The 122,243-nt window shown below is 36.8% G+C and overlaps 1 protein-coding gene, 1 non-coding gene and 1 pseudogene across 10 annotated transcripts; 1 reads left to right on the top strand and 2 right to left on the bottom strand.

Annotated features, from left to right (window-relative positions):
* Positions 1–13,176: 13,176 nt before the first annotated feature.
* LOC139185487 (U7 small nuclear RNA) lies at positions 13,177–13,238 on the bottom strand. The gene has a single exon (XR_011569070.1). It is a non-coding gene; the product is annotated as a U7 small nuclear RNA (small nuclear RNA).
* Positions 13,239–14,683: 1,445 nt separating this feature from the next.
* On the bottom strand, positions 14,684–25,148 carry LOC109564356 (putative ribosome-binding factor A, mitochondrial pseudogene; annotated as a pseudogene).
* A 2,249-nt stretch (positions 25,149–27,397) lies between these two features.
* On the top strand, positions 27,398–121,522 carry RNF111 (ring finger protein 111). 9 transcript variants are annotated; one of them, XM_070796667.1, is made up of 14 exons: positions 27,398–27,916; positions 64,511–65,409; positions 85,813–85,939; positions 88,563–88,726; positions 91,816–92,010; positions 99,076–99,395; positions 103,232–103,490; positions 108,213–108,561; positions 109,954–110,106; positions 111,325–111,451; positions 115,497–115,589; positions 116,828–116,923; positions 117,953–118,080; positions 119,867–121,522. In XM_070796667.1, the coding sequence occupies exons 2-14, from the start codon at positions 64,530–64,532 to the stop codon at positions 119,982–119,984; spliced, it is 3,009 nt and encodes a 1,002-aa protein (XP_070652768.1). In that variant the 5' UTR covers positions 27,398–27,916; positions 64,511–64,529; the 3' UTR covers positions 119,985–121,522. The 9 variants fall into 9 exon arrangements, with proteins under 9 accessions (XP_070652768.1, XP_070652764.1, XP_070652769.1 ...); XM_070796663.1 differs by having other exon boundaries at positions 27,401–27,916; positions 103,229–103,490; XM_070796668.1 differs by having other exon boundaries at positions 27,402–27,916; positions 103,229–103,490; positions 117,977–118,080.
* Positions 121,523–122,243: the final 721 nt, after the last annotated feature.

Here is a 122,243-nt window from a genome sequence, read left to right as displayed (position 1 = left end):
AGTTTAACCTAAGAACCCACAATTAATTACTGACGGAATTGGCTCTAAACCTCAGTTCTCATGCCAGTGTCTTTTCCACTCACCACATTGCTTTCACCTTCTGTGGACACTTGTAAAGGGGGGTTATATTTGTGGTTCAGTTGCTCAGTTGTGTTGTACTCTGGGACCCTATGCACTATAGCACACCCAGGCTTCGCTGGTCCTTCACTGTCTCCTGGAGTTTGCTCAAGCTCATGTGAGTTGATGATGCCGTCCAACCATCTCATTCTCTGTCACCCTCTTCTCATGTCCTCAGTCTTTCCCAGCATCAAGGTCTTTTCCAGTAAGTCTGCTCTTGGCATCAGGTGGCCAAAGTATTGGAGCTTCAGCTTCAGCATCCATCCTTCCAATGACTATTCCGGGTTGATTTCCTTTAGGATTGACTGGTTTGATCTCCTTGCAGTCCAAGGGACTCTTAAGAGTCTTCTCCAGCTCCATGGTTCAAAAGCATCAATTCTTTGGTGCTCAGCTTTCTTTATAGTCTAACTCCCACATTCATACATGACTACTGGAAAAACCATAGCTTTGACTAGACAGAATTTTGTCTGCAAAGTGCTGTCTCTGGTTTTTAATACACTCTCTAGGCTATATTAACCCAAAGATCATGTTATCTGTTGAATAAATGAGTTTTTGTCTTTTGAAAAATCTGACAGTGGAGTTATCTTAAAATGGAGACCTGTACTTTCTGATCTGAATCACTGGAGGACACATCACCTGCCAAACTGTCAAGAATGTTTAACTTCGTCATGAGAAAACAGACAAATCTAGCAGTAGAACATTGCACAAAATAACTGTTCTGGATTCTTAAAGCAGTGCAGTTGTCTGTTGGTATCAGTGGGGGACTGGCTCCAGGAACTCCTCAGATACTCAAATCTGCAGATGCTCAAATCCTTTATATAAAATGGTATCATGTTGGGCTTAGTCATGTCTGACTCTTTGCTACCCCATGGATTGTAGCCTGCCAGGGTCTTCTGTCCATGGGGATTCTCCAGGCAAGAATATTGGAGTGGGTCGCCATTCACTTCTCCAGAGGATCTTCCCAACCCAGGGATCAAACCCAGATCTCTCCCAGATTGCAAGCAGATTCTTTACTGTCTGAGCCACCAGGGAAGCCCAAGCATACTAGAGTGGGTAGCCTATCCCTTCACCGCAGGATCTTCCCAACCCAGGAACTGAACCCGTGTTGCCTGCATTTGAAGCGGATTCTTTACCATTTGAACTGTATTTGCCTATTTGCACTTTCTAGGTGACTCAGTGGTAAAGAATCTGCCTGCCAATGCAGGAGGAGCCGCAGGAGACGTCAGTTCGATTCCTGGGTGGGGAAGATCCCCGCAAGCAGGGAATGGCTATCCACCCCGTGTTCTTGCCTGGGAAATCCCATGGAAAGAGGAGCCTGGCAGGCTACAGTCCATGGGGCCGCAAAGAGTCGGACTCAACACACACACGTTTGCATATAACCTGTGCACATCCTCCTGCATCTCTTACATCATCTTTAGATTACTTATAATATCTTCTACAATGCAAATGATGTATACATAATTTTAACTACAATGTGAATGCTATATAAAGAGTTATCAGTACATGTAAAATTCAAGTTTTGCTTTTTTGGAAATTTCTGGAATTTGGGGGGGAATATTTTTGATCCAGCATCAGTTGAATCCATGGCTATGGAGTTTCTGACTGTATCGTGAAAGCAAAAATAGTAGGGCACTTCTTGAATAAAGATGGCTAAAGAAATATGGTAACTAAATTTTATCTATCACTGTTGTTTGGATCCTGGATCAAAGACTGAAAAAGCTGCTAAATGGACAACTGGGAAATTTGGTTTTGTGTTAGATTGTGTTATGGTATCAATGTTAAATATCTGGAGTGTTATATCATGGTTATTTTTTAGAATGTCCAAGTTCTTAGGAGATACTTGCTAAAGTTCTTAGAAGTGAAGTGTAGTTCTGTCTGCAATTTATTTTCAAATGGAAAAGGTTGGCGGGAATGCAGTGTGAGAGAGAAAAAGAGAACATACAAATGAGTTATAATAACTGTGGAGATGAATGTGACAAAATAAGGCAAAATTAACAATTAGGAAATCTAGATGCAGGGCATAAGCTTGTTCACTGTATACTGTTTATATTTTTTTGTAAGTTTGAAGTAATTAAAATTCAGTTGGGGGAAACCCATGTTGTTGATATTCAATCGTAAAGTCATGTCCAACTCTTTGTGACGCCATGGACTGCATGCAGCACACCAGGCTTCCCTGTCCTTCACTATCTCCAGGAGTTTGCTCAGATTCATATCCCATTGATTTGGTGATACTATCTAACTATCTCATCCTCTGTTGCCCCCTTCTCCTCCTTCCCTCAATCTTTCCCAGCATCAGGGTCCTTTTCAATGAATCCAGTCTTCACATCAGGTGGCCACAGTCTTGAAGCTTCAGCTTCAACATCACTCCTTCCAATAAATATTCAGGGTTGATTTCCTTTAGGATTGACTGGTTTGATCTCCTTGCTGTCCAAGAAGTACCACAATTCTCCAGTACCACAATTCAAAAGCATAAATTCGTTGGCACTCAGACTTTTAAGGCATAATCTTTTATTGATTATGTCTTTTTAAAGACATAATCATTAAAACACATCTAAAATTGCAAATGTAGCTAGGGGGATGAAAAAGAAACATACAGTGTTCTGAGAGCCTATAGTAGGAAAAGTTAACCCTTGTAGGGATGATAGAATGATCCTTATATTATGAAAGAGAAACCTGAGGTTCAAAAATGTTAATAAGGGACTTCTCTGTTGGTCCAGTGGTTAAAACTCCAGCTTCCAATGCAGTGGGCCTGGGTTTGATCCTGGTCAGGGAATTAAGATCCCACGTACTGCACAGTCAAAAAATTTTTTTTAATTTAAAGAAAAATGTCAATAAGTAGTCTAAAACAAAGAGTTAGTAAATAGAAAATCTAGGATGATTCCAAACCTATTGCAATTTTTTCTATAACATCTTGTTTTCCATCCAAGTTTATTTGCATTCCCTGAAAAGAGTTTTTTTTCCTTCCTCTTAATGCTAAGCCTCAATTTATACTATTCAATCTTTTTTATTTTTGAGCCATCTTACTCTCTGTTTACCATCTTCCTGTCCAAAGTCAATTGTTCCTTACTCCTACTTTCAAGTATGCCTTTGTGGTGGTAGTTTAGTTGCTAAGTCATGCCCAAGTCTTCTCGACCCCATGGACAGTCTCCTACCAGGCTCCTCTTGGGATTTCCCAGGCCAAGAATACTGGAGTGGGTTGCCATTTCCTTCTCCAGGGCATCTCCCAACCCAGGGATTGAACCTGGGTCTACTGCATTGCAGGCAGATTCTTCACAAGCTGAGCTACCAGGGAAGTCCTCACGTAGGCCTTAAAACCTTTTATATCATGACATATCCTTGCTTGACCTCCATATTTACTGTTGGCAATAGTTGTATCATTGTATCCTTCTCCTAATGGAGCTCTTCAGGTAATGACAGAGGAGGTAACTCAGATAAGTGTCCCCTCTGAAAATAACAAAAATGCTTGTTCCATACAAATACATAGTTTCAGTTCAGTTCAGTTGCTTAATCATGTCCGACTCTTTGCGACCCCATGAATCACAGCCTCCAGGCCTCCCTGTCCATCACCAACTCCCGGAGTTCACTCAGATTCACGTCCATCGAGTCAGTGATGCCATCCAGCCATCTCATCCTCTGTCGTCCCCTTCTCCTCCTGCCCCAATCCCTCCCAGTATCAGGGTCTTTTCCAATGAGTCAACTCTTCTCTTGAGGTGGCCAAAGTATTGGAGTTTCAGCTTTAGCGTCAGTCCTTCCAATGAAAACCCAGGACTGATCTCCTTTAGGATGGACTGGTTGAATCACCTTGCAGTCCAAGGGACTCTCAAGAGTCTTCTCCAACACCACACTTCAAAAGCATCAATTCTTCGGCGCTCAGCCTTCTTCACAGTCCAACTCTCACATCCATACATGACCACAGGAAAAACCATAGCCTTGACTAGACGAACCTTTGTTGGCAAAGTAATGTCTCTGCTTTTGGAACACGCTATCTAGGTTGGTCATAACTTTCCTTCCAAGGAGTAAGCGTCTTTTAATTTCATGGCTGCAGTCACCATCTGCAGTGATTTTGGAGCCCCCCAAAATAAAGTCTGACACTGTTTCCACTGTTTCCCCATCTATTTCACATGAAGTGATGGGACCAGATGCCATGATCTTCGTTTTATGAATGTTGAGCTTGAAGCCAACTTTTTCACTCTCCACTTTCACTTTCATCAAGAGGCTTTTGAGTTCCTCTTCACTTTCTGCCATAAGGGTGGTATCATCTGCATATCTGAGGTTATTGATATTTCTCTGGCAATCTTGATTCCAGCTTGTGCTTCTTCCAGTCCAACGTTTCTCATGATGTACTCTGCATATAAGTAAAATAAGCAGGGTGATGATATACAGCCTTGACGTACTCCTTTTCCTATTTGGAACCAGTCTGTTGTTCCATGTCCAGTTCTAACTTGCTTCCTGACCTGCATACAGATTTCTCAAGAGGCAGGTCAGGTAGTCTGGTATTTCCATCTCTTTCAGAATTTTCCACAGTTTATTGTGATCCACACAGTCAAAAGCTTTGGCATAGTCAATAAAGCAGAAATAGATGTTTTTCTGGAATTCTCTTGCTTTTTCAATCATCCAGAGGTGTTGGCAATTTGGTCTCTGGTTCCTCTGCCTTTTCTAAAACCAGCTTGAACATCTGGAAGTTCACGGTTCACATATTGCTGAAGCCTGGCTTGGAGAATTTTGAGCATTACTTTACTAGCGTGTGAGATGAGTGCAATTGTGCGGTAGTTTGAGCATTCTTTGGCATTGCCTTTCTTTGGGATTGGAATGAAAACTGACCTTTTCCAGTCCTGTGGCCACTGCTGAGTTTTCCAAATTTGCTGACATATTGAGTGCAGCACTTTCACAGCATCATCTTTCAAGATTGGAAATAGCTCAACTGGAATTCCATCACCTCCACTAACTTTGTTCGTAGTGATGCTTTCTAAGGCCCACTTGACTTCACATTCCAGAATGTCTGGCTCTAGGTGAGTGATCACACCATCGTGACTGTCTGGGTCATGAAGATCTTTTTTGTACAGTTCTTCTGTGTATTCTTGCCACCTCTTCTTAATATCTTCTGCTTCTGTTAGATCCATACCATTTCTGTCCTTTATTGAGCCCATCTTTTCATGAAATGTTCCCTTGTATCTCTAATTATCTTGAAGAGATCTCTAGTCTTTCCCATTGTATTGTTTTCCTCTATTTCTTTGCATTGATCGCCGAGGAAGGCTTTCTTATCTCTTCTTGCTATTCTTTGGAACTCTGCATTCAGATGCTTATATCTTTCCTTTTCTCCTTTGCTTTTCCCTTCTCTTCTTTTCACAGCTATTTGTAAGCCCTCCTCAGACAGCCATTTTGCTTTTTTTGCGTTTTTTTTCCATGAGGATGGTCTTGATCTCTGTCTCCGGTACAATGTCACGAACCTCGGTCCATGGTTCATCAGGCACTCTATCAGATCTGCTGCTGCTGCTGCTAAATCGTTTCAGTCGTGTCCGACTCTGTGGGACCCCATAGGTGGTAGCCCACCAGGCTTCCCCGTGCCTGGGATTCTCCAGGCAAGAACACTGGAGTGGGTTGCCATTTCCTTCTCCAGTGCATGAAAGTGAAAAGTGAAAGTGAAGTTGCTCAGTCGTGTCCGAATCTAGCGACCCCATGGACTGCAGCCTACCAGGCTTCTCCGTCCATGGGATTTTCTAGGCAAAAGTACTGGAGTGGGGTGCCATTGCCTTCTCCTATCAGATCTAGTCCCTTGCAAAATATAAATAGTTCAAACAAAAACAAATGTTTGTATTTGTTACAAACAAATACATAGTTCAAATCTTCTATGTCCTTACTGATTTTCTGTCTGCCTGTTATATTAATTACTGTGAGAGGTGGGTTAAGATTTTCCCAAGAATGTGGATTTGTTGATTTTCTTTGTAGAGCTGTCAAAGGTTACTTTATATATTTTAAAGCTTTGGTTTTGGTGCATACAAAAGTACAGTTGTTAAATCTCAGTCATTGTTAAGTGAGCCTTTTTTCTTTAATGGATTTTTTCCCCCTTTGATACGGTACTAGCTGTCTCTTGGCTAGTGTTTACAAAGTTTTACCTTCAGCCTTTATTGTGTGTTTCTTAAATGTGCTTTTCTAACTAACATACAGTTGGCTTTGTTTATTTAATCTAGGCTGAGAACCATTTATTTTACCTGAAATATTTAATACAGTAATAGTTAATGTAATCACTCTTAAATTTGGATGTATGTCAGGGTTTTCCAGAGAAACAGAACTATTATCCAGTGTGTGTGTGTGTGTGCACGCACACTTGGCTTCTACGATTATGGAGGCTGAGAAATCTCAAGATCTGGTATCAGCAATCTGGACATATGTCTTCATATGTGTTTTTTAGAAATATATCCTACTTGGTCTTTGTTGAACTTCCTAAATCTATAGATCAAGAAGACATCCTGACTTTACACCCAGGAAAGCCAATGACATAAATGAAAGCCTGAGAACCAGTGGAGCCAGAGGTATAAATCCAAGTTCACATGCAGAAGACTGATATCCCAACTCAAAACAGGCAGGCTTGATCTGAGGGTTAGTGCTCAGATCTGTCTCTCCTCAAAGATACTATTAGAAGAATATTATTATGACCTTGGATTAAGAAAAAAATTATAATGACACAAAAAGACTAGCTACAAAAGAAAAGATTGATATATTTGACTACACTAAAATTAAGAATTTTGCTCATCAGAAGATACTATTGAGAGAGTCAGAATTTGTACAGGGTTCCCACATACCCTTCATCCAGTTTCTCCAAATGGTTTCCTCGTACGCAACTACAACACAGTATCAGAATCAGGAAATGTATATTGCTATGATGCATGTGTATAATCTATGGCATTTTGTCATACACAAGTTCATGCAACCACTGCTACCATCAAGATACAGAAGTGTTCCATCACCACAGACGTCTCCCTTGTGCTCCTACTTTAGTAGCGCAGCTCCTCCTCTCCCCCACCCCCACCAACCCTAATCCTTGGCAACCACTTACCTATTCTTCCTTTTTATAATTTATTTGAAGGATGTACAGAAGTGGAATCACTGAAATGGTCTTTTTTTTTTTTTTTTCACTCAGCATAAGTCCCTTGAGATCCAAGATGTTACATGTACTAATAATTTTTAGGAGGTACCAAAGTTTGTTACTAACTCACTTATTGAAAAAAAGACTTTGGTTAATTTTGGCCTTTCACTATCACAAATTAGCTGCATTTTACACTTCTGTAAAAATTTGCATGTGGGCTCAAGTCATTTCTCTCAGACAAAGGCGTGAGCATGTGAATGCTGTGTCAAAAACAAACAGTTAATATCTCTAATTTAAAAAGAACTTCCAAAAGTAGAGAAGAAAAAGTTATACAGTATGTATGTTTCAATTTTTAGTAAACAGCCACACTTTTATAGTGTGGCTATACGATTTTATAGTCCCATTAGCAATTTCTGAGACATCCAAGCAGTATGCATATAAGTCCTCTTTCAGATATATGACTTTCAAATATTTTCTCTTATTCGCTATCTTGTACTATTTTTTTTTTTCAAAGAACAGGACTTTTAAGCTTTGAGGACCAGTCTATCATTCCTTTCACGATTAATGCTTTTTGCATTGTGTCTAAAAATAGTTGCCTACCCAAGGATGTAAAGATTTTTATCTGATGTTTTCTTTTGAAGGTACTATAGTTTTAATTCTTAAGCTTCTGATCCCTTTTAAGTTAATTTTTGTATATGTTGTGAAATAATAGTCAACATTCATTTTATTACATGAATGACAGCATTGAATGACCTTGGCACATTGTGGAAAACCCACTGAACATATATGTTTTGAACTATTACTGAACTCTCTGGGTGTTCCATTGAGCTATGTGTCTATCCTTAAAAGACTGCCACATTGTCTTGATTATTGTAACCTTATCATAATAAGGTCCTTTACAGCAAATTAATCCATAGATTCAACCCAGTTTCAACTAAAATCCCATGCTTTTTGGATACAAATTGGAACACTGATTCTCAAATGTATATGGAAATGTAAAGGACCTTGAATAGCAAAACAGTTTTTCAAAGGGAACAAATCTGGGTACTCAATTCCAAGGCTTATTATAGTAATTTTTTAAGGAGTTAGGCAAGGATTTCACTGTGGTGTCGATCTCCTCAGCTTCTTTCTCTTCATGAAATTCACCATGATAATCATTACAGGTATGTTATTAAGAACGCTGCTTACTCTCATACAGGGTTCCTTTAATATTATCTCTTAATAATAATATTTGTTTCTAGTTTCAACATAAGGAAGATTCCTGATTCTTCTGACCTATATTACCTTGTTGATACTTGTGAATCTTGTAGCTGATTGCATTTCCCTATTGCCTTTGGCTGAAAGGAATCTAAAGCTAGATTTGTGGCTCTTGTCTAGAATTTGTCCAATATTCTATGGTATGTATTTCTGTATCACAACTATCTCTGGGTAAATTTTCCTATCATTTATTTTTCATTGGTTCTCTACAGTCTAATTCTATTTAGGTTTCTACCCTGATATTCCATGTGTTCATGTAAACTCTTGCAAATACTACTAGAGAATAGGACTGGGAATGTTTAAACATGTAGGTAAATGTAATAAAATATGGTTCATTTAAAGTGGCACTTAGGGCTTCCCTGGTGGCTCAGTGATAATGAATCTGCCTGCCAGTGCAGGAGACACAGGTTCAATCGCTAACCTGGGAGGATCCCACATGTCACGGAACAACTAATCCCTGGGCTAAAACTATTGAGCACTCTGCCCTGGAGCCCACGTGCCACAACTACTGAGTCCATGTGCTGCAGCTACTGAAGCCTGTGTGCCCTAGAGCCTGTGCTCCACAATGGGACAGCCACAGTGAGAAGCCTGGGCACCCAAACTGGAGAGTAGCTCTGCTCACACTATTCAGAGAAAGTCCATGAGCAACGAAGACCCAGGACAGCCAAAAATAAATAATTATTTTAAAAATATAAATAAAATGGCACTTATGGCAAAGAATTAGTGTGTATTTCACATTGAGAATTCAGTTTCAAACTTTTAGATTGCATCACTATCTCATTGTTAAGTTTTGTTGCATAAACCGAAGGTGAAGCAGTGGAAAATATTTTTAACGTGAATCATCTTGTCTTTGTGTACTGCTTAACACTTAATATTGACCACGGTCAAGTAATTTAAATTTTCTCAGCCATAATTATCTCATTTATAATGTGAATGAAGTTGACTTAATGATCAGTTCGAGGACATGGTACCTCTTAGATGAAAAAACAGATTATTCAGTTCAGTCGCTCAGTCGTGTCTGACTGTTTGGGACCCCATGAATCACAGTACGCCAGGCCTCCCTGTCCATCACCAACTCCCAGAGTTCACTCAGATTCACGTCCATCGAGTCAGTGATGCCATCCAGCCATCGCATCCTCTGTCGTCCCCTTCTCCTCCTGCCCCCAACCCTCCCAGCATCAGAGTCTTTTCCAATGAGTCAACACTTCACATGAGGTGGCCAAAGTACTGGAGTTTCAGCTTAGCATCATTCCTTCCAAAGATATCCCAGGGCTGATCTCCTTCAGAATGGACTGGTTGGATCTCTTTGCAGTCCAAGGGACTCTCAAGAGTCTTCTCCAACACCACAGTTCAAAAGCATCAATTCTTTGGCGCTCAGCCTTCTTCAGAGTCCAAATTTCACATCCATATATGACCACTGGAAAAACCATAGCCTTGACTAGACGGACCTTTGTTGGCAAAGTAATGTCTCTGCTTTTGAATATGCTATCTAGGTTGGACATAACTTTCCTTCCAAGGAGTAAGCGTCTTTTAATTTCATGGCTGCAGTCACCATCTGCAGTGATTTTGGAGCCCAAAAAAATAAAGTCTGACACTGTTTCCACTGTTTCCCCATCTATTTCCTATGAAGTGATGGGACCAGATGCCATGATCTTCGTTTTATGAATGTTGATCTTCAAGCCAACTTTTTCACTCTCCACTTTCACTTTCATCAAGAGGCTTTTGAGTTCCTCTTCACTTTCTAACATAACGGTGGTGTCATCTGCATATCTGAGGTTATTGATATTTCTCCCGGCAATCTTGATTCCAGCTTGTGTTTCTTCCAGTCCAGCGTTTCTCATGATGTACTCTGCATATAAGTTAAATAAACAGGGTGACAATATACAGCCTTGACGTACTCCTTTTCCTATTTGGAAGCAGTCTGTTGTTCCATGTCCAGTTCTAACTGTTGCTTCCTGACCTGCATACAAATTTCTCAAGAGGCAGATCAGGTGGTCTGGTATTTCCATCTCTTTCAGAACTTTCCACAGCTTATTGTGATCCACCCAGTCAAAGGCTTCGGCATAGTCAATAAAGCAGAAGTAGATGTTTTTCTGGAACTCTCTTGCTTTTTCCATGATCCAGTGGATGTTGGCAATTTGATCTCTGGTTCCTCTACCTTTTCTAAAACCAGCTTGAACATCAGGAAGTTCACGGTTCACATATTGCTGAAGCTTGGCTTGGAGAATTTTGAGCATTACTTTACTAGCGTGTGAGATGAGTGCAATTGTGTGGTAGTTTGAGCATTCTTTGGCATGGCCTTTCTTTGGGATTGGAATGAAAACTGACCTTTTCCAGTCCTGTGGCCACTGCTGAGTTTTCCAAATTTGCTGGCATATTGAGTGTAGCACTTGCACAGCATTATCTTTCAGGATTTAGAATAGCTCAACTGGAATTCTATCACCTCCACTAGCTTTGTTCATAGTGATGCTTTCTAAGGCCCACTTGACTTCACATTCCAGGATGTCTGGCTCTGGGTCAGTGATCACACCATCGTGATTATCTGGGTTGTGAAGCTCTTTTTTGTACAGTTCTTCTGTGTATTCTTGCCACGTCTTCTTGATATCTTCTGCTTCTGTTAGGTCCCTACCATTTCTGTCCTTTATCGAGCCCATCTTTGCATGAAATGTTCCCTTGGTATCTCTAATTTTCTTGAAGAGATCTCTAGTCTTTCCCATTCTGTTGTTTTCCTCTATTTCTTTGCATCGATCGCTGAGGAAGGCTTTCTTATCTCTTCTTGCTATTCTTCGGAACTCTGCATTCAGATGCTTATTATCTTTCCTTTTCTCCTTGGCTTTTCGCTTCTCTTCACAGCTATTTGTAAGGTCTTCCCAGACAGCCATTTTGCTTTTTTGCATTTCTTTTCCATGGAGATGGTCTTGATCCCTGTCTCCTGTACAATGTCACGAACCTCATTCCATAGTTCATCAGGCACTCTATCAGATCTAGGCCTTTAAATCTATTTCTCACTTCCACTGTATAATCATAAGGGATTTGATTTAGGTCATACCTGACTGGTCTAGCGGTTTTCCCTACTTTCTTCAATTTCAGTCTGAATTTGGCAATAAGGAGTTCATGATCTGAGCCACAGTCAGCTCCTGATCTTGTTTTTGCTGACTGTATCTAGCTTCTCCATCTTTGGCTGCAAAGAATATAATCAATCTGATTTCGTTGTTGACCATCTGGTGATGTCCATGTGTAGAGTCTTCTCTTGTTTTGTTGGAAGAGGGTGTTTGTTATGACCAGTGCATTTTCTTGGCAAAACTCTATTAGTCTTTGCCCTGCTTCATTCTGTATTCCAAGGCCAAATTTGCCTGTTACTCCAGGTGTTTCTTGACTTCCCACTTTTGCATTCCAGTCTCCTATAATGAAAAGGACATCTTTTTTGGGTGTTAGTTCTAAAAGGTCTTGTAGGTCTTCATAGAACCATTCAACTTCAGCTTCTTCAGTGGTACTGGTTGGGGCATAGACTTGGATTACTGTGATATTGAATGGTTGCCTTGGAAACAGAGATCATTCTGTTGTTTTTGAGATTGCATTCAAGTACTGCATTTCGGACTCCTTTGTTCTAGAATATTGGAAAGCTATCTGATCTCTGTAGGGTTTACTTTACTCTGGTGGAAAATAAGATGACTGAACTAGATGATCCTTAAGACCCTTTACAACTCTTTTTTTTTTTAAGTTTATTTTTGTGCTGAATCTTTGTTGCTGCTCCGGCTTTTTCTAGTTACAGAGAGCAGGGGCTACCCTCTAGTCACAGTATGCGGGCTTCTCATTGTGGTTGTTTCTCTTGTTCTGGAGCTCTGGCTATGTGAGCTCCAGTAGTTGTGATGCACAGGCTTAGTTGCCCTGCAGCATGTGGGATCCTCCCCAACCAGAGATCAAACCGGAGTCCTCTGCTTTGCAAGGTGGATTCCCAACCACTGGACCACCAGGAAGCCCCCCTTTACAACTCTTAATTGAATTATTCAACAAATATTTATACAAAACTGAGTAAAACAAAGGACTTAGCCTTTAGAAGGTCACAGTACGTTTAGAGGGTAAATGGATTATTAAATTATTAAATAATAATTTATTATTAAATTAATGAAATTATTAAATTAAATTATCCCCCTCTAGTAGGGGATAGAAACATAATTTCACTGAGACAGAAAGGGAATTATGGGCTCTAATTGCAAAGGCAGAGGGAAATTCAGCCTGTGATAGTGACTTTCTTTGTTCCTTATTTTAGGGGGAAAGTCATTAGTGTTTCACTATTAAGGATGATATTAGCTGTAGGTGTTTTATAGATTTTTTTTCTAGATTGAGGAAGGTTTTCCCCAACCATTTTTCATTTGCTGTGAATTATCATGAGTGGATGTTGAATTTTGTCGATTTTTTTCTGGATCATTTGAAATAATCATCTAGTTTTTCTTTCATAGTGTGAAAATATGGTGAATTACATTGACTGATTTTTGTATTATTATATAAACCATGCATTCTTGTGATTAAGCCATGATATAGTATCCATGTTTGTGTATCACCAAATTTGATTTACTAAAATTTTGTTAAGGATTTTTGCACCTATGTTCATGAGGGATATTGTTCTAAATTTCCTTTTAATATGTTTGGTGTTGATTTAGGGCAATGCTGGCCCCATAGAATGAGTTGAGTTACATTCAATCACCTATTTTCTTTTTTTTTGCTTTCCAATGTGAACTGGAAAACCTGCTAGACAAATTCCAAAAGAACTGTAACACTCAGTCATCTGTTTTCTATAAGAGTTTGTGTATAGAACTGGTATTATTTGTTCCTTAAGTGTTTTGTAGAATTCACCAGTGAAGCCATCTGGACCTTATGTTTTCTTTAGGGAAGTTCTAAAACAATGAAGTCAATGTGTGGCTCTAATGTGATGTCCTCTCTCTCATTCTTGTTATTGACAATTTATTCTCTCTTATTTATATTAATGATAAACAGTCTGGTTACTGGTTTATCTGTATTACTGACATTCTCAAAGAACTAGCTTTAGATTTCACTCACTTTTCTCTTTTTATTTTCTATTTCATTGATTTCTGCTCTTTTTTTTTTTTTCTATCTGGAAAATTTTAAAAATGTGTTTTCCATAGTAGAGTTCATAATATGTGTAAACATAATGACATAGTACATAGACATAAACATAGAACAGACTTTTTAAAAATTGAAATATAATTGATTTGTAATGTTGTGTTTGGTTTCAGGCGTACAGCAAAGTGATTCAGTTATATATACATATATATTCTTTTTCAGATTCTTTTCCCTTGTAAGTTAGTATAGAATATCAAGTACAGTTTCCTGTGCTATACAGTAAGTCCTTATTGTTTATCTACTTGATATATGGTAGTATATATATGTTAATCTCCAGCTCCTACTCATTTATTCCCCCTTCCCTTTCCCCATTGGTAACCACAGGTTTCTTTTCTATGTCTGTGAGTCTATTTCTGTTTTGTATATAAGATCATTTGTATCATTTTTTTTTAAAGATTCTACATATAAGTGATATCATCTGGTATTTGTCTTTCTTTGTCTGGCTTACTTCACTTGTATGATAATGTCTAGGTCCATCGTGTTGCTGCAAATGGCATTAACTCATTGTTTTTAATGGCTGAGTAATATTCCATTTATATTCACACCACATCTTCGTTATCTGTTCTCCTGTTGATGGACATTCAGGTTGCTTGTCCATGCCTTGGCTATTTTACATAGTGCCACCATTAACACTGGGGTACGTGCATATTTCTAAATTATGGTTTTCTCTGGATATAAGCCCAGAATTGGGATTGCAGGATCATATGGTAGGTCTAACATAGTAGAAATTTTAATGGCAGCTGTTGTTGTTCATCAGTTTAACTTCACAAAAGAAGTTCATCAGCAGAGCTAATGTCTCGCAGACTTACTAATTCACATTCTGTAACAAGTTAACCTGGTTCCTTTTTGTCACCTCTTCTCTCTGCCTCTAATTTATCCTCTAGCAGTTCACATTCATATTCCAGTGTGTGCTCTTCCAAAAATGCACTAGTAAAATCTAAATCATTTACACTCATTCCAACACAGCAGATCCTCTTTAGGAGAGATGTCATCATCTATGAGGGGTTTGTTTTCTTTTTCTACCGCTTTGTCAACTCAACCAGTCATTTCTCCTTTTGTTTTGGTCATACTGGGCTCAAACTTCTAAAGTCTTTCTTTACCCCCAAGCACTTTTGTCTTCCTTTTGTATTCTATTATTTGCTTTTTGAGTGCCTCCTGATTGAGTCCACACAGATTTGAGTGCACAGCAGATTTCATGATATAAGAGGAGGCTGTAGCTTCCCTTCAGAGACGGCAATGGCAACCCACTCCCGTACTCTTGCCTGGAAAATCCCATGGACAGAGGAGCCTGGTAGGCTGCCGTCTATGGGGTCGCAAAGAGTCAGACATGACTGACGCGACTTAGCAGCAGCAGCAGCAGTAGGTTCCCTTAAGTCATTTTGTATATAGTCGTCTTTTTCATCTGGGGCCCACAGTCAGCAACTGCCAGTAACTAATCAGTCTCAGATGGAGCTGCATTTTGTCTCAAGCAAACACTATAGGCAACACACTCCTCAGGGTCTACTGAGACATCAGATGGTGCCTCACATGGACAGTGCTTTTCTGTAAGATGGTTAAATCCTGTGCTCATTTTGTTCAGCAATAAGAGTTGTCTTCCAATACATACAGCAGGCTGAAAGGTCTAAAGTTAGAGAGACTTTGGAAACCCCACATTCAGGTTACAGATCTCTTGGCTCACATCAGAAGTGTCCAGAGACTCTGTCTGAGCTTTATAAAGAAGGCCATCCCGGGCTTTTAGTGCTCATGATCCTCCTCCTTGGTTTTCTTTGAAGTGTTCTTCGTTAGTAATTCTAACCTGGATGATTTGGAAGTAGAGATCCCAAGGAAAGACCTTAATACTAAAACATTTTTCTAACCAGTACTCTTCAAAGTATAAAGTTCAAAGTATAAAGAAAGGTGAGCATCGAAGAATGGATGCTTTTGAACTGTGGTATTGGAGAAGACTTTTGAGAGTCTCTTGGACTGCAAGGAGATCAAACCCGTCAATCCTAAAGGAAGTCAGTCCTGAATATTCATTGGAAGGACTGATGCTGAAGCTGAAACTCCAATACTTGGGCACCTCGTGTGAAGAACTCATTGGAAAAGACCCTGATGCTGGAAAAGATTGAAGGCAGGAGGAGAAGGGGACGACAGAGGATGAGATGGTTGGACGGCATCACCAACTCGATGGACATGAGTTTGAGCAAGCTCCGGGAGTTGGCGACGGACTGGGAAGCCTGGTGTGCTGCAGTCCACGGGGTCACAAAGACTTGGACACAACTGAGCAACTGAACTGAATTGAACTCTTCAAATTGTCAAAATCATCAAAAACAAGGAAAACTTGAGAAACTACCATAGTCTAGAGGAGTCTAAAGTGACATGAACTAAGTGATTTTTGAGGAAAATTTCTTAAACAAGTTCTTGTCGTCATGGGAAACAAAGGAGCCCCGGGAGCCTCCAGTCCATCTGCTGTGTAGCCTCTGTGGCTCTGTGGGGGCCCCACAGCCCCCTAGCTGGTGCCCACATGGCTTATTATAATTTTTTAAATTTTATTTCCTTCTTTCTGCTTGCTTTCAGTTTAAGTTGCTCTTGTAATTTATTAAGATGGAAGAATAGGCCACTGATATTAAAGTTTTTCTATTCTAATATGAACATTTGATGCTATGAGTTTCCTTGAAAACATAGCTTTAATGGCATCCCATAACTTTTGAATAATTGTGGTTCTATTTTCATTCAGTCCATAACATTAGACTTTTTCTTTTGTGGCCTTTGATCCACTGGTTATTTATGTGTTGTATTTGACTTTTAATTATTTGGGGAGATTTTTTCAAATATCTTTCTGTTACTGAATTTTAAAATACTTTAAGTTGAGAGGATGCTTTGTATGAATTTAATCTTTCTGAATTAATTGTCTTGTTTTATGCCACAGAGCATAACTGATATAGCTTGGTAAATGTACCATGTACACTCAAAAGAATGTGTATTATGCTATCATTTTGGGTTTTTTGTTTGTTTGTTTAATTTTTTTATCCCTGTCTTGATTTACTGAAGTTTCATTTTTATAAGATATGTTTAGTTGAGGATTTATTTTGCTTGGGCTTTGTAGGGCATCTTGAATCAGTAGACTGTTAATGATCATCTCTTCAAAATATTGTCTCAGATCCCTTCTTTTTCTTTTTTTTCCGGGACTTCAGTTTATCTTGTTAGGTTCCCTCACTGTATCTGATATCTCTCATCAAAAACAAACAAACAGAAAAGACATTAACTTTGAATAAACTGCACTTAAACCCAACACTGACATTTCAATGACAAGAACTTCAGAAAACTGAAATGTTATCTCCAAGGTGCCTTGAGAAAATAACTACTCTTCTAGATCTACTTCAATAAAGAAGGTAAAATTAATATGTTTTTAGAAGATATTAAAAGAAATTATATTTTTGAGAAAATTAAAGTTATTCCAACAGGAGATAAGCATTAAAGAATATTCTCTAAATCGTTCATCATGCAGAAAGAAAACCCTCTTGCATGAAAGAACAGATGCAGAAAGTGATGGAGACCAAAGAAAATTATAATTATGAGAATAAATCTAAATCACATTGACAGTGAAAGTAGGAGGTGTGAAGAAAGAACAATGTGGCATTTAGATTATACAGAACTACAATACTAAATGGTGAAAATATTGCAAAGGATATGTATGCATGTTGGGGGATGTATGTGGTAAATGCTTTTACACTGTTCATTAATTCTCCCCTAGGAGGATAATAAAAGTAAGAATGGTTTTGTTAAGGAACTTTTAAAGTAACTAGTAAGAGAATAAAACAGTGAGGCTGCAATAAGATGCCATTTTATACCTACTAGGCTGACTACTCGGAGAAGGCAATGGCACCCCACTCCAGTACTTTTGCCTGGAAAATCCCATGGATGGAGGAGCCTGGTAGGCTGTAGTCCATGGGGTCCCTAGAGTCGGACACGACTGAGCGACGTCACTTTCACTTTTCACTTTCATGCATTGGAGAAGGAAATGGCAACCCAATCCAGTGTTCTTGCTTGGAGAATCCCAGGGACGGGGAAGCCTGGTGGGCTGCCGTCTATGGGGTCGCACAGAGTCGGACACGACTGACGCGACTTAGCAGCAGCAGCAGGCTGACTACTAGATGACCTACTAGTAAAGAAGACTGACAATAACATGTTGGCCAGGACATGGAGATATTGGAACCCTCGAAAAGCTAAGCGTAGAGTGACAGTATGACCCAGCATTTCCATTCATGCGTATACATCAAAAAGAATTGAAAACAGAAACTCAAACAGAGACGTGTACGTCTATACTTATAACATGATTATTCACAGTAGCCAAAGATAAGAAACAATCTCAGTGACTCTGGAGAGATGAATGAATAAACAATGTTAGAACTTCAGAAATCTTTGGTTTGGGAAATGTCTTATTACTTCTTTCATAATTTCTTCTCTCCATGTTCTTTGCTCTTCCTTTGTGGAACTTCTGCAAGATATTTTACCTCTAGGAATGGTCCTCTATAACTCTTACCTTTTCTCTCATATTTCTTTCCTTTTTTGCCTTATATCCTGGAAGATTTTCTTCCTTTTATCTCTCAAACTTTCTATTTTAATTTTAGAAATCATCATTTTAATTTCCAACCATTCTTTCTTGCTTTTATCATTGCATCCTTTTTTTTTGTTATAAAGGATGCAGTATCACTTTTAAAAAATATCTGAGGATATTAGCAGGAGGGTTAAAATATTTTCCCTCTCTCTGTTAAATTATCTCTATCTCTGCAGTTTTTCTTAATATTTAACTTGATCTGTTTTGCATTACAGGTTTTCCTCAAATACCTAGCATATCTTGGTTTTCAATAAATATTTTAAAATTATTAATATAAAAACTAAATGTTTTATAATTATGTAGTATAAAAACTTTAATGTGTAAAAGGATGATGTCTACTGCCAGGCAGGTGTTGGCAGATGGACCTTTTAGTATTTAAAGTGAAGTAGTTAGTGTAAGCTATTACACCAACTACTTAACTAATTCAATCTGTTTTTTTTTTTTTTTCTTTCAGAACTCCCTGCCCTTGTGTTTAGCCTAGGACTTCAAAACCTAGATACTATGCATTCTATTTTTTAAAATATATTGTATTAGTATTTATTTGGCTAGGCAAGGGATCTTTTAATTATGTCATGTGGGATCTAGTTCCCTGACCAGGGATTGAACCCAGGCCCCTGCATAGGGAGTGAGGTGTCTTAGCCTGCCTGCGTACTAAGTTATTTCCGTCGTGTGCAACTCTTTTCGACTGTATCGACTGTAGTCCCTCAAGGTCCTCTCTCGGTAGGATTCTCCAGGCAAGAATACTGGAGTGGATTTCTATGCCCTCCTCCAGGGCATCTTCCCCACCCAGGGACAGAACCTGTGTCTCCTATAGCTCTTGCATTGCAGGTGGATTCTTTACCACTGAGCCACCAGGGAAGACCTCTTAGCCACTGGACCAGTGGGGACATCATGCTGTGCATGCTTTGTGCGCTGAAGAGAGGCATAGAGAGTTTTGACCGTGCCACATATAGACTTAATCTCTTATTTTTCAATTCTACATTTTTTTTTCTTGGCTTCTCTTGTCTTTGGCCTGAGTCCTTAGTCGCTGGTGTATTCTGCAAGGTGCACCAGCTCCCTAATTAGTGCAGCCCCTCTGGTAGTACTTCATGGTGTAGATGTTTCTTCACTCTGCTCAACAGTTAACAGCTCTCTATCTGATTTCTGCCTTCCAGATATTTGGCGGAATAATTTGCTTGGTGACCACCTGCTCCCACTCTTGTTATTTTGCGTTTGTACCATTTTGATTCCTTTGCCATTTGTTAGGTGATATTGGGCGTGATAAACACACATGACGGGTCTGTTATTCTTCTACTGGGAAGAAATATTTAGTTAAATAACTTTTCAGAGGATATTTTCTGTATGAAAAGTCTCTAAAATGTACATCCCTGATGCTAGAACTTTAGAGGTTCTGGGAATGAACTTAGTGTCGAAGTGTTTAAGTAATTTTGATTCAGTAGGTGGCACTCTTTACTAGTTTAACTCAATCCTAAATTGGTGTTTGAATTTCAGTTCAGGGTAGAAAGATTTTATTTATCCTTATAATCCAAATAAATATGTTTTCAGAATTGGATTATCAACTCTGACCAATTTATATTTTCACAACTTAAAATGTTTGAGTTAAATTTCAAAGTAAAGATCTGAAAAAAATCAAAAACTAAAATCTCCACATTTCCACATTTCTAAAACAGTAGCGTTAATAGTGACTTATGCTCTATCATAAGATAGAGAAGGAAATGGAGAAGGCAATGGCACCCCACTCCAGTACTCTTGCCTGGAGAATCCCAGGGACGGAGGAGCCAGGTGGGCTGCAGTCCATGCGGTCGCGAAGAGTCGGACACGACTGAGGGACTTCACTTTCACTTTCACTTATGCTCTATCAAAAGTTAAAAATAATTAAATCTTACCAGAAGTCCTGAGTACTGAAGACATTCAGATTCAAGCTGTTAAATATTTTAAAAATTTCCTCTTATTACATGGACAGGTTCATTTCATTCTCTTTTCTTCTCTATCCTTCTTTCTGAATATTCCCCCAATATATCAGTGTTTTAAATTTACTGAGGTATTTGTACAATCTGTAGAGTAAACAAAGCACAATGTCTGTTAACACTCCTATAATCAAAAATCATAGTCAGGATACATGTTAGGCAGTTAAGTAAGCACTAATACGGTTTAGGGAAACATTGCGTGCTTTTGGAAAATTTTACATATTCTATAAATAACAAGCAAGTACAGAGAAACATCTTTACTTCCTGTTCTGAATTTGCAAATAATTTACCAGTCTGTAAATCACTCTTGAAATTGTAATATTCAATGTTCACATAAATCTTATTAGGTCTGAAGCAAACCATGAAATGTTAGAGCTTTAAGGGACTTCGGAGAGCATAATGCTAACTATTTAATGATCACAGACTTGTTTTATTTATTACTTACAAAAGTGAGCTCTTTAAAAGTTATGGTTTTTAACAACATTGGAAAAATATTCTAAAAAGAGTTAAAACAACTTACTGTAAAAGTTCACAGGTAAGTCTGTGACCAATTTTGGCAAAATACGTAAAAGATATTAGTAGTGAGAAGACTAAACTACTCTGAGAACTATTATCAATCAGTCTGGAAACCTCAGTGTGATGCTAGGCTTACGTAACCGTGGGTGAATGGTGACTTTCTCTTTTATTTTTCTACAGTTTTATTTAAAAAATATATTTTTAGGACACCCCCAGTGGTTCAGTGGTTAAGACTCCGAACTGCCAATGCAGGGGGTAGGAGCTGGCCTGCAGCTGCCCTGGTGGAGGAGCTAAAATCCCACATGCCACCTGGTTTGGCCAAAAGATTAAAATAAATAAAATGAATATGAAGAGGAAATCTTAAAAAACTAATAAATAAATAAATAAAGACACTTTAAAAATACATACATACATCTACTTTCACAGAACCATGTGGCCTTAAATATACCCAGAATTTGGCCAGATAGCCAGAAATATTTCAGGATACTTTAAGTTTCAAATGTCTGTCTACAAAATTCCAGGCATATTGTGTTTCCTTGTTAGTCCATAATTTGTTACTTCTGTTTCAATAACTGAGCCACACAGATAATATTAGTATTTGACCAATTCAAATATATCTTGAAGGTTGCATTCCAAAGAAAATCAGAGAAACTTTAAAAAATGATAATACTCGTGAAGATTATTCTATCTTTTGAAATTATCATTCCACTAAAGAGCTCCCCAATTTTTCAAAATTGAGTGCATCGACTTCAGAACAGTTTATTAGTAGGAAATAAGTGGAGTGCCTAATGACTTCTTATCTTCTGTTCCTATTTATCTGTCTCTGTCTCTCTGTGTATGTATAATAAAGATTGTAATCTTCAAACTAACCACAATCTGTTTGTAACCTTATAGTCTGAAATCAAATTATATATATAGAATTTTAATGAGGACCTGCATTGCCTTAACTAAATCAGCAGTGCTGTGTAATTTATAAAATTTTCCTTTTAGTTTCAGATTCCAATGATACCTTGGTACATCAATAAGAAAGTAGAATGTTGTGAATCAGTAAGTGTTCTGATGGGTGCATCTCTTAGGTCCTTTTAATTCTTCCCAAAGCTTTTTATCTGAGGAAATATTTTAGTAAATATTTCAACAAGTTCCCCCAACCCCCTATCTCATTGCATTAAACCTCCAATCTTTGCTTCATTTTTTTTTTTTTGAAAGAGCTCACAAAGCTGACCACATAAGCATACTCTCACTTTCAAACTTTGTACAGTTATGAAGTATTTATGCAATGGATGGCGGGCATACCAGCCTTTCCCTCTGACTTCAATAATTTGGAGAAAATTTCTTTTTTTCCCATTTATTGCAGCTGATCCATTAGCACAGTGCACTATTTCCATGTTTAGAACCAGCTCCTCAAATTCTTATCTACCAGATAGTTAGGCCCTACTGGCCCGTGTGTGCAGGCTAATTTGGTAAATATTATTTTGCTGCAGTTCCTGGCAAACAGAATTTGGCTTGAAATATATATGTTGGATACCCCTGATCTTTCCATAGAAAGTAAAGTTAACTTTTTTGGAAGAGTTCAAAGATTTAAGACTAAAGATTTATGTTTTCTTAGTGTGAGATTGAGACTAGGACCCCAATCTTCTTTTTTTTTAAAATTTTTATTGAAATATAAAATTTTTTTTATTGTCGTGTAGTTGATTTACCACATTGTGTTAGTTTCTACTGTACATCAAAGTGACTCACTTATGCGTATATATACACTTTTTTCCATATTCTTTTCCATTATAGTTTATCACAGGGTATTGACTCTACTTCCCTGTGCTGTACAGGAGGCCCTTGTTGTTTATCCAGTCTACACACAATGGTTTGCATCTGCTAATCCCAAACTCCCATTTTAGCCCTCCCCCAAACCCTCTCCTCCTTAGCAACCACAAGTCTGTAGAACTCCAATCTTCTTATTCAATAAGTTCAATAAATATTTTAAGTGATATTTTTCTGCTAAAGAGAGAACATTATATATATATATTTGATCTTAGTTTTTTTTGACAGACTGTGTATATAAATAATTATAATATTTCTAATAGAAATATATGCAAAAATTGAAGAGAGTCCCAAAGTTGTAATGATTGTTAGGTCTGTTGTGGGAGTGAGGAGAGAGGTATGGCAATGCTTCATGAGGAGGGCTTTGAGGAACGGTAAGAGTTTGGTGAGCAGATGAAAGTGGGGGTGGGGTCAGGGAGAGGGTGAGAATATTTTGAAATAATGGATAGTAGGTGCAAAGGCAGGAAGATATTGGAACTGTATACTTTTTCTACAGAATGTAAGGAGTTTGAGAAGTCTGCTTAAGTCTAAGCGGAGACAGGGAATAGGGTCATAGAACGAGGTGCTGTGAAATGACCCTGGAGAATCTGGATTTGGAAGAGCTTTATTTGCCAAGTCAAGGATTTTGGATTTTATCTTGAAGCTGATGGAGGGTTATTGAAGAATTTTAACTTAGTGTTTCAGTTTCTGCCACTCTGATAGTGGTTGAAGGTGGAGGCGAAGCTGGCAAGAGTAGACCCACAGAAACCAGGAAACTATTGTGTGTAATTCAGATGAGAGATATTTCCCACCTCTATGTGAAAATTGCTGTCGTGTCTAACTCTTTGCAACCCCATTGACTATACAGTTCATGGAATTCTCTAGGCCAGAATACCGAAGTGGATATAATCTGCCACTATTCCCTTCAATACAACCCCTGGCACCTGTCGTTCCTGTCAGGCTCACCGCTTTTCTGCTCTGGGCTTCCTGCCTTTGATCTGTTGCCTCTATTGTCTGCCCTGCCATCATGTTAGTGACTATTCTGAGTTGTTTTTTTAAATCTCTGTCTTCTAATTACTCTCCACTCAGCAATTTCCAAATCTGATGTCTTAGTAAATGGCCTTACCTCATGTTTTGCAGAGATATCAAGTCCATTCTTTGAGCAAGCCCTCAACTTGTTCCCCGAAGCTAACAAACTTAATTCATTTATACAATCACTTCTTCCTCCTCCCTATCTGTTTCAGTGACAGGAATATCCCTTCTCTTATCCAAGGCTAATTCTCTCATCGGAACTTTGAATCTCATTTATTCTTCCTCCACCGAACATTTGTTTATTTCCATTCACCATTCTCCTTTCCCTTCAATTACCAACATGATTCAAGTCTCCCCTTTTTAAATTCCATATCCTGCTAGATATGTATCTTTCTTTTTCCATTTACTACAAATTTCATTAAAAAGTACTGATTCTTGTATAACTACCCCATTTAGTCCTTTCTAAACCAGGACTTCTAAGTTGGAATATTGTTAGCATTTTGGTTTAGATAATTCTTTGCTGTGGGAGGCTGTGCTGTGTATTTAGCAGCATTCCTTGTTTCAGACCACTAGATGTCAGTAACATCTACCTAGTTGTGCTTATCTCCTGCTGCTGCTAAGTCGCTTCAGTAGTGTCCGACTCTGTGTGACCCCATAGATGGCAGCCCACCAGGCTCCCCCGTCCCTGGGATTCTCCAGGCAAGAACACTGGAGTGGGTTGCCATTTCCTTCTCCAATGCAGGAAAGTGAAAAGTGAAAGTGAAGTCGCTCAGTCGTGTACGACTCTTTGCGACCCCATGGACTGCAGCCCACCAGGCTCCTCCATCCATGGGATTTTCCAGGCAAGCGTACTGGAGTGGGGTGCCATCAGCTTCTCCGAAAAACATTTCCATATACTATCAAATAATCCCTGGGAGTCAAAACCAACCCCAATTGAAAAGCTCTGTTCTAAAATGTAAATGAGTTGCTGAAACTGCTCCTATTTACTGATCTCCATACTGTGAAACTAGCAGACATTTCATATCCCTCACCATTCACTTCTTTATTGAAACTTTTTTCCTCATTGGTGCTGTTTGTTACATGTTTATCCCTTTTTTTCTGGCCCACACATAGCCTTGTAGGACTCTTTTTCATTCTTCAACTCTTAAAATATCAGATTTCCCTAGGTATCTGTCTCGTCTCACTTCTCTGTGTGGCCTCATCAGAACTATTCTTCTGGCTGTCACACTATACGTGAATGAGTCCATATCTCTGTCTTCAGCCCAGACCTCTCTCCTAAGCTTCAAACATGTAAGTTCAACAGCTTATGGGAATCTCCACTTTGGGTAAACTCAATTTGCCCAATATAAGAAGTAATACTTTCCTTTCTCTCAACCTCCTCCCTTATCCTAACCAGTTGAAAGTTCCAGACCCCCAAAGTTGGGTTTTTCAAGCCTGTATCTCTTTCTTGAATGGTGCCACCACACAACCATTCACCATAAATCTGGAAGTCTCTGAGATTCCCCTCCTTCACCTCCTATAACCACGTAGTTATTCATTCTTCTTATTTTTTCTGCCCCTTCCTGCTCATTTCTACTACCCTCACCCCTTTTTACCTGCAATTCCGGCTGGTCTTTCGTCCTCTCCTCTTGGCTTTCTCCATCTGTCCTCTACTTGCCTTATAGAATGGTGTCTCTAATAGTCAAATCTGATTATTTCTCCTCTGATTGATACCCTTTAACGGCTTCTCATGGTTTGAAATATAAAATAGTTAAAATTCCTTTTCCTAGCAAAAATCTTACTTAATACATTTCTGTCTACTTTGCTTCCCTTATCTCCTGAGACGTTCCTTGGAGGATACATTCAGTAGATCTTAGTAGAGAATTTGTTTCATGATGTTTCAACTAGAGGATTCTGTAGCTTAGCATTGCTAATCTTTCTGTGGGCAATGCCCTATTTGGTTTATGTAACTGTCTTATTTATGTTGCAAAATTTAAACATTACCTTCTCTTGGTTTGACTTCAGTATTCTGTCTTTGTGTTCTCAGAGCATGAGTATGCCATCCTATACCTTCCACATTATATTGTAAATAGTTGGGCTTGCTTTCTGGGTCTTCTCAAATACTTCATAAAACAGTGGTCATGTGTCTTGTACTCACAATGCTCAGCACAATGTCTAGCACATAGTAAGTACTTGATAAATATTTGTTATACAAATGAATAGTACCAAATATACGAAAGACCTGAACTGGTACAGAGTACAGAGAGGAATGGGTGGATTTTCAATATTTGAATGTTTCATTGGCAGAATTGGAAGTACTTACTGCCTGATTAGAGGTAGGGAGTGAGGAACAGAGAGTCGTCAAAGATGACCATTATGTTCCTCGTTAGATAACTTGGCCCTATTGAAAGAGACAGTGAAACCTGAGATGGATGAGATTTAAACACTATATATGTACATTCTTATATTTTGGACAAGATGCATTAGAAATGCCTGTGGGACATAACCAGTAAACAGCCATATGGGTCTGGATCCCAGTTAGCGCTGTGCAACTGAAGTATCACATGAGTTACTAACGTAGTTTAAAATTTTTAACCTGCTTTCAATTTTTAAAACTTGAGGTATAATTGACATTTTCTTTCTTTTCTCCCCCACTTTCCTTTCTTTTTGGAAACAGATTTACAGAGTTCAAATCAATTAGACACCTGCTATTTTCATCACTGAAATTTTTTTTTAATTTTTAAAAATCACTGCAGATGGTGACTGCAGCCATGAAATTAAAAGATGCTTGCTCCTTGGAATAAAAGCTTTGAACAACCTAGACAGCATATTTAAAAGCAGAGACATTACTTTGCCAACAAAGGTCCATCTAGTCAAAGCTATGGTTTTTCTAATACTCATGTATGGATGTGAGAGTTGTACCATAAAGAAAGCTGAGTGCAAAGAATTGATGCTTTTGGACTGTGGTGTTGGAGAAGACCCTTGAGAGTTCCTTGGACTGCACGGAGATCAAACCAGTCAATCCTAAAAGAAATCAGTCCTGAATATTCATTGGAAGGACTGATGCTGAAACTGCAATACTTTTGCTACCTGATGCAAAGAACTGACTCATTGGAAAAGACTCTGATGCTGGAAAAGATTGAAGGCAGGAGGAGAAGGGGACGACAGAGGATGAGATGGTTGGATGGCATCACCCACTTGATGGACATGAGTTTGAGCAAGCTCCAGGAGTTGGTGATGGGCAGGGAAGCTGGGCATGCTGCAGTCCATGGGGTCACAGGGTTGGACGTGACTGAGCGACTGAACTGAATGGAAAGATTCTTTTTCCATTTAGGTTATTACAGAATATTGAGTAGAGTTCCCTATGCTATTCAGTAGGTTCTTGTTGGTTATCCATTTTACACATGATGATGTGTACATGTCAACCCCAAACGCCCCATCTATCCCTACTCCCAACCCCTTCCCCTAACCTCTTAAGTTCACTCACTGGAATTTGAAAGGAAGTTTTACTGATTTCAAGGCCTACATCCCTTTTGCCTACAGCCTATTAATGCATGTAATAAAGCATCTGTTGTCTCCTTATTTTTATAAAATAAGAAAACCGTATATGATTGTACAGTTGGTTCCCAGGATATCTATTACCATTTTTTATCTGATTCTGAAAGCAAATTCACCTCAACGGTGATGATCTCATTGGTAAGGATGATTTGAGTACCATTTGCCGTGACAGACTAAACCATGGCGTTTTTGTTCGTTACCTTAAGTATAGTTAATAATTCTGTGGTTGTAACTTTCAGTTATAAAAAAAATCAACCAAGATGTAGTCAATATTTTGTTTAATATTGAACGCATTTCACAAATGAACATAAATCGAGCTTTATACTTCGTTAGGTTTCGGCAACAGACTGATAAGGCGAGTACAAAGGGGGAGGGCCACGGAAGAGGGAGCCGGACGGTGAGAAACAGGCATCTGAGCAAGCGCAGAAACAAATAGATGTTAATGGAGGATTGAAGGCTACTGCGCTCTCACTTTGCGAACTGTCGTAAAGCTTTGAGTGTCGTGCTTCCTCGGTAGAGGAGGGATTGGTTAGGCGGCGGCGACTGGAAAGCAGCAGCAGTGGCGGCGACGGTGGCGAGGTGTTCGGTCTGCGCAGCATAGAAACGCCCGCAGTTTCGGGGAACGAGTTCCCATGGGACCAAATTAGGCATTCAGAACCCAAGCCGGGTCAGCTGGGCCGAGCCAGGCGCTGCCGCTGGTACAGTTTTGATCGCGGTGACAGACGCTGCTCTTGACCGTAGGGGCCTCTTAGGCCAACATCTGAGGCGCAGATCACTGGCTCTCGACGCATCCTCTTCCCTGCTTACATCTCCTGTCTTCCTTCTTGGGCCAGTGATTCCCAGAGCCTGGGAAGAGGGTGGCTAATGATTCAGGTGAGGGGGCCGGGGGGAGGGGATCGATTGGAGGCCGCGCGTGCGCGCAACGGGGGAGGGGCCGGGCTGGAGGGGAGAAAGAGGAAGGGCTGCGGCCGCGGAAGGCTGGGGTCGGCGGCCGGCCGGTTACTGCTGGCTCCGTTGTGGCTTAGGGTCCGGGTTTCCGCGGAAGATTTAATTGTGTTTGACAGAGCGTTCGTCTACAGACACACCCACCCTCCTCAGTAAAGGACTGTGGGTGAGGGGATTTCTTTCCCTTTTTTGACTCTCTAGAGTCTTAGGACAGGGGCTGAGGACTGATGCGTGGGAGTGCGATTTGACAATGGAGTGATGAAGGTAACCCGCTCCCGGGGTGTTGGAGGGCGCTAAGTCAGCCCTGACGGTTAGGGAGTTGCCTTCTTCTGTGATCAAGGAAACATAGACCGCGGAACAGCAGAAATACAGACGCGTCAGATTTTGTAAAGTGTTGGTTGGCTGGCCATTAAAAAAGGAGCTTTAATATTTTTATAATTATTATCATTATTTATTATTATTTTTTTTACAGAGTTTATCAGAGCCGGTAGCAATGTTGTGGAAATATTTGTTCTGTGCTGCAGAAATGAGGTTTGTCACATAGTTCTTAAATAGGTTAGAGTAGATCTTTACAGATAAGTTCTTAACTCAGGTCTAAGTTTTAACATTTGAAAAAATACCAGGAAGTATAGGGTGTTCGTTTAATTTGTTCGTGTTTGTAGTGTCGGGTGACTCCATTGTATTGCATGCTTTCCTGTTTCTTGATTTATGTGCAGGATGAATTTAGAGCTCTCTGGGGAGATAAGATGCCAGCTGACATAGATTTCATTTTATAGTTCATAACGCTTTTTGAACCTGACTTAATCCAAACTTTATTTCATTTGGTGTTTTATGTTTAATTTTCTTGTTTTAGGTATCTCTTCAACCAAAAAGCACAGACTGGGGAAAAGATAACTAAGGTTCCATTTCCTTTCCCATTTCTGTTTTTTTTTGTCATTGCTTTCAAATGTTAGTATGTGATTTGGATATTACATAGAAGTTTTAAAATACTGGTTTCAACTAGAGTGAAAGTCTACATTTTGACACTTTGTTACTGTGTGTTTTTGGTAAAAATTTTCATGTCAGTGTAAACAATATTATTTTTCATATTAAACAATATCGTTTAGTTGTGTTTATGAGACAGAACAAGTAGAACCCTTTCACTCTGGAAAGAATCTTTATTTTTTAATGCCTTGCTTTGTTTTACTCTCGTCCATCTCTTGTCATTTTAACCTTGGACAAATGACATCTCTCCTGTGCATTTATTTGCCACTACAATTCATACTAGTATTCTAAGAACTGGCAAGGGTATTTATGAATACGTCTGAATAATATTGTAGGGAAACTAGCAAGAGTAGAGTCTCTTCTTGTTTATCAGGGTTGCTGTATCTTATGTGTATGGATCTTTCTGTCACTTTCCCCCTTACGTTGGTGTCTTTTGGTCACTTGCATGTTAGTTTTTCACTGGAGTTGGTTTTTGAAGAAAGATATAGTAGGAAATAATTTCATTTTGAATGCATCATAGTCGAAGTTTCACCTTCACAGGTTTCACAGCAGTACTCAATTTCCGCAAATAGTTGAAAAATAACTATACTGATCTTTAATATAAGAGGTCAACAATTTACTTGTTTACAATGAAGGAATAATCAGATATTTCTAAATAGTTATTTTCATTTTAAAATGTAAACTGTGGAATAAAAACTTCATTGAATCAAACCAGTTAGTTTTTTTCAGACGTTTATTGTATTATTTTGTCAAAAAGGGGTCTCTATAATATGCTTTACTTAGAGTATAATTATAGGTGTCCTTGTTTTGACTTTTCCTCTGGTGGCTAGGATTTCAATAGGAAAAAAAGAAGTGACATTACTAAAAATGATGGTAAAGAATATTATAACTTGATATTAGGATTCTATGAGTGACATTATCTTATGAAAGAGTATAGGGTTGGAGATAGGAGATACAGATTTTAGATGTAGCTTTGCTTTCTGTTCATTAGGTCTGTGACTTTGTATGACCACCCTGGGCCTCAGATCTCTCTCTCAGCTGTCAAATGAGAAGTGTGGACAGATAACTCTAGTTTTCTCTAGGTCTCAAATTTAATGGTTTGCATTTTTAGTTAGGTGTTTTTGGTATTAATTGTATTCATCATGACCCATTCCCCAGAAAGAAATGCTATCTGAAAATGTAAAATTCTTCCATGGTATATGTATATTAGAGACGGGATCGGGGGAGGGAGAAGAAAAAAAGTGAGCCGTGGTCTAGATAATACTTCTGTCCCATTGTAGATATTAACTCCTAATTTAATAGCTCTCATATGATATTTAAAAAATGAAACTTTATTTTACTCCTGGTAATGTGCTTTAAATCATTCTGAATACATTTTCTTTCAGAAACTTGTAATCATTGTTCAGTAAAAGTCCAGAAATGCTTTTGAATGCTTTATACCTCTATTCTTTCTTTGCTGTATCCCATAGTGTCTTGGTAACAGCTGGCCTGAGTTTCTGCAGGTACTCAATTTATATCATGATGTGAGCAGTGAGCTACAAATGTTTAAAAACAAATACTAAACTGAACTTTTACTGCATTGCTATTTAATCATTCAGTAAGTGTTATTGATTGTCTCATGTTATTGACATTATTCTTGGTCTTCAGTGAAGAAGGCACTCTGCCTTCTTGAAGTGGATGTTTTATTAGAGGAAATAATAAACAGAACAGCGTTAGGTAGTGGTAAGTGCCATGAAGAAAACAGGGGCATATAATGGAGAATGAATGAAAGTGGGACTCTACTGTGCATTGAGAGGTTAGAAAGGGCTTTTTTTTTTAGAGGTAATATTGGATTTGCAATCAGTGATTAGAAAGAATCAGCTATAGTGGCAATATGGAGGAAGATGGCTGCAGACAGAGGGAATTGTAAATGCATTAGATTGGGTTTGATTCTAGAGAATCTATAAGTATGAATTAATTGGTTTGTCTAATAGATTTTTTCACAATTACTAATAGTAGTAAAAAAGTTAAAAATATTTATGTGTAGTGACTAAATGTAATGTGTTGACATTATTTAAGTCCTGACTCAAACCAGTTGTAGAAAGTAATTTTTGAAGCACTTAGGAGGAAATTTGAATGCAGATAGCTATTAGATGATATCAAGGGATTATTGTTACTTTTTGTGAAGGATACTAATGGCATTATGTTTCTGTAAGAAAATGCCCATTTATAAAGATGAAAACTGAAGAATGAGGAAGAGAATTAAGATCTCTGGTATTTGTTTAAAAGTATTTCAGAGCGAAAAAAAGATGCGAGAGAGGAGTGTAGATGAAGCAGTTGTGAAATATCCTGATAATTGTATTGGAGTGGTAGGTATATGCGTAGTAATATTCTCTGCTTTTGTGAGGTTTGAAAATGTTCATATTTTAAAATGCATTTAAAATAATTGATACTCTATTTAGATGTCTTCTCCTTTTCTTTCTCTTCCTCTCAATTTTGATATCATGTAGACTTTTGTTCCTCTTTCTAAACATTCATCATTTATTCAACAAATATGTCTGCTGTATTTCAGGCCCTGTGTCAGTGCTTGAGTTAAAACAAAGAGCAGGAGCTTAAGGCCTGCCTGCAAAGGAGCTTATGGTTTGCTGGATGAATGGAGAATCTCTCAGTGTGGTCTGTGTTGACATGAAGTCATAGATTTCTGTGTTTTCCTGAGAGTATACAGGATCAGCATCTTAGTGTTTATGTGGTTACTTAAAAAACATTTTTCTTGAGACTTCCCTGGCAGTCCAGTGGTTAAGACTCCACACTCCCAATTTGAGGATGGGAGTTGGTGGAACAAGTTCGATCCCTGGTCGGGGAACTAAGATCCTACATGCCATATGGAACTGCCTCCCCTCCCTCCCAATCCCCCAAAATTTGTTTTATTTTGTTTTTCTAGAGAATTGAATTTAGGAAGTGCTATATGCAGCAGTGTGCCAGTCTGAGTCACTGTTGCATTCATTTTTCATATTCATATGTGTTATAGGGCATCAGAATAAATAATTTTTTAAACAACCTTTTGACATCCAATTTGCCTCTATGTAAATTTTTAAAATTTTGGAATAATTTCACACTTAAAGAAAAGTTTAAAAAAATGGTACTGAGAACTCTTCAGTATCCTTTAGTCAAATTTACCATTTTAAAAATTTTGTCTCATTTGCTTTAGTGCTCTTTTCTGAATCATTTGAAAATAAATTGCATGTATTATAACCATGTCTCTAAATATTCTTTGTGTATTGTATTCTTTTGCATTATCACAATACAGTTAATGAGATTCAGGTAATCTAACATTGATAGTACTATATCATTATCTAATCTCTAGCCTCTATTCCAGTTTTGTCCCTTTATCCCAGTAATAATAGCATTTGTACCATTACACCATTGGCTGAGACAGTAAAGAATCTGCCTGCAATGCAGGAGACCTGGGTTCTATCCCTAGGTTGGGAAGATCCCCTGGAGAAGGGACTGGCTAACCACTACAGTATTCTAGCCTGGAGAATTCCATGGATGGAGGAGCCTGGCAGGCTAGTCCATGGGGTCGCAAAGAGTCAGACACGACTGAGTGACTTTCACACACACACAGCATTTCCCCCATAGGATTTGCGTCAGGATTGCCAGCTGCATTTAGTTGTCATAGCTCTTCAGTCTCCTTTCATCTGGAACAGTGTCTTAGGCTTTCTCTCTCACTGTGTTAACATTTTTGAAGAATACAGGCTTATATATGTCATAGAATATTCCTCAGGTTGGATTTGTGGATGTTTCCTCATAATTAGTTTTGGGCTATGCATCCCCAACTGGGGATTTTGTATCCTTTCCAGGGTGTGATATTGAAGTACATGCCGTTGGCCTGCCCCTCAGTGGTGATGTTAGTTTTTTAGTTTCTGATCATGGTGTTTGCTTTCTTCACAGGGATGTATAGTTATTATTTTTCTTCTTCACCTAATAAGCAATCTGTGGGTATAACTTTGAGATAGTGCAGATATCCTGCTACTAATCAGATCTATATCTTCATCAAATTTCCCTCCTATATTAACATCCATTGATGCTTCTTGCCTGTACTGATGTTTACACTGATGGTTGCAGAATGATTATTTTCTGACTCTGTTTCTTTTATGTCAGTAGGCATTCTGTTTTAAGAAAGAAAAATCCTTATATCTCATTGATATGAACTTATGTACTTCCTGTCTTACTCAATGGTTTATACTCTGTTATGCCTTTATTTATTTTGTTGCTCAGATTGTCTTGGATTTGTCCTGTGGGAGCCTTTCTTTCCTGGCTTCTGTGTCATTTTGATATACTCTTAATTTTTTCTGGAGTATATTCTCTCTCTTTGCACAGCAAAATGTTCCAAGTTTAACTTAACATCTTTTCTGTCTCAGTTCTGGATTCAGGCATTCTCCAAGGAGCCCTGGGTCCATATAGTGGGGAATGCAGTTTGCTTTTGAGTTACCTATTTATATGTAGAAATAATCACTTCTTTTCTGAGCAGGACATCTTATTAGACACTATATTTAAAATTGACTTTGATAATGGGTTTATGAAGTAATTACATAAGATTAGCAATTATATTTACCATAAAGCTGTTCTTTTATTCTTTTATTTTCTTTTTCAAATAAATAAGTTCTGATTTGATCTTAATTGTGGTCAAATTAAATAGAAGAAAAAAACGAAAGATTATTTTATTTTATGTTATTTGTATGTGTGTGTGGATGTGGATAGGTAGGGGGAGGGTTTAACCACTTAACTGTTAAAAATGACTCAAGATTTACATACTTAACTGTTTTTAACTGAGTTAGACATTCTGGTCTAAGGAAATTGTTGCTTTTGAACTAAGCTTTTAATTTTTTTAAACTCGCTTTTTAAATGAAAATATTTTTGTTATAATATACAATAATATTTTATATAAGAGTGGAAACTCACAGGCACATTATTCCAGGCATTTGCTGTTACATCTTGGTGTATTTCATAGCCATTTTCTCACCTGTGCCTAGGTATTTGCTTTATTTGTCTTTTTAGATTGTATTTTTCCATGCAATATTTTGAATGATTTTTTATTTTTGAGCCAATTAAAATGTACATGGTTTAAAAGTTCCAAATGGCTTATAGTGGAAAAACAGCAGTTTCCTCTAGCACTTCTCCCAGTCTCCTAGTTCTGCTTCCTAAATGGGAATATTTTCAGCTCTTAAAAATTTTTTTTTGCGTGTATTGACCTTTATATTTAAATAATATGCTTATATATATACTTAGCCACTGTAAGATGTCAGTTTACATTTAAAGAAAATAATTGTCTAATTTTTAAATATAAAATACATACAAGGAATACCAAATTCACATGGTGCAAAAGGTATGCAGGGAAAGATGTCTCCTTGCCATTCCTGTCTTCCTACCTTCCTATCTGTCTCTTTCCCCTGGAGAGTTAGTTCCTCTTCTTATTTTATATGTATGTCCAGAGCAGCAGTTCTCAAAATGTGGTATGTGGAGTCTTGAGAGGATCATCAAATGTTTCAAATTACCTGTTGGTTTGAAACTATTTCATAATAATACTAACTTATTCTTTGCTACTTTACTCTGTTGACATTTGAATTCGTGGTGCAAACACAGTGATGCATAAATCTTCTGGTCCTGCAGAGCATATCAAGACAGTGGCAAAAATTGTACCAGTAGTCATATTCTTCATCATTTTACATTTTCGGTTGGGGAGGGGAAAGCTGATTTCATTTAAGAATATCCTCCATGAATCAGTAGAGGTTGTTAATTTCATTAATCCTGATGCTTGAGTAGATTTTTCTTTAATATTTGTTGTGACAAAATGAGAAGAATGTTATAAGACACTACTGCTGCATACCAAGCTATGATGTTTGTCTGGAAGAAAAATATTTGTGTGATTGAGGTGTGAGCTGAACTAGCTAGCTGGTTGGTTTTTTCATGGAACACTATTTTTACTTGAAAGAGTGACAAACTATAGTTATTTAAACATGGATATTTGTACCTATTTTCTCAAAAATAAATGAAGTGAGTCTCTTACTTGGACCAGCAAAATTTATTGCCATTAAAATTAAGGCTTTCAAGCAGAAATTAGAATTTTGGAAAACGTATCTGCCACTATGATCTTCGCAACTTCTTAGGACCTTGCTGATGAAATTGATGATATTAACGTCTAATTTTTTTTTTCTTTGCTATGTTATAGTGAAGTGTGTCAGTGTTTGGAAGATATGCATAACACAGTGGACCATCTTTTTTCTAAAGGTCCATGCATGATATTACAAAATCATGTTGTGGATGTAAGACCTACTTAAGTGAAAGATAGAGCAATAGATTTTAAGTGAAATGGTCTGAAAAGTTTCATTGATACAGTTTCAGAGTCCACTTTGCAACTTACCTTTATAGAATTACACTTTTTAAGTTTTGGCTTAATATCAAAGAAGGATAATATCCACACTTACCTGAAAATACTATAAAAATATTCTTCTTGTGACTTTCTTAGTCGTCCAGTGGTTAAGAATCTGCCTGTCAATGCAGGGGACAGGGATTTGATCCCTGGCCTGGGGATATTCTACATGCCTTGGGGCAGGTAAGCCAGCACTACAACTACTGAAGCCTGTATGCCCTAGAGCCTGTGCTCTGCAATAAGAGAAGCCACCGCAATGAGAATCCTGTGCACTGCAATTAGAGGGTAGCCCCTACTCACCGCAACTAGAGAAAGCGTACACACAGCAGTGAAGACACAGAGCAACCAAAAATAAATACATAATAAAATTTTTAAAAATTCTTTTATCAGCTATATATTTGTGTGAAAATGGATTTTCATTTTAGATTGAATACAGAAGCAGATATAAGAATCCAGGTTTCTCTATTGAAGAGATTTACAAAAATGAGCAGCAGTGTCACTCAGTTTTTTTGGAAAATATATTCATAAATGTTGCTTATTAGCATGGAGTGGGTTTATTGCTGTTTTTAGAATTAAAATTTTAAAACACTTGCCAACTTTTATAGTATTATACTGATACATACAACCCACATAAAAGCTCTTTAGGTTCCTCAATTATTCAGTGTAAAGGGGTTCACAAGTCAAAAAGTTTGAAAACTGCTGCTACAACTGGTTAACATGGAGGATTAAGCAGTTTTTTTAACCTTTTTTTTTTTTTTTTTTAATTGTCTACATTGGGTCTTAATTGTGGCATGTAGGAGCTTTGTTGCATCATCTTCCGTTGCGGTGTGTGGACTCTCTGGTTGTGGCTAGCAGGCTCAGTAGTTGTGTTGTGGCTTAGTTGCCTTGAGGCATGTGGGATCTTAGTTTCCCAACCAGGAGTCAAATCCACATCACCTGCATTGCAGGATGAACTCTCAACCACTGGACCACCAGGGAAGTCCCAGTATTAAGTGGTTTTAAGCCTTACCTTTTGACTGCTTATGGAAAAGGAGTTCACACTTCTTTCTTTACTGTTTATCCTAATATAGTTGAATCACAATTTTAGATTGTTGTGCTTTATTGTTTTTGTTTTTTTAAGAACATACTTCATATTCCCTCTTTTATTGTATAAATATCAGTTTAACCTTGTACCGTAAGAATATAAATGTTTTAAGAGGACAAAGGTGGACTTCCCTGGTGACTCAGTGGTAAAGAATCCACCTGCCAATGTAGGAGATGTGGGTTCAGTCCCTGGGTCGGGAAGATCCTCTGGGGAAGGAAATGGCAACCCACTCTAGTATTCTTGCCTGGGAAGTCTCATGGACAGAGGAGCCTGGTGGGTTGCCGTCCATGAGGTTGCAGAAAGGAAGACACAACTTAGCGACTGAACAACAACAGGGCAAAGATAGCAAAAGTTTATGTCCTTTGATTTTAGGAAATATTCTTATGTTAGCTTTCATAACTTCTTAGTCATTTTTTCCTCTATTTTGTTTTTGTAATTGCTGTCAAATCAGATGATTGTGTTTTGTTGCTGTTCCATACTTGCTGTTAGTTTTGTGTGTGTGTGTTTTAAAAAACACTCTTACTGACAGTTTAGTGGGAATTGCACAGAAATTTGAGATACAGATATGTGTATAATTTACCATGTTTAAATATAATGTGAGCTTTTGCTTTGGTAAATAATAACAGTATTACTAGGAGCAGCTTATATTGTTGGTATGGAAATGGGCTTTTTTCTTAATTCTATTGGTTAAATCATATTTAAATATGTGAATAAATAAAGCTTTTTAAAAATATATGCAGTAAATATGTTCACAAAACCTTTTTTTACTTTTAACACCTGTATTCTTTAATACAAATAGTCTTATTAAAATCATGTGATAAAAATTTTAATTACAGAATTTCTGCAGATTCTGATTCTTTATCAAGGATTTATTTGTAATTTCTCTGAAATTACGTTTCTTTAAAGACCTATATATAGTAACAGATGAAAGTGGTCATTTTATTTTCATAACCATCTTCCTGCCTGCCATTCCTCTATTTGCCATTATCCTTATTCTCCACTTGAGGAAATCTTATATAGCCCACTAGGCTCCTCTGTCCTTGGGATTTTCCAGGCAAGAATACTGGAGTGGGTTGCCATTTCCTTTTAAGGACCAGCTCTTAAGCTTCTGTGGTTTCTCCTCCAGAATCTGTATCCTTCCCTTTTGTTCTTCTGTAGTATTTTGTGCTTTTCTTATCTTTATTTAGTAGTTATTTCATTTTATTAAAACTTAACCATTCCCTCACTATGGAGGCTGAGTTCTGAAAATCTTCATGATAAAGAGAAGAAATTGTGGTCGAGTAACATAATGATTATCGGAGAAGGCAATGGCACCCCACTTCAGTACTCTTGCCTGGAAAATCCCACGGATGGAGGAGCCTGGTGGGCTGTAGTCCACGGGGTCAAGAAGAGTCGGACACGACTGAGCGACTTCACTTTCACTTTTCGCTTTCATGCATTGGAGAAGGAAATGGCAACCCACTCCAGTGTTCTTGCCCGGAGAATCCCAGGGAGAGAGGAGCCTAATGGGCTGCTGTCTATGGGGTCGCACAGAGTCGGACACGACTGAAGCGACTTAGCAGCAGCAGCAGCAACATAATGATTATCGGAGAAGGCAGTGGCACCCCAGTCCAGTACTCTTGCCTGGAGAATCCCATGGATGGAGGAGCCTGTTGGGCTGCCTTCTGTGGGGTCGCACAGAGTCGGACACGACTGACACGACTTAGCAGCAGCAACATAATGATTATACGTAAAAATAAGATCTCAGAACTGGAGTATTGAGTGAACATGTAAAAGCCCTCATAACTATACATTTAGTTTTTAAAAAGAGAGACCAAATCCAGCAATTTTTGTAGGAATTAAGAGCCAGGTGTTTGTGTCAGACCTCTTTAGGCAAGTCATTTGACTTCCGTAGGTCTCAGTTCTATGGAGATAATAGTTTTTAGTGAGGATAAAATGAAATTAAAACATGGTATGTAGTTTTTTTATTGGCTTTATCTGATCTGGCCCTTGACCACTTCTGGCGCCTTGTGTGTCATCCTCTCCCATTGATCCCACTCGTGTTCTTTGTACATGTTGAGTTTGTTCCCGCCACATGATCTTTCCTTACTATTCCCCCTGCTAGGAATGCTCTTCCTCCAGAACTGTGTAGCTTGGCTGACTGGTGGCTGCTTCCTTCTCATGATTGTGTCGTTTAGCTTCTTATCTAAGACACTGTTGATGGTTAACCTTTACTATTTGTTTTGTTTCCTTAAGAGAACATATTTCTAAAATTATCTTGCTTATTTATTTGTCTCCTTGTGTCTTGTTTGTCCTCATTCGCATGCAGGTTCCTTGAGAAACTTTCTGTATTCCATTCACTGCTGATGCCTGTGCCTAGAACTTGTAATGGGCTCTCAATAAATATTTATTGACTGACCACAGTACATAAGTAAATGCCAACTAATATACTATCAGTGATATTGTATCTCTTAACATGTTAATAAACTGCTCTAAATTTCATTTCTATTACTTGGGTGGTGTTTCCAGATCCTGATCTGCTTCCAGATGTTTGGAATTGAAAAAGTTTGGGTAGCCTAATCTGTTATTATCCTGCTAGAACTGAATTGATCTTCCTAAAACCTTCTTCCTAGACTTGCGTTTACCCATTTTATTCCTGTGTAAGTGAATATTTTTCCTCATGGATAGCAGTTCTGGGTAGTAGTTCTAAGGCCGTGACTTGTTTTTCAGTCATCTGCCTTTATCTTGAACAAATTTCAATTGAAAAGATTTTTGTTCTTTTGTCTTCCATCACCTTTACTGATCCCGAGTTGCCTCTCTCGGTTGCCACTGTCTTCTGTAACAGGAAGAAGTCACAGTGTACGTACACTAAAGCTAAAATCCTGAGATTGCCTCAAAAGTATATGCGTAAGTGTAGGTTAGACTTAACATATATGGGAACCCGTATTAGGGTTAGGATTTCTGTATTTATGTAGAACGTGAAATTCTTGGAACAGGGTAGTGTTTTAACTATCTTTTAAATTATCACCTTGAGCAGTTACTGGTAGCAAAAAAAAAATTCCGAAGGCTTTTTAGAGTGAAGTAGCTGACATTAGTGTACTGGATAGTAACTCCTTGGTTTCCCCAAACCAGTACCCTAGGATTGTTTAATAGCTTGCTAGTTTTGCTTTTTGCCACAAAAGATTTTCACTTGCTATCTGAATGCACAGATTCAAGGAAGACAAAAATGTCATTTAGTCCAAATAACCTTGGAAATCCCTAAAGTTGCCCATAAAATGTAAAATACAGATACATGGTCTCTAAAAGCCCAAAACATCCTATTTTTCCTTCAGTATTGGAACAAATTGTGTTTCATTGTTAAACACCAGATGAAGTAGTAGGCTGTGTTTGTGGTCCATGTCCACATGGAAAAATAAATGCCTCTTAACATTAGAATCTGACAGCAAGATGCTCATATCATGAGAGGCGCATGGAAAGTGAGACCAACCAGAAAGTAGTAAAATATTACGTTATTGTGTCCATTTGGGGCATTTACTCATTGAGCAGAATAGCAGGCATGATCTACATGGTCTAAATCATTTATTTTTCTTCATGAAGTTCACTTTATATGAGTGTACACTCTATCTAGAAGTGTTCCCCCATCAAGTTTTCAGTATGTCTTTACCTTCAGTTGTAAAATGTCAGTTTTTCTCTTATGACTCTTTATCTCCTTCTTAAGAACATCATATTCTTTAATGAATATTCTCCAGGTTACATTTTTTGATCTAGATCACATTGACAAAGCAGAAACAACTTTTATCAAAGTACCAGATCAGATCAGTCGCTCAGTCTTGTCCGACTCTTTGCGACCCCATGAGTTGCAGCACGCCAGGCCTCCCTGTCCATCACCAACTCCCAGAGTTCACTCAGACTCATGTCCATCGAGTCAGTGATGCCATCTAGTCATCTCATCCTCTGTCGTCCCCTTCTCCTCCTGCCCCCAATCACTCCCAGCATCAGAGTCTTTTCCAATGAGTCAACTCTTCGCATGAGGTGGCCAAAGTACTGGAGTTTCAGCTTTAGCATTATTCCTTCCAAAGAAATCCCAGGGCTGATCTCCTTCGGAATGGACTGGTTGGATCTCTTTGCAGTCAAAGGGACTCTCAAGAGTCTTCTCCAACACCACAGTTCAAAAGCATCAATTCTTCGGCGCTCAGCTTTCTTCACAGTCCAACTCTCACATCCATACATGACCACGGGAAAAACCATAGCCTTGACTAGACGAACCTTTGTTGGCAAAGTAATGTCTCTGCTTCTGAATATGCTATCTAGGTTGGTCATAACTTTCCTTCCAAGGAGGAAGCATCTTTTAATTTCATGGCTGCAGTCACCATCTGCAGTGATTTTGGAGCCCAGAAAAAAAAAGTCTGACACTGTTTCCACTGTTTCCCCATCTATTTCCCTTGAAGTGATGGGACTGGATGCCATGACCTTCGTTTTCTGAATGTTGAGCTTTAAGCCAACTTTTTCACTCTCCTCTTTCACTTTCATCAAGAGGCTTTTTAGTTCCCCTTCACTTTCTGCCATAAGGGTGGTGTCATCTGCATATCTGAGGTTATTGATATTTCTCCTGGCAATCTTGATTCCAGCTTGTGTTTCTTCCAGTCCAGCGTTTCTCATGATGTACTCTGCATGTAAGTTAGATAAGCAGGGTAACAATATATAACCTTGACGTCCTCCTTTTCCTATTTGGAAGCAGTCTGTTGTTCCATGTCCAGTTCTAACTGTTGCTTCCTGACCTGCATACAAATTTCTCAAGAGGCAGATCAGGTGGTCTGGGATTCCCATCTCTTTCAGAATTTTTCACAGTTTATTGTGATCCACACAGTCAAAGGCTTTGGCATAGTCAATAAAGCAGATATAGATGTTTTTCTGGAACTCTCTTGCTTTTTCCCGGATCCAGCGGATGTTGGCAATTTGATCTCTGGTTCCTCTGCCTTTTCTAAAACCAGCTTGAACATCAGGAAGTTCACGGTTCACATATTGCTGAAGCCTGGCTTGGAGAATTTTGAGCATTACTTTCCTAGCGTGTGAGATGAGTGCAGTTGTGCGGTAGTTTGAGCATTCTTTGGCATTGCTTTTCTTCGGGATTGGAATGAAAACTGACCTTTCCAGTTCTGTGGCCACTGCTGAGTTTTCCAAATTGGCTGGCATATTGAGTGCAGCACTTTCACAGCATCATCTTTCAGAATTTGAAATAGCTCAACTGGAATTCTGTCACCTCCACTAGCTTTGTTCATAGTGATGCTTTCTAAGGCCCACTTGACTTCACATTCCAGGATGTCTGGCTCTAGGTCAGTGATCACACCATCATGATTATCTGGGTCGTGAAGATCTTTTTTGTACAGTTCTTCTGTGTATTCTTGCCACGTCTTCTTGATATCTTCTGCTTCTGTTAGGTCCATACCATTTCTGTCCTTTATCAAGCCCATCTTTGCATGAAATGTTCCTTTTGTATCTCTGATTTTCTTGAAGAGATCTCTAGTCTTTTCCATTCTGTTGTTTTCCTCTATTTCTTTGCATTGATCGCTGAGGAAGGCTTTCTTATCTCTTCTTGCTCTTCTTTGGAACTCTGCATTCAGATGTGTATATCTTTCCTTTTCTCCTTGGCTTTTCGCTTCTCTTCTTTTCACAGCTATTTGTAAGGCCTCCCCAGACAGCCATTTTGCTTTTTTGCATTTCTTTTCCATGGGGATGGTCTTGATCCCTGTCTCCTGTACAATGTCACGAACCTCATTCCATAGTTCATCAGGCACTCTATCAGATCTAGGCCCTTAAATCTATTTTTCATTTCCACTGTATAATCATAAGGGATTTGATTTAGGTCATACCTGAATGGTGTAGTGGTTTTCCCTACTTTCTTCAATTTCAGTCTGAATTTGGCAATAAGGAGTTCATGGTCTGAGCCACAGTCAGCTCCTGGTCTTGTTTTTGCTGACTGTATAGAGCTTCTCCATCTTTGGCTGCAAAGAATATAATCAATCTGATTTTGACATTGACCATCTGATGATGTCCATGTATAGTCTTCTCTTGTGTTGTTGGAAGAGGGTGTTTGTTATGACCAGTGCATTTTCTCGGCAAAACTCTATTAGTCTTTGCCCTGCTTCTTGGAATTCACTCAGGGAGAAATTGTACCCTTGGATAGTGTTGCTCAGGATGTTAGATCTTACATTCTCAAGGCAACGGACATCTTTTCTAATCTAGTTTTCTGTTTTATTTTGTTACCCCAGTCCTTGTCTTCGGGCTTTAACAACTCAGGGGTTCAGTCTGATCAACAAAAGGAACTTGAGGTTCTCTCAAATAAGACTGACTTTTGAGGTGGGTGTACCTACAGAATTGAAGGCCTGCAAAAGAAAAAATTCATGGCAGGGGAAGATTGTGGACTTTTTCTGCCAGGGTGATGGCTTAACATTTACAACAAAACTTTGAGGTAAATATTTCCATTATTCAGGTGAGGAAATTTAGGCACAGAATGATTAGTAATTTGATGAAGGCTCATAGCAATGATGGGATTGAAGGGATTTTAGTTCATTAGGTTTTGAGTCAACCTAAGAAAGGAATTCCAGAATTCAGGAGCTTAACATGTATTTCTGTATTGCCTTTCAGGAAAACATTAAGCTGTATTTTTTGTCCTCTGGGCATGGCTGTTGTCAAAAGAGAAGGAAAGATAGTGTGATTATGAGGGACTTAATTTTTCTGTGCTTTTTCTGTGTATTTCAGATTTTTTATAGTGAACACATTTTAAAAATCAATTTAATTGCAGTATAATTTTATAAAAAGTATAAGGTACATATTTTACTGTACAGTTCAGTGAGTTTTGGCAAATATATACATCCATGTAACCAACACCCCAGTCAGGACATAAAACATTCTATTACCCTAGGAAGTTCTTTCTTGTTCCTTTGCCATAAGTCATCCCTAGCTCCTATCCCAGGCAACCACTGATCTGATTTTTGACATTATAGATTAGTTTTGTTTGCTCTAGAATGTCATATACGTACGAATTATGTAATATTACTGTTTTGTGTCTGGCTTCTTTTGCTCATCAAATGTTTTCTCGCTAGCATTTTACTGTGGAAAATTTCAAGCAGATTAAAGTTAAAAGAATTGTACAGCAAATGCCCATTTCCCTATTACCTAGATTCTACAGTTAGCAATTTGCTTTTTGTTTTATCACATATCCTTCCATCTCTCCATTCCTGTAATCATTTGCCATTCAAGTCAATTGCTGTTTGGCTTTGTATTTTAAATTAAGTTGCAAACAGTGCATTTTACCCCTAAACAAATTCAGCTTCCATATCATTAACTAGAGTTGAATATTTATATATAGTTCTTTGTTTTTGAAGTAAAATTTACATATAGTTAAATACACAGATATTAAGTGTACCATTTAAGTCTTGTTAAATGTACACATTTGTGTAATCAAAATCTTAGGAAGAAATAGAACATTACCATCACCTCAGATAAGTTCCCTCATGTACCTTCTGGTCAGTTCTTTCCCAGTCCTTTGTAGAATACAGCCACTGTTTTGATTTTTTCTTCCATTAAATTTGCCTAACCTAGAACTTCATGCAGATGAAATCAGTATAGATATTTTGTTTCTGATTTCCTTCCCTTAGCAGGATGTTTTTGAGATTCATCTGTTATGTTTACTTGTATTAGTAGCTCCTTCTTGGCTGCTGTTATTGTTGCTGTTTGGTATCCCATTATACCTATATATCGAAATTTGTTTATCTTTTCACTCCTTGGAGATTTGTTTTTCTCACTGTTTGGTTATTATGAGTGAACATTTGCATACAAACATTTTTGTATACCTGTATTTTCCAACCTAGGTGTGGAATTTGAAGCTGCTTGGAGTTGTATGTGGAGTTCCAGCTGTGTCACATCCCTTAACACATGGTGTTTTGGTCTTCTCAGCCTTTTAGCCCTTTTTGGGTATAGAGTTGTATCTTGTGGTTTTAATTTGCATTTCCCTGATAATGGAAACTATTGAGCATTTTTGTGTGTACTTGCCATTTGTATATGTATGTGTTTAGAAAAATGTTAAATATTGTTTACCTGTTATATGGTGGGCTTGTCTTACTGAGATGTAAGAGTTTTACATATATTCTGGATTCAAGTTGGGTGTGTATTTGTGTAATATATACATGTAAATTATGTGTTGTGTTGTTCAGTTGCTCAGTCATGTCCGACTCTTTGAGACTCCATAGAATATAGCACACCAGGCTTCCCTGCCCATCACCAACTCCCAGAGCTTGCTCAAACTCTTGTCCATTGAGTTCGTGGTGCCATCCAACCATCTCGTCCTCTGTCATCCCCTTTTCCTCGTACCTTCAATCTTTCCCACCATCAGGGGTTTTCTGATGAGTCAGCTCTTTACATCAAGTGGTCAAAGTATTGGAGTTTCAACGTCAGCATCAGTCCTTTCAATGAATATTCAGGACTGATCTCCTTTAGGATTGACGGGTTTGATCTTGCAGTCCAAGGGACTCTCAAGAATCTTCTCCAACACTACAGTTCAAAAACATCAGTTCTTTGGCACTCAGCTTTCTTTATAGTCCAACTCTCACATCCATACATGACCACTGGAAAAACCATAGAGTTGGAAAAGACCCTGATACTGGGAAAGATTGAGGGCAGGAGGAGAAGGAGACGACAGAGGGTCAGATGGTTGGATGGCATCACCGACTCAATGGACATGGGATTTGGGTGGAGTCTGGGAGTTGGTGATGGACAGGGAGGCCTGGCGTGCTGCAGTTCATGGGGTCGCAAAGAGTTGGACATGACTGAGTGACTGAACTGAACTCACATCCATACATGACTACTGCAAAAGCCATAGCTTTGACTGTACTGACCTTTGTTGGCAAAGTAATGTCTCTGTTTTTTAATATGCTGTCTAGGTTTGTCATAGCTTTTCTTCCAAGGAGCAAGTGTCTTTTAATTTCCTGGCTACAGTCACCATCTGCAGTGATTTTGGAGCCCAAGAAAATAAAGTCTGTCACTGTATCCATTGTTTCTCCATCTATTTGCCGTGAAGTGATGGGACCAGATGCCATGATCTTAGTTTTTTTAATTACGTGTACTTACCGGGAGAAATACCAATAACCTCAGATACGCAGATCACACCACCCTTATGGCAGAAAGTGAAGAGGAACTAAAAAAAGCCTCTTGATGAAGGTCAAAGTGGAGAGTGAAAAAGTTGGCTTAAAGCTCAACATTCAGAAAACGAAGATCATGGCATCCGGTCCCATCACTTCATGGGAAATAGATGGGGAAACAGTGGAAGCAGTGTCAGACTTTATTTTGGGGGGCTCCAAAATCACTGCAGATGGTGACTGCAGCCATGAAATTAAAAGACGCTTACTCCTTGGAAGGAAAGTTATGACCAACCTAGATAGCATATTCAAAAGCAGAGACATTACTTTGCCAACAAAGGTTTGTCTAGTCAAGGCTATGGTTTTTCCTGTGGTCATGTATGGATGTGAGAGTTGGACTGTGAAGAAGGCTGAGTGCCGAAGAATTGATGCTTTTGAACTGTGGTGTTGGAGAAGACTCTTGAGAGTCCCTTGGACTGCAAAGAGATCCAACCAGTCCATTCCGAAGGAGATCAGCCCTGGGATTTCTTTGGAAAGAATGATGCTAAAGCTGAAACTCCAGTACTTTGGCCACCTCATGCGAAGAGTTGACTCATTGGAAAAGACTCTGATGCTGGGAGTGATTGGGGGCAGGAGGAGAAGGGGACGACAGAGGATTAGATGGCTGGATGGCATCACTGACTCGATGGACGTGAGTCTGAGTGAATTCTGGAAGTTGGTGATGGACTGGGAGGCCTGGCATGCTGCGATTCACGGGGTTGCAAAGAGTCGGACATGACTGAGCGACTGATCTGATCTGATGTGGTCTGATGTACATGTAATTTTCTCTGTCTTAAGCTTGCTATCTTGACTTTTTCTTTTCTTAATGGTATTAATGGTATCTGAAGAGTAGGAGGTTTTTATTTTGATTAAGTCCAGTTTATCTGTTAAAATGTTTAGTCTTTTTTGTGATCTATGAAATCTTTGCCCGTGGTGTCATCATGTACATTTTCTGCCCATTTCTTTTTGAAGTGTTAGCTTTTAGGGTTAAGTCTGATCTGTTTGAGTTATTTTTTTGTCTCATGTGAGGTAGAAGTTGAAAATTCCTCCATGTAATTCACTGGTTGTTCTACCACCATTTGTTGAAAAGAGTCTCCTTCCCTATTGTCTTGGACCTGTTGTTGAAAATCATTTGATGATATGTGTGAGGCTATTTCTGAACTTTCCAGTCATCCATGTGCTAATAGCACTCTGTTTTGATACAGTTGGCTTTAATGTCATCTTGCTGTTTGTTTTCTACTTGTCCCATCTCTGTTCCTTTTTTCTCCCTATTTCTTGGCTTCTTTTGACTTGAGTTTTTTGAGAGCCTGTCTTCAAGGAATAATAGTTTATTTCACGTATAATACAAGAAACTTACAATGGTTTATTCTCTTTGCTTCCCTCCTGTGCTTTGCACTATTATATTGACATACATTTTACTTTTGCATGTTATTAGTTTGGGGAGAATTTCTTTGTTGAAATTTGGGAGTGGTGTCGAGAGAATTATCCCTGTGAAGGTGAGTATCAATGAGGAAGATGTTGGTAGAACTCACTTTTTCTCTTTCTGTTTTCATAAAAGTGACTACACAGTGATGATTTAGGAAAATCATAAATTAAAAAGTTAAAATTTGATCAATTCAGAGCAGAAAACTTTGATATTTAAGGCCCCAAAAAAGGATGGTTATATGATATATTCTTTTTGTAGAACTAGACCAGAATTACAACTTGGAGCATTTGTAAGTGACTGTCTCTGAATTACACAGTTATTGACTTTAGGGAAATTATTTGGTGAAGAATGTAAAAATTCCTCCCCTATGGTTTTAATCTATATATAAGGTAAACTTAGTTGTACTTTATATTAAAGTTTTTGCTTTTAAATAATTTTGCTCATCTCATTCTAAACTTTTATTTTCAGGTCTTTGTTATTCAGTTTATATGTAATTCTTTTTCAGCTTTGTGTCACTTGAGACTATGCTGAACATTCCATTTATGCTTTCATGTGAAATCATTGCTGAAAACAGCTTTTAGAATTCATGGTGTAGGCTAATTTTTAATTATACACCTCATTTTATGTTGCTGATTATCTGTACATTTCCAGACAAGTTTTGGGACTGCTCTTTATTCTGTTTTAACTTCTAAGTATGTTCTAGCTTACCGTTCTTCTCTGTCTACTGAAGGGTAATGAAGTTAAGACTGCTGCCTGATGAGAGTGGTAGGGAGCTTAGTGTTACAGGTAGAGGTTAAAGGAGAACATAGGGCTTTAGTTCTTGTGAGGTAGATTCCTTTGTCTCAGATTAAATTCACAAAACTTCTGGGAGAAATTTTGTAGTTCTGTGGACCTTTGTCTCTTCTTTCATATGCTGATAAGTATCCCAAGAAGTCATCTTGGATTTCCCTGGTGGTTCAGTGTTTGAGAATCCACCTGCCAACGCAGGGTATATGGGTTCCATCCTGATCGGGGAAGATCCCACATGCTGCGTGGCAGCAAAGCCCATGTGCCACAACTACTGAACCTGAACACTGCAGCTACTGAAGCCCTCGTACCTAGAGCTAATGGTCCGCAACAGGAGAAGTTGCCATGAGAAGCCCAAGCACTGCGATGAAAAGTAGCCCCGGTCACCACAACTGGAGAAAATCTTTGTGCAGCACGGAAGACCCAGCACAGTCGTAAATAAGTAGATAAATAAATGAAGTCATGTTATTTTCATCTTTTATTCTTAACAGTATTAATAATTCTAGACATAATTGTTTGAAGTGAAATGCCATCTTTGAAGATAATATGCTGTCTTTCAGAAGATCATGTGTTGTCTTTCTGATCACTGGTTTTTAAAATTTTGTAGGTGTATTTCATCATTAAATATGTAGTTCATTCAGAGAACTTCTACTGTGGAAAATAGGGTAATCAAGTCTCATTTCTTCCCATTTCACTTTTCCCTTTTATTCTTCTGAAAAACCTTCCTTGGTACAGCCTCCCCTTCAGGGTTGAATTAGATTTTACTTCAGTGTGTTTCAGTGCATACCTCCTTCATGACACTGTATTTTAATTACCTACTGATAGGTTTCTCTGTCTGTTGCACTTTTCTTGGGCTCCAAAATCACTTCAGATAGTGACTGTAGCCATGAAATTAAAAGACACTTGCTCCTTGGAAGAAAAGCTATGACAAACGTAGATAGTATATTAAAAAGCAGAGACATTACTTTGCCAAAGATCGGTACAGTCAAAGCTATGTTTTTCCAAAGTTTTTCCAGTAGTCATGTATGGATATGAGAGTTGGACCTTAAAGAAATCTGAGCACTGAAAAATTGATGCTTTTGAACCGTGGTGTTGGAGAAGACTCTTGAGAGTCCATTGGACTGCAAGGAGATCAAACCCATCAATACTAAAGGAAATAATCCTGAATATTCATTGGAAGGACTGATGCTGATGCTGAAACTCCAATACTTTGACCACTTGATGTGAAGAGCTGACTCATCAGAACAGACCCTGATGGTGGGAAAGATTGAAGGCAGAAGGAGAAGGGGACAATTGAGGAGAGGATGAGATGGTTGGATGGCATCACTGACTCAATGGACATGAGTTTGAGCAAGCTCTGGGAGTTGGTGATGGACAGGGAAGCTTGGTGTGCTGCAGTCCATGGAGTCGCAAAGAGTTGGACATGACTGAGCGACTGAACTGACTGAACTTCTTAAGGATAAGTCTATGCCTTATTTGTCTTTTGGGACAGTCTAGCACATTAAGATATTTAGGAGATGTTTATTGCATGGTGTATTTGTTTGCTGTGCTTCCATAACAAAGTACCACATTCTGGGTGACTTAAACACCAAAAATCTATTTTGTCACAGTTCTGGAGAGTAGAAGTCCAAGAACAAGTGTGTCTCTATGACTGTTCAGATTTCCTCTTTTCATAAAGGACACCAGTCAAATTGGATTAGGGCCCACTCATAATGACCTCATTTAATCTTAATTGCTTCTACAGAAGTAAAAGGGCCCTCTATCTAGTCACATTTTGAGATACTGTGGGCTAGGATTTCAACATAAATTTAGATGGGACACAGTTCAGTCCATAACACATGAATTCTTTGGTTTGGTATACATTCTAGCTGAAGAAGATTCATTATGGTCTAATGCCAAACCAAGATTATCAAGGTTGGGACCAAAGATTTCCTAGTTTGCATAAGAAGAAAAGTGCTTTATGCTGGCTTTTCTCAGGAAAAAAAAAAAAGAAGAAATGGCTTAATTCTGGTGTTTTGTCTTAATGTACTTGTAGTATATATTTAATGATTTAGACACTGCAGTGTTTAGTACTTGGAAGTACTACCTAACTGTTCTCCTGTAATAATAAGTTTTCTTTCCTTTATTCTTTATATCACAAAAACATGATAAAACACACAGTCACACAGTATATCAGATCAGATCAGTCGCTGAGTCGTGTCTGACTCTTTGCGACCCCATGAATCGAGGCACGCCAGGCCTCCCTGTCCATCACCAACTCCCGGAGTTCACTGAGACTCACGTCGATCGAGTCAGTGATGCCATCCAGCCATCTCATCCTCTGTCGTCCCCTTCTCCTCCTGCCCCCAATCCCTCCCAGCATCAGAGTCTTTTCCAATGAGTCAACTCTTCGCATGAGGTGGCCAAAGTACTGGAGTTTTCAGCTTTAGCATCATTCCTTCCAAAGAAATCCCAGGGCTGATCTCCTTCAGAATGGACTGGTTGGATCTCCTTGCAGTCCAAGGGACTCTCAAGAGTCTTCTCCAACACCACAGTTCAAAAGCATCAATTCTTCGGCGCTCAGCCTTCTTCACAGTCCAACTCTCACACCCATACGTGACCACAGGAAAAACCATAGCCTTGACTAGACAAACCTTTGTTGGCAATGTCTCTGCTTTTGAATATGCTGTCTAGGTTGGTCATAACTTTCCTTCCAAGGAGTAAGCGTCTTTTAATTTCATGGCTGCAGTCACCATCTGCAGTGATTTTGGAGCCCCCCAAAATAAAGTCTGACACTGTTTCCACTGTTTCCCCATCTATTTCCCATGAAGTGAGGGGACCGGATGCCATGATCTTCATTTTCTGAATGTTGAGCTTTAAGCCAACTTTTTCACTCTCTACTTTCACTTTCATCAACAGGCTTTTTAGTTCCTCTTCACTTTCTGCCATAAGGGTGGTGTCATCTGCATATCTGAGGTTATTGATATTTCTCCTGGCAGTCTTGATTCCAGCTTGTGTTTCTTCCAGTCCAGCATTTCTCATGATGTACTCTGCATATAAGTTAAATAAACAGGGTGACAATATACAGCCTTGACGTACTCCTTTTCCTATTTGGAAGCAGTCTGTTGTTCCACGTCCAGTTCTAACTGTTGCTTCCTGACCTGCATACAAATTTCTCAAGAGGCAGATCAGGTGGTCTGGGATTCCCATCTCTTTCAGAATTTTCCACAGCTTATTGTGATCCACACAGTCAAAGGCTTTGGCATAGTCAATAAAGCAGAAATAGATGTTTTTCTGGAACTCTCTTGCTTTTTCCCGGATCTAGCGGATGTTGGCAATTTGATCTCTGGTTCCTCTGTCTTTTCTAAACCCAGCTTGAACATCAGGAAGTTCAAGGTTCACATATTGCTGAAGCCTGGCTTGGAGAATTTTGAGCATTACTTTCCTAGCGTGTGAGATGAGTGCAGTTGTGCGGTAGTTTGAGCATTCTTTGGCATTGCCTTTCTTTGGGATTGGAATGAAAACTGACCTTTTCCAGTCCTGTGGCCACTGCTGAGTTTTCCAAATTGGCTGGCATATTGAGTGCAGCACTTTCACAGCATCATCTTTCAGGATTTGGAATAGCTCAACTGGAATTCTGTCACCCCCACTAGCTTTGTTCGTAGTGATGCTTTCTAAGACCCAGTTGACTTCACATTCTAGGATGTCTGGCTCTAGGTGAGTGATCACACCATCGTGATTATCTGGGTCGTGAAGATCTTTTTTGTACAGTTCTTCTGTGTATTCTTGCCACCTCTTCTTGATATCTTCTGCTTCTGTTAGGTCCATACCATTTCTGTCCTTTATCGAGCCCATCTTTGCATGAAATGTTCCTTTCGTATCTCTGATTTTCTTGAAGAGATCTCTAGTCTTTTCCATTCTGTTGTTTTCCTCTATTTCTTTGCATTGATCGCCGAGGAAGGCTTTCTTATCTCTTCTTGCTATTCTTTGGAACTCTGCATTCAGATGTGTATATCTTTCCTTTTCTCCTTGGCTTTTCGCTTCTCTTCTTTTCACAGCTATTTGTAAGGCCTCTCCAGACAGCCATTTTGCTTTTTTGCATTTCTTTTCCATGGGGATGGTCTTGATCCCTGTCTCCTGTACAATGTCACGAACCTCATTCCATAGCTCATCAGGCACTCTAACTGTCAGATCTAGGCCCTTAAATCTATTTCTCATTTCCACTGTATGTATTTAATGATTAAGACACTGTAACATTTAGTGCTTGGAAGTACTACCTAGCTGTTCTCATGTGGTATAATAAGTTTTCTTTCCTTTACTCTTTGTATCACAAAAGCATATTAAAACACAGTCACATACACATCTGGGCACATGTGTGCTTTGTGTATATATTGATTATTAATGTATGGTTGCTGAACATTTTAACCCAGGAGGTACATTTATTAGTTGAAGTATTTGGCTTCCCTGGTGGGTCAGTGGTAAAGAATCCGCCTGCAGTTCAGGAGACCTGGGTTTGATCCTTGGGTCTGGGAGATCCCCTGTAGAAGGAAATGACAACCCACTTCAGTATTCTTGGCTGAAGAATACCAGGGACAGAGGAGCCTGCCAGGCTGCAGTCCATGGAATCACCAAGAGTTGGAGAGTCGGATATGACTGAGAGGCTGAGCATGCACTTGGTAGTATCTGTGTGTGTTGACTTTGTCTTTTGCTGTGGAGTCATAAAAAGCAGCTTTTCAAAAGTACTTCGAAGTGTTTTTTTAAAAGTTAGAAAGGTTTAAGGCATGCTTGCTGTAGGGCATCTAAATAGGGATGAATCATTAGGTTCTTCTGTTTTATTCTGAACTTAAAATGAACTCTCTGGATGCAAAAAGAAATGGTATCATCAAGAAACCTGCAATGGACAAAGAAGTGTGTTTGAGAACTTCTGCTTAAAGAAATTGCAGTCTTCTTAGAGCCTGTTCCTCTCCATCATTTTCATCTTTGTTGCTGTCATCATCAATAATATTTGTATTATTTTGCCGTAACTGCTGTTATTTCAGTCTTACCTTTCTTTTCCATAATGCTGAAATTTTTGGTAATGATTTGCAGACTGTCAGGGCAGTTAAAAGATTAGGAAGGTTGGAGCCTTTTTCCAAATTGCTTTTGCTGGCCTTGGGTTCCAAGTAATGGAAATTGGAGCTTTTAAATCTGTTTCTTCCTTGAAACTTTATTAAATATTTTAGAAAATGGATGGACCTGGATCATGCAAAGAGTTTATTGTTGAATTATCTTGGAAAACCTGATTTGAAATAGTAACTGTAGCTCTCTGAAAAGGTTTTAGTCAGAACAGCAGAGTTCATCCTTGTAACAGTTAAACAAAGAGTCAATGATACTCACAGGTTTTCTGAACTTTACAATTTCTTGTCTTTTAAAAATTCTATAGTTCAGCCTTTGTTCTCCTACTTATAGTTAGCAACTTAGATCTAAGGAATGATACCCTCTAGGGATTAAAGTTTTTAAATAACAAAGCTGAATCTCTTTCCTTTTTTTCTATTTGGTTATTTTGCTCTCTGAATTTCTCAAAAAAAGACATTATAGATAGAAGTCACCTGTGTTTTCTTTATCAGTTGAAGAAACTTTGCATGTTATGAATATAGTTTCATATTTTGAAGATATTTTGTATTTTTAAAAACTTTATGCTTTTACCATTTTTGTGAATTTATTTGCAGTTTTTTTTGTACTATTGACATTGTCATCTTGTACATTTTCAATAAAAATTAAGATGATATTGTTAGTCACAGTTGACATGTAACCATGTTAACCATGGTAAGCAACTAAAAATTACCCATATTATTATAAATATGTCTGAAACATGCTGTATGCTTCTTTTATTGAGAACAGTCTGTCTTCTGGAGGGCTCAGAATCATGATTCAGAACATGAGCTTTTATTCTTTGCTCTATTTCAGTATTGCCCTCAGAATCTTTTCACATAAATAATGTTAGTTAATGTAGACAAACTGCTGACTCTTTAGTTATTGGGACAAGTGCTTTAGTTCTTCTGTCTTTTAATTTTTAGGTGCTGCCACCAGTATTACATCTGTTAAATCCAAACAGTACTTATTAGTATTAGCTTATGAGCATTAAATATAAAATAATATAAAAGCTTATTAGTATTAAATATGAAATAATAGTTTCTGAATATTTAATTGCATGTGACCTTCCTGATAATTATTTTTAACCTTCATAGAATATTTTCCCTTTAGGTTCTGTTCTCAGGAGTTAAAGTTACTATAAATCTGACTTCCAAATAAACGGAGTATTTATTTCTGCCTTATAGAAAGAGAAAAGGGGAGTTATTTCAACAACATGATAAAACTTGATTTTATGCAAAGGAAGTATAAGTTACTGAATTATAAATATATAGCATATTTTAGCATGAGTATTTGCTTGGGTGGGAGTATGAAGTTTAGGACCAAGTGCGGTATCAGCAAAAAACAACATTCATTCCGAAATAGCATAATTCTGTAGTGTTCTACAGTTTGTGGTTCTGGCTCGCTTGTTGAGCAGTGCTCTGAAAAAATGTTGAAGGCTTCAAGTTCATATTTTGGTATTTTGGCTCAAGTTTGGTTGATGCTGGATATGTAGCCCTTGATTTGGTAAATAAGTTCTCCTTCCTTCACATGACCCTCCACTCCTAAAACCACCTTTTGTCCCCACCACTGCAAAGCCTTCTCCCTGGTCTCGTCTTTTCCTTGCACGTTTTTTATTGTTGTATCTTATTTATATTCTGCCCGCAGAACCATAAAGCCCATCATAGGTAGTGATTCTTGTGTATGCACTTTAACTGGTCATTGCATTTGCTTTTGATGTAGACTTGTAGCCATTCTGTAATTAATTGAATAACTGTGCATATACTGTATCAGTGAGAAATTTTCATTTTGACTTTCTCAGCCTACCATCATTTGGATCCACCCTACCTATCTTAAATAGTATTTCCTGCTTCTCACAAGGATGTGCTCACTGCTTTGTTGAGGTTCTCTTCAGAGTCTTGCATAATCACAGTAATTTTTATTTTTGTATTTTTTTATTTCTCCTTACTTCTTTGGCATCATTCAACATATATGACTGTTTATTCATGAGTAAAAGACCAAATCTCTTAAAATTACTGACAAAAATTAGTTCAAAATGTTAAATATGCTCCGGTGAAGATTTCAGATCTTATTTAGCAATATAGTTTAATTCTACATTTAGCTCTTGCATATTGTTAAATTTTGATAAGATATTAGGCAAATTAAAGTAGATATCTTTCCACTTATAAAAAGTCTTTTTGTTGGCCTCTGTCACTTTAAAAAAATAAAGAATTCTCAATTCACTGAGTTCCAATCGCCAAGGAAACCTGGAGGCCATTTGAAGTTCAGTTTTGGAAAGTGAAAGTTTAAATAATAGTAATCTCTAAGAGTCGTTTGTAAATTTGAAGCCTTTTGAAAGCTGATAGATTGATTACTTGAATGCAAGATTGTGGAGGTTTGTTTTCCTTGCACATTTTTTGGCTTTTTACTGATACTTTTCATTTAACTCAATAATAATAATTATCATGCTTTAATTGGTGAAAGATTTTGTGAAATGGTTTTATGATGGATTATTACTTTCCAAGCATGAAAATTTTCTTCATAGAGATAAGTTCAGAAACAACATGCCTAGGACTGTAGAGTAGTATCATTACCTAAAAAGGATAATCAACTCTCAAATTTGACAACTTCATTCAAATTTGCCAATAGTTAATTGCCATCTATCAGTTTCTGCCTTATTTTGTTATTAAATCGTCCAGGACATGTGGTCATTTCTGGTCACTAAGGAGAAATTTTATGCTTAGCCAAGATTCTCATAAAAATCATACTATTATATATTTGATTTATATAGAAATCTGCTAATAACAAAGTTGTGTCCTAGTCTAGAGGAAAAATAGAATATAGTCAGTTCTTATTTTTCACTCCCTTAAAAATTCTTGTACTTTGATTTCAAAAGTGGCAAATGATCATTTTATAAAAAATTCAAACTGTGCATAAATCTATAACATAAAAACACGTATGCTCCTAACCTGTGCTTTAAATCTCCACCCACAATTACAGTCCCAAACTAAGTGTGTATTTTTCTGTATTTTCTCCATGCATGTATAAACATAAGTTATTTTATAAAAAAGGAAAACATTTTAACAGACTTATTTGCAATCTGCTTTTAAAAAACACACATGTATACCTGTGGCGGATTCATTTTGATATTTGGCAAAACTAATACAATTATGTAAAGTTTAAAAATAAAATTAGAAAAAGAAAAAAATAAATAAATAAATAAATTTCACCAGAATAAACTTATTTTAAATGAAAAAAAAAAACTATTGTACAGAGGCTTTTTCATTTTCAAAGGCTGCATAGTAGATTATTTTATGCTTATGCCCTTAATTTTTAATTGATGTGTAGTTTATTGATAATATTTTGGTCTCAGGTGTACAACATAGTGGTTCAGTATTTTTATAGATCATACTGCATTTAAAGTTATTATAAAATAACTTTAAAATAATGGCTGTATTTCCCTGTGCTGTACAGTATATCCTTGTAGTTTATTTATTTTATACAGAGTAGTTTGTACCTTTTAATCCCCTATGCCTGTCTTGCTCTCCCTCCTTCCCTCTCCCCGCAGGTAATCATTACTTTGTTCTCTGTATCTGAGAGTCTTATTTCTATTTTATTATATTCACTCATTGTTTTATTTTTTAGGTTCTACATATAAGTGATAACAGGACATACCATAATTTTGTCTTTGTTGTAAAATTATTGCTTGATTTTAAAAAAGGAAAAAAAAATTTGAGTTCAGATTTACCCTTTCACTTCTACCCTCCTCAGTTACACACATAGCCATACAGTTGCTGTTATTTTTAATTAAATGTTATTTGAAATTTCCAGTGAGCAAAATGATGAGAAACTGAATGTAGACAGTATGAATTTGAATTAATCTTAAGATAAAATTTTAAAAATTTATCTTCTAACTTGTAACAGAGCCAATTTGGAGTGTTTGCGTATTCAGAAATGTGGTATCTCTCCACTTACGAGGAGTGTGTTGTACATTTCTATAGTTTATTGCATATAGACCTTTTTTTTGTTGATGCTTTCATTTTTTTCTTGATAGAATATATTTTATATAATAGGTAATTAGCAATATCTTTATATCTCACATTACATGTTGTAATATGAACTCCAGAGTCCAAGCCAGCCATGTTAGACATTTGTGCATTGTACTCTATAATTTGCAATACTGCCTTCCTAACCAGTTGAAACTGACTGCCAGATACTCTTCAGACTTGGCAGGATAGATCCACCCTTCATTTTGCTACTGGCCATGATAATAACACAATCATGACTACAGCAGTAGACTCTCTACAATATATTGAACTCCACCCGGTTTGTACTGATAGGAGACCTAAATAGGTCCTAGCAGATTTTTTCTTTGATGACTAATATTTAGGGATTTTAGAGTACTTTAAACAAGACAAACAAGAAAATCATTAAGTTCACTGAGTAATAGAAACCTATTGTTTGAAAGGCATTTTTCTTTTTCCAAAAGTAGTATGTCTTGTATTAGATAAATTAGGGAGCTGAAGCATCTTGCTCCTCAGCTAATCCTGCATAGTAAAGGAGAGTTTCGAATATTGTTTTCTTAAATTTATTTTTTAATTGGAGGAAAATTGCTTTACAGTATTGTGCTGGTTTCTGCCATACAGTATCATAGGATTTTTAGCGTTCATAGGTTTTATGCCAAAAAATCTTTGTCCTTTATTTCTATACTTTAAGGTTCTGTAGGAACAGATGATTTTATGCCTTCCTTTGACTCTGAGGATTTCATTTATTTTTAGTTATAAGGGGAGACCTTAAACATTGTGTACCTTATGTGTATAACTGCTGCTCTGAAACAGGAATAACAGCCATTATGCCAGGGACTGTGGTAGGTACTCTCATTTAACCCTTAAAGTACTTTTACAAGGTCAATACTATTATTGTCCCAATTTTATAGACGAGAAACAGTGTAGTTTACTTAGGTTACACAGCTAGTCACAACCAGAGACTTGAATCCAGGTCTTTTTAGTACACAAATGAAAACACTTAACTTAGGTTGACTACTCCTTTTTGTCAGTGACCCCACTTAAATGTGGATTACAAGCTTCCCTTTCACTCAGTATCTTTTATTATTCAGTTGCTAAGTTGCTTCCTACTCTTTGTAACACCATGGATCGCAGCACGCCATGCTTCCCTGTCCTTCACTATCTCCCGCAGTTTGCTCAGACACATACCCATTGAGTCAGTGATGTCATCCAACCATCTCATCCTTTGTCATCTCCTTCTCTTGCTGCCTTCAGTCTTTCCCAGGATTAGGGTCTTTTTTAATGAATTGGCTCTTTGCATCAAGTGGCCAAAGTATTGGAGCTTCAGCATCAGCCCTTCCAGTGAATATTCAGGGTTGATTTCCTCTAGGATTGACTGGTTTGATCTCCTTGCTGTCCAAGGGACTCTGAAGAGTCTTCTCCAGCATCACAATTTGAAAGCGTCAATTCTTTGTCACTCAACCTTCTTCCTTTGGGCTTCCCTGATGACTCAGCTGGTGAAGAATCTGCCTGCAGTGCAGAAGACCTGGGTTCAGTCCCTGGATTGGGAACATCCCCTGGAGAAGGAAACATCTACCCACACCAGTACTCTGGCCTGGAGAATTCCATGGACTATACAGAGGGTCTCATAGAGTCAAACATGACAGCGACTTTTACTTCAGCCTTCTTTATGGTCCGACTCTCACATCCGTACATGACTACTAGAAAAACCATAGTTTTCACTATATGGACCTTTATTAGCTAAGTAATGTCTCTGCTTTTTAATACACTGTCTAGGTTTGTCATAGCTTTTCTTCCAAGGAGCAAGCGTCTTTTAATTTCATGGCTGTCGTCACCATCTGCAGTGATTTTGGAGCCCAAGAAAATAAAGTCTAACTGTTTCTATTGTTTCCCCATCTATTTGCCCATGAAGTGATGGGACCAGATGCCATGATCTTCGTTTTTTGAATGTTGAGTTTTAAGCCAGCTTTTTGATTCTCCTCTTTTCACCTTCATCAAGAGGCTCTTTAGTTCCTCTTTGCTTTTTGCCATTAGAGTGGTATCATCTGCATATCTGAGGTTATTGATGTTTCTTCCAGCAGTCTTGCTTCCAGCATGAACTTCATCCAGCCCAGCATTTCACATGATGTACTCTGACTTCCCTGGCGGCTTAGAGGGTAAAGCATCTACCTGCAAATGCGGGAGACCCGGGTTTGATCCCTGGGTCAGGGAAGATCCCCTGGAGAAGGAAATGGCAACCCACTCCAGTACTCTTGCCTGGAAAATCCCATGAACGGAGGAGCCTGGTAGGCCACAGTCCATGGGGTCCCAAAGAGTTGGACATGACTGAGCAACTTCACTTTCACTTCTTTCACTCTTCTAATAAGATAAATAAGTGGGGTGACAATATACAGCCTTGACATACAGCTTTGGCATACTCTGTTGTTCCATGTCTGGTTCTAACTGTTGCTTTTTGACCTGCATACAGGTTTCTCAGGAGGCAGGTAAGGTGGTCTGGTATTCCCATCTCTTTAAGAATATTCCAGTTTGTTGTGATCCACACAGTCAAAGGCTTTAGCATAGTCAGTGAAGCAGAAGTAGATGTTTTTCTGGAATTCTCTTGCTTTTTCTGTGATCCAGTGCATGTTGACAATTTGATCTCTGGTTCCTCAATTTGATCTCAGTATCCTTTGAGTATATCTTTTTCCTTAATATTTTCCCGAAGTTCTTAAATTCGCTATAACTTTTTTTGTTATTATTGTAATGCCTTTATTTCCTCTAGCTTCCTAGAATATTTTGGAGATATAAAATATCTTTGTGTTGAAATGTTCCTCTTGGTGGTTTGGTTAGTTGACTAGTTCTCTACCCTAAGTCATTTGAGGTCAAGTTTGTACTAGGAGGGTGGGGCACAAGACTTTTGCATTCACAGAGTAAGCCTTAGATGAGATAGTCAGACCATGTGAACTCTAAATGTAAACTTGGTGCTCTCTGTGCTTCCTGCTTCCTCTTTACCATTTCAGGGGAGATAGTGATCTTGAGCAGACTTGTTTCAGAGTCTGACAGTTCTAAACTCCATTGTCCTGTATCTTCATTATCCTATATCTTCTTTCTTTTTTTTCCCATTTAATTATATGAAAGGGGCTTCTGGGCTTCCCTGATAGCTCAGTGGGTAAAGAATCCTGCAATGCAGGAGGCCTCAGTTCAATTTCTGGGTCGGAGAAGGGTTAGGCTACCCACTCCAGTATTCTTGGGTTTCCCTTGTGGCTCAGCTTGTAAAGAATCTGCCTGCACTGCGGGAGACCTGGGTTGGGAAGATCCCCTGGAGAAGGGAAAGGCTACCCACTCCAATATTCTGGCCTGGTGAATTCCACAGACTGTAAAGTCCATGGGGTCACAAAGAGTTGGACACGACTGAGCGACTTTCGCTTTCACATATGAAAGAAAATAAAGGGCAAACTTGTTTCTAGTTCATTTTCTGAAAACTTCTAAAACTTTAATAGAAAATTCAAAATTATCTTATTTATTCCTTTTAAAATCTTGTTCCTTTAGAGTTCTGTAAAATTATTTTTATTTAAAAATTTAAAATATTGTGTTAATCATAAAAAAGTATATTTATCATTGGTAGTGAAGTTTCATACCAAAAATGATGACTCTTTCTAAACTTTATCACTGTATTGAAGTAACAGTTCCTGAAAGTTGTATTGATAAAGTTAGTGGATTTTTACCCCCATTATTAAACTTACACCATCACATAAACTTAATTTATAATGTAAAATATATAAACTTAATTTATAATGTGATTTATAATGTAAATGTAAAAAACCCTAATTTATAATGTAAATCCTAACCCTAATTTTTAGTTTTGAAAGTTAGCCTTTTTAGCTGTTATCTTCTTTCATGCAGGATTTACTACTCATTCTGTATCCCAAACTAATATCAGGCGTAATTGTTATGCTGCTGTTATGAATAGCAGTAAAGTGATTGAATCAAACCAGTACAAAGAAGAACTAGTATTATGGTTTCAGTATTGAAACACTGTATAATATCAAACCATTCACAATAGGGCCAAGGAACTAGATATATCTAGTACAAAATTACCTTTATAAATTAGATCAACCAATGATTTTCACAGAAATAAAATACTAGATGGTAATCTTATTAAATGGCAAGTAGTTCAGAGCATTCTTTATTGATCCTTTGTGTCAATTTTGTTGCTTTTTTAGTTAAAAAATATAGAATTGATATTTATTTCTTTTCACGACCTTGCTCCCCTTCTTTTTCTTAGTTCAAAGTAGAGCATACATTTGTACTCAAGAACATAATATGGGATGTTAATATTGCATCTAAGGACTGCGTGACAGTGGAGAGAACAGTTACTGGCATACAAATGCACATACCACATGCTGCACCATAACTTCTCTCCATTACTCCATACTTCTCTCCCTTACTCCCTTCCCACCTGGAATTGGGCAGACAAAATTAACCAAAAATCAGAGCAGAGTTAACAAAGAGTTCGTTTTTTTGGCCTCGGGGCATAAACTAATGGAAAAGAAATTGAATTTAGTAAATTATGCTGTGAATCATTTCTTTGTAAATTCTCTTATGGATTCCTCTTCTCAGAATTTATCTTGTTCTTTGGCAGATTTTTATTGCCTCTCAGGATCTGCTTTACCAAGACCCAGAGGGTGGTCGTAACGATCTGATGCCTTCTTAATTATGGCTTTACTTTTTGACAACAGCTTTATTGAGATATAATTCACATACCATACACATCTCACTTTAAGTGTACTGAACTCAGTGGTTTTTAGAATATTCACTGAGTTGAACAGTCATCAAGGAGTCTTTAAATAAGTGGTCTTCTATGACCTTTTTTTAGCATAGTGTTTTTGAGGTCCGTATAATGTTGTAAAGTGAATCAGTACTTTATTTCTTTTGATGATTGAGTGTTAATCAATTTTGTGGACTTACTTATTCATCAGTTGATGGACATTTGTTAACACTTTTTGGCTCTTGTGAGTGGCTATAATGGTACTGTTAATATTTGTGTATAAAGTTTTGTGTGGATATATATTTTCATTTCTCTTAGGTTATGCCTTGGAGTGGAAGTGCTGGATCATATGATAACTCTGTGTTTAATCTTTTGAGAAACTGCCAGACTACTTTTCCAAAGTATATGTACCATTTTACATTCCCACCAGCAATGTGTGAGAGTTCCAGTTTCTTTACTTCCTTGTCAACATTTGTTATTATCTGTAGTTTTTTTTTTTTTGTAGCTCTCCTAGTGGGACCTGCTTGAATCTTGAATCACATATACCTGTGCCTTACTGTGACTTGTTTTTCTTGCATTTAATTATGGTGATCCTTGTGCGACTGGCTGCCTCTTACAGTTTGCTCATTGCTCTACACATATGTAAACCCATCTTTTGTTCCTCCTTTACTGCTGATCCTGCTGAAGTCCAGACAGGGCTTGATGATTGATCTTGGATACAACACTACCTGCCCTTGAAGAAGATAGAGATTTTGATAGCTTCGTATAGAAATGGGTTGTTTCAATTTTAACTCTTTGTTAACTCTGCTCTGATTTTTGGTGAATTTTGTCTGCCCAATTCAAGGTGGGAAGGGAGTAAGGGAGAGAAGTTATGGTGCAGCATGTGGTATGTGCATTTGTATGCCATAATTAAGAAGTTACAAACAAAAACATATACCTATGATGTTGTTTATTCCTGTAACTGTCAATTGTGGAGAAAATCTTGCAACTAAATATCTATCTTGTTTTCCTCTTTTTTCTGGAAGTAGTTTACAAAGTGGGTGTTAAGTACAAAAATCATCTGTGGTGTTAGAAGTTAGGATAATGGTTAAAACTCTTGGTGGGTGCAGTGACTGGAAGGGGATTTCTGGAATGCTAGTTATCTTATCTTTCTTGATCTTGGAGCTAGTTACATAAATGTGTGAGAATTCATTGGCTGTAAACTTAGAATACATGTATTTTTGTTATACTTCAATAAAATCTTGTTAAAATTGTTAACAATGTTTAAATCATTTTTAGCACTAGTAAAGGTCTTCATTTGTCTTATTAACTACCTTTTAAATGAGTGTATTTCTGTTTTTAAAAATTTATTTATTTTCAATTGAAGGATAATTGTTTGACAATATTGTGTTGGTTTCTGCTATAATCAACATGAATCAACCATAGGTATGCATGTGTCCCCTCCCTCTTGAACCTCCTTCACATCTCCCATCCCAAGAATTTATTCCGAGTCATGATATTTAATACCTTACATTATCACTGTTCTTGTATATACACTGCTTTGGTGTAGATGTTTTAATTTCAGGTTCTCTTGTTAGGGCTTCCCAGATGTGCAGCTCATAATTTTAGAGATACAGTGATTTAGGTTTTTAGATTGGCTATAGAGTTTGATTTTTATGTTCTCCTGTGTTGCTTTAACTGAGTGATCTGAAGCAACTCAGTCTTGGCTTTTTTCTTTCTGTATGTATCTATCTAAAACTTCATGAAATGTAGTAGTTGTGCCTACTGTCTGTTGGTGAGTTGAGTCTCATTAAGAGACTAGAGTAGTGTGAAGGAAAGAACCATGAAAGAGAAGCTATATTCATATTCATTATTTATAGTAATCCATCTATCACAGTAACCATCAAGATGTACAGAAAGTATTTGATATAATTATCACTTTAAAATGTGATACCAAAAGAAAAACATTATTGACTAATCAAAGTCTTTTGAATTCTGATCTTTTTATCTGTTTTTACTATAATAGGTTTTGGAGAAGTTGTTTGATTTTGACCAAATACATTATGCTGCTGATGTTAGGAAGATACAATAAGATCAGCTTTTTGATTAATACAAGATTTGAAGTAGACTTATGTTCTATGTTCTATGATCTTTACTCTGTTTCTTTTTTTCTTTTTTTTTAATTAATTTTATTTTATTTTTAAACCATACATAATTGTATTAGTTTTGCCAAATATCAAAATGAATCCACCACAGGTATACATGTGTTCCCCATCCTGAACCCTCCTCCCTCCTCCCTCCCTATACCATCCCTCTGGGTCGTCCCAGTGCACCAGCCCCAAGCATCCAGCATCGTGCATTGAACCTGGACTGGCATCTCGTTTCATACATGACATTTCACATGTTTCAATGCCATTCTAAAAATTGGATCTGTAAGAGTTATCAGAGAAAAACGACTTGTTATAGCCATTTTATATCCTGATGAGAAAAAGGCATTTCTGCCCTATTACAGGAATATTTGTGCTTCCCAATTGACGCTTGTGATAGAGAACCTGCCTGCCAATGCAGGAGATTTGAGAGACGTGGGTTCGATCCCTAGGTTGGAAAGATCCCCTGGAGGAGGGCATGGCAACCTACTTCAGTATCTTTGCCTGGAGAATCCCATGGACAGAGGAGCCTTATGAGCTACGGTCCATGGAATCACAAAGAGTCGGAGAGTCAGACATGATTGAAGTGACTTAGCACACACGCACAGGAATATTCTCAGTGGAATATGAGAACTCTTTAAATATTATAATAAAACACATTGACAATCTTTTAAATATCATGTTGTGTCTTCTAGGCCTTCCTTAAAGTTTCCCATGTCTCAATGGACTCCTGAATATAACAAGCTGTATACCTTAAAAGTGGATATGAAGAGTGAGATTCCTTCTGATGCACCAAAGACACAGGAGAGTCTGAAAGGGATCCTCTTGCATCCAGAGCCCATCGGGGCAGCCAAAAGTTTTCCTGCTGGAGTTGAGATGATTAATAGTAAAGTGGGGAATGAATTCTCTCATTTGTGTGATGATTCTCAAAAACAAGAGAAGGACATGAATGGTAACCAACAAGAGCAAGAAAAAAGTGTTGTTGTGAGGAAGAAACGCAAAAGCCAGCAGGCTGGCCCTTCATACATGCAAAATTGTGCTAAAGAGAACCAGGGAATATTAGGATTGAGACAACACTTAGAAACACCAAGTGATGAAGATAATGATTCCTCTTTTAGTGATTGTCTTTCTTCTCCTTCATCTAGTCTACATTTTGGAGATTCTGATACTGTGACTTCGGATGAGGATAAAGAAGTCTCTGTAAGACATTCCCAGGCAATTTTGAGTGCTAAAAGTAGAACTCATAGTTCACGGTCCCATAAGTGGCCTCGGACTGAGACAGAATCCGTTTCAGGATTGTTAATGAAAAGACCCTGTTTTCATAGCAGTTCATTAAGGAGACTTCCATGCAGAAAGAGATTTGTGAAAAATAATTCCTCCCAGAGGACACAGAAACAAAAAGAGAGGATATTAATGCAGAGGAAAAAACGAGAAGTGTTAGCCCGAAGAAAATATGCGTTGCTCCCCAGTTCTAGTAGTTCCAGTGAGAATGACCTCAGCAGTGAATCCTCTTCCAGCTCATCAACTGAAGGAGAAGAAGATTTGTTTGTTTCTACCAGTGAAAACCACCAAAACAATCCAACTGTTGCCTCAGGTAAAAATTTTGTTCCTTAAATTTAGTATAGCATGGAAGCTATTGCATTGTGTTTGTCCTTATTTTCTTCTACATTTGGTGATTTCATTATATTTAAAAGGAATATGAGGCTCTATTAACTTTTATGTTTAAGCTGTATGAATAACCAACTTTATTTAGCCATGACCCCTCTTCTGAGATACAAATGTTGAAATTTTCTAAAATTTTAAATAGAAAGTTGTATATTTTTCTATTTTTCTGATGAAAATGAAGCAAGAGATTTTACTGAGGGTTGTTTTGAAAAAATTTGCATTTTATACGTATCAGATTATATTTTATGAATTGTTGATTTATTGTACAGTTTCTTTTTGTTTTTTCCTGTAGTGCATCTTTAATATGTTTACCTTTAATGAGTGCCTTTTTAGATAGCTATGTGACAGATTTCTTTTACATTCAGCCACAGTAGGGACAATTCTGGTCACTAAAAAAGACACTTATTTTTCCTTACGTACTCTATTCTTACTGTTTACTATTCTTTTGTCATATTCTTTATAACCAAAAAATAATTTCAAGCATTTGAGAGGTAGCTTTTATTGTGATACTAGAACACAAACTTTTAATCCTGACAGTGCTCAGTCAAGCCTGTGATTAGTCAGTTAAAAATGGGTTAATCATTAGCTTGAGTGCACCCCTCACCACAGTAAATGTTACATTTAATTGGAATAAGTTTATGTATAGTCTCTGAAGTGTATGTTACCTACAAACCATTTTTACACTTTATAGTCACTTAAGGCAGTTTGATGAAGTGAGCATTGAAGAGTGAAGTCTGAACTGAGGTAAAAGATTACTTTCTTGTGAAAGTATAAGGAAAACAGGATTTGAGAGAGCTTGATTTTTCTGGGGCAAAGATCATGGTTTCCATTTACTGGCAGAACTTTCCCAGTCTTTGCCTGGTGTCTTCCTGTTGAGGGCAAAGCCTACTAGCCTTCTCTTCAGATGACCATTTCTCCCCCTTCTCTCCATCTATATGGGTCCCTTCCTTTTTTGAGACTCCCTTTCCTCTTCCACATTTATTTTTCTATCCTTGCCAGAACACTGAAATCAGCAACTTTGTTCTTAATTTTAGTCTTAGCTATGGTTAGTTCATTTTTTAAAAAAACCTACCCAAATACTTGTTTTTAAAAAAATTCGTTGAGATCACCTGAAAGAAGGTTACAGCAGCCATTCCTTGAAGTTTCTTGAGAAAGAGGGAAGTGATAATAGGAATTGTCTTGCTTAAATGTCACATTTTACATTTTCTCAGGTAATTGGAATGTGAAGACTAGTTTGGGAAGTAGGAGCAACATAATCTAGTGTCTGCTTGAAATTAGTGAGACAGCATGGTTGGTTATATAAAGCAGAAGTTCCAAGGAACTGGTATTTGTAAGGAAGCATAAGAATAGAGTAAATGTAGGTCTGGATCAGTGTCTTTATCTAGGAAGAAAGGAGTTCGTATACTCTTAAATATTCAAGATAAATTCAAACTCTAATTCATTTAAAAATCTTGTTTAGTACTATTGTAGCATGTAGGTTTTTAAACTTTCTTGTAAGAATTACATTATTTTCAAACATTACCCTTAATGGTTTGTCTCTGAAAAGACAGATCCAAAAGTTGAAGCCAAGTACTCACACTGATGTTTTCTCGTTTCTAGACCAGAATTTTGTTTTATATTAGTTTTTAATAATAATATTTATTTGGTGTGAAATTTTAAAAGTTCTAAGAAAGTATAAAGTAAAAAGTAAGTTTACCTCTTATTAGGTTCCAGCCTTGCTACCCAAAGGTAATCAGTTAGCAGTTTCTTACTTCCTTCAGAAAATGTGGAAGTATATATAAATATAGATAAGTAATGTGGGTTTTAAAGATATCAGTATGTATAGTCACTTCTTTTTTTAAAAAAAAAAAAGCTGCATAGTATTCCCTTTGTATACGTGGTCCACAGTTTATTTAATCAACTTATTTTTGTTGATATTTGCTACATTCATCAGTATTCAGCATTCTGAATGCATTTTTTACGTGTCTAAGTAAGCATATCTTAAGGAATAATTTGAAAAGTATATCACAGTGTATATGCATTTTAAAATTTGGTAGCAATTGTTGCCAGGATGCCCTCCAAGGAGTTTGCCTCAAGTTCTTCATGGCCCATCAGTGGAGGATATCATGATAGTAAAAATACCTAGTACTGGGGACTTCCTGGTAGTCCCATGGTTGGGATTCCGCCTGCCAATGCAGGGGACACGGGTTCAGTCCCTGGTGCAGTAAGATCACACATGCCATGGAGCAGCTAAGCCGTGAGCCACAACTACTGAGCCTGCAAGCTGCAGCTACTTAAGCCCAGGGCCCAGAGCCCATGCTCCGCAGCAAGAGAAGCCACTGCCATGCGGAGCCTGTGCACCACAACAAAGAGAAGCCCCTACTTCCCACTACTAGAGAAAGCTCATGTGTAACAATGAATTTAGACCCAGTGTAGTCCAAATAAATAAATAAAATTTTTAAAAATACCTAGTATTTGTTGGGTATTTACTCTGTGCTGGTAATGTTCTGGGCTTCTCAGATGGCGCTAGTGGTAAAGAACCCCCCGGCCAGTATTGGAGATATAAGAGGTGTGGGTTTGATCCCTGGGTCAGGAAGATCCCCTGGAGAAGGGTATAGCAACATACTCCAGTATTTTTGCCTGGAGAATCCCATGGACAGTGGAGCCTAGTGGACTGTAGTCCATAGGATCACAGAGTTGGACATGATTGAAGCAACTTAGCATGCATGCACAGTAATGTTTTAAGTGTTTTATATGTGTTCTCATTTAATCCTCCCACTCTTTGGAGGTGGATTCTGTCATTATCATCTTCATATCATAGAGAAGCATTTAGAAAACCATTTTAGAATAATTTATGTACAGAATAGTTAAATATTGATGGGACTTAGCTGTATTGTCAAACTTTTTTTCCTTTTTCCAGTTTATTGTATTTTTTTATTAATCTTTATTTTCTAACTTTTTATTTTGTATTGGGGTATAGCTGATTAACAGTGTTATGATAGTTTCAGGTGAACAGCGAATGGTGTATTGTCAAAAATTTTTAGTGCTCTCAAAAAATTGACTTCTTTAGATTCTTTGAGGTAAGGTTTTCTTCTAGATGTATTTTTAGTGCTGGCTTTTTGACTCCAGGTATAGTGTGTTTTAGTGTTTGTAAATGATTAGGGGCGGATTTATCTACTGAACTTTAGTAATATGATTTGTAATGTGGATGGGCATTATCTGGAGTACTGGGACAACTTTTTCATAATGCTGTTTATCAGCGCTTATTGATTATTACTGTAGTGAACTGATGGAAAGAATGTTTTACACGTTAAGTCTTTTGTTTAACCTTCAAACTCTCTAAGGCAAAACTGTTGTAGATAATTAAAGGGTTTTGCCAGATTACCAGGAATGAGTTATTTAAGTCAGTACTTTATATTGTATAACAAATTAGTTCATATGTAGTCAGCAGATTTCTGTGTAATCCCTGTTTGCCTTTTGCTTTATCATTATTGTCTTTTAAATTTATTAGAGCTCTCTATTCAAGCCTAGAAAGCCAAAATGATATACAACTTGAGTTGCTGGACATTGAGTTATTTCCCTTTGCCAATGGGGTAGAGAATTTATACATCCTGTTTTGTTCTCAATGTTTGCTAAGAACTTCATATGTTTTAAAATAACCTAGTGGCAGCTAAGTTTCAGAGAGCTATTACTCAGTGTGCCTCCTCTGAACTGCTATTTAAATTTTTATTATATAATACTATAGGCTTTGATTTCTCCCAATTAATTGTACTTTTGAGGATCTCCTTATTTTACTAAATTTAAGTTAAATATTTATAGATTATATTTCCTCCAGACTTGAAGGAAATGTAAATACCATGTATGTCCCCAAATAAGAGAACTAGAATATGTCAGTCCACTTTCCTACTGAGGAGAAAAAAAAAGTTTTGAATCTCTTGAAATATATACATTTAGGGCTATAGTTAAAGTAGTAGTATATCTAAAGTAGTAGTTTTAGTCTTAAAACTAAATCACTAATTTATTTGCATATATAAAATGTTGAATAAATATCAGTTTAGAAATATTGCATGTCAGTACCCACATTTCCTGATAATAGGAATTATAATAATAATAATAATTACTCACACAGGCACCTTAGGTACCAGTGACTTGGTAATTGCTAGAACCACATTTTAAGTTGGACAGTTTTCAAGATCATATTATTCTCATCTTTGTGTAAGATATAGCACTTGTGACTCCATGAGTGATGCTGTCACTGGAAATTTTATTCCAAACTACATATACCTTTTTTCCTTATATTATGATTGGAAAATCCCTTTTTCGTAGGTGTTTTGTTTTGTTTTATTTCTCATAGCTGTACACTTTATTTACAGCTTTAAAAAATGTATCCAACAGGTATATATTCATATTTTGTGACTATACTCCATACTGTATTGACTTAAGGGTTTTACAAGTGTACTCAGCTTGTAAAGATGCTCAACCCTTGGAATTGTAAAGTCCTTACACTGTGAATTATATCTAAATTCATGAATATTTCTTTTCTAAAAATAACAGTTTTTGTTATTTTATAATTTGTATATGGGAATTTTCACACTTTTAATATAAAAAAATATAAATATACAATGAACTCCTACATATTCAGAATCTAACTTCAGTTTTCAACATTCTGCTATTCTTATTTCATCTCTTACCTCTCCTTTTTTTAATGGAGAATGTCAGAACAGTTTCTGTCATCATACCATTTAATTTGTTTTATATACTACATATTTCCTACAGACTGGTGGATCTAAAAACTTGATTAGATTCAGGTTCAGTTTAGCAACATTTCCTTGGTGGTGCTGTGCACATTCTGTTGTATCACATGTTAAAATTGATAAGAGGGTTTAGATTGTGTCATCCTGATCCTTCCACCATAAAATTTCCCATTAACATTTCATAAAATACTTTTAGCAGCTTTGATGATCTTATCTAGATACATTATTTCATTAAGGGTTCTAAAATGCTGACTTTCTAAGTCTGTCATTCTGTTACATTTATTAATTGAGTTCTCATAAAAGGAAGAATTTTCCCTACATCAACTAATCGATTACTCTGAAATGTAGGTCATACAGGAAAGGTAAGACGAATGCTTGAATCTTCACCTTCATTTACTATTTTTTCAGAATAAACTCTAGCAATATTTAAAGAGATTTTTCATTTTCAAGGACCATTTTGAGATCATAGATTTTGGCATAGTTGATGTGTTGTAGTCTTCTTCTTCTTTTTGATGTTCAAATAGTTTCATCTTTGACCAGTGGGAGCATTTTCAAGTTGGTCTGTGTCCTTCTGATACCACTCAAGTAAACTTTGCTAATATCCTTACTCTCTGATTTAACAAGATAGTCCAGATTCATCCTATTCATTTCCTGTCCCAAACCCGGAACTAGTCATTCCAAGTACTCCTGGTTGCTTTTTATTGAGAAATAACAAAACTGCTCATTTTTCTATTGGGTTATCATTGCTTTTCATCTTTCTTAATGCATGTAGTTTGTAAAGATTATAGAAAGATAAATAATTAATTCACGTGACTATTTCCACTGAATATTTAGGATTAGCGTTTTTATGTAAGCTTGTGTTTTACTTTTTGATCTGTTTACTCTTACATTGAAAATCTTGATTCTTAACAATATGAACTTTTATTCTATACAAACTATAAATACACAGACAAGTAAACATTCATATATGAATTTAAATGAAAATACTTACAATTATTACTAACAATAATTCTGTTGAATATAATACAAAATTTTTTCTGTGTGTTTCTTTGTTGCCCTTGGCTGGTTTTCTGTGTGGTTATGCCACCAATTTAATATGCATTTAGGATCATTTGTTTCATGGTTGCTGCAAGGTTTTATTTTTTTCTTTTAAAGGATTTGTAAAAATTTTTAGTTTTGCTTTTTAATTCTGTGAAGCACATACCTGGTTCTGAAGTCAAAATCACTGCAGACAGTGACTGCAGCCACAAAATTAAAAGACGATTGCTCCTTGGAAGCAAAGCTATGACAGACCAAGACAGGGCATTAAAAAGCAGAGACATCTCTTAGCTGAAAAAGGTCCATATAGTAAAAGCTGTAGTTTTTCCAGTAGTCGGGTATGGATGTGAGAACTGGACCATAAAGAAGGCTGAGTGCTGAAGAATTGATGCTTTTGCATTGTGGTGTTGGAGAAGACTCTTGAGAGTCCCTTGGACAGCAGGGAGATCAAACCAGTCAATCCTAAAGGAAATCAATCCTGAATATTCATTGAAGGGACTGGTGCTGAAGCTACCTGATGTGAAGAGCCAACTCTTTGGAAAAGACCCTGATGCTGGGAAAGATTGAGGACAGGAGAAGAGGGAGACAGAGGATGAGATGGTTGGATGGTATCACTGACTCAATGGACGTGAGTTTGAGCAAACTCGGGGAGATAGTAAAGGTCAGGGAAGCCTGGCATGCTGCAGTCCTTGGGTCACAGAGAGTCAAACACGACTTAGCGGCTGAACAAAATCAAAACTTTTAAATAAGATGCATTCATTGAGGTCTAGTTTTCCATCTCTGCCCTCTCTTCCTGTCTTTTTCTCACTAATAGTCATTTCACACTATTTTTGTCTTAGTTTGTTCCATTTTTCCTCTTCAAAAAGATTAGCAAATATATATATATATGTATGTGTATGTATGTTTACATACACACATCCTCCCCTCACAACATAGCTCTCTTTTTCACTTAACAATATATTCAGTTGTTAGAGTATAGAGATATAATAGAGGAATAAAAAAATAGATATGAGATGTAGGCTTTCCTACATTCCTCTGTTCATTCTTTTTCATTCCTCTTTTATTTTTTCCACAGGTCCACAGTACTTGTAGTTGTATAGTTATATCCTAATTTGTTCAACCAGTCTCCTATTGATGAACATTTTGCAGACTTTTGCTATTATGAATCGGCTTGCAATGAATAGCTTTTTGTATATGTCATTTGATAGTTCATGCCATTGTATCTTTGGGATAGAATTATAGGAGGGGATTGTTGGGTCAAAGACAAAAGAGTATGTTATTTTAAAAATATGGCCAAATTTCTCTGTGAAGATTGTAACCATTTTGGATTCATCAGCGTTGTATGAAAGTGCCTATTTCCCAAAGCCTTTCCAGCAGCATCTGTTGTCAGATTTTAATTTTTTGGTCCATTTGATAGGGAAGAAGTAGTGTATCAGTGTATTTTAATTTGCATTTTTTATGAGTAATGTTTCTGTGTCTTTTCATGTATTTAAAAGTTATTTGCATTTCTTTTCTTGAGATCAGTAACTTCATTTGCCTGTTTTTCTCTCAGAATATTGGTCATTATTCCATCCATTTTTAGTAGTTTTTTATATATATATTCAGTTCAGTTCAGTTCAGTCTCTCAGTCATGTCCGACTCTCTGCCACCCCATGAATCGCAGCACACCAGGCCTTCCTGTCCATCACCAACTCCCAGGGTTCACTCAGACTCACGTCCATCGAATCAATGATGCCATCCAGCCATCTCATCCTCTGTCGTCCCCTTCTCCTCCTGCCCCCAATCCCTTCCAGCATCAGAGGCTTTTCCAATGAGTCAGCTCTTTGCATGAGGTGGCCGAAGTACTGGAGTTTCAGCTTTAGCATCATTCCTTCCAAAGAAATCCCAGGGCTGATCTCCTTCAGAATGGACTGGTTGGATCTCCTTGCAGTCCAAGGGACTCTCAAGAGTCTTCTCCAACACCACAGTTCAAAAGCATCAATTCTTCGGCGCTCAGCCTTCTTCATAGTCCAATTCTCACATGCATACATGACCACAGGAAAAACCATAGCCTTGACTAGACGAACCTTTGTTGGCAAAGTAATGTCTCTGCTTTTGAACATGCTATCTAGGTTGGTCATAACTTTCCTTCCAAGGAGTAAGCGTCTTTTAATTTCATGGCTGCAATCACCATCTGCAGTGATTTTGGAGCCCAGAAAAATAAAGTCTGACACTGTTTCCACTGTTTCCCCATCTATTTCCCTTGAAGTGATGGGACCGGATGCCATGATCTTCATTTTCTGAATGTTGAGCTTTAAGCCAACTTTTTCACTCTCCACTTTCACTTTCATCAAGAGGCTTTGGAGTTCCTCTTCACTTTCTGCCATAAGGGTGGTGTCATCTGCATATCTGAGGTTATTGATATTTCTCCTGGCAATCTTGATTCCAGCTTGTGTTTCTTCCAGTCCAGCGTTTCTCATGATGTACTCTGCATATAAGTTAAATAAACAGGGTAACAATATACAGCCTTTACGTACTCCTTTTCCTGTTTGGAAGCAGTCTGTTGTTCCATGTCCAGTTCTAACTGTTGCTTCCTGACCTGCATACAAATTTCTCAAGAGGCAGATCAGGTGGTCTGGGATTCCCATCTCTTTCAGAATTTTCCACAGTTTATTGTGATCCACACAGTCAAAGGCTTTGGCATAGTCAATAAAGCAGAAATAGTTGTTTCTCTGGAACTCTCTTGCTTTTTCCATGATCCGACATATGTTGGCAATTTGATCTCTGGTTCCTCTGTCTTTTCTAAAACCAGCTTGAACATCAGGATGTTCATGGTTCACGTACTGCTGAAGCCTGGCTTGGAGAATTTTGAGCATTACGTTACTAGCGTGTGAGATGAGTGCAATTGTGTGGTAATTTGAGCATTCTTTGGCATTGCCTTTCTTTGGGATTGGAATGAAAACTGACCTTTTCCAGTCCTGTGGCCACTGCTGAGTTTTTCAAATTGGCTGGCATATTGAGTACAGCACTTTCACAGCATCATCTTTCAGGATTTGAAATAGCTCAACTGGAATTCCATCACCTCCACTAGCTTTGTTCGTAGTGATGCTTTCTAAGGCCCACTTGACTTCACATTCTAGGATGTGTGGCTCTAGTTGAGTGATCACACCATCGTGATTATCTGGGTCGTGAAGATCTTTTTTGTACAGTTCTTCTGTGTATTCTTGCCACCTCTTCTTGATATCTTCTGCTTCTGTTAGGTCCATACCATTTCTGTCCTTTATTGAGCCCATCTTTGCATGAAATGTTCCCTTGGTATCTCTGATTTTCTTGAAGAGATCTCTAGTCTTTCCCATTCTGTTGTTTTCCTCTATTTCTTTGCATTGATCGCCGAGGAAGGCTTTCTTATCTCTTTTTGCTCTTCTTTGGAACTCTGCATTCAGATGTTTATATCTTTCCTTTTCTCCTTGGCTTTTCACTTCTCTTCTTTTCACAGCTATTTGTAAGGCCTCCCCAGACAGCCATTTTGCTTTTTTGCATTTCTTTTCCATGGGGATGGTCTTGATCCCTGTCTCCTGTACAGTGTCACGAACCTTAGTCCATAGTTCATCAGGCACTCTATCTATCAGATCTAGGCCCTTAAATCTATTTCTCACTTCCACTGTATAATCATAAGGGATTTGATTTAGGTCATACCTAATGGTCTAGTGGTTTTCCTTACTTTCTTCAATTTCAGTCTGAATTTGGCAATAAGGAGTTCATGGTCTGAGCCACAGTCAGCTCCTGGTCTTGTTTTTGCTGACTGTATAGAGTTTCTCCATCTTTGGCTGCAAAGAATATAATCAATCTGATTTCAGTTTTGACCATCTGGTGATGTCCATGTGTAGAATCTTCTTTAGAGAGATGTATTCTGTATCACACATTTTCCTCCAGTTTGTCTTTAGTTTTTGACTCTGCAGTGTCAAAAATTGTTTTGGATTAGTCACATTTATTGACTGTTACTGTTCCTGTGTTTTTGATCATCATTAGTAAAGTTTTTCCCTCTACAAGTTTATAAAGAAACTAACCCATTTCTCTCTGGCCCCTGTATTGTTTACCTTTTTTTCCCCCCTTACAAAGCTCAGATCTATTTGATGTTTACAATGTGAAGAATGGATCCTTTTTTTCACGTGACTATCCAACTGTCCCAAACCAAACCGTTTAAAATGTTCTTTCTCCTGTTGAATTGAGATGCCACCTTTGTCATATGTTAAATTTCCTTAAGCACTTGGATCTATTTATGGAACTTTCCTACTATTCCATTGGTCAGTCTGTCTGCCCATGCACTAGAAGCACAGTTTTAATTATAGACTGTTTCATATTTTCCTGATTATTTTCTCCTGTTTTTTCCTCCAAGTGAACGTATAATCAACTTTTTATTTGAGGATGGTGGTAGGGGGGAGACACATGATGATATATTTTTTGGAATTGTGTTTGTAGGCTAAATTAGAGTGAACTGACATCTTTAATGGAGAAGGCAATGGCACCCCACTCCAGTACTCTTGCCTGAAAATCTCATGGACTGAGAAGCCTGGTACACTGCAATCCATGGGGTCGCTAGAGTCGGACATGACTGAGCAACTTCACTTTCACTTTTCACGTTCATGCATTGGAGAAGGAAATGGCAACCCACTCCAGTGTTCTTGCCTGGAGAATCCCAGGGACGGTTGAGCCTGGTGGGCTGCCGTCTGTGGGGTCGCACAGAGTCAGACACAACTGAAGCGACTTAACAGCAGCAGACATCTTTAAGATTTTGAGTGTTCCTATTCCAGAGTATGGAATGTCTTTTCATTTACTGAAATGTAATTTTGATCTTGCAGGGAATGTTTTATAGATTTTTTTATCAGCTTTATTGAGGTATAATTTGCCTATCATAAAATTTATCCATATTGAGTATACAGTTCAGTGACTTAGTAAACTTAGAGCTGTACAGCCATTGCCACAGTACAGTTTTAGAACATTTCCATTAATCTCAAAAGATCCCACCTGCCTGTTTACAGTTAGTCTCTGTCCTACACTTACTTCTCATACAACCTCTAATCTGCTGCTCTCTCTATAGACTTACTTTTTCAGGACATTTCATAATACTATATGTGATCTTTTGTATCTGGCTTCTTTCACTTCCCTTAGTGTTTTTGTGGTTCATCTGTGTTGTAGCAGATATCAGTAATTAATTTCATTTTGTTTTTATTTAATTCTATTCATTTTATTACTTAGTTCCTTTATAGTATGCCATTGTATTGATAAGCCACATTTTGTTTACCATTTGTCAGGTGGTGGACATTTAATTGTTTCTAGTATTTGACTATTGTAAATAATACTGTTTGTGAACATTTGGGTACAGATTCTTTGTGTATGTATATGTTTTCACTTCTTTTGAAAAGATACCCAACAAAAGCATCCCTCAGAAGAAGAGTCAAAGCTATTAAAACTTAAGTAACTTTGTGACTACAAAAGACAGGAGCAGTAGCAATGGCAACTGTAACAGGAAGATTCTTTGATAGTAACTAGCATCAGCTTGTTGAACATGCATTGCATTATGATATATTTTATGTAAAGAGTCTGAGTTCAGATTTGGAATTAGGTGTTAATTCCAAGTGTTGCTTATGTTTGTTCGACAAGTCATTTAAACTTTTTAGGTTTTAGTTTCTTATGGAGCTAGACACGTAGAATATTAAACATGGGACAGAGTATGCGCTCACAAATTGGAAGCTCTTGTTATTGGCATCATACCAGACTTAAGACACAGGGAAACGAAAATAACAAGTTATATGGAGGGATTCCCGAAGAAGTCTGCTAGAGCAACTGTTGTTTTTGTTACCATTGTTACACTATCCAGGTTGTTACATTTTATTTTTCTCATGAAGTACAAATAAAATAAGTAATCTTAAATAGCTAAATCACCTGCAGTCCCATCACTTTTAGTTACACTAAAGTTTCTTGTCATTTAATATTTCTACGTGTAAAAGACAACAAAAATGAAATTGGTCCGATAAGAAGTGACCTGTTGATTGTTTTAAAGCTTTATTAGGGTTAACTTCATAACTTCAGGGATATTTCCTTTAAATTTTGTTTTAAATAATAGTCATTCTAAAGATACCCATATCTTGCCTAATTGTGATAGTTATTTAGTTGCATGATTTTTGTGTAGTGTATTCAAGTAATGCTTATAAAGGTTCTTTTTGGAAAAATTACATTTAAGCAAACAGTGCCTAAATAAGTTACTTATATAACTTTTAGTTATACAGCCTCTATATTCATAAAAAATGATACAAATTAAATTTTAATACACTAGCAAAGCTAGCTTTGTATCATTTATCATTGGAACTGATGTTTGACTTTGCTTAACTACCTGAAAGGTGTTTAATATTACCTGTCAGGCTGCAGTCCATGGGGTTGCAAAGAGTGGGACACAACTTGGTGATTGAACAACAACGTTAGGTGATTTCTTTACAGGCTTGTAAAGAAATTTCATATATACATACCATAGAGGGAGATCACCAATAAAGTTGATATGCAGATGTAGCTTTTCTCCATGTAAAATGGTAATGTCTACTTGATAGGTTAAAATAAGGGAGTTGGTTTTTTTTTTTTTAATCCATGGTGTTTTATTTTTATATATTATACTTTTAGTTCTAAATATATGATTGCTGGGAGCTTTTATCTTACTCTTTATCATGTATGAGATTATGAAGAATTAGAAAAGTAATTTGGAAATTGAATTGAGAATATTAAGTAGATACTTAAGTGCTGCCATTTTGTTGTTCTCTGTGTATAAGATATTTATGATGTTAAAAATACATTTAGGGACTTCCCTGGTGGTCCAGTGGCTATAAGACTCTGCCCTCGCAATGCAGGGGGCCTGGATTTGATCCCTGTCAGGGAACGACATCCCACATGCTGCAAATAAAGGATCCTGCATGCCTCATTTAAGACCTGGTGCAGCTAAATAAATAAATTTAAACAATTAAAAAAAAAAAGAGAAGGCATCTCCTGGTTTCCCAAATGTAAAACAAACAAAACAAGCAAACCAGAAACAAACAAAAAAAACCATTTGACTTGAACATGTCTATGAGTGTAGACTTTAGAACTTAGAAACTACTTTAAAATTTTGCACATCTCATAGTTTTTAAATCTTATTTTTTTTCTATTTAGTGGATAGAACAATTTATATGTATTCCAAAATAAAATGTTATGGAATATTTTTAAAATAACTATTTCTCCAATCATAACGTCTTTCATTGCCTCTGATTTACTAGTGCCTGCTTTGTTATCCTCTTTGGAGTATCAGTATCAGAGAATATGTTATATATCTAATCATGGACTTGTAACCTCCTCCAAATACTGGCCAGCTTTTGAAGTAGTACAGATATTTGATGATAGAGCTATATTACAGATGAAATTCCAGGATGTCTAGGAATGGTGCCTCAGGTAAAGGAATGTAGACTGTGTAAATTCCACACTGAGAAAAAAATTGAGCCATTTGTTATCATGTGGTAAGCAAGCATTCTGTCAAAACAGGATAAAATTGAATATAACTATCAATGGAATACCAACATACTAGTAGAAAATACAATGAGAAAAAGGTAACGTGTGCAAAAGCAGCAAAGGGAATAAACTGTCTAAGAATAATCTCAATAGGAGTACATTTGGCTTCTCTGAAGAAACTTTGTAACTTTGTAAACTTATGTAACTTTATACAATTACATTTATAATCAAACCATATTCTCCGTTTTTTTAGGGGTTTATAAATATGATATTGGTAGATGTCAAGATAGGATCTTGGATGGAAGTATGTATGTTTTAGAGATATCAGGGCTTTTAAAGTGATGTCTAATGCCACTGCTGCTGCTGCTAAGTCGCTTCAGTCGTGTCCAACTCTGTGCAACCCCACAGACAGCAGCCCACCAGGCTCCCCCGTCCCTGGGATTCTCCAGGCAAGAACACTGGAGTGGTTTGCCATTTCCTTCTCCAATGCATGAAAGTGAAAAGTCAAAGTGAAGTCGCTCAGTCGTGTCCGACCCTCAGTGACCCCATGGACTGCAGCCTTCCAGGCTCCTCCATCCATGGGATTTTCCAGGCAACAGTACTGGAGTGGGGTGCCACTGCTCCACTCCAAATCTCAGGAATTTTTCTCTCCCCTTGATTTATAATCCTGAAAAATAATTAAGAAAACCTGAAATGTACTAGGTATCAAAATAGAATAATTTTAGTCCTTTCATCATATGGTGTTGGGACAGTTATAGATCTACATGCTCAGAAGGTGAATTTAGACCTTTTATATCATGTTAGATACAGAGATTAACAAAATGGATCGCAGACATACATGTTAAGAGCTAAATTACACAATTGCTAAAGCAACATACAAATACTCAGTCACCTTTGGTTATGCAGAGGTTTGTTTAAACAGTCACCAAAAATGTGATCCATTAAAGAAATTGCTGACTTGGTGTTTCATCAAAATGAAAGACTTCTCTTCTTTTTAATTTTGTTTATTTTTTAATTGAAGGATAATTGCTTTACAGAATTTTGTTTTCTGTAAAACCTCAACATAAATTAGCTATAGGTATACATATATCCCCTCCCTCTTGAACCTCCCTCCCATCTCCATCCCCATCCCACCTCTAGGTTGATACCGAACCCCTGTTTGAGTTTCCTGAGACACACAGCAAGTTTCTGTGGCTGTCTGTTGTGCATGTGGTAATATAAGTTTCTGTGTTACTCTTTCCATACATCCTACCCTCTCCTCCCTTCTCCCCATGTCTGTAAGTCTGTTCTCTATGTCTATCTCTCCATTCAGATCAGATCAGATCAGTCACTCAGTCGTGTCCGACTCTTCGCAACCCCATGAATTGCAGCACGCCAGGCCTCCCTGTCCATCACCAACTCCCGGAGTTCACTGAGACTCACGTCCATCGAGTCAGTGATGCCATCCAGCCATCTCATCCTCTGTCGTCCCCTTCTCCTCTTGCCCCCAATCCCTCCCGGCATCAGAGTCTTTTCCAATGAGTCAACTGTTCGCATGAGGTGGCCCAAGTACTGGAGTTTCAGCTTTAGCATCATTCCTTCCAAAGAAATCCCAGGGCTGATCTCCTTCAGAATGGACTGGTTGGGTCTCCTTGCAGTCTGATGGACTCTCAAGAGTCTTCTACAACACCACAGTTCAAAAGCATCAATTCTTCCGCGCTCAGCCTTCTTCACAGTCCAACTCTCACATCCATACATGACCACAGGAAAAACCATAGCCTTGACTAGACGAACCTTTGTTGGCAAAGTAATGTCTCTGCTTTTGAACATGCTATCTAGGTTGGTCATAACTTTCCTTCCAAGGAGTAAGCGTCTTTTAATTTCATGGCTGCAGTCACCATCTGTAGTGATTTTGGAGCCCAGAAAAATAAAGTCTGACACTGTTTCTACTGTTTCCCCATCTGTTTCCCATGAAGTGATGGGACGGATGCCATGATCTTAGTTTTCTGAATGTTGAGCTTTAAGCCAACTTTTTCACTCTCCACTTTCACTTTCATCAAGAGGCTTTGGAGTTCCTCTTCACTTTCTGCCATAAGGGTGGTGTCATCTGCATATCTGAGGTTATTGATATTTCTCCCGGCAATCTTGATTCCAGCTTGTGTTTCTTCCAGTCCAGCGTTTCTCATGATGTACTCTGCATATAAGTTAAATAAGCAGGGTGACAATATACTTGTTGTTAACAAGTATAACAACATATATAAAAAAGGAGCCTTGATGTACTCCTTTTCCTATTTGGAACCAGTCTGTTGTTCCATGTCCAGTTCTAACTGTTGCTTCCTGACCTGCATACAAATTTCTCAAGAGGCAGATCAGGTGGTCTGGGATTCCCATCTCTTTCAGAATTTTCCACAGTTGATTGTGATCCACACAGTCAAAGGCTTTGGCATAGTCAATAAAGCAGAAATAGATGTTTTTCTGGAACTCGCTTGCTTTTTCCATGATCTAGCGGATGTTGGCAATTTGATCTCTGGTTCCTCTGTCTTTTCTAAAACCAGCTTGAACATCAGGAAGTTCAAGGTTCACATATTGCTGAAGCCTGGCTTGGAGAATTTTGAGCATTACTTTACCAGCGTGTGAGATGAGTGCAATTGTGCGGTAGTTTGAGCATTCTTTGGCATTGCTTTTTTCGGGATTGGAATGAAAACTGACCTTTTCCAGTCCTGTGGCCACTGCTGAGTTTTCCAATTTGCTGGCATATTGAGTACAGCACTTTCACAGCATCATCTTTCAGGATTTGGAATAGCTCAACTGGAATTCTATCACCCCCACTAGCTTTGTTCATAGTGATGCTTTCTAAGGCCCACTTGACTTCACATTCTAGGATGTCTGGCTCTAGGTGAGTGATCATACCATCGTGATTATCTGGGTCGTGAAGATCTTTTTTGTACAGTTCTTCTGTGTATTCTTGCCATCTCTTCTTAATATCTTCTGCTTCTGTTAGGTCCATACCATTTCTGTCCTTTATCGAACCCATCTTTGCATGAAATGTTCCTTTCGTATCTCTGATTTTCTTGAAGAGATCTGTGGTCTTTCCCATTCTGTTGTTTTCCTCTATTTCTTTGCATGATCGCTGAAGAAGGCTCTTATCTCTTCTTGTTCTTCTTTGGAACTCTGCATTCAGATGTTTATATCTTTTCTTTTCTCCTTGGCTTTTCGCTTCTCTTCTTTCCACAGCTATTTGTAAGGCCTCCCCAGACAGCCATTTTGCTTTTTTGCATTTCTTTTCCATGGGGATGGTCTTGATCCCTATCTCCTGTACAGTGTCACGAACCTCATTCCATAGCTCATCAGGCACTCTATCTATCAGATCTAGGCCTTTAAATCTATTTCTCACTTCCACTGTATAATCATAAGGGATTTGATTTAGGTCATACCTGAATGGTCTAGTGGTTTTCCCTACTTTCTTCAATTTCAGTCTGAATTTGGCAATAAGGAGTTCATGATCTGAGCCACAGTCAGCTCCTGGTCTTGTTTTTGCTGACTGTATAGAGTTTCTCCATCTTTGCCTGCAAAGAATATAATCAGTCTGATTTCGGTGTTGACCATCTGGTGATGTCCATGTATAGAGTCTTCTCTTGTGTTGTTGGAAGAGAGTGTTTGTTATGACGAGTTCATTTTCTTGGCAAAACTCTATTAGTCTTTGCCCTGCTTCATTGCGTATTCCAAGGCCAAATTTGCCTGTTACTCCAGGTGTTTCTTGACTTCCTACTTTTGCATTCCAGTCCCCTATAGTGAAAAGGACATCTTTTTTGAGTGTTAGTTCTAAAAGCTCTTGTAGGTCTTCATAGAACTGTTCAACTTCAGCTTCTTCAGCAGTACTGGTTGGGGCATAGACTTGGATTACTGTGATATTGAATGGTTTGCCTTGGAAACGAACAGAGATCATTCTGTCATTTTTGAGATTGCATCCAAGTACTGCATTTCGGACTCTTTTGTTGACCATGATGGCTACTCCATTTCTTCTGAGGGATTCCTGCCCGCAGTAGTAGATATAATGATCATCTGAGTTAAATTCACCCATTCCAGTCCATTTCAGTTCGCTGAATCCTAGAATGTTGACATTCACTCTTGCCATCTCCTGTTTGACCACTTCCAATTTGCCTTGATTCATGGACCTGACATTCCAGGTTCCTATGGAGTATTGCTCTTTACAGCATTGGACCTTGCTTCTATCACCAGTCACATCCACAGCTGGGTATTCTTTTTGCTTTGGCTCCGTCCCTTCATTTTTTCTGGAGTTGTTTCTCCACTGATCTCCAGTAGCATATTGGGCACCTACTGACCTGGGGAGTTTCTCTTTCAGTTAAATTCTTTGGTACCATCTTATAATGAAAGACTTCTGTGCTTCATAAGACACCATTAAGGAAATGAGTATATAAAGAACTTTTATAATTCAACACCAAAGTCCAAGTTAAACATGAATGAAAGATCTGAATTGATATTTTGGCACAGTGGCTAATAAGCATTTGAAAAAATGCTCAACATCATTAGTTATTACAGTAATGAAAATTAAACTACAATAAAATACTACTATATATGCACTAGAACAGTTACTATAAAAAAAGGGACAATAATAATCCATGGCAAAGATATAGAGCCCTCATTTTCCCGGCAAGAATGTGAAATTGAACAGTCACTTAGGAAAACAATTTGGCACTTCATTAAAATGCTAAACACAAATGTATGATAGTATGTAGAAATTGCATTCCTAAGAATTTACGCAAGAAAAATGTAATCACATGTATACAATGAAGTACATGCATTTATTTATAATAGCCAAAAGTGAGAAAAATTTAGGTGTCCATCAATAACAGAAGAATGGATAAACTGTGATATATTCATATGATAGGAAACTTACTCAGCAGTAAAAATGAATGAACTGTTGATATGCCAGAAAGATAAATAAATCACAAAATAAGTATGCTTAGTGAAATAAGCCCAGGGACGGGGGAACCTGGTGGGCTGCCGTCTTTGGGGTTGCACAGAGTCGGACACGACTGAAGCGACTTAGCAGCAGTAGCAGCAGTGAAATAAGCCAGATATGAAAGTATTTATAATGTATCACTCTATTTATATTGAGCTTTTGAAAATACAATTCAATCCATAATGACAGGGGTGGTTCAGTCACTAAGTCGTGTCCGACTCTTGCTACCCCATGGACTGTAGCCCACCAGGCTCCTCTGTCCATGGGATTTCCCAGGCAAGAATAGTGGAGTGGGTTGCCATTTCCTTCTCCATGTTGTAGGGGTGTAGGGATGCAGATAGAGGGATGGTGATTGACTGAAATAGGGCTTGTGGGATCTTTTTAGGGTATTGGAAATATTTAAAAACTGGACTGCGGTGTGGTTATGCTTCACGAATGTACTAAAGTCAGTGAAATGTACACTTAAAGTGGATGAAATTTTAAGCTCTCAATATTCTTATTATTGGAAAATTCTTATCTCAAACATGTCTTAGAAATTGTTGGCTGACCTTTAGACAGGTGATAGTAATGAAGAGATAAGACTATTTTTAAAAAGATAGTTTAGCCCTAGATTTGTGGAAAATACAGCAAGAGTAGAAATGGAGGGTAACTTTTATCCTTTTTTTTTGTTTGTTTAACCATCTTAACCAGTTTAAAGGGTGCAGTTCAGTAGTTTTAAGAATATTCACGTGGTTGTGAAATGGATCTCTGGAACTTTTTCTTCTTGCAATCTGAAACTCCATACCCAATTAACAGCTCCCTTTTCCTTCTTTCCCCCTCAGTCCTGGTAACCACCATTCCCCTTTATCTGTGAATTTGACTACTTTAAACAGTCACCCATAAGTGAAATCATACAGTGTTTTTGTGTGAGTGTGTGTGCGGGACTACATTGTTTCATTTAGCAGGGCCAACTTCTAGTAATAATCTTATCTAATGCCGTAAGTAAAAATTAGTTCTAGGTGAAGTAAATACTAAGGAAACACACCGAACCCAGTATAATGTCTTCTAGATAAGGAAGCACTTTCCAAACTTAGAATACTTTAGAAAAGATTGTGTACAGAAAAAGGTTCTGTAGCATAAAACTAAAAAGTCACTGTGTTTCTTAAAAAATACCATATCACACAAATAAAAACAACCCTGAAGAAAGTGTGCAGAGAGTGTAGTGTCTTCATTTTATATGTTAAAGGGTTAATATCTTACAGAATGTGAATATCTTACATAAGATCTTAAATGACTACTTCCAAATATTACAGTGTTAATGTCCTTATATGATTATGCAAATTCATATGGAAACTACTGAAAGTTTGTAAAGCATAAACAAAAATCATGAGAAGAATTAAAAATGAATACGTACCGATTAAGAAAGGGAATTCCCTAGTGACCCATTGGTTAAAAATCCACCTGCCAGTGCAACGGTTCGATCCCTGGTCTGGGAAGATCCCACATGCCTCAGGGCAAATAAGCCTGTGCTCTGCAAGTGCTGAGCGGGCACTCTAGAGCCCACATGCCACAGTTCCGGAAGCCTGCGTGTCCTAGAGTCCTGTGCTCTGCAACAAGAAGAGCCACCACGATGAGAAGCCTGCGCAGTGCAACTAGAGGGTAGTCCCTGCTTGCTGCACCTAGAGAAGCCTGCACGTGTCAGTGAAGACCCGGCACAACCAAGGGTAAATAATAAACAAAAGTTTAAAAAAAGAGTAAGTAACTTTTCACTATGTGTGGTGAACTCCGGTTTTAAAAACTTTGATTTGGCAGATAAAATTTTCACTTTTGTGACTAATTTCACACAAGTAAAAAATGTCAAAATTTTTTGTCTATAAGTTAGCTGACAGGCATATGCCCTTAATTTTTAAAATTGAAGTATAGTTGACTTACAATGTTGTGTTCATTTCTTCTGTTTGGCAAGTTGATAACATTACACATGTATATACATTCTTTTTTTTTTATATTCTTCTCCATTATGGTTTATCACAGAATACTGAATATAGTTCTCTGTGCTGTACAGTAGGACTTTGTTTATCTCATATACCCTTCAAATGTATTTTCTTCTTTCTAGGAAATATTGATGAAGATGTTGTGGTGATAGAAGCTTCCTCCACTCCCCAGATCACTGCCAATGAAGAAATTAATGTTACCTCAACTGACAGTGAAGTGGAGATAGTAACAGTTGGGGAAAGCTATCGGTAAGATTTTAATTCCTAGTTGTATATTTGAAGTTTTAAGTATAAATATTTAGACACATTTGTGCTGCAGATATTTTCATTGTTTTAATTAAAAAAAAAAACAACCTAGTTTGAGTATGTGGTTGTTAAACTAGGCTGAGTTAGATTCATCTGGGAAGATTATAAAATACATATTGTTGCTGGATCATGGCCCAGACCAGTTGAACCAGAATCTTAGGAATCAGTATTTTTTAAGCACCCCAAGTATACAGTGAGAGTTGAGTCATTGCTCTGGATAAATATTGATTTTACTTGGTGTTTTATAAAATTGAGTTTGTTTTATGATTCAGAGTTCACAAACTCCTGGTTTCTCATTAATACCAGTGATGTTTATGCTTTTATATTAGGACAACTTTGTATCAAACCTCTTTTAAAATTTTTTTGTCCTTCACTCAGTAATTTGTTATAAGCTCTGTAGTAAAAAATGAATGGGATATCCTTGTTTGTTTTGATAAATAATTGAAATGTCATTGTCCTTTTGAGAATCACTTTGACCAAAAAAGAGAGAGAGAGACCCTAATATTGTATTCATTTTGGGCTTTAGATGGTTACAGATACTGGTAAAGGAAGCAGTGAACTGCTCCTCTCTTTCATGTCATGCACAAAACTAATCTATGGATGAACCTTAATTTTTGTGTTGGAATGAATTTAGAAATGCATTTGCTTATTGTATTTTAATGTTATTGATTGAAAAAAAAATGTTCATGTAACAGTCTAGAACGTGCTTCTTAACACTTTTTCATTGGAGTACTGCTCTAATGGCGTGGAAGAGAGTACTCTATAACATACACTTGTTTAAATTTAAATGATTTTCCCATACTTGGAGGAAAATTGATACTCCGTGGTATGTGCCATATAGATACCTGTGACTGCCCATAGTGCTTGATACAATATTAACTTGGTTTCTATGAGCTATAATTATTGTTGAAACTAAGAACCTGTTTTTTCGTGGAATTGGAGAGCTTTCTTATCATGCAGATGTTTAAATATTCAAGCAAATGCATTTACATAGTGGAGACAGTGCTCTTGAAAAAGACATATATGCTCATTACTCATATTTATTTTCCTTATGGTTACCTAGAACATTAACTTTGTCACTTCAACTGGCTCCTTGCCCTTCCTCTGTAAGAGAGAATGTATCCATGTTTCAGATCTCCTTGTGTCAGGATTTGATAATTGCCACTAAGGCCTCTGGAACTGTTCCTTATACATCAGGCTTTTTGCTGGTACTTCACTCAACATTATATTTGGAGTTAGTATATCCTGTGAAGTTTTCACCAAAGTACTGCAAAGACCTGGAAGTTTCTTCAGCTATTAACAGTTTCTCAGAAATAATAGGCTGCTCAGTTTCATCAAAGACTCTTGATTTCTCAAGAATTTTAAATGGTGATCATTCTCCTTATCTAAAACTATTTCATCTTGAAACATTTGTTTATCCTCATGCCTTAATATGTACAATTCTTGCTGGAATACACTGTCTTTTTTTCTTTTTTTTTTTAATCTGTGTCTCAGGATTTAACCTCTATACTCCTCTATTACTTGAAAATTTAAATTTACAATTTGAAGTTCTTTCTAAACTTCTAGGCTCCATGATTGCTAAGGCCATTTTCAGCTCAGTTTGAACTTTGGAGTTCTTCTCTGAAATTCTCTGTATGAACTTTGAGTGACCAATCTCATACGCGTACAACTACATGTTAGAAGATCTGGCTCACTTTTTTCCGTACATGCTGACATACATACATATAAGCATATAGGCAGTTTTACATTCATTTTGGGCAGGAGGAGAAACCAACTTTGTAGTAAACCCCATCTTCCCAAAACATTTATTTTTTTCTCCTTGGATCCTGAGAGCTGCATATTCTATATACTGTCTCTCTGTACCTTTAATCCAGATCATTACAGTGAATCCTTTACAATTTTTTAATAATAAAATATATGCCTGTAAGTAATTTAGTACAATATACATAATTAACAGATGATAAAAGGCATTTGGTGTTGAGGGTTTGTAGTTATATGCCTTTAAAGCATAAGTGGCTCAAACAATGATGTTATGTATAGCTGCCAAAGTATAGTTAGCTGCAGTAAACTAGCTACGGCTATCCTTACTTCTCCTGATAGCAAGAAATCTCTCGTACTTCAAATCTCTTTTAGGACAGTCCCAGAAACAACTTGGTTCTGGACTCCCAAAGCTGAAGATCATGTGAATGTTATTAAATGTTTAGGGTGTTGATATTTTTGTTACTATATCTATGATGAATAATTTTAGGTCTTAAAATGTAAATGATTGATTATAACCCAGGTGACTACTCTACCTTGAAAAGAGAGTAGCATTCTTGAAACAGAATCCTATATTTTACACCAATGATAGGCCTAACATATTTTTCGTTTTCTTAGGTCAGTTGGTTGGTGAACATTTATTAAATATTTAATTCAGATGTTTATTGAGTGCTCAGCATTATGCTAGTCATAATTCTAAATTCTATTGTGATTATCTCTCTGGAGAATTCTTGCATGAAGAATTTCACAACTTATTTTGTAAGAAAGGCTTATGATTTCTTAGGTGACTAAAAATTTTGTTATTTAGGTCTCGGTCAACCCTTGGACACAATAGATCTCACTGGAGCCAAGGTTCAAGTTCTCATACAAGTCGACCACAGGAGCCACGGAACCGCAATAGAATGTCTACTGTTATACAGCCCTTGAGGCAGAATGCAGCAGAAGTTGTGGACCTTACTGTTGATGAAGATGGTAAGTTGGAGTGCTAGCAGTGTGGAATTATGAAGACAATTTAGTAAAATGAAATATCTTAATATGTTAGAAACTCTTTATTGCTACTTATTATTGGTAATAATAATAATATGTCAATAATATATTATTAAATTACAGAGAAGTTGGCAGATTATCCTAATGTTATTTTCAGTTGATAATATAACCCCAGTTTGTAAGTTGTGTCTAAGTTTTTTCTGGTTATTGTTTCACTGCTTGGTAGTTGTTTTCTTAGAAAAAATTATTTTTACAAGTGGTGGTTTGATCTATCCTTAGACTTATGTGTTACTTTCATTTATAATATTGCTGTCATACTTTACTATGAAAAATAGAAACAACAGTTTTAAAATACAGAACAGAAAAGCAGTGTAACTGAGTTTAAATGATTAATACTAGTTATTTGAGATGTTGAATTTGCTTTTATAAGTTATGTTATCTTTCAGTGTAATAATGTGGTTACTTTATGTGCTGCTTAGCTCTAGTGTTTCGTTTTGGCTTACAGGGCTTCTGTAGCTCAGATGGTAAAATACCTTCCTGCACTGCAGGAGACCCTATTCAATCCCTGGGTCAGGAAGATCCCCTGGAGAAGGGAATGGCGACCCACTCCAGTGTTCTTGCCTAGAGAATTCCATGGACAGACCATGGGTTGCAAAGAGTTGGACATGACTGAGCGACTAAGACTTACACTTCACTTCTCTGGCTTACATACAGCTACACCCAAGTAACTGAGGAAACAATGCTAGAGTTGGAAAGCAGAGGTTAGGAAATGTGGTAAGCAAGTATGAATATATGAATACATTTGTGAATTTTCCCTCAAATTGAGAATTATCTTTAGATACTGATAGTTACATCTTAGAAGGAAATGGTCGGGAACTCTGCTTAATGAACTGTGGTAACCTTAATGGAAAGGAAGTCCAGAAGGGAGGAGATACATGTATATGTATGGCTGATTCATTTTGCTGTACAGTAGGAGCTAATACAACATTGTAAAGCAACCATACTCAAATAAGTTAAAAAAGAAGCCCTCAATCATAATGTCCTTAATATTTGGTAAGCCATATATGGATTGGATTCTTTACCATCTGAGCCACAAGGGAAGCCCATTAGTTTTGGCAGTTAGCTATAAATTAGATAAAGAATACATTTGCTAGGTTGGAAGAGTTAAGGGCCTTGTGAAATCAACTCTAATATTGGCTGTTGGCAGTTTGGATGATCATAACTTTCAGAGTACCAGTACTTTGGAGTTAAGATGTTTATGAAGAGAGAATTTATTCTCAATGTACATTTCAGTTAACAATGTTTTGGTTTTTATTTTGGAAGTACCATAAATCATCTGTAAGAAGCGGTTAATATAATAGGGATTTATTAAAGATTATCCAATTAAATATTGTTGACTCTTTTGGAAACTTTTTGTGTTTTCCCATGTGACACCTGCCATCTAAGTAACTTTTTAATCCACTTGAATTTAGTTCAAACAGAATACTTTTATGTTAAAAGTATTCCAGTGATTAGTAGACGGACTCCCTTCTCTCAGTGGAAAGCTTCCATCTTACTAAAAGTAAATCTAAAACATAAGTTTAGTTAGAACAGTGGTTCCTACCTAGTGACCGTTTTGTGTGCCTGGAGACATTTGGCAGTATCTACACACTTTTGATTCTCAGAGTGGAGGGAGAGTGCTGCTGCTGCTGCTGCTGCTAAGTCGCTTCAGTCATGTTTGACTCTCTGTGACCCCATACACGGCAGCCCACCAGGCTCCCCCATCCGTGGGATTCTCCAGGCAAGAACACTGGAGTGGGTTGCCATTTCCTTCTCCAATGCATGAAAGTGAAAAGTCAAAGTGAAGTCGCTCAGTCGTGTCCAACCCTCTGCGACCCCATGGACTGCAGCCTTCCAGGCTCCTCCATCCATGCTACTAACATCTAATGGGTGGAGGCCAGGGGTGCTGCCAAACATCTTATAATGCAAAGGACAGCCCACCTCTAAGCCACTCCCACCTCCAGTCCAGAATTATTCAACCAAAAAAGTTAATACCTCTGACTGAGAAACTGAGGTCAACTACTGGCAAATAAACAGAAGTTCCTTCCTCTCCCTTTTATGTTTAGGCAAATATATTTCTTTAAGCATCTGAAGTATAGGGTTCCATATAGACTAACAGGCACTATTTGTGTTTCAGTAATCAGTCTCCTGTACTGCATTGTAGAGAATGGTTGTTTTCTCATTCTATTCTGTATCACTTTTAAATATCTTCTTTGCAAGTCTAATTATTGTGACTATGGTTTGGACAGATTTATTCCCATTATTAATTATTAAAGTCATGTAACAATTAGAGTCTAAAATAGAGCTCATTCATAAGGTCTACCTGAAATTTCTTTTAATTTCTACTACAGAAACTTTAATTTTTATTAGAAAGCACGGATAAAAATATTTGCAAAAAAATTGGGGGAAAACATACAATACGACATGTGAAAAATTAAAACATATTAAAAATCCCAGCTAATGTTTATTAAATGACTTCGATTTGTAAAGCATCATCTATAGGTACTTCATATGTGTGATCTCTGTTCATCCTAACAATAGTTCTATGAAGAAAATTTTGTACTTTACTAGTTCTATAGATGAGGAAATGGAGAGTAGTTGAGTAATTTCTCCTGGATCAATCTGTCAGTGGTGAAATCAGAATTTCTATCCAAACCGTTGAACTCTAAAATCCATAGGTACCAGAGAGAGTACAATTTGTGTGCTGTTCTAACAGCCTGGGACAATGTGTGTGAACATAGCAGAGGGACTTTTATTTTACCTCTCTGTGATCAGAAAACTTACATGGTCCTTACCCAAGAAAACTATGTTAGTCCTTTGAATTATTGGAATATGCACATGTATGTTTAAAAATACAGTAACATTTCATTTTAATGTTGATTTAACTTTACGAAAGCTTTTCTTTTTAAACTATATATTGTACTTATCAGAGGGTTCACATTTTAAGTTTAATAGCTATAAAAATATTAGCTTTTATTAAAATATAACCCATTGCCTAATTTGTTTTGAAATGCTAAATATTTTGTATTTTGTAGAACCTACTGTAGTACCAACCACTTCTGCGAGAATGGAATCACAAACCACAAGCGCTTCCATTAACAATTCAAATCCATCTACCTCTGAGCAGGCCTCTGATACTGCTGCAGCTGTCACTAGTAGCCAACCCTCCACAGTGTCAGAGACTTCAACTACTCTCACAAGCAATAGTATGACTGGTACTTCTACAGGAGGTATGTGCAAAAAATAAAAAGGGGCGAGGAGAGACTCTTTGTTAGAAAAAGAATTGTTGTTATTAAGATTTTAGCTGTGTTAGCAAGAGTATATTCTTAGAATAAACATCATATGTTAACAAAGTGGTCTCTTAGAATTAGATTATGACTTCATATTTGAGTTTCTGTGTGCTATGTTACCAGAGTATTATAGCTCAACTGAAAGAGATGGGGGAGAATTGAATGGCTGACACCAAAAATACAATCAACAAAAGAAAAAAATGAATAGGACTTGATCAAAATTTAAAATTATTGTACATTAAGGGTATTTATAAGAAAGTGAAAAGATAGCCTACAGAATGGGAGAAAATATTTGAAAATCATGTATTTGCTAAGGGTCTGGTACCCAGAATATATAAAGAATTTGCACAGCTTAACAGTAAAAAGAAAAACAGCCCAGTTTTTAAATGGGCAAAGAATGTACGTAGCCATTTTTCCAAAGAAGAAGATCATTTATATAAATGACCAAGAAGCACATGAAGACATTAGTTATTAGGGAAATGCAAATCAAAACCAGAATGAAATTCCGCTTTACTCCTACCAGGATGCCTATAATTAAACAAAACAAAAGAAACAGGAAATCAGAAGATGACCAGTGTTAATAAGGATATTGAGAAATTAGAACCTTTATTAACATCTGGTAGAAGTGTAAAATGATAGAAGACACTCTGATGGTTCCTTAAAAAGTTAACCATGGAGTTACCGTAAGACCCAAAAGTCAACTCCTAAATACGTATCCAAAAGAATTGAAAGTAGGAGTGGGAGTTTTAAGAAGCTTGACGATGTCCATTTCCCCAATTCTATTGTTTATTCTTTTGGTGTCATGTCTAAGAAGCTATTGCTTAACCCAAGGTTGCAAAGATTTACTCTTATGTTTTAAGATTTTTATAGTTTTAAAAAAAGGGAAAAATAAATCCAAGAAGGGCCCCCTGGGGAGTTAAGGGAGTTAAGTTAATGGTGCTGATTGCGTGCAGTTTGAGCTGATGGTCTTCTCACTAGTCTTAGAACAATTTCCTTCTTGCAACAAACATGTTTCCTCCTTCATCCCTAGGAGCTTGGGATTAAAATACACACTTTGATATATAAAACAGATAACCAACAAGGACCTACTGTATAGCTCAGGGGAACTATACTCAATATCTTGTAATAATTTGTAAGGGAAGAGAATGTAAAAAAAGAGTACGTGTGAAAGTGATGTGTGAAAGTGTTAGTCGCTCAGTCATGTCTGACTCTTTGTGACCTCATGACCATAGCCCACCACCAGGCTTCCTCTGTCCATGGAATTCTCCAGGCATCTGAGCCACCAGGGAAGCCCACCCACCCTACCCCCCAGAAAAGTATATATATATATATATATATATATATATATATATATATATATATATATAAATTACTGAGTCACTTAATACCTGAAACTGACACAACATTGTAAATCAAGTATATATCAATAAAAATTTTTTAAAGGAGAATTTTACAGGTTTAGCTTGTAGATTATTTCTTAAGATTCAGTTAGCAGTGCAATCTCTGGTTCTTTCCTATCAGCTGTTTGACTAGATCTTAAAATAGCCTTTTTTCTCTCCTGAATGATGGCACAGAGATAGGAACTTGCTGTTTACTAGCAGAGACATCATAGACCCTATAGGTTGTAGATTGCCTCTATCACCAGTAATAATAGTGATGACCATTAATAATGAAACCACTGTATATTTTATATCAATTTTTTTTTGCTTTTAATAATATGTTTAATTCTTATATCCTTATAACTTAACGTTGAGCAGATTAGAAAACTGTTTGTGTCTGGTTTAGATCTCCCTTCCCTGGAAACTAAAGGTGAGCCTTGAGGAAACACAATTTCCTGGGATATCTTTTAAATACTGCATTTTTTGAAAAAGAAAATGTAGGCAGAAGTGAAATGGGCTTTTATTTCATTTATTGACTGCACACTCTTTTCTGGTTGCATTCTGTACCTTGTGTTTATCTAGATGTTATGTGAAACAGTCCCAACTTTATTTCAAGACAACTTTGAAACAGTCCCAACTTTATTTAAAGAAAACTTTATCTCAAAGCTTTTATTTATGTACTTATTTTTTAACACCTTTGTTTAGTTAGGATTCATATTTAATCTATTAAGTAGTAACATCATTGCATGAGTGGACCCTCTCCATGATATTTATTCTTTTTATGACAGCCCTTCTGATAGACTTAATCATGTTACATTTCTCTAGACGAGGAGAATCTTGTTCAAGGCAAAGTTGTTCCTCTCTATAAATCTGATAAAAGCACATACAGATAGACTGTATTAGGGGCATTCAGTTCTGCTGGTTTCATTTCCTTCCAGGACTGTAGAATATCATTCACCTATTTTCTTCACATCCTGTCTTTACTTTGCACCTTCTTGCATATGTCCAGCGTTGAATCACTTGAGCCATCTAGCTTATCTCTTATTCAGGTTTCTAAATGGGGCTGATAAAAATCATAGAACCATGCAGATCAGTGCCTCCTGAATTTATGGAATCAGATCTTGGGCTGTTGGTAATAAGTTGTGATAGTATCATACCTCAATTAGTTCCCTTCCCTTTCCTTTCCCTCAGTGTCTATTCCAAAATTGTCTTATTTTTATTAAGACTCTCATTTCTGGGGGTGGAAGGAGGATAAAAAAATAAATGAAGGTTCTCATGCTAAAAACTTTTGTATGTTTATACCTATCCATATCTCCTAACTGCTGGTCTCTCAACTCCCTTCAGGTAGCTTCCAGTTTCTTTATCTGTGCTTTTCATGCTATCCTTTTTTGTGTCCTTGGCCTTGTTTTAATCTTGCCTGTGTGTTCAGCATCTGTGCTGGTTTCATTCCTTTCATACATGTACGTGTGCATTTGTGTTAAGTCTATGCACACCTAAGGGATCTTCTTCACCTTAAACTCCTTCATTTAACTTTGACTCCTTTTAAAACAAACATGATGTTTAAAATCTGGCAGTAAACTTTCTTCTCATCTTCTTTTCTCCCAGAACTCTATTCTCATCCCTTTTTTCACTGATCCATCTCATAATTTTAGGTGTTTTCACCTGCTACCAGTAGTCAATGACTCACCATTTTGTGCTTCCAGAGTGCTCTCCTTGTTTTAAACTTTCATATCCAGCTTCCTCTCCTCTGGGCCATTCTGCAGTCACCTCAAATTCAGCATGCCCACACTCAGCTTATCATCTGTATGATTTCTCAGTGTGTTCCTAGCGTATGCGTACGTATCTTGTGTATTCATTTATTCAGCAAACTATTGATTGCATTCTATGTATCAGGCCCTGTTCTATACACTGGGAACACAACATAAAAAGAGCTAACAATTGTAACGGATAGTAATAGCTAACACCTGTTGAACTCATAATATTGGTTAATTATTTATAGTAGCTCTGACTTTCATAATAACCCATGAGACAGATTGTATGATTATTCTCATTTTGCAGGTGAAGTAACTTATCTAAGGTTATATGACAGTAGAGCCAGAATTCAGACCTACAAAGTCTAGCTTGAATCCTGTATTCTTCGTTATGCCAGGATATCTCAACCTTGGTACTCTTGTCTTTGGGCTGGACAGTTCCTATAGGGGCGGGCAGGCTCTCCTGTGCATTGTAGGATATTTAGCATCATTCTTGGCTTCTACCCACTGAATTACCATTAGTGCCCCCTCCCCTCCAGTTGTGAGAGCCAAAAGTATCCCCAGTTGTTGCTGGATACTCCTTGGGGGACAGTGCTGCTCTATACTGTACTAGAACCCATTGCTTCTGTTACAGTACTGGTTGATTTCTTTTTAAATTTTCTCTGTGCTTGATGATGAGCTCCTTGAGGACCAAAGATCAAGTCTTCCCTTTTTTAGCACTAAGCTGCTCCCATACAGGCATGCCTCTTTTCCCTTGCGAGGTTAGCTTAAATTTAGCAGGTGCTTGTTGATCTGCCTAGGTTGTAGCTTGTTTCTAGTTGCTAGAGATAAAACAACAAAAGCAGACAATATCCCTAAATTATTTTAATGGTCAAGACTTTCCTTTTTACTGTTGTATTTTCCAGTATCTTTATAGATCCTTAGCCATGTTATTATTATATGTAAGACTTGCCAAATAAATGAATAAATACATGAGTACATCTCCGTATTCTTCCTTGAATTACAGTAAAAGTACTTTAAGCAGCCTGATGTCACTGTGATGTGGAGTTAATTTCTCTGATGTAGATTTGTGATGATCTGTTTTTAATGGACACTCAGTAAGCTAATTTTAATTTTAAAAAAGGGCAGGGTTTATTTACTTAATTAGATATCTTTGTATTTTACTCTGCTCTGGCAATTTTCTTTGGTTATTAACTCTTGAACAACGGGAGATTCAGTTGTCTTTGCTTTGGATTTCTACCTTGTTTGAGCAACAAAGAGCTTCTGGACTGTAGGAAAACAGATATTAATTTAATTGGAAATCAAAACTGTACCCTAAGAAGTAGAGCTATAAGGTCAGTCCTCTTTTGAGGGGCATACTGTTAATCATTTAACCCCTTAAATATATATTCAGACTTAAGGATATTATAGTTATTGTGCTTCCTCTTCTCTCACTCTGACCTTTGTTTTTGGAATAATCGAAGACCAAGAGGGCAAGTCATTTTTAAACAGATAAATGTTGTATCTATCACTTTGGTCATGCAGTCCCTAGATCTCTTGCTCTGGTTACAGACTCATCTCCTTAGTCTTAGAGTTTCTGGATTTGTAAAATTAATGTGTCACAGTTGGAAGGAACTATGAAGGTCATTTAGTCCATCCACTGAATGGATTTAGTGTCCTAAAGGTTTTTGATTTTCTTTTCTGAAGTAACACATAATAAATGACATTTACTTGTGTAACATTTTGACATGCGGACTGAGATATAACCCCAGAAATGTTGTAGGAAGTGAAGATCCTATAATGATGATATTGCTATAAATATTACAGCCTATAGAAAATAGCTACTTTAGATTCAGCATAACTAAGATAGCTGTTGATCATAGTCAGTTCCTAGTATGCCAGTTGTGATTCTATCCAGGTTACTCAAGAAATTTTGAAATGCAAATGAATGAAAGGGATGTAGTTATTGAACTGACTTTGAATCTGCTATCACTTATGTTTTAAAAGTGAACAACTTGTTGACTTTTTTTATCTTTTTTGTTTTTGTTACAAACTACTTGTGATATTTAACCTCTCAATTTATGATAACAAGGTAGTATTAATTCCAGGAGGCTACTAGAGATTAGTGTAATTCTTTTCTATCCGAGTTTACAGACTCCTGAATTCTGGTTCTCAGATTAAGAACCCATACAAAAGGGCTCAGGAAATTAGCCCAAATAGGTCAGAATAGGAACTTGAGGGGGAAGTAAAACAATATTCAGAGATCTAGAATAGAGATACTGCCTAACAGTATGCCTAAGAGTTTAGGTTTGTCTGGAAGAGACTCAGCAACAGCAGAATAGGACATGTATAGGAGGGCAGACACTGGAGAATTACAGGGAGGTGTACTGCAATCACACTCATCAGTCAGAGCCACCCAGATTAATTTATGTGAGTCTGTAAATTCCCTTCATTGTTTTAGCCAGTTTTGGTTGGATTTTTTGTATTGTTTGTAAATAACTAGAAGATCCCTAATTGGTACACTGACCCAGAAGAGAATAGCTTTTTATTGTGAGCCAAATAGGAGTAAGGTATCCCTGGTATTGATTATTCTAGAAATATGGCTGGAACACAGGTGTACTCTAGAATCCTAAGAATTCTGAGGAGATGCCTCATGAGTCATGTGGGGGAAAGGAAGGACAAAGCTTTGGGTTTTCTATTCCTCTAATTTTTATTTTTTAAGTAAAAAATGTATCTCCATTTTTATCTTTTTTTAATTTGCACATATGTAGTTTGAGGAAAGGGTGCTGTTTCTTAGAGGAGTTTGAAACACTGGGATAAACCTTCTGGGGACACATTTGCTTTTCTTCTGGCCTGGAAGAATGTACCTTCAAAGTAACTCTGGGCATGCCACAGAGCATAATTAGGACTCAGATGTTTCGTACCTAGAAGATTATTATCTTTTCTAAGAACAACCATGCAAGATAGTTACTGCTATATTTAATAGGTGAGAAAGAGATTAAATAACTTTCTTAAAGTCACATTACTCAAATTAGACAGGCTCAGGATTAGAATTTAAGCCTGTCTGACGCCATGCTTTTATCCCACTATTCAACTTTGAGTCACAAAGTTATTACAAGAGACTTATAATTTTCAACCAGGTAGAATCTTATCATTTCTTTTGTTCTACTGGATCTGAGGTTAGAGACCAGAGAAAGGGAAAAGACATTGGAAGTTAGTAAGACTTAGCCAGATATGCTCTGAGTTGGATGGTTATATCTTTCAGAAGTTAAGATTTTAAGAAGTATGACATAGTAGTCTTCATTATATAGGAATGATTTATAGTATTAAGAGTATTTGTTGTATATAATGGAAGGACTCCCATGATACTTTGGAGTTTTTAAAATACAATTTAAAACTAATAATTTATTTTTAAAAACTAATAATTTATCATGACCTAGCAAAAGGTGATTTATTGCCATATTTAAACGTCATGGTAAATATAAGCCTCTTGAAGCTTGGAAGAAAATCCCAGTGAAGACCACTGCCTAAAATTACAGGATATACATGTTAAGAATGTGAATATATCACATTATTGTTTACAGATACTTGAATTCACTAATCACTTATTATTCACCTATTTATACGCATGGTTGCTCAGATGGTAAAGAATCTGCCTGCAATGTAGGAGACCCGGATTGGTCCATGGGTCGGGAAGATTCCCTGGAGAAGGGAATGGCTATCTTACTCCATTCAGTATTCTTGCCTGGAGAATCCCATGGACAGAGAAGCCTGGTGGACTACAGTCCATGGGGTTGTGAAGAGTCAGACATGACTGAGCAGCTAAGCACACACACGTATTTTTTACACAGCGATACTTGATCATTTAATTGATCTGTGCATTTTTTCATTTCAAGATGACTCGAGGAGAACTGCATCTAATGCTGTAACAGAACCTGGCCCTCCTGCAATGCCTAGGTTACCTTCCTGCTGTCCCCAGCACTCGCCCTGTGGAGGGTCATCGCAGAATCACCATGCATTAGGACATCCACACACAAGTTGCTTTCAGCAGCATGGCCACCATTTTCAGCATCATCACCACCATCATCATACTCCCCACCCAGCTGTCCCAGTTTCTCCTTCCTTTAGTGATCCTACTTGTCCTGTGGAAAGACCTCCACAAGTACAACCACCTTGTGGAGCGAATAGTACTTCTAGTACCAGCTACCATGACCAGGTATGTGGAATTTGATGAGTTCTTCTTAATTTTTTAAAATTGCAGTTCCTTCCGGAGAAAAAAAATCTAATGATAAAGTTTATGTACCAAATAAGTAATTCTTTTTGCCCCTGCAAGAGTGGCGTAATTTAATGGTCTGTGATTTTTTTTTAAATTAAGTATTTAGGATTTTCTCATGTTGTAAATGATTGCAACCAATTGAGGGGACCAGGGATGTGGATAATTGGATACTATTTTTTATTCTGGAATGTTTTTCAGTGTTTTTAGTTAAATATAAGTGGATTTAATGTTTAGGATTCCATTTCAAACAAAGGTATTGAAACTGCAGTGTCAGCCTCATTCATGAGAAATTGGGGAATTCTCCCAGTTTTTTCCTCTACCTCCTCTTCTGGAGCCTCCCAGTCATCTCCACTCATATAGAAATAAACAGACTTCTCAGCTGCAAAACCATACAGGGAGGAACCTCCTGTTTCTCAGGAGCAGATTAGGTTTTTAGTTTCTGGAAAATTGAAATGTCAGCAAAAAAAATTATCAGTAATTTTTTTTGCTAATTAAGTAAATTGGTTGATAGTGAGTACTTAAAATGTCAAAAAATGTTAAATTCGTATTGGTGATCACATGGAGTAAATAAAGTGAGGTATTTTGTGCTATTTTAACTTTTGCTGTGTTGTTTCTGTGTATAATTGTGATGTAAACCTGGGTGGTGCATACTTTAAAAAACAAAATGGGTAATATAAAATGGTAAGTGACACATGTGCTAAAAAAAATGGGCTAGAAAAAGTTAAAGTGAAATTCAAAGTAACTGCTCCACTGTACCCTCTCCCCTTTGCTCAAGTACATTACTTGCTTTGTCTTTTAAATTTTTGATGCTTATCTCTTCTGCTTCTGACAAATTAAAATTAAGAAAGTGAAGTGTTCCCTTAAGAAGAAGAAACTAGCTGCTGATACAAAAAAAAAATTGAAAGGGTTTAGTAGGAAATGTGATTAAAGAGATTTTGGATGATGTTTTGGCTCTGGTAACAGCAGTTCTAAGTACTAACATCTGTTGGTTGACCACACCTGTTCTACCTTTTGGGCCTAAAAAAGCAACCTGAGTGACTTAATTATAGGTAGTATCTCTTTTATTGTTTTATGTCAAATATAGGTGTAACCTACTGATCTCTCTCTCTCTCAAGTGTTAGTTGCTCAGTTGCATCCGACTCTTTGTGACCCTGTGGACTGTAGGCTGCCGGGCTCCTCTATCCACAGAATTCTCCAGGCAAGAATACCAGAGTGGGTTGCCATTTCCTTCTCCAGGAGATCTTCTCTAACATCTGTCTCTAAGTATTTGAACTATACACAAACCTTGAGGAAAATCAGCAGGATCAGGCATTCAATAGTGATAATGGATATGAAGCTAAAGAGTGAGGTTTTGGAGATATGAACAGTTTGAGATTCGTGTAGCTCTTTGTAGGACTCTGAAATTAACCACATGTACATGAGATAGCCTCATATAGTCTACATTTGAGACCTGTGTGGACATAGTAGGAAGCTGAGGAGAAGGAGATTGATCTTAGAATTTATAATTGTGTGGTGTCTCATGATTGTCAAACTGTAGATAGGCAGAGAAAGATTGGGGAGGATTAGTCTTAACAACAGAGAAGTTTTAGTAGTCACTTGACTCTATCATACTACTCCTCTGGGAGTAGCTTTCTCTTTTGATAGAATAGTTTAGTGTTATACATTATTTATGATCTATGTAAAGGGCTTCCCTGATAGCCCAGTTGGTAAAGAATCTGCCTGCAATGCTGGAGATCCTGGTTTGATTCCTGCGTTGGGGACAACCATGGGAAAAGGGATAGCCTACCCACTCCAGCATTCTTGGGCTTCCCTTGTGGCTCAGCTGGTAAAGAATCAACTTGCAGTGCAGGAGACCTGGGTTCAATCCCTGGGTTGGGAAGATCCTCTGGAGAAGGGAAAGGCTACCTACTCCAGTAAAGGCTGGAGAATTCCATGGACTGTGGGGTTGCAGAGAGTTGGACATGACTTAGCAACTTTCACTTTCACTTTCCCTGGTGGCTTAGTGGTAAAGATGCCTGCAATGCAGGAGATCAAGATTCAGTCCCTGAGTCAGGAAGATCCCCTGGAGAAAGAAATGGCAACCTACTCCAGTATTCTTGCTTGGGAAATCCAATTGACAGAGGAGCCTGGTGGGCTACAGTCCATGGGGTCGCAAGAGAATCAGATAGGACTTAGTGACTGAACAACAAAAAAGTAATATTTGCTATTTCTGTACCATCTTGCTTAACCCCTCTTTTCCTTCTAGAATAAGAATTGAGTGAACTCTTGGAATTGTGAAGAAGAGGGTTCTGTCTGTTGGTTTTTTCCCCCTTTTTATTCTCTACTGTTAACTTTACCCTCGGTTGCTTCTAGGAGGACCTTCACCCTACCTTACTCAATCTTTGGGAGTTTTGTTAATCACTGGAGAAGAAGATAGGAAATTTGCTCACCTTCATAGTATGTTAATATTCCAGTCCATTTGCCAGATTTTAACCTAAATAGGAAATACACAAAGGATTTGAGTCATCAGTAATAATTAACAATCTTAAAATATTGTTCTTAAACCTTATTTATCCAAATTAGAAGCTGATACTGTATTTGCCAACTCAGAAGAAAGACGTCAGACATTTACTTAATTGATTGTAGACACGTAATATACAAGAGGAAAGTAGTTCTATTGTCCTTCCCTCATTCTGTACCGTCCTCCTCCTTCCTTTTTAATATCCAGAGTTTCTTACGTTTCTATTATCCTCTGAACAGGGTGGCCATTGAAACCACAAAGACTACTCTGTCTCTAAAAATAATAATAATAAAATAAATTTTTAAAATATACTAAGACCGCTATGGTTCCTCACTGGACTGAGTGACCTGGGCCTCTAATAAATGCATTACCCTAGCTTTCCTCACCTCTAGCCACTCAGATTTCAGTAGTGAACAATCCCTACATACGATTCCATATATAACATCTTCATTTTCTTTAATCACATTTTAAAAATTGGCAGCTGTACTGAACACTAAGCAAAGGCTTATACTTAAAATACTTAAGAATATAAAGAAGCAATTCTGTTTCTGTTACCTGCTCTAGAGTAGAAGGTAAAGTGTTTTCCTTAGGACTTTTCAAAGTGCTGTAGTAGGGATGGAATTTAGACTCTTTGATTTTTCAACTTGGTAAATGATCCTTCCCTAAAATTATTTTACTAATAAAAGTAATTGTGGTTTAATTTTTTTTAAGTGAAAAAGTTGTGAGGCAAAGCTAACTAATGGTTTTAGCTTGAATAATCTTAGACCCTTTGTTATCTTGGATAATGTTTTCACTATTTGAGTTTTAGTTGAATCCTTGCTGTGTACAGTTTAAAAATGACAGATTTTTCCTGAACCCTTAAGTGTTTTCAATGGCATGATTATACGTTTTCTGAAGGAGTCCTAAATTACAAGTCAGAGTTTTGGTGTAAAGGAGGATATCAAAGTATGATTTAAAAGTTTTTCTCTTAAGATCTAGTATATGGAAGATAAATAGATGTTAAAATAATACATTAACTTTTGTTCAAGCACTATCACATGCTTGGTTATTTAAAATTGATTATAGGTTTTAAATGGATAAGCACTATAATTTTTACAATCCAAGATACACATAGTATTTTTTGGTACTCAGTAGGTCTTCACACACAAAATTTTACCAGTTTCAAATTTATTGATTCTATTTTTCTACATTACATTGAGTACTTTTACAGTAAACCATAAACAATGTTTTGACCAAGTTTTAGAAAGATAAAACATAGTTCCTCTTTATACAGCAGGCATTGCCAGTAGACCTGAGCAGCAGTGGTATCAGAAGTCATGGAAGTGCTGGTTTTCATGGAGCATCTGCATTTGACCCCTGCTGTCCTGTTTCTTCTTCCCGAGCTGCAATCTTTGGCCATCAGGCTGCTGCTGCCGCTGCCCCGAGTCAGCCATTATCAATAGATGGTTATGGATCAAGCATGGTTGCCCAGCCCCAGCCCCAGCCCCCTCCACAAGCCTCACTGTCATCTTGTCGACATTATATGCCACCTCCTTGTAAGTATAAATTTAATAGGCAAAGAACTTAGAGGCACATAAATGAAGCATTGTACTCTCCTCCATTTAATAACCTTTCAGTAATTCTAATTTATAAATTTCTAGTATTTCCTTGACCTAAAAGTGGAGTGTATTTTTCCCATTTCATCCTTCCTTCACCTCATATACCTAAAGCGGTCTTCTTAAGCAAAAATGGCAGATGTTGTTTTAAAAGGTCTGGGAAAATAATAAAAAGTATCATATCTAATTTACATTTTAACATTTATGTTTTAATATCTATTAGAAGTACATTGAATGGCACTTTAGATTCCTATAAAAGGAAATTTTAAGGAATTTATATTTATCCTTTAGTATTAAAAAGAAATTGGAAGGTTTAGTAGTTGTTTCTATGCATAGGAAAAGTAAACTTTTAAGAATTCTGAAACTTAACTGAGATATAGGAGAAAATTCCTTGACAGAAAGCCAATTGTAGAAAGGTTATCTGTACTCTTTTTGTGCAAGCAATTAAAACAGAATCAGATATGACTTTTCTAAGAAATTGAAGTCTATAAGATACAAGAAATGAGAAATAACCTTAGGCTGTGTATTTATTGCTTTGTTAAATCATAGGCTAATAATCAGATGGAAACATATTAAATATTTTGATTTTTAAAAAAAGCACTGAAAATTCATGCCAGGAGTAAAGCAAAACATTGGCAAGGAAATTTGCTTTTGTCCTCTGATTACATACGAGGGATAATGTTCAGTTATTTATCTTCTTATGATTCCAGTCCTATAATTTTAAAAATCTGTGTCCTGCATATACAGCTAGAGTCAGCCCAGAATTTGTACAGTGAAATCTGGTGATACATCATTTATCTTTTCAAGAGTGAAAGTTTTTGCAAAGCATTAACCAGTGGATGAATTCTGTGTGTGAACACTGGCAGGATGTGCAGGCTATTCTGTAATAGTTGTTGATATTCATCTTTGATTTATCATCTTTTATTGGGAACTCAAAATGTGTGGTTTTCTCCCCCTCATCTTTAAAAATAATATACTGAAGCAATTTATAAATGTATTCTTTGCTTTTTTCTGTCCTAATCTAAAAAATTAATGTTTTCTTTTTATCATAAAAATAACTTATGTGCACCTTAAGAAAGTCAAATCACAGAATAATATAAAATAAGAAGTTAAAAGTCCTTCTCCATTCTTCCCACTAATCCCAATACTTCAGTGGTAGCAACTGTTTATAGTTCATTATAAACCCTTTCAGAAATTTTCTTTCTCTTCACATGTTATTATTGACACATCTCTTATTATGACATATCTCTCCTTTTTTAAAAAAAAAATAGGATCATATCAAACATTGTATTTCCCTCTTTTTCATTATTTATTTATTTTTTGTTTTTTAATTTTTTTATCTTTTTTTTTCATTATTTATTTTTTAAAAATTTAACAATATGTCTCAGATTTTTGTAATATATAAAATTCTAGCTCATTGTTTTTAATATCCTCATAATATTCCATTATATATTGAATTAGTCCTCAGTTGATGAACATTTAAATTATTTGTAGTTTTCTACTAGTCTGTAGGGTAACTTCTAGGATTGAGATTGCTGGGTTAAAGTGACATGCTAAACTTTTAAGAAACAATATCAAGAACAATTTTTGTTTGTCTGTTTATTTTTACTGGCGAGAACACATAATACAGAGAAGAAGGGAAATGGTCTGTGGGAATGCAGAATATATCACCTTTATACAATGATTAGTAATTATTTTGTTTAGATAAACAGTACATTATAATGATGGCTGAAGTTTTCACCACACACAAAAATTGGCAACTGTGTGAGGTGATGTATATGTTAATTAAACTGATTGTGGTAATCATTTCACATGGTATAATATGTCAAATTATCATATTATACACTTCAGATATATTGTTTTAATTGTTAATTATACCTCAGTAAAGTTGAAAAATGATTAATGAAGCATTAAATAAATTGATTCATTCCAAAGCAAAACATTAGCATTTTGTGATATTTGTGAATATTATTTCTTGTATAATAATTTATAGAGTTAGAGAACCTTGCTGTGAAACTGGGCAAAATACTCTAAATTTGAGGAAGAATAGTTAACAGTTAGAGAACTTAGTGGCTTCTTTTTTGATGACTAAGAAATACTGAGCTTTGTGACTTCTTAGAGTAAAACACTGATTTGAAAATACAACTTTTAGAAAATTAGTTTAAAAATATGTCTCACAACTTAAATTGAGCTCAGTGAAAGTTTCCTTTAAATATATGCTAACAAGTTTTCCTTTGAAGTATGGCTGAATGAGTCTGTGGTTACCTTTCACCCCCGCTGCACAAATCAAAGCAATTAAAAATTGAAGGTAATCTTTCTGTAATGAAACTAGAGAAATGCTATGGCTCCATACCAGGCTACCAAGAAAATCTTACAAATAAAATGAAATTAGGGCTGAAATCCAGGGAGGAGACAAACTTACTTTTAGACTTCAAACTGATGCTTATCTCTTAAGAGTTAGAGAGAGAAGTATTCCTTTAAGGGACCTTTCAACAGTCATTTTGCAACATCAAGATTCAGACTGAAGAAATGGGTGAAACCATCTTTATAAAGGCTGATTTTCACGGCAAGTTGCTAGCAAATATGCCCTCTACTTAATATGTAGCACAGGAAAAATAGCATGGGGCAGGGAGAGAGGTGCAGTGGTGAAAATATATGTTTACAGGCATGCCTGGGACTTGCAAGTTCCTTTCCTCTCTATAGTGCTCTATAACCATTAATGATGAAAGAAAACATGATTTATGTGTTTATAAATATATAATTTATACATTTGATTTTACAAAAGCAAAATACTTATGGCAGAGTAAAATTACCAGGAGACAATTTGGAAAAATGTTTGTACTACCTTATGACAAAGCTCCCATACAAGGAATACTTATAAATCAATAAGAAAAAGGTGAATTATAAACTAAGAATGAGAATAGATAATTCTGGAAAGAAATATAATTGATTAATGAATACAAAATTTTTTTCTGATTAGCATGTAAAAAATGTGACAGTGTAATTAGTCAGGAACTCTCATGTACTGTTGATGGTAATTAATTATGGTAAACTTTTCGGAACGATGTTTTGTCAACTAGTATCTGAATTTAGATCAAATGGCCAACATCCTCTGGATCCTAGAAAAAGCAAGGGAATTCCAGAAAAATATCTGCTTCATTGACTACACGAAAGTGACTGTGGATCACAACAAACTGTGAAAAGTTCTTAAAGAGATGGGAATACCAGACCACCTTAGCTGCCACCTGAGAAACCTGTATGTAGGTCAAGAAGCAACAGTTAGAACCTTACAAGGAACAACTGGTTCAAAATTAGGAAAGAAATAATCAAAGTTGTATATCATCACCTTGCTTATTTATATGCAGAGTACATCATGCAAAATGCTGGGCTGGATGAAGCACAAGCTGGAATCAAGATTGCTGAGAGAAATATCAATAACCTCAGATATGCAGGTGATACCACCCTATTGGTAGAAAGCAAAGAGGAACTAAAGAGCCTCTTGATGAAGGTGAAAGAGGAGAGTGAAAAAGCTGGCTTGAAACTCAGCATTCAGAAAACTAAGATCATGGTATCTGGTCACATCACTTCATGGAAATAGATGGGGGAAAAAATGGAAACAGTGACAGACTTTATTTATTTCCTTGGGCTCCAAAATTGCTGTTGATGGTGACTGCAGCCAAGGAATTAAAATCACTTACTCCTTGTAATAATAGCTATGACAAACCTAGACGGCATATTAAAAAGCAGAGACATCACTTTGCCAACAAAGGTCCATATAATCAAAGCTATGGTTTTTCCATTAGTCATGTATGGATATGAGAGTTGAACCATGAAGAAGGTTGAGCACCGAAGAATTGATGCTTTTGAACTGTGATGTTGGAGAAGATTCTGACAGCCCCTTGGACAGCAAGGATATCAAACCAGTCAATCCTAAAGGAAATCAACCCTGAATATCATTGGAAGAACTGATGCTGAAGCTCAAATATTTTGGCCACCTGATGTGAAGAGCCAAATCACTGAAAAAGACCCTGATGCTGGGAAAGATTGAGGGCAAGAGGAGAAGGGTGCAACAGAGGATGAAATGGTTGAATGGCATCATTGACTCAGTGGACATGAGTTTCAGCAAACTCTGGGAGATAGTGAAGGACAAAGAAGACTGGCGTGCTGCAGTCCATGGAATAACAGAGTCGGACATGATCAACAACAATAATCTGAATTTAAATTATTCTTTCAGACTCAGAACTGCTTATAGGAATTTATGCTATAGAAACTTTCTGTGAGTGGTGTGTATGAATGTGTGCTTTTGTGTTCAGACACTCGTGTACATGCATGTATGAAAGAGAGCACAAGAGGAATTATACACAGAGATGTTTATTGCAGCTTTGGTTTGCTTCCAGTTTTTATCAATGGCGATTTCTTCAATAAATTTTGGTGCCTTCCTGTAATGAAATGCTGTGAATGAAGTAAAGCTATATATATTGACTTGAGAAGATACCTGTGATTACTCAAAGAAGAAAGCAGGTTGCCAAACAAGACTAAGCAGACTCAAGCATTGATAAAGTATTTATAAAATAAAAATACACTAATATGTTTGTAAAGTATAACATGAATGTATTATGGCAATATATGTTTAACCTTGTGGTGCTTGTGCTTTTCTTACAGATGCTTCTTTGACAAGACCACTTCATCATCAAACCTCTGCCTGCCCCCACTCTCATGGAAACCCTCCTCCTCAGACTCAGCCTCCACCTCAAGTGGATTATGTTATTCCTCATCCTGTTCATGCTTTCCATTCTCAAATATCGTCTCATGCAACATCTCACCCCGTGGCACCCCCACCTCCAACTCATTTAGCCAGTACAGCTGCGCCAATCCCTCAGCATCTTCCTCCCACACACCAGCCAATTTCACACCATATTCCAGCCACAGCACCTCCAGCACAAAGACTGCATCCTCATGAAATGATGCAGAGGATGGAAGTTCAAAGAAGGAGAATGATGCAGCATCCAACGTATGTTTTACATTTTTAAAAAGATAATCACCCTTTATTCTTTTCTGTTCTATTTCCATTGGCTTTTAAAATTGTAAAGTCTTCAGAAGTGATATAGCTATACTTAATCCTCAGTTCACTAGGAAATTAATTTTTTTCTAACCAGAATGTCTTATCCTGAGTTGTAGGTGCTGACATAAAAATTTTATAAAAGGTTATTTCATATGAAAAGACTATAAAAACAAAAAGAACTTTTTGTTTTCTTTGCAAAACTCAGGATCTGATGTTCTAATTTGGGGCAGTGTACTTTGTTGGTCTTATTCTGCTTGCCTATTAAAGTTATGCAGGAAAATGGCTACACTGGTTCATCTATATATTGTCTGTAGCTTCTTTTACACTACAAAAACCAGGTTGAGTAGTTACAACAGAAACCATGTGGCCTATAGAGCAAGCAGTATTAAGTATTTGGCTCTTACAGAATGTTTGCAGACTCTTGATTTAATCAATAATCTGGCTCTTGTTTAACTTCTTTCTTTAGTTATATAATTTAAGGTTATATTTACAATCTGTGACTATTTCTGTCATTTTAATATAGTAATTCTTTATAAAGAAAGTTGCCAATTAATATTTCTATCTTCCAGTATCTAGAAAATTACTTGTTCTGAATCCTTAAGGTTAAACATGAAAAATCAGTATATGTGTTTGAAACTAGTAGAAAATAAGAATTAGACTATAAAAATGAATCCCTAGAACTGTTTTCTCTCAAGTGCCATTCGTTTAGAACTTTATTATCATTTGCATTTGTAAATTTGACAGACTTTAGAAAGAGAAAATAGAGTAAGCTGGACTGATGAATAAAGAGTGTGAATAGAAGTAATACCAGTTTCCCAGATGTGTTGACATGTATTTGCATGTGTTTGAAGAAAATGCACCGGTTAAATTTTTTTCCTTAGAAGTTTTTTTGTTTTTTTTTACTTAGAAGTTTTATCCATTAAAATGGATGAATATTATTAAAGCAAAAAGATGAAGCAAGATAGTTTCCATTTCTTCTGTTTTATATGTTTATATAAAACAACTTCCTTGTGTCTATAGCATATGCTGGAGTATTAATTTTTAAAATTTTATTTTCATTTAGTTCCTGTTATTCTATTTAAAATATCTGCCGTATAAAGATTATAAAGATACTGTTTTTTCCCTTGGATGATATTTGGATTGGAGACATTGAAATAAATGAGTAGTGAGAATTTGTGGGACTATGGTTTCTTGATTTATTGTTAATCATTAAGTTATTTTATATTGCATTTTATAATTTATTGTTACAGAGTTAATTTCAAGACTATAGATGTTTATAATATTAATACTAGATTGTTTTTTTCTACATTAAGAAATAACCAATTATTCAATTATTTCCAGTGGTCTTTTTGTGTTCTGTGTTTCCAGGCGGGCACATGAACGCCCCCCACCCCATCCACATAGGATGCACCCAAATTATGGTCACGGGCATCATATTCATGTGCCTCAGACTATGTCCTCACATCCTCGACAGGCTCCAGAGAGATCTGCCTGGTCAGTATCTTATTTATTTCAGGGCTGTGATCAGTTTCTTGTGGTAGAAAAGGTTGGAAGAGATACTTTGTAGGGGAAGGGTAATGTGGGGACTTGCCTGGTGGTCCAGTGGCTGAGACTGGACTTTCAGTGCAGGGAGTCTGGGTTCGATCCCTGGTCAAGGAACTAGATCTCACATGCTGCAACTAGGAGTTCGCATTCCGAAAGTAAAGATCCCACATGTCACAACAAGATTGAAGATCCTGAGTGTTGCAACTAAGACCTAGCACAGCAAATAACTAGATATATAAATTTTTTTTTAAGGATAATACAGAGAAACTGAATTCCAGCTTAGCTGTGACTCACTGTCTCTGGGTGAGTCATAAGAGACTCGGGGAGGAAGGAGTAGCAACTTGAGTTCTAGGGCAGGGAACCCTGTCAAACTGGAGTAGAACTTTTTTGTTGTTGTTGTTTCTCAGAGATTGACCATCAAAGTAAAAACCCTAAATTTTTCATATCTTCTTTATCCAGCACCTCCACCTTTGTACTCACATTTGCTGTACCTCCCTTAACCCCTGCTATTGACAAGGGAGATCCAGCCTGGATTCTCCAGGCTTGAGTTGTTTCCTAGAGAAATGGAGGCAAATTTGCATTAATTTTCTTTCTGAATCTGTTGTCTGTAGGTAGTTATTGAGATCTTGATCCACAATGACTTTTCAGACAAAATATAAAATGAGAATAAATAAATGAAGATTTGATATTTACCAGTTTTACTTTCTAAAATGTTGTTTACCCTTGCTTTATAAGGTATAGAAATGTTTACTCTTCGAATTATCCTTGATGCCAACAATCCAGAGGCACTATCCAACAAACAAAAGACCTGGAAGCAACATTCATATAAACCAAAAAAGTAAACTCAATTGTATGTGCTTCTCATGAAAAATCAGACTTTTAGATTGGAAGGAACCTTAGGGACACTCATTATATGTCCTTCCTTTGTAAAGTGTGAAACTGGATACAAATGCCTTGCTCCTCATGGTCACAAAGTTGAACCTTTGAATTTTGGTTTCTAAAATGAACTTGAAATTATTAGGTATATCTTTTGGGCTAAATTATCTTTTTACTCAGCTAAGATAAGAATCTTCAGATGACATTAAAAAATGTAAACATACTTCTGCATTTCTGTTGATAATAGACACTGTAAGGATGTCTAACATTTAAAATGTTCTCCTTTGTCAGGGAACTGGGAATTGAAGCTGGAGTAACTGCAGCTACTTATACACCTGGAGCATTACATCCTCACTTGGCCCATTACCATGCACCACCTCGGCTTCATCACTTGCAGTTAGGAGCTCTACCTTTAATGGTAAAATAGGAAGATTTCAAAATTCTGACATAGTTGCCTTCAAAAACTGTTCTTCCTTTTCTAAATTATTTTTTGGAAATATTTTTAATGTATTAGTTGTTAATAGGTGTTTCAGTAGAGGATTAGAATTATTATTATTAGATTTAAATTGTGCTATAAGAAGGTATTAGATACAGTAAAATATGTGTTTGTAATGTTACATATATTCTTCTTGATGTAAAAAATGACATTTTTTTCCTTTTATACCGACATGATAATCTTTATCCACTTTTAGTGAGATATGTGCTTTATCATCATAAATGGTAATGGGTCTGTTCTGATGCATTCATACTTTATTTTCTGATCAGTAGAAAGACTATACTAATTCTCTGTAACTGATTTGAGCGGATTCAGATTTTGTTGATACCAGCTTGAGTTCTAAAGAGCAAATTCAGCAAAAATTGAGTTTGCCTTTCACATAATACATATTGTGTTATAGAGAGAAGTGAGTAGTTTTGTAGGAGTAGAAGTATTGCAGAGAAGGTTTCCAAGTTATACATGCAACTTCTAAGCAAGCTTTGGAATTGAGAATGGTACTCTTAAAGTGGCTACATCATGCAAAGAGCTTTCAAATAGCATAAAAGCACAGGGAAATCCAAGTTGCTGTTTCTAGATCTTAGGGGTGAAGGTCACTCAGCAATGAAATATGTGCCCTGCCAAGAAACTAGAACTTAGGCTTCATTGAAAGAGGAATGTCTTGATCAGATTGTACCTAAATAGACCATCTCTTCAGTTGTGTGGAAAATAGATTTCATGGTGGAAGCAAGGACACATTATAGTAGAAGAGATGAAAGTTGATGAATGCTTGAACAAGGGCAGTGGCAGTTGACCTAAAAATGATGGGCTCTGTTTGAGTAATATTTAAGATGATTCCCAGATATCTACTTTGGTTGTTAGGTGTATGGCGCTGCCGTTCACTAATTTGGAGAATATTAGATGAGGATTTAGGGAAGGGGTTGCTGCTGCTGCTGCTAAGTCGCTTCCGTCGTGTCCAACTCTGTGCGACCCCACAGATGGCAGCCCACCAGGCTCCCCCATCCCTGGGATTCTCCAGGCAAGAACACTGGAGTGGGTTGCCATTTCCTTCTCCAATGCATGAAAGTGAAAGTGAAGTCGCGCAGTCCTGTCTGACTCTTTGCGACCCCATGGACTGCACCCTACCAGGCTCCTCCGTCCATGGGATTTTCCAGGCAAGAGTACTGGAGTGGGGTGCCATTGCCTTCTCCGAGGGAAGGGGTTAAATGAGTTAGATTTTGGACATACTGAATCTGAGATATATGTGTGTCAGGGTGGACTGTCCAGTAGGAAGTTAGGTTTATGGTCTGGATCTCCAAAGAATAAACTGGTCTTTGAGTTAAAGAGGTTGTGATCTGTCAATATAAAATATTACATGTGTCATATGTCTGTCATATTACATGAATCCATGGAAGAGGATTAGATTTCTAAGAAAAATGTGCAAAGGTGATGAGAGATTGAAAGAACCTTGGCCAATAATAATACTGTATTTAAATGATAATACTATATTTCAGGGCATCCTAGGTGGCTCAGTGGTAAGAGGAACCTGGTGGGCTACAGTCCATGTGGTCACAAAAGAATCAGACACAACTTAGCAACTAAACAACAACAATAAGTGTACTTCAAACAAATAATTCCAAGAATTGGCTAGGGTAATTGAGGAGAAACAAAGTTAGAATAATGTCAAAATAATACGGTCAGTAGTGTTTCATCACAAAAAAGTAAAGTTTGAAATATGTTGAATGCATTTGGCATTAGAGTGGTTTTTGGCAGCTTTTGTCAAAGTGATTTCAGTAATGGTGAGGGATGGAGGTTGGGGTGCCTCTTAGATCACAGTAAGGTAGGGAAAGTTAAAATATGTGGAGATTAAATATAAACTACTTGCCTTATAAACTTGGCTGTGAAGGGAAAGTGGGAAATAGCATTGGCATTTGGTCCAGGATTGATTCTTCCTTGGTGGCTCAGATGGTAAAGAATCTGCCTGCAATGCCAGAGACCTAGGTTTGATCCCTGGGTAGGTACAGTCCCCTGGAGAAAGGAGTGGGTACCCACTCCAGTATTTTTGCCTGAAGAGTTCCATGAATAGAGGAGCCTGGCGGGCTCTAGTCTACGGGGTGGCAAAGAGTCGGACATGACTAAGTGACTAACACTCTCTCACTATTAGGATTAAAGAGAGAACCTGGGTTTGGAGAAACTTGAAGGTAATTTCAGGTTTAAGACAAAACAGTGGTAGCATTAGGGAGGACTTGTTTGAAGATATACAGGAAAAGGGTGGGTAGCAGTTAAGGGTGGTCCAGGTTGGGGAAACAAGAGAAAAGGGGAGCAAATGATAGAGCTCACCTTTGGGTAAGAGAAGGAGGAAGCTTATCCCCAGAAGTTAGAGAAAGGAGGCTAGGGAGGGTTACAGGAGACATGCAGGTTTAAGTAATTTGGAAGGCAGGAGTTCCTTTCTGATTTTTTCATTTCTCTTGGAGATATGTAGAAAGATAGGTTATCTGCTTAGAGCTGGATACTATTGATCTTGATTATAAGGAAAGTTGCAGATACTTAAATAATGGACTATTGAAAGGGTAAAAATTATTGCTTATTTTAAATTCTTTTCCATGTGTGAACTGTCTTTTAAAGCTGTAAAACATGCTAGAAGTGTATTATGATTTAGTAGAAGCCAAATAATTCTGGAGATTTGTTTATAAAAATGCAAGAATGGTCTTAGAATATCCCTTTCCTAACACTAGGGTCAGCTCTTGTTATTCATGGTAGTTAATGTAGTATAGAGTTACTGTGAATGCTGGTAAAATAGATAGTGAACCATTATTCGCAGGGTAAATACAGCCCTAGGTTATTGCAAGCTTCCAGTCCAACAACCAATGCATAACCTTGTTTAATGTATTTTTCTGTCTAGAGACACCTTATTTGATATTTACTGTTGATTCATTGACATTGAGCACATGGCCATGCTCATGACACCATAACTCATGCCTGAATGAAGCTTATGTACACGTATTTTCTCCATAAGGCACATCACAGCCTTCTTGCACTTAGGAACCCTAGCTAACAATTAAGCATTATGTTTGAGGATCAGTTTAAACAACAAAATGACCTCTGAAAAGTACAAAAATGTGAAAAACATTGCACTTAATACATTGCAAAAAAGACACTTGTTTACAGTGTAAGAACTGAAACAAGTGGGCAAGGTCTTGTTCTTCCTCAGCTGGGAGCACATACTGGGTAACTCAGATTTTTTTTGCTGCTCTGTGCAGGTCTGTGAATGACTTGTGAGAGCACAACTATTGATTTTGGAGTTACAAACAAATTCTGTCAAGTAGGTGAGCTCACAAATAAGATTGTGAAGGTTGACCTTAGCTAATAAAAAATTAGAAACTGTTAAACCTTTCACTAATAGAACCAAACCAAAAGAGCAGCCAAAGGTACCTTTGGCTATTTGGGAGTTAGAGAAAGGGAAATAAAACTTTTATCCGAAATTAAATTTTGTTAGAAAATTGTATGCATTTCTGTTTCTTAATACTGTATAATAAAGCTCTCTGAAATTGACCACCTTTTTTTTTTAATATAAATTTATTTATTTTAATTGGACTAATTACTTTACAATATTGTATGAAATTGACCAGATCTTATGAAAATTTTACTCTGTATATGTTTAGGCTACTAAGAGCATCATTCTTGGGTTTGAGTATTCTCTACTTAGGATTCTTTGTGCAAAATAAGTCAAGTAGAAGAGAATCTGTTATCTCATGAAACTGCTGTTTCTGTTTTTTTCCTTCTGATGATAATTTAAAAGTTATTATAAATGAGATCACTTTTGAAGAGGAACCTGTTAACAGAATGCCTTTTTTGGAGTTATGTATACTTCCTGAAGTTGATTTTTTTGAGAAGCTAGATGGAGAAAATTGAGTATCTGAATTATTCAATGGTAGCAGTAAAACTTGAGCCTGTTCTTAATTCGTTTAGCTTACCAGTTCTCTTAAAATAGGTTCCTGACATGGCAGGCTATCCTCACATTCGTTACATTTCATCAGGCTTGGATGGAACATCATTCAGAGGTCCTTTCAGGGGCAATTTTGAGGTACGTAATAGCATTAATGAAGATATTTGCCATAGTATCTGTATTGCAAAAAGACAGCATGTGTAATATTAATAGTTACAAGTATAGGATTGCTGCAGTGACTGAGGATCAAAAGGCAGTAACACATCTATATTGCTTCTAGGGATTATTATAGAAAGATTTATTAGTAATATTAATCTTAGCATCAGAAATTACCCAAATATTGAAGAAGAGTAATTGAAAATATCTAATAATAGAAGAATGTAGGAATTTATTAAATAAATATAAATATCAGATAAAGAACCATACCATTAAATGTGCGAGAAAAATCTTAATGCTTTTTTTTTTTTTTTTTTTTAAATAAATGCAGTACGTGGAACTGTGCTCAATGTTTATGGCAGCCTGGGTGGGAGGGCAGTGTGAGGGAGAATGGATACATGTATTGTATGTACCAAGTCCCTTTGCTGTTGACTAGAAACTATCACAACATTGTTAATTGGCTCTACCCCAATACAAAATAAGAAGTTTAAAATTTTTTAAATGAACTAGACGTATATGCTTTACTGAACCCAAGTGATACTTGTAATACATTAGAATTTAGTGATAACATTTTTTCTATAAATCTACTCTTTGCAATATATCTGGGAAATAAGTACTATCAGTTTTTTGACTAGTACATTGTTTTTGATAGTTCTGATATTCTCCTGGGTAGGTGAATATAATTTATTTAACCATTCTTCTAGAAAAACATTTAGGTTTTTAAAATATTTTTTCTACTATAATCAATGCCTAATGCTTTTTGACTAAGCTTAGTTTTTAGAGAAGCATTGCTATAGAAAAAGAAACCTAAGTAACTCAGTTTTTTGCTAAATATCTTTGAATTTTCTGGAAGAACAGATCATTTAAATATGATTCAAGTTTTGTTTCTTCATGTCAGTTTGGAAGTTGGAGTCAAGAATTATTGTTTGACTTGTTTCCCTATTTTCCTGCAGTGACTTCATCTAGATGCATACATGCTTACTGACTTACATAGGATCTGTGGTAATACGCTGCTCTAGTCTACAAAGATAACTTTGCCATACCACTTCAGTTAGCTGAAAAATAGTTACAAACAGCCATTTGCCTTACCATATATGGGTTTTTGAATACTCTACATTGCATGTTTATAAATATGGTACTTTATTGCTTTTACAATACTGACTGTGCAGTTCAAGGAATAATAATACTGGCTTTTAATACTAGTTCTTCTTCTTCTTCAGGAACTTATTCATTTAGAAGAAAGATTAGGAAATGTCAATCGTGGAGCATCCCAGGGGACAATTGAAAGATGTACATATCCACATAAATACAAAAAGGTAAGCATTTATTCTATGAAACATCTACATTATTGTTGAAATGCATAACATTTAATATCATGGACTTTTTTCAAGTTTATGGAGTCTATCAGCTACATTTTTTTATTATTAAAACAATATATGCATATGGTTAAAAAATCTAAAACTATAAATTGAAGTCTGTTACTCTAAAGATGCTAGTTTTCCTTCCCAGAAGAAAAATCATGCTTAAAGATTTCTTAGGTAATCTTCCAAGTATTTTTAATAATGTGCATATGTATATATTTTTTCTTCCACTTTTAAAAATAACTCAAAGGAGATAATATGCATACAGTTTTTGTCCATTTTCTTTTTATTCTATATCAGCACCTACAGATGACCCATATTCTTATTAATAGCTTATACAGAATTCCATCCTATAGTGGTACCATAATTTAGCTAGTCAGTTGTTTGGATGGGAACTTAATTGACCTACATTTCTTATATTCTACCCTTATATTCCTTATGTAGTGTTACATCTAGAAGATGTGGAGTAGGCATGTTAAATAAATTTCTTTCAATAAACAATGTTCTATACTATAGAGACTAATGAAGTTTGAAAATGACTGTTCGTTGTATTTTTCACCCTTTTCCTAAGAGTATTAATGGGATATTACCATTAAATGTAAGTCCTCTCAACTGTTTAAGCTAAATATTATAACTGGCATTCATTTTTGAACATTATCTGAAACATTTATTAATGAAACAAAGTTTATCTGACTGTGCCTCATGATGGGACAGAATAGTGTATATGATCCTGATTATATATACTGGGTTAGAAATGATAGATTTCAGACTAATGAATATCTGTTACTTTTAATTTTGATGCTGATTATTTAAGGGTCTTACGAGAACACTTCATTGATAATAGTCACTTAATTCATCCTTTAATTCATGGCAGTTTTATCTGGGAAATATGTTGTGGGTGAATGTATGGTTTTGTTTTGTTTTGTTTTTCAAATAAACACAAACTTTACTCAGTTGTTCAATAATGTCATCTCTACTAACAAGGTAACAACTGATTGGTTCTCACAGAGGAAACTGCACTGCAAACAAGATGGGGAAGAAGGGACTGAGGAAGACACAGAGGAAAAATGTACTATCTGTTTGTCTATTTTAGAGGAAGGTGAAGATGTGAGGTAACTAAACACTAATTATCTAAAATTCATTGTCAAAACTGGACAAGAGATTTTATTTGAGGGAATTCTCTTGTCGCCCAGTAGTTAAGACTCTGCACTTTGAGCTGCTGAGGGTGCTGATTCAGTCCTCGGTCGGGGAACTAATCTCCCACAGACCTGCAACACAGCCAGAATAAGAGGAATTTTATTATAAAGCAGACCAGAAACCAAATAAAGATTACTCCTAGCATACCCTGTTACCAGTCTCTGATATGTAGAATTGTCTTCTAATAGTGAATAAAACAGTGAAAAGATTAAGTTCCTGTATTAACATCAAAGAGAAATATACTACCTGCTTTAGGGCCACACCAAGACTTGGCCAGGGAGATTTTGTGGTCAGTATTGTCTTATTTGAATCTTATAGGATGGAGAACTTGAGAGATGAGAGACTTTGGAGGCCAAAACATGTATATTAATGTTTCTCCAAAGCTTAAAGAGAGGGATCCAGATTAGCTCCATGCAGTTTGTTTTACATCATCATTTGTAAAGTGATCTTGTCCTAAAATTTCCTCTCAGTTTGTAGACTGTTTTCTTCTTGCACCTATGTGATTTAGAAAATGTTATTATGCTAACCAAATATTTTAGACTTTTCTTTTTATAATCTGTTAAGTAACTGTTTTGTTCCTATTCTGTTTTTTCTAATGTAACATAATCCCATATGAAGCAAGTTCTATAACATATATAACAACTGTATCCTATTTCGTCAGTTGACTAAGAGAAAAAAAAGTTATAAACTTTTATTGTCTACTATATCACATAGAAGGTTGTTTGAACACTGTATTTCCAATGAAGATTTATAAATATAGATAATTGTTTTTTATAGTATTGACAATACTGTGCAGAGAGTAATTAGAACACCTCTTTTTAGCTGTTTTTACAAAATATGAAATCTGAAATGTACAACAACTCAACAGTGGTGGAAGTTGAAATTGACACTTAAGTCAGTAACCTTTATTCTACTGTTAGGTTTGATATTAGCATGTTAGTGCATGGAAGCTTTATTTATTTCTCTATTTCTAATTGATAGTGTACTGTACTAAAGCAAACATAGCTGTTTAATCTGCTTTTAAAAGAGTAGCATAGTACGATAGAACATGAAAATGACCTCATGAAACAATATTAATAACCTTTAATCAATCATGTACTTTGATGTGTTAAAGAGATCCTCTAGACCGAAAATAATATTGTATATTAAGACATTCCTTAATTAGTATGATATGGCTGCTGTGTGTTTACAGAATTCTTTTGAGAGAGAATTAAGTGAGAATTTTTTGGGAAGTGCTTCATAAATACAGTGATTTGATATTAAAAATATATTTACAGTATTATGTTGTGGGGAACATATTGCCAACTCCAATACATTGGCAGCTCATGTATAGAAACAAAGCTGGAATAATTATTACTGTAGTTGTTCTTAAAATTCTTGAGGTCTTATATAATTTGATTCTTTAGCTGTGACAGTTAATTATCTTGTATTATCACCAAGATAATTAACTGTCACAGCTGAAGAATCAAATTCATATAATTTGATTAATTATATATTAATACATTACAGTGCCCAAAGTATTAATTTAATGTAGGTATATAATCTTGAGTAGGGAGGGGTTTTTTTGTTCTTTTTTAACAGAAGAGAAAATGTTTAGTAACTTCAGACCATTACTGAAGTATTACATGTATCATTTGTTTAAATGCCACTGCACTTGTCATAAAATTAACTTTTGCTTTTTGTTTTGTTTACTTATAATAGACGCCTTCCCTGTATGCACCTTTTCCACCAAGTGTGTGTTGACCAGTGGTTGATCACCAATAAGAAGTGCCCCATTTGCAGAGTGGACATTGAGGCCCAGCTGCCAAGTGAAAGTTGACACCATGTTTCAGAACTCTTACCCTCCCTCTCATTCCCACCCTCCTGGTACTGCAGTCAACCAAAGATGGCATGACTTACCTGCGCAGATTCGGAAGCCTTGAACTTAAGAGTGCTGGCTCTGCTACATGGTACAACTAATGCTAGACCTACAGTTTATGTATACAGTTGATTTTGATGTATTTATAAAAGCTTTTTTTTTTTCTAGATTTGACATTTTTCCTGTATCATTTTACTGTATTTTTGCATGGTTCCTTGTATTGCATTTCTTTGCACATATTATGGGCTTGTGACCCTGAACTTGCAGGCAAGATTAGCTGCTTTAGTAAGTAGGATTTTGTGGTCTTTTTGTTTTTTACATAGTACCGGGTCTTGAGAATTATGAATTTTTTTATCCATTACTAACGTTTAATTTAATCAATCATGTACTTTAGTTTAATGTATAAAGATCCTCTAGAAAATGATAATATTGTGTATTAAGACATTCCTTAATTAGGACAAAATGGCTGCTGTATATTTACAATATGGAGTTCTGAGTTCAATACCATCCTTATTACCGGGAACAGAATACAAACCATTTTCAATCAGATGCAGGTGGTACTCACATCACCAGAGTGATCAATAGAATTCTTCTTGGTGTATCCTTTTCCTTTTAGCACAATGCAGATAGAGTTGAATATTAATACCATACATTTAGACTGCTGTTCCTATTGTATTTATCTTTTTCCTCCATCATTTAGAACTTTATTTCCCAGATTCAATTTTTGCTGCTGTGAAACAGCTCTGATGAACACTAAATATTAATTTCAATTAGCTGGATTGTATATACTTGCAGATTTAACAAAATTTTAGGGAAATTGAAGAAGACATGTAGAATTTCATTCAGTCTTCTGCTAAGCACGCATAGTAAAGATATCTGCTTGCATTGATTTTTGTAAACACATTTAGTCAGGATTTAGAATTGCAGTCATCGGCAGGTATCTATGCATTCATAGAACTTCTAAAGGTCCCAGAATCACTTTTAAAGGGATTTTTATTAGTTTAAAGATAAATAAAGTCAGCTGAATCTACATGTCTCTTGTTTTATTTCTCTTTAAGCTTGAAAACAGTAAATCTGCAGATACTGTGAGGCAGAAATTATACTGTCAACCTACTGTTGCTCTGGTTTTAGACTCCCACTTCATACATTACCAAGAGTCGATCACTGATTTAAAATTTTTAATTTCTATAGTTAAGATTTACTGCATAATATAGAATATTAAAGTTAAGTTAATGTACTAACATTTCTCTTTTGGAGAAAGTTTTAATCCACTTCAGGATGCATATTATCAAGATACTTTCATATACAGGATAGCCTAATTTTATTTGTCTAAATATGCTTAATATGCCCCAGAATGCAAATGCATCAGTCAGTAACATCACTGTCTGTATGTGGAAGACATGTTCCCATGGATCATATGTGAAGATGTCGATAAGCTTGCATTAAGCCACCTGCTTTGTAAGTGGATTGATTAATAAATAACTTATATTTCTATTGTCTTTGTGTTTCATAATTCATTTTTATAAAACTGCCTATATTGAACATTATGGGATTCAAAAACAGTGATCTCACTCAGGTTGACATTTGCCTAATTTTGTTTGTATTCACTCAGTTATGGCTACTTGCCCTTTTTTTTGTATTAGTAAATGTTACACTGAGTAATTGTCAATATCAACATGCTTCAGCATGGTATGTGTTAGAGATCATGGGTGGATTATGGTTAAGAAAATTGGATATAAAATAATACAATTAAGAAGAATACTAGCAGCAGTTGTAGAAGGGTTGTGGGAGGGGTGGCAAGACAGAATGAGAGAGAGAAAGAGAAACTTTGCCATCTTACTGGGGAGAAGAGCTAGTAGCCCATATTCTGGTAGCCTAGATGTAGGACTTTACCACTGGAAAACCAATGGTCCAGGCCAAGGGATAAGATGGGGAGAATTCTATACAATGGAGTCCTCTTGATGCTCCCCAAAACACAAATACATATAGATTTCTCTATTTTTTATATTACATCAGATTTAGATGCACAACTACATTGTTGATTTGTTTAACATTTGCTACTGATTTTTAAAAATATAGACTTATCATTACTTTAAAATTTACTTTATGTGAGTATTTGTGGCATATACCTGAACTATGTAGGAGCTTATTAAGCTACTACAGTTAGTTGCAGGAAAATGTGATTAGTGTTGAACCAAATATGGAAGGAAATTTTTAGTA

This window comes from Bos indicus, chromosome 10 (genome assembly GCF_029378745.1).
Source record: "Bos indicus isolate NIAB-ARS_2022 breed Sahiwal x Tharparkar chromosome 10, NIAB-ARS_B.indTharparkar_mat_pri_1.0, whole genome shotgun sequence".
Taxonomy (NCBI): domain Eukaryota; kingdom Metazoa; phylum Chordata; class Mammalia; order Artiodactyla; family Bovidae; genus Bos; species Bos indicus.
This window is presented reverse-complemented; position numbering and strand designations above follow the sequence as displayed.

Excerpts from the sequence above, each read along its gene's own strand:
- RNF111 (XM_070796663.1), top strand. The coding sequence starts at position 64,530 with ATGTCTCAATGGACTCCTGAATATAACAAGCTGTATACCTTAAAAGTG. Across the intron at positions 65,410-85,812 it reads CAATCCAACTGTTGCCTCAG|GAAATATTGATGAAGATGTT; the intron begins GTAAAAATTTTG and ends TCTTCTTTCTAG. Across the intron at positions 110,107-111,324 it reads GCTCCAGAGAGATCTGCCTG|GGAACTGGGAATTGAAGCTG; the intron begins GTCAGTATCTTA and ends CTCCTTTGTCAG.